Below are 144,179 nucleotides of genomic sequence, written 5' to 3'. Positions count from 1 at the left end.
TGACTTGGGAGTAAGGGAATGTTTTTGCACAGTAGGATCCATTAAATAAGGACTGAAGAGTGGCCCATCCAAAGGTTATTAATGACATAACGAATAACAGTTTTGGTGGGGTTGAAAAGGGAAAACCCAGAAGACAAGAAGTTCCAGAGAAAATGGAAGGTAACAAATTAGAAACAATCAGCTTGGCCAACTATTTCCAAGTTTGAAGTTAAGGACACAGGTCCACAATTCCACCTTCACACTTCTAGATGTGTTTATAAATGGGTATTGTTGTTAAGTTTTGGTTTTACTCTTGAAAAAAAAGAATAAAACAAACACAACTGATGAGCTGCAGAGACAGTGTATCAGCCTGTGAGGGCTACTATAATGGAACACCACAGCCTGGGTGGCTTAAACAACAGAAATTTATTTTCTCACATTCAGGAGGCTGGAAGTCCAAGATAAAGCTGCTGGCAGGGTTAGTTCCTGGTGAGGCCTCTCTCCTTGGTTTTCAGATGGCTGCCTTCTCTCTGTGTCCTCACATGGCCTTTCTCCTGTTCATATACATCCTTGGTGTTCTTTCTCTTCCCTGAGGACACCAGTCTTGTTGGATGAAAGCCTAACCCTTATGACCCCACTTCAAGGTCCATCACTTAATTACCTCCTTCAAGGACCATCTCCAAATAGAGCCACACTGGCAATGAAGACTTCAACAGGAATTGGGCAGATGGGGGTGGACACAACTCAGTCTGTAAAAGGTACAACAGAGGGCATCTAATATGAAGTGAGGTGTCAGGGGTTAGGGATCTGATTTCTAAAAGGTGAAAAAAAAATGAGAGATAAAATTGCAGGTTAGGTAAGAGTTATAAGGTCAGGAGGAATGAGAGAGCAAACAGCATGTCCAGGGAACTGAAGGTGGCATGTATTGAATGCACATGGCTGGGACAGAGGATGTAAGTGGGGTGATCATGAAAGAGAGAGGCAGAAGTCAGATCTCCCTAAAACATGTGGAAACTGCTCTTATATCAGTGGTAGCTAAAGCAGCAGAGGTTACAGAGGTAATTAGCAATAAATATATTGCTTTGCATTTATTTAATAATAATGTTTTCTAAGGCACTTATGAAAAAAAATCCTATAATGAAATATGACTCCAGTAACTTAATTGATTTGTCCAAGAGTAGGATAAGAAACCTGATATCTAGATTTCTACTTTATTCTTCTGATAGGCTTTGCTCTCCCAGTGGCCAATAAAATAGAGTACTTTTTACTATATGTCATTTTATTTCATCAGTACTCTCTGATAACATTCAGTACTGGTCATGTAAAGAGGGCATATCTGTCAGCATGAACACTTATAAAACCAAAGGTATTTCCAGATGAAACACTGGCTTGTGCTCCTGACTTCAACTGAGAGGGTAGATATTGCACATATCATTGAGGGTTTGAATGCTTTTCATTGCTTATAATTAAAATGGGCTCCATACACTCAAATACCAGGACACAATCAGAAATCAAGGAGAAGTCAGAAAGATTCAAAGCATAAGGAGGATTCAATGTGCCATTGCTGACTCTGAAGAAGGAGGAGGGCATGTGCAAAGGAATGTGGGCAGACTTTGGGAGATGACCCCAGCTAGAAGCCAGCAAGGAAATAGGGACCTGCAAGGAATGAATTCAGCCAGCAATCTGCTCAAGTTTAAGAGCAGATTCTTCCTGAGAGCCTCAACACAAGAGTCCAGCCTTGCTGGCATCGATTTGCCTTTGTGAGACTCTAAGAAGCCAGACAAGCCGTACTTAACTTATAACCTAGAGATTTGGGCCACAGTAAATTTGTGTTGTTTTATTACTTTTGTGGTTATTTCTTATGTGGCAATAGAAAGATAATACAGTTATAAACATTCTTGACCCAAAATGGGGAAAATGGAATCAGTTTTAAATCTAGCTGGGAACCTTAAGTTTCAAGGCCTAGGAATACCCTCTGTGACTTCCATCTCTGCCTTCTAGGATCTAACTCTAGGTCATCCTTCATTTTTCATGAAATAGATCCTCTTTGTAGCTGAGCAGTTTTATCAGCCCCTGCTTCCTGCCAGGAGAATTTGAGGATGCTGAGCATCTCCTTTTATTTCATATTCTTTCTGCCCTTTTCAGGCCCACCCAGCAGTGCTCCTGCAGATAAAATATTCCCAAGTACCTTGTGATTTTATGTGCATTTGGGGGGAATTCATTCAATCAAAACACTCATCCTCAGATTTTTTCTGAGATAGTTCCTTTTCGACTTTTGGCATTAGCTGAGATGGCTGAGGAACATTGCCAATAAGCTCCTTTCAGGCCCTCCGGTTTGATTGAGGTCTATGAGGCACACCTTTCATCTCTGACCTTTTGATCTTTCCAGGGTACAGTAAAAGGTTGTACAGCCACACCCACAACTTTCAGTTGTGCCACACTTTCAGGAGGAATCTCTTAATTTTAGCATCTTTTGTCATCTTCATAGGCTGAGAATTTCCCAAGTCGGCGCATCCTGGGTCTTTTCCATTTAACAGGTCTTTCTTCTGTTTCTTCCCTTCTTCTCACATTTTATTAAAGGCCGAAAGAAGAAACTTGGGCCTCACCTTCAACACTTTGGTTTGAAATCTCCTCAACTAGATATCAGGGCTTATTATTTATAAGTTCTGCCTTCTACATAAATGCAGGAAACAGTTTTCCTAAAGTTCCCACTACCACCTACCAAAGATTTCCCTTTCTCCAGGTTCCAGTTTCTGCTTTTCTCACTTCCTTCTGAGTCTGCAGCAGTATCAGTTTTGTGTCCATATTTCTAATAACAGGCTTTTCAAAGCAATCTAGGTTTTTTCTACTACACTCCTCAAAATTCTAACAGCCTCAGCTCACTGCCTAATTCCAAAAATGCTTTCCACATTTTTGGGTATTTGTTATGGTAGTACCCTTGGTACCAAAACCTATAATCATTTTCTATTGCTACAAAATAAATTATGACAAATTTAGGTGCTTAAAGCAACATCCACTTAGTATCTCCCAGTTTCTATACTGGCAGAAGGAAGTCCAGGCAGGCCTGGATGGCTTCAAGGTATTCAAAGCTGAAATTAAGGCGTCTACTGGCTGTGTTTTCATCTGGTGAAATTCAGGTCCTCTTCAAGGCTCATTCATGTTGTTAGCCAAGTTTATAAACTTATAAATTCCTTGGCATAGCAATAGATTCTTACATGGCAACAGAAAGCTATGATAAAACAACACAAGTTTATTGTGTGCCAAATCTTTGGGTTATAAGTTTCTTGCAGTTGTAGGACTCAGAACTCCATTTCTCTGTTGGCAGTTGGCCATGGGTCACTGTCCTTGCAGCCCCTCTCCAATACTTGTGCACGGCCCTCTCCATCTTCAAAGCCTTCAATAATGCATCAAATCCTTCTTGTGCGTCCAAAATCTTTGTACCCCAAATAGTGAATTCTACCCCAAAATCATCATTTTTGATTTGGCTTCATCCTGTTGTGAGGCATGAACTGTAGATTTTCCATTTCTGTTTAGTGTATAATATGTGGACTTTGGTTCTGACATAGCCTCCCACAATGAGCTTTCAATAATCATTTCTGCCTTGGTCTGAGAGTATACCTTGATTAACATATTTTGCTTTCTGTAGCCTCTAGCTTTTGTTATCAAATGGCAGCACTTTGTTCCTTTTGAATTTCAGGAAACTTGTGAGGATTTCCTTTATGCAACATGTGTACCTATCTGAGGGTCTTGCTTTTATCTTATCAATTATAGATTATAGACTGAAATGCTAGGCACTTACTTATGTGACATTTCTAAGTTCTGGGAGCAAATAATGAATGTCTATAAACAAACACAAGCAATAAAATAAAATGTTCTTCATTCGTTTTAATTGGCATTTAGCCTAATTAAACTATCATTTATTATAATACTTGTTCACATTAGGGAGATTATGTTAAAATAAGAAATATATCTTGAGAAGATCTTACTGATGTCAGTTTTAAGTGTGAAAGTGTTTTTGAAGAATGTTTGTGTTGATGTATATTTCAACACACACTAGTTAATTTTTCAATAATTAACTACAACTGTTAGCGGGTGGTAGATTGTGGAATTCCTCAGTTCTTGTCTTCCTGAAGGAAAGAATTCAGTTAAGAGATCTGACAGAGAGTTAAAGCTGCAAAGGATTTTTTTATTTAGCACAGGGAAAGGAATGTACGCTCCATAGATAGAGGAGTAGGTTGACCCTGAGGATGGGTAGCAGCCACAGGATTTTACATTGTGTCTTTTTATTTGGTTTCCTCCCTCTCGTTTTGTCATTCTCACACTATCACTTGGCTCTGCCTTGACTCCTCCCCTTCAGCCTCTTTTCTCAAGTTTGTGTGATCATTTTCCCATGAGCACCTAAGCAAAACCCACGGTGAGGCCAAAAATACAATGCGAATGACACTATACTCATATTATAATGGCCTCAGGATTCTCAGCGGACAAGGTTTTCCTTAAGTGCGCGTGCTCCAAAACGGGGGAACTCCCAGCGACCCATCTCTTTTGCTTATCGGTGTGTGTTGCACTCCTAAAGGATCTGGCCTAAGGGAAACGGGGTGATGTCTGGACAGAGACTGATGGTCTGCCACTCTCCTTTCGCCCTTCCTGCTCAAGTCTATTGCCTGCTCTAACAAAACTAAGCAAAAACTTCTACTAAGCAAAATTCTACTTCACTTTACTGTTTGAGGGAAGTTCCTTCAACCACCAATGGCTGAAGAAGATAAAAATCAGTTGATTTTAACCTCCATAAAATAATTTAATTGGAGTTAGAGTGACAAGTTGATTAAAATCAGAAATTTTTTATAGAACTAAAAGAGTACATTGTCTTAATTTATATAAGTAATATTTCATTTAAAGTCAAACTACCAGTCTCTGTTCAACTATGATATTCAAGTTTTCTGAGCCTTAACTCTTGAAAGTCCTGTTATGTTGAGTGAAAATATTTTTGCTATCCAGAGCCCAACACTAAGAAAAATGTCAGTGCAGATGGACGTGAATTTTTTATCCTTTTGACTATATTTTCATTTATTCATGTTAAATGGCATATTGAATCTAGGGGAAGCTATCTAAATCAGAGTTTCTTAACCTGGAGTCTTGTGATATAGAAGAGCATTATTCTTTTCAAGCTAACACAGACTTTGTGCATGGTTGCATTTTTTTTTTTTTCCTGGTAGAGAGTTTCAATCATTGTCAAATTCTCAATGTTTTCTATTTGTGGTACTAAAAAAACATAACCATGGTATTTTGCACCACCTCATCCAAAGGTGGATCAATTCCCCCTCACCCCTCTAATCTGGACTGCCTTATGACTTCTTGGACCTATAAAATGTTGCAGAAGTGACACCCAGCTTTCTGCGAAGAAGTCACGGAGAGAAGGCCAAGCTCCCTCATTCTCTGCGGTCAGCTCATCTGGTGACCTATTCATGGACGTGAAGCTCGCTGAATACAACTACACCAGGGAGCTCAGGCGAGCCCTGCAGAATAACCCACCCAGCCAATCTGCAGAATCGTGAGAAATAATAAATCAGTGTTGTTTTAAGACACCAAGCTTTAGGCTATGGTATGTGATATAGCAATAGATAGCTGATAAACCAAAAATCTAATAATGCACCACACATGGCTGATTTAGAGGTTTGACAAAATGTTAAAAAAAGAGACTCTTTATCAATATTTTAACAATAGTTTTCTTCCAATTAACCAAAAGGAGGTAATACTGATTTTTAGACAGGTGTGTTATTTTTCAGTATTTTTTAAAATATTGTAATTCTTAAAAATATTTTTGGTCAATTTTTATTGAATGAAAAATTATATATAGATTTTGTTTTCCTCAAAGAACTCAAACTTTCTAGAATCACTTTGTCAATCCATGAGCTCATTGTCCTAAATCTGTACTCAGTTTCTCTGGGTTTGGCAGTCACTTGTACAGATATGTTTGCTCTGCCCTATTAATATCTAATTTCTCCTTTTTCTTGATATATTCTTCCTTGGCTTGGAGAAGTAAGAAACTCTTTGGGGGTAAAATGGACTTATGCCAGTGCAGAAAATAGAGCCCAAATCTGGGAAATCTTGTTGAAGACTTCGAAGCAAAAGAATACCTGCCTTAGCAGATTGCAAGCCAGGATGCAGCCAGTACATATTGACTGGTAGTCAATCCCTTTCTTTAGCTGCCTGGTAAGCTTATCTTGTTATTTTTATTCATTCCAAATTTTTGTAATATTGTCAGTGGAATTTCTTGGCTTCTTTATGCAAGTATATGGAATCTCCAATTTGAACTTTTAAAAGCTCTTATGGGAGAGGATTCTCTCTCTGAGAAATTGATCATTTTATGTTCATTGTGTCTTGATGCAAATATCTTGATGTCTATATCATCTGTTCTATGCCTTGTTTGCCCTATTTTCAGTCTGAAAATTGCATGTAATGTGAATTTAAATGTGGTTTTTACATAAATAGAAGGTGATCTCGATTCAGTGTCCCTTGTGATTTAAAGATAAGTGGTGTTGTTTACATTAAAATAAATTTTAAGAAATCCTTCAGTTATCAACTTACAACCCATTTTTCTATTAGATTTTCATTGTCATGTCTGTATTGATTTATTATTAATGTAACAGAAATATTCCAATTTTAAGACAAATTTCCTCCCTGGAGTTGAGAATATTAAAATAAACAAAACAGAACTACTTGGTGAATATTAAGTTGAAGACAAATATTTTGATACTATTAAAATGAAAGAAATAATTGACTCTCATGTAGGCTTATCCCTCAGGATTTAAAAAGAATCTTGATATTTTCTTCGAAATTTCTAGTCCTTCTATCAATTATCTTAGTATGATACCCTTCCTAGGTTTCTTGAAGTTCTTCCTCAGTACACATTGCATGAAGAGCCATTTAAATAAAGATGTGCAGACTGGGGGCGGAAGATGGCGGCGTGAGTAGAGCAGCGGAAATCTCCTCCCAAAACAACATATATCTATGAAAATATAACAAAGACAACCCTTCCTAGAATAAAGACCAGAGGACACAGGACAATATCCAGACCACATCCACACCTGAGAGAACCCAGCGCCTCGCGAAGGGGGTAAGATACAAGCCCCAGCCCCACGGGAGCCGAGCGCCCCTCCCCCCAGCTCCCGGCGGGAGAGGAGCAGGCAGAGCGGGAGGGAGACGGAGCCCAGGGCTGCCGAACACCCAGCCCCAGCCATCCGGGCCAGAGTGCAGGGCCCTCGATACTGGGAAAACAGGGCAGCAAGAACAGTGAGCAGGCACTGGAGGCTGGGCGACAGAGGACATAAGAAAAGCGCGCGACCATTTTTTTTTTTTTTTTTGCTTTTTTGCTGCTTTGTTTTGGCGAGCGCTGTTTGGAAGTCTTAAAGGGACAGGGACCCCAATATTAGGGAAACAGGGCAGAAAGACCGGTGAGCAGAGGCCTGAGGCTGGCACCGGAGAATAAAGAAAAACGAATGACCACCTTTTTTTTTTTTTAAATAAAAATTTTTTTTTTTTTTTTTTAATTAAAAAAATTTTTTTCTTGTTTTTTTTTGTGGTCGTTGTTTTGTTTTGGCGGGTGCTTTTTGGAAGTCTTAAAGGGGCAGGGCGGGCCACTTAATCCAGAGGTAGGGAATCCGGGACCTCTGGGCACCCTAACCCCTGGGCTGCAGGGAGCAGGGAGGCCCCTTACGGAGATAAATAGCCTCCCAGCAGCTCCTGCTCCAACGCGACTCCACCATTTTGGAGTAGCTGCCCGAGCCAGGCCACGCCCACAGCAACAGCGGAGATTAACTCCATAGCAGCCGGGCAGGAAGCAGAAACCCTGTCTGCGCGCAGCTGCGCAGCACAAGCCACTAGAGGCCGCTGTTCTCCCAGGAGAGGAGGGCCACAAACCAACAAGAAAGGAAGTCCTTCCAGCCGTCACTCATCCCAGTTCTGCAGACTATTCCTATCACCATGAAAAGGCAAAGCTACAGGCAGACAAAGATCACAGAGACAACACCAGAGAAGGACACAGACCTAACCAGTCTTCCTGACAAAGAATTCAAAATAAGAATCATAAACATGCTGACAGAGATGCAGAGAAATACGCAAGAAAAATGGGATGAAGTCCGGAAAGAGATCACAGATGCCAGAAAGGAGATCGCAGAAATGAAACAAACTCTGGAAGGGTTTATAAGCAGAATGGATAGAATGCAAGAGGCCATTGATGGAATTGAAATCAGAGAACAGGAACGCATGGAAGCTGACATAGAGAGAGACAAAAGGATCTCCAGGAATGAAACAATATTAAGAGAACTGTGTGACCAATCTAAAAGGAGCAATATCCGTATTATAGGGGTCCCAGAAGAAGAAGAGAGAGGCAAAGAGATGGAAAGTATCTTAGAAGAAATAATTGCTGAAAACTTCCCCACACTGGGGGAGGAAGTAATCAAACAGACCAGGGAAATACACAGAACCCAAAACAGAAAGGATCCAAGAAGGGCAACACCAAGACACATAATAATGAAAATGGCAAAGATCAAGGACAAGGAAAGAGTGTTAAAAGCAGCTAGAGAGAAAAAGGTCACCTATAAAGGGAAACCCATCAGGCTAACGTCAGATTTCTCAACAGAAACCCTACAGGCCAGAAGAGAATGGCATGATATATTTAATAAAATGAGACAGAAGGGCCTTGAACCAAGGATACTGTATCCAGCACGACTATCATTCAAATATGATGGTGGGATTAAACAATTCCCAGACAAACAAAAGCTGAGGGAATTTGCTTTCCACAAACCAGCTCTACAGAACATCTTACAGGGACTGCTCTAGATGGGAGCACTCCTAGAAAGAGCACAGCACAAAACACCCAACATATGAAGAATCGAGGAGGAGGAACAAGAAGGGAGAGAAGAAAAGAATCTCCAGACAGTGTATATAACAGCTCAATAAGCGAGCTAAGTTAGGCAGTAAGATACTAAAGAGGCTAACCTTGAACCTTTGGTAACCACGAATTTAAAGCCTGCAATGGCAATAAGTACATATCTTTCAATAGTCACCCTAAATGTTAATGGGTTGAATGCACCAATCAAAAGACACAGAGTAACAGAATGGATAAAAAAGCAAGACCCATCTATATGCTGCTTACAAGAAACTCACCTCAAACCCAAAGACATGTACAGACTAAAAGTCAAGGGATGGAAAAACATATTTCAAGCAAACAACAGTGAGAAGAAAGCAGGGGTTGCAGCACTAATATCAGACAAAATAGACTTCAAAACAAAGAAAGTAACAAGAGATAAAGAAGGACACTACATAATGATAAAGGGCTCAGTCAAACAAGAGGATATAACCATTCTAAATATATATGCACCCAACACAGGAGCACCAGCATATGTGAAACAAATACTAACAGAACTAAAGGGGGATATAGACTGCAATGCATTCATTCTAGGAGACTTCAACACACCACTCACCCCAAAGGATAGATCCACTGGGCAGAAAATAAGTAAGGACACGGAAGCACTGAACAACACAGTAGAGCAGATGGACCTAATAGACATCTATAGAACTCTACATCCAAAAGCAGCGGGATATACATTCTTCTCAAGTGCACATGGAACATTCTCCAGAATAGACCACATACTAGGCCACAAAAAGAGCCTCAGAAAATTCCAAAAGATTGAAATCCTACCAACCAACTTTTCAGACCACAAAGGCATAAAACTAGAAATAAACTGTACAAAGAAAGCAAAGAGGCTCACGAACACATGGAGGCTTAACAACACGCTCCTAAATAATCAATGGATCAATGACCAAATCAAAATGGAAATCCAGCAATATATGGAAACAAATGACAACAACAACACTAAGCCCCAACTTCTGTGGGACACAGCAAAAGCAGTCTTAAGAGGAAAGTATATAGCAATCCAAGCATATTTAAAAAAGGAAGAGCAATCCCAAATGAATGGTCTAATGTCACAATTATCGAAATTGGAAAAAGAAGAACAGATGAGGCCTAAGGTCAGCAGAAGGAGGGACATAATAAAGATCAGAGAAGAAATAAATAAAATTGAGAAGAATAAAACAATAGCAAAAATCAATGAAACCAAGAGCTGGTTCTTCGAGAAAATAAACAAAATAGATAAGCCTCTAGCCAGACTTATTAAGAAGAAAAGAGAGTCAACACAAATCAACAGTATCAGAAACGAGAAAGGAAAAATCACGACGGACCCCACGGAAATGCAAAGAATTATTGGAGAATACTATGAAAACCTATATGCTAACAAGCTGGGAAACCTAGGAGAAATGGACAACTTCCTAGAAAAATATAACCTTCCAAGATTGACCCAGGAAGAAACAGAAAATCTAAACAGACCAATTACCAGCAATGAAATTGAAGAGGTAATCAAAAAACTACCAAAGAACAAAACTCCCGGGCCAGATGGATTTACCTCGGAATTTTATCAGACATACAGGGAAGATATAATACCCATTCTCCTTAAAGTCTTCCAAAAAATAGAGGAGGAGGGGATACTCCCAAACTCATTCTATGAAGCTAACATCACCCTAATACCAAAACCAGGCAAAGACCCCACCAAAAAAGAAAACTACAGACCAATATCCCTGATGAACGTAGATGCAAAAATACTCAACAAAATATTAGCAAACCGAATTCAAAAATACATCAAAAGGATCATACACCATGACCAAGTGGGATTCATTCCAGGGATGCAAGGATGGTACAACATTCGAAAGTCCATCAACATCATCCACCACATCAACAAAAAGAAAGACAAAAACCACATGATCATCTCCATAGATGCTGAAAAAGCATTTGACAAAGTTCAACATCCATTCATGTTAAAAACTCTCAGCAAAATGGGAATAGAGGGCAAGTACCTCAACATAATAAAGGCCATCTATGATAAACCCACAGCCAACATTATATTGAACAGTGAGAAGCTGAAAGCATTTCCTCTGAGATCGGGAACTAGACAGGGATGCCCACTCTCTCCACTGTTATTTAACATAGTACTGGAGGTCCTAGCCACGGCAATCAGACAAAATAAAGAAATACAAGGAATCCAGATTGGTAAAGAAGAAGTTAAACTGTCACTATTTGCAGATGACATGATACTGTACATAAAAAACCCTAAAGACTCCACCCCAAAACTACTAGAACTGATATCGGAATACAGCAAAGTTGCAGGATACAAAATCAACACACAGAAATCTGTGGCTTTCCTATATACTAACAATGAACCAACAGAGAGAGAAATCAGGAAAACAACTCCATTCACAATTGCATCAAAAAAATAAAATACCTAGGAATAAACCTAACCAAAGAAGTGAAAGACTTATACTCTGAAAACTACAAGTCACTCTTAAGAGAAATTAAAGGGGACACTAACAGATGGAAACTCATCCCATGCTCGTGGCTAGGAAGAATTAATATCGTTAAAATGGCCATCCTGCCCAAAGCAATATACAGATTTGATGAAATCCCTATGAAACTACCAGCAACATTCTTCAATGAACTGGAACAAATAATTCAAAAATTCATATGGAAACACCAAAGACCCCGAATAGCCAAAGCAATCCTGAGAAAGAAGAATAAAGTAGGGGGGATCTCACTCCCCAACTTCAAGCTCTACTATAAAGCCATAGTAATCAAGACAATTTGGTACTGGCACAAGAGCAGAGCCACAGACCAATGGAACAGACTAGAGAATCCAGACATTAACCCAGACATATATGGTCAATTAATATTTGATAAAGGAGCCATGGACATACAATGGCGAAATGACAGTCTCTTCAACAGGTGGTGCTGGCAAAACTGGACAGCTACATGTAGGAGAATGAAACTGGACCATTGTCTAACCCCATATACAAAAGTAAACTCAAAATGGATCAAAGACCTGAATGTAAGCCATGAAACCATTAAACTCCTGGAAGAAAACATAGGTGAAAACCTCTTAGACATAAACATGAGTGACCTCTTCTTGAACATATCTCCCCGGGCAAGGAAAACAACAGCAAAAATGAGTAAGTGGGACTATATTAAGCTGAAAAGCTTCTGTACAGCAAAAGACACCATCAATAGAACAAGAAGGATCCCTACAGTATGGGAGAATATATTTGAAAATGACACATCCGATAAAGGCTTGACGTCCAGAATATATAAGGAGCTCTCACGCCTCAACAAACAAAAAACAAATAACCCAATTAAAAAATGGGCAGAGGAACTGAACAGACAGTTCTCCAAAAACGAAATACAGATGGCCAACAGACACATGAAAAGATGCTCCACATCGCTAATTATCAGAGAAATGCAAATTAAAACTACAATGAGGTATCACCTCACACCAGTAAGGATGGCTGCCATCCAAAAGACAAACAACAACAAATGTTGGCGAGGCTGTGGAGAAAGGGGAACCCTCCTACACTGCTGGTGGGAATGTAAGTTAGTTCAACCATTGTGGAAAGCAGTATGGAGGTACATCAAAATGCTCAAAACAGACTTACCATTTGACCCAGGAATTCCACTCCTAGGAATTTACCCTAAGAATGCAGCAATCAAGTTTGAGAAAGACAGATGCACCCCTATGTTTATTGCAGCACTATTTACAATAGCCAAGAATTGGAAGCAACCTAAATGTCCATCAATAGATGAATGGATAAAGAAGATGTGGTACATATACACAATGGAATACTACTCAGCTATAAGAAAAGGGCAAATCCAATCATTTGCAGCAACATGGATGGAGCTGGAGGGTATTATGCTCAGTGAAACAAGCCAAGCAGAGAAAGAGAAATACGAAATGATTTCACTTATCTGTGGAATATAAGAACAAAGGAAAAACTGAAGGAACAAAACAGCAGCAGAATCACAGAACTCAAGAATGGACTAACAGGTACCAAAGGGAAAGGGACTGGGGAGGATGGGTGGGTAGGGAGGGATAAGGGGGGGAGAAGTAGAGGGGTATTAAGATTAACATGCATGGGGGGGTAGGAGAAAAGGGAGGGCTGTACAACACAGAGAAGGCAAGTAGTGATTCTACAACATTTTGCTATGCTGATGGACAGTGACTGTAAAGGGGTTTATAGGGGAGACCTGGTATAGGGGAGAGCCTAGTAAACATAATATTCATCATGTAAGTGTAGATTAGTGATAGCAAAAAAAAAAAAAGGGCAGTTCCTGTGTGGTAACCTCCAACGAGTTCTACACAAGGGTATAAAGGGCATATAAAAGTGTAGGCAAAGGGTCTGTTTGTGTTTATACAGAGGATCAAAGCCTAATTGGGCTACCCCGAAAATGAACTAAGATACGATATGAAAAAGAACTTCCAACATCTGCACCCTCTGGAAGACTCATGCCAGAAGATGATCATCAAAAAACCCCAACAAAGATCCACGAACTGCTACTGCTGTAGATGCACTCATCCCACCAGTTCCTGGACTTGCCATGGGAATGAGGAAGGAGATATCTAAGCTGGCCTGTGCATACAGTAAAACAACAAAATTGGACTGGATCTATACTGTTGGAACTCAACCAAGAATTTGGAGAAGTGCAAATTGTAGCGCTCCAAAGTCTTACAACTACAAACTATTTATTGTTAAAAGAACATATGGCATGTGAACAGTCCCCAGGAATGGGTTGTTTTAATTTGTCTGATTTCTCTCAGACTGTTCAAGTTCATTTGGACAATATCCACCATATCATAGATAAGTTTTCACAAATGCCTAAGGTGCCTAACTGGTTTTCTTGGTTTCACTGCAGATGGCTGGTAATTACAGATATGCTTTGGTTATGTAACTATACTCCTATTATGTTAATGTGTGTGTGCAATTTAAGTAGTAGCTTAAAACCTATACATGCTGAAGTTACTCTACAAGAAGATATATCAAAGAAATAATCAATCTTCCCATGTTTTCTTCCACCTGCTACTTCTATAGCTTTTCTTCTTCCTTCCTAATTACAACCCTTAAATAGAATTCGTGCCTCATATCAAATTTACCGAGTATCATAATTCTTCCAAGTGGTAAAGATACCTCAAGACAAATGCTGGGCATAGAAGCCACAGGGCATAAACATGCAAAGAAGTAAAAAGCTAACTTTTTCAAACAATAAGGCTTCTCTCTCACTTACCAACTTCACATTTCCCTGTATGGCCCCGGAAGATGACTGGTTAGCCAGAGACGGGTAAGATTCCTCAAGGGAGGAACAACCTAAGACAGGCACAGTCGCAGGGGGGCCATCAGGTGAGAAATTGGGGATCAACAGAGGTGAGGCTTAGAACCTCACCCCCCCGTTCTGAGAGAAATCTTCTGCATACGTGGATGTTTTATTGCCCTGGTCTAGCTTGGATTAACACATAGTCTACAGGCACACACCTGATCATCTACATGTGCTCTCTTACAACACTAAACTATGTTTTCTACCTTTATCTTGTATCTACCTACCACTTCAGCATTTTATTAAAAATAATAATAATAAAGAGAGAAATGTGGTATCCACATATAAATCAAGTATAAAAACCAAATGAGTATTCATATTTGAACTGACTGTTTATAGTTCATAATGCATGAGCAAAACCGAAAGTTTCTGTGATGACTGCCCTTGTACTGTTCACTATGTAACTTATTCATTATGTAAGAATTTGTTCTACATGTAAAAACTTGTTTGTTATGCCTCAGAAGATTGGAGACTGACAAAAATTAGGCTTGGGGTGGAATAATGATTGTGCATTGAGCATTGACTCCCCTATACAGAATTTTATTGTCGTTAACAACCATTTGATCAATAAATATGAGAGATGCCCTCACAAAAAAAAAAAAAAAAAAAAAAAAAAAAAAAGGACAGACTTCCAATGGTAAAATAAATTAGTAACCGGGATGTAATGTATAGCATAAGGAATATAGTCAAGATATTGTAACAGCCTGGTAGGGTGATAGCTGGAACCTAGAATTATGTATATAAATGTTCTACCACTGTGTTGTACACTTGAAACTCATGTAATGTAATACTGTGTGTCAACTACCCTTCAATAAAAAATAATTATTAAAAAAAAAAAAAAATAAAGATGTGCATACCCCAAAATAATGAGTTTCCTTGGCTTTCTGATATTCTTTCTTTGACAATTTCCAGCTCTGGTCTGCCCTCCTTGTCTGCTTTCTTCCTGCTCCTGGAATGCTAAGCCTTCCCAGAAAAAGTCACAAAATTATGCAGATACTGCTGTTTTCTTAATGAACTTCTCTACTTCTTATTACAAATAGAACCCTGAGTTTTTTCAGGGCAGCAATGTGTCTAGCTAATACAATCCATTTCCCAGATTACCTTGCATAATTCTGGTAAATTAGGTGTGTGCTGACAATTACAGGACAAATTTTACTTTTCTGATACAGGTGCCATCCATCCCTTATTTATTTTCTACTTCCTCCTCTTCTTCCTGTCACCAACATACAAGAAGGCTATGAGATGTGGACGTGAGCAGCTGAAGGTAGAATGCCATCTTGGAACCAAATAGGATGACCAACTGTCCCAGTTTACCAGAGACTAAGGAGGTTTCTTGGATGTGTGACTTTCAGTTTTAAAACTGGGACAAGTTGGTCATTGTAGCATGAGGTGACAGGGAAAATGAAAAGTGTGTGCATAGGATGGAGAAGAGAGAGCTGGAAGGGGGATTCCTGATGGCACTTTAGAGCTCCTGCAGAAGTCATGCCATCCAGGCTTTTTATTACACAAAAGAATAAGCTCTTATGTGTCAAACCATCAGATGGGGTTTTCTTACAGCTGCTCAAACATGATCTCTAACTCTACTCACTGCCTTGAGGCACTCTAGTGTGTGTGAAGTCCCTCGCAGTTCATTTGAATAGCGTCCCCTGCATTTGTGCCCAGCACAGTCTATGCAGCTCTGTGGTGACCTGACCAAAACTGTACTTTCTATGGCCATGAATCCCTTAATGTGCCAGTGATGACTCCACCTTATAGACAATGCTCTTGCTCAGATATCTGCCCTCTCAAAATATCTCCAAACCATATTCTCTCTCTTTTTTTCCAGTAGGCCTCTTAGAAAAAGGATTCTCTCTCTTTTTCAAAGTGTGTCTCTCAAAGTATGAAGCTGATCACTTCCCTTCCCACCTTCCCTGGTCCCTTAGTCCATCTGATTTGGTTGAAAACTGTTTCGTTTTATCTTTGTGATAGTAACAATAAATTTGATGGAATTCTCACATAAAGATACAACCCTTGGGTAAACAAGTTTACCTCCATGTTCAATATTCTAGTTCAAAAATGAAATTTTAGCTGAGTTATTAATGAGCCTGATCACCGGTATCATTCAAAATTTCAATTACTTCTCTTATAAGTTTCTCAATAATGTGTGTGTTCTTAGCAAACATGGAAGCCTCTATGAAAAAAGAAACAGAAATTAAACAAAAGCTTTTATTTAAGGTTAATGCTAAGTGAAAAATAGAAAAGAGTTTTTTCTTTTTAAATTTTGCAGCAGTTAGAAACTTTCAGAACTTAACAGTATTGAGACAATGTGCTTCTGATTTAGATTCTCCCATGCCCTTTCAACACACCATCCTAGTTATATGTAAAAACTTTGGAAGTAAGCTGAGAGGGCAGCTTCTGATTCTCATTTATTATGAAGCAGTATGATAGAAGCAGATGTTATTACATGTATGGAAATATATGGCTGCTCAGTAAGCTAGAGTCAGAGATGTCCTTATTGAATAAAGGTTTCCAATGTGATAAGACATACACAGTGAAAAGAAAAGATACTTGGAAATAAATTCTTATTCAGTCTATATGATCTTAAAAGGTTCACTTTTGTTTCTATTTCTCAAGTGGATAATGTATACACACATAGAGAACTAAGATGATATAAATAAACGTATGTTGTTTCAGTTCTGCAAGAGCTATTTGAATTGCCAAGAGACTAGATAAAGAGATGGATAGAAGAAATTATATGTAGTATTTGTGGAACACTAAGAAATTTGTTATTTCTATCATGTAGTGTTTTAGTTATTTATTACTATACAACAAACTACTCCACAACTTAGAAACTTAAAATAGCAATCAGTTTGACATCTCTTATGGTTCTGTGGGCCTGCTGGGTTCAGATGGACAATTCTACTATGCTCACTTGGGACTCTTTATGAGACTGCAGTTAACGGTGGCTGGGGTGAAGTAATCAGAAGGTTCAATGTGTTGCCAATGGGTTTCATCCCTGGGCAAGTTCACTATGGAGTCAATGTGACCAAAGAAATGACAGTAGGACATTCTTGGGGTGAAAGAATTATACTCAACTTTATTTCCATGGTGGCAGGTCAGTCACTAAAATCCCATCCATTCAGAGTGAGTCAGCCAGTCTCTGCCCCTGGGCCTCTCTGCCCGTGCAGCCATCTCAGTCTCTGTCCTTGACACTGCCACCACTCCAGCCTCTGCTCTGCTCTCCTACAGCCTCATCACCCAGAGCACTGGGCAGGGCTCTTTATACAGAGTCAATAATGACATATTACCCACATGTGTGCAGTGACTAGCCAATGAGGACCAGGTGAGAATCCTGACCAAAGAAACCTTCACCTTATCCACACCCAACTAGTCTGAAGAACTGGCTGGGCCTCTCCACCTTTCCATATGAGTTCAGGCCTCTCACATGATCTCCTTATATGGCCTCACCACACAGTGTCTTCAAATGTGCATTCAAGGTCACAACACAGAAGCTGCCAGTCCTCTTCTGGTCTAAATCTAGGTTAAGAGTGGGTATATCATCTCTTCTGCCTCATCCTACTGGCTAATGCAAGTCACAGGCCAGACAAGATACAAAGTGAGGCAACTGCTTAAAGGCATAAATTCCAGTAAGCCTGGTTGGCTGGGGGCATCTTTGTGGAGTCTAGCTAGGACAGGTAGCATTTATAATTGGAAAGAAGACATGAAAAAAGACATTGCTTCCTTTTTCAAGAGTGTGGGAATCCAAACATATGCCTTTTAGAAAATAATTTGGGGTAGTATTTTCAGTATGTTTTTAGTGCAGTGATCATCTCCGAAAAGGTACTGTCTCTCACAGTTAAAAGACATGGCACAGAGTGCTCCTCAACTAATTCAGTTCTAGACTTGGGATTTTAGTTGCATTTTTCCATTTTCAGAAACAGAGGGGGCTTTAATCAAAATTAAATGAAAATAAAAGGAATGACCTAAAGGAATAGTCACATATTAGGCAAACTGAAGAGCGCTAATAAGAACTATTGGCACCTGGATGAAACTATTAAGGAAATTATGAATTATCTCATGGAGGTCATTTAATATCTAGCCTAACAGAAACAAACAAACAAAACAAACTTTCGGAGATGTTAATCACTTTGCCATCAGCCTCTTGGCACTGCTATGTTGTATGTCTGTTCCTGCCTCCACCATCACTACGGTGCAATAACATAAATGAGTTAGTTTCCTGGCAACGTGTGTGGGATGGGAAGCGTGGGATTTGCAGGAGCCTTTGTGACCTTAAGAAAATGTCTTCTAAGATGAGTTACTCCCACGGACTCTTCATTCAGTTTATTTTTATGCTTCCCAGTATATAATATTAATCTTCCAAATTAATACAACCTATCTCCCACAGGTTGCCAATGTCAAGGCATACTGGCCTAGTGAGTAACAGTGACTTGGATAGAAGAAAAAGTAAGGTATGGTTCTAGAAGGGCAGATAGACTGAGGACAATAGATAAAGTAGTATCTCTCATTTACCTTGGAACCTATCAAGTTAATAAATTATGCACAGCAAATCAAGAGATTAATATAGCTAATACTTCACTGAAATCTGTTCAAAGAATGCATAGTGAGCATAATAAAATTAGGTAAGACCACCTTGATAAATGACTTTAGCTTTTTTTCAAATTACTATAATTATATGTAATTATTGCTATTTTTACATATGACTTAGGAATTAGGAATGTAATTTACTACTAAGTCAGTTTCAGCTGTTCTCAGATATTCAAAATGTGGCTCAGAGAATACTTCACTAATGACCCTTATCAGGATGAGAGATTTGATAAAAGGATGATGGTGACTTTGTGATTGGGCCTGGGCGCTGAAACTATATGTATGTCTATAGAATAAAAGGTAGATAAAAACAGTTATGAGAACCGAACGGAGAGACGTATTTTAAAGGATCCTAATTTGCTTCTTTAAATTTCTTGCTACATTTGAGAGGTGGATAAAGATATGAATTTCAGATTCATACTTACCTTGTGTATTGTAGGTGTAATTTTAAGGTCTATTGAGAGTTTTTGTTCTTTCTAGGAGCCTGTAGGATAAGGTAGATCATTGTAACCAGCCACTCAGTAACCACAGCTAGTGAGTCTTTATTTCCCTTGGCTGGTAATTCTGCAAAATAAATCTTAGTTTAGAGTTTGTTTAATTCTTTGAAGGAAAGGCTTATATCTTACACATTTTATAAGCAAAACTATTTTTAGCCTCATTTTCAAGATCAGGAACAAACACAGCTGGCAACAGTGCTTTTAAAATGTATGGCTTAAAAAAATTGTAAGGCTTAAATAAGCATTCTTTTGAAAAGGGTATTTAAGAGGGCATCCACAGCTGGATGTTCTTGGCACTATGCTTACTCTGTCAATCAAAGACTTTTCTACGGTTTCGGGCCACATCAAGTCCAATGAACATAACTAACATAACTTGTGCATGTTTGTGTAAATAGAGCACTGTTGTTAACAGCAGTATTTGAAATAACTAGAATGGGTTTGGTAGACCGTATTTATTTCCAACTTCTGCCATGGTTCTTGTTCAGTAGTGCACTTAGCAGTGAACAGAGGTCTTTAAATTTGTGGGGAAATCTGCAAGACTGCCAGTAGTAACTCTTTTCTGGACTCTTTCCAGATGCAAAGTAATTAACCCCTTCTTCTCGAGGATAGTGTGCAGGCTACTAGCTGAATAAACAGAATACAGTTTGATAGGAGAAGCTAGATACAGCCAACTCCTGGTATCCATAATAGAAAAACTTTCAAGCTTGTTGAACCTACTAAGAACTCGGGGAACTAGTCAGGTGTGCCCTGGCCTGCTGTGTTGCCTTAGACATGCATGAACTCACCAGGCTGCCACTTCGGAGAATCAGGAGCAAATGTAGAAAATTAAAGGTAAGGTGCATCTGAAATATGTGAAATAGAGACTGAGTCACCCTGTAGTAGAGCATAGAGGGAGTAGGCTGAATGCTTTTGTACAGTGAACAGAGTCCTCTAAATTCGTGACATAATCTGAAAGTTTGCCAGCTATAACTATTTAAAGGAATTACTTTGTAACTAAACCTGAATGACCTGCACCAGTTAAACCAAAAGAGTAAAATGAGTCCTCTGAATTTTCATAGCATTTCATTGAAAATCATTCTAACTCTAAAATCAAAGTTTTTTACTTTTGCAGCTTTTAGGTATAGTAATTATTGAAAACAAATGTTGCAAATAGTAAGATACTGAAATTTACCTCTGCCAATCAAGGAAGGAACTGGATATACTCATGATGACAGCACAGTTATTGTAAAAGACCCAGTTTTCAAATATGTACTTGTACTTTGGAATACCTCAACATATGGCAAGAATATTCAATTGAATTGCTGTTTTGGGTTGTATAAAATCATATTTTGTATCCAAATGGATTAAAAATGAGAAGACCTATAATTTTGCATTATCTAAATTTGATTTGAACCATCAAAATAAACATAAAGGAAATTTATATAATAAACTTTGCCTTGTGAAAATATTTGTTGAAGGATGTTACTCTGAGTGAGGTTAAAAAAAAGGACACAATTATGCAAAGATTGGGGCTGAAAAATGTGTGTATTTCAGTATAAAGAAATTAAAATTGAGGCTATATTTTGTTTATCAGAGTTTGCTTTCAACTTACCGGGTATGTTGGCACTTCTGGAAAAACTTTTCAATTAAAAATACCATGGTCTACAGAGAACCATTAGTTGAAGGTGTCAATAATTTCAAGTGTATGCAAATGTGAGGAAGATTTCAGGCAATTTTTATGAACAAATTGAAAAAAAGGAAAACCATGTTTAAGAAATGTGTTCTTTGGAAAAATACCAGTATGTAATGTTGAAGAAAATATGCTAAAAAACTGATTAAAGTTTGTGAATATGTACCAAGAGTATGTACACTGCTTATGCCAGTTTTAGAGTACACATAATTGATAAAAAGAAGTTTTGCAAAATTTGTTATCTAAATATATACTTATGTGTTAATATATGTTATTATTGTTTTGGGGGAACTGATGCTTGAAAAAAGTATTCAATATTGCTACCAAATATAACAAAGTTTTCAGTCAATAAATATGTGTATCTAAGAATTACATAATTTTAATTATTTTTGTCTCTTTCTTGTTCTCAAAAAATGTACCAGTTTGGTCAATAAATAGGCCCACTAAGTGATATATATGTATATGTGTGTGTATATATATACATGTATATGTATATATATTTACTATATAGTAATTTTTTTTTTTTCAACAGCAGAGATTTTAGACTTTTGGTGAGAGAGACTTAAAAGCAGCAGTCTGGTCATCTGTAAGTGGAAAGGACTTATAAAATATAATTTCTTCATGTCAAAAATTGGGAGATAGACATTCTGAAAAGAAAGGATGGCTAAAATAATCCCAAATTTCCTTTTGCCCTGTGACAGCCTACCAGACTCTTAGAAATTGTGCTTATCGATCTTTATAACCTGCCACTATGCTCAGCATAATGACATGTGCATAGGAAGTTTCTAAGTAAATGTGCAATGAAAGCAAAGAAGTGCTTTCGTGCAAGGAATCTTGCTAAATGTCAAGAACGCAAGATTGTTTAGGGCACAGTCTCTGCTCTTCAGAAGTTTTTCTATGAAAACAAAAAGCCAAAAATGAAATGTGAAATAAACTTTAAAGCAAAAATAAATAAATAAACATTCTAAATTAGTCTGAAAATTACAGCTTCATTATCACTGATGTTATTTCAAACAGCAGTGACTGTTAGTTATACAAGAAAAAATAGTCCCCCTAAACCAAAAGTTTGTTTCTCTCTCTATTGGACACAAATTTTAATTATTATATTAGCAAATAATTTAATGGAAATGATAATATGATGTACATATTTCTTATTTAAAATTTTTCTTTAAACATTATTTTACAACCATGAAACTGAAGGAATCAATGACTGTAAAGCTGCCTTGCAAGAAAGCTAAGTGGCAATTACATTGCTTAAACAAATGTAAATCAAAATCGTAGTGTTTCAAAAATGAATTTTCATTCCTAATTCTGTAGAATTTTGCTCGTGTTTTAGAAATTCTCAGAATTCACAGTAAATGAATTAAATATCAAGATTAACAAGCCTCAAACGCCATGGATAGGCTGAGAATAAACAGAATGGAAGTGTGGGCACAAGCACAAATTATTTGGTTATTCATTTTTCTAGTAAGGGGGTTAGCTATACTTTGAAATTTCTAAAACCAGGTGGGAGACTGGCTTAATATTTGGGAAATAAACACATTCAAATGAATGGAGTACGGGAGATGGAGAGCTCATGATTTTGGCATAAATAATAAAATAATATAGTACATTTTTTACTCTATCAGTTGACAGTACATTTACTTTCTCAGTAGAAATTTGTAATCTAAAGAATCCAGGTCCATGTGCGTGCAAACAACTGGGCTGTCCAGTTCAATAGTAACTGCCCACGGTCAGGCCCACTAGGGTAGTTCATCTGATTCTACCTTCTGATCTCGACCATGGACATCTTTCCCAATAGTGGCCCCTACGGGTCATCAATCTGTCCAGAAGAGCAAGTGCCTGAGACCCAATCATGACTTCTTTGAAACTCCATCTGGTGGAGGCTACCTCTGCTTCATGAGGCGGGAGGGGAACATTGCCCTACACTTTTTTTTTGCCCTACTATTTTTATTTTTAAAACATTCTGCCCAGACCTTTCCATGCTTCTTTCAGTGACAGGCTGAGAAAGTAAAGCATCACCGGAATTCTATGGTTTGAGAGGGGACCCAGATGATCCTGTAGGATGGTCTCAAGTGGCCTTTGGGGCAAGAGGGTTAAGGTAGGTGCAAGGCGCAACTCTTCCAGCTCAACTGCCACTCCTAGGAGCGGATACTGCCCCAAAAGCCAGCGAGTCACTCCGGCCAGAAAGACAAAGAAAGGCTCAGGGCCGAGTGGTGACGGGGTGGGTGGGGGCAGCGACTCGCGTGAGCTCAGGGACGTGAGAACGCAGCCCCCGCCCCCTTCTCCGCCCCTATCCCCTAGAAAGGCGGGGCCCAAAGCCAACCCCAGAGGGTCTCCCCGCCGCTAGGGCAGCGGGTCGCAGGCTGCCACACACGCCCAGGCACCGGCGGCGACCCGCCGGCGCAGCGGGGACGGGGGTAGTGGGGGCGGAGCGTGCGTACGAAGAAAGGCCAAGCGACAGGCTGGGGGCGGGGCTTGGCCCGGCGGGCGGGGCCGCGGAGTGGGCGGGGCGGAGCCGGCCGGGTCCGGGCTGCCCGAGACAGTCACTGCCCTGACGGCGGCGGCGGCGGCAGCGGCGGCAGCGGCGGCAGCGGCGGCTGCCCGGTGGGGGCTGGGAGGAGCACGACCGAAGCTGCCGGAGCAGCTGGAGCAGGCAGTTGCCGGGGGCCAGCAGTAGGGTCTGGAGCTGGGAGCATGCCCCAAGCCGGGCGGTGGAGGCGGCTGCAGCTGGACTCCGGGGATCGCTGGCGGCGGCGGCTTCTCGGCGAAACAAGTGTCTGAGGCTACGGGTCCGCAGAGGCGGCGACAGGGGCTGAGGTAACCGAGGGGTGGCGGTGGCGGCGGCGGCTGTGGAAGCGAGGCCCCTCCCTCAGGTCGGAAGCTCGGGGATTGCGGCCAGAGCTCAGCCCCGATCCACCTCCTCACCATTCCAGTCTCGTCCCCAGACCCGACTTCTCCCCTCGCTCCGCCGCGGGCCGCGCCGGGGCAGGGAGCCGGACGCCGACCGGGAGGCGACCCCTCCTCAGGGATTGGCAAGGGCACCCCCTCCCCCTTCAAAAGACACACCCCAGTCTCGGGGCGGAGCGGGCTGTCGAGGCGTTCCCAGACTTCTGGAAAGGAAAACCTCAGTGTGGTGGCTGCCTCTCTGCCCGTGGCCTCTCCGAGGTGGCCCCCCTGTGGCTCCTTGGAGCTGCTCAAACCGAAGGTGGTTCCTGCCGCCGGGAATCCCGGAGTCCCTTTTGTCTGTCAGCTGAAATTGGAGGCCGGAACGGTAGGCAAACACCCACCAGCCCTGAAGCACTCTGCTCCATCCCTTCTCCGCCTCGGAAGGAGCTCCCCCAAGCAGCCTTTCTCCAGCCACAGTAGTAGATTCCATTCCTCAGCCCCATCCGAAACCTTCCTCTTTTTGACTCAGAGAAAGGAAAGCCTCATGTTGTTTTTGTGTTTGGATTTACTATTCGTGTAAAATCACCCCGCTGCTCCCCTTCTTTTTTCTTTTAACCCATTACTATCCAGCCGCAACCTTGGTACTCATTCCCTAGATTTTGCAAACTACCGACAAAGAAGTGTGGCTAGTTGAATAAAGAGTCCTTGACTGGCTTAACTGTTTTAAGTTAATAGAGCTTCCTTAACTGGCGCTGTTGTACCAAGCTAGTCAGAAAGACCTTTTTGGCTAGAGTTAAGGATGTTACTACATATTCACAAAGCCTTTTTTTCTCCCTTCCACAGTAAGATTTTAAAAATCTAGGGTAACTTGGTTAAAATGTAGCTGTTTGGGAAACATAATTATAGAGGAAGGAAAATACGGAAAGGAAAATGTAATTATGATTCTGGGATAATTGTCCAACCATTTGAAAGTGCCAAAGATGAAATATATGGATTTTTTAGATTAAACTGGCAAATTGTATCCTTTGGTAAGTAAGCTTTTAACATGATATTTTGCACTAAGATATTTTTGTTTGTTTTATTTTAGTTACTTGTGGAAATTGTTGATTGCCCAGACATCTTAATAAGAGAAACTTATGAACAGAACAGGTTCATTCAGAATCTTCTATCTTGAAAAGTGCATTTTATGAATGTTTTGAATTCAGAAGGTGTTAACACTGATTGGACTCACTTCCGCCACATGAAAGACCGTAATCTGAAACATTTCCCTCCTTGGCAGTTGCCCAGCTGCCAGAAACTGACATGGTCTAGTGCTTTGAGTACTATCCTTCAACAAGAGATACAGAGCTACCTACCTACTGTGTACATGTAATCTCTGATGACATTTACTGTAATGGACACCTTTTCTGCATCTAATTTTCAGATACAGAATTAACACTTGGAATCTGGAGACGCATTTTGTACAAATTGAAAGATTGGGCTTTCTCTTTAGTTTTCCACATGCATTGTCTCATCCACATACTAGAAACATCCACAATCACATAAACTCTAGATATAACCATGGAGTTATGTGACCCATCAAGATATAGGAAAAGTGTTGCCAAGTTTTGGAACCAGGCAATTTTCCACCAGTTCAACAGTTAAACTAATATATTCTCTGCTGATGATCAAGAATAAAGAACTAAACAAAGTCATGCAGATTCTTTTGGTAAATGGACTCTGTGGCAGTTGAATTTTACTGTAACTGGTTACTCTGTCATTCAAAGTCTCAACTTAATGGACAAGTTATGTCCTAATGGATATAAAAACCTGTGTTGATGTATCCAGATTCTAGTAAATGTTGAAGATAAGGAATCTATTATGACTAATCCTTGGGAAGAGAAAATCTGCGAAATGGCTCAAACGAGTTTACTACAAGGGAAGCAGTTTTACTGTAGGGAGTGGGTTTTCCACAAACTTCAGCACTGCCTCCAGGAGAAAACTAACTGCTGCAATAGTGCTGTCAACACACCATCCCTTGTAATGAATTCTGGGAATAATGCTAGTGTTGTCTCTGGAAAAGGAGCTGCCTGGGGTGTGTTGTTGGTAGGAGGGCCTGGCAGTGGCAAGACAGCCCTGTGTACTGAGCTCTTGTGGCCAAGTTCACCTGCAAGCTTGCAGAGAGGCTTGCATCGCCAAGCTTTGGCCTTTCATTTCTGCAAAGCCCAGGACTCCGATACTTTGTGTGTTGGAAGGTTTGTTAGAGGTCTGGTTGCCCAGATCTGCCGCAGTGGACTACTCCAAGGATATGAGGACAAGCTAAGGGATCCAGCAGTCCAGAGCCTCTTACAGCCTGGGGAATGTGAGAGGAACCCAGCTGAAGCATTTAAAAGGTAACAATAACAATGTAATAGTGTTCTGGTTTCTATGCAAAAATGAAAGTGTTTTTTAGATTTTTTTTTAAGGTTTTCTGTTTGTTTGCTTTAACTTTGTAGGGTACGACTACTGTATATTTAGGGATAGTCTGTTGTGAATACACCTGTTTACTTTGAATATTTAAGGAAACAAAAATTTGTGTATTAACAGGATATTAATTAAAACTATGTCTTTTACTTGTTTAGTAACAGAATGTGAATCTGCAGAAACTTTTTTTTTCAAGTTTATGACAATTATTTATTTAGTTTTCTCACATTATCTATAATTGGTAAGGAGTATTTGTTCTTATGTTAGAGAACATCATTTAGTTATCTGGAAACTAGCCTACTTTTTCAGGGAGGGCAAACGATACATGGTACTGAACTTAGAGGAACTCACCATAGACACTATCTTTTAGTATTTAGAGTATTATTTCTTTAAATAAGAAAAGTTCTCTTTGAAAAAGGTCATTGGCCATTGAGAATCTGAAGAAAATCTGCTAATATGTTTTGGGATTTATTCCCCTCTCAAGTGAAAAATTGGGCAATACTTTGAAATATGAAATTTATAAAATAATTAATATTTGGTATCACTTTAATACATTTAGTGAGTAATATAAAACAAAAATTTTCCTAACCTCAATTAAACATTTTTCCATGGTAAATGGATTGGTTTAAGAGGTGAGCAAGTTGCTCTTCAGAGTGATTGCAGATTCAAAATGTGTTCAAGAAAAAATGGTTTTGCATGTCACTACTTTGCTCATTATAAAAGAAGCAAGTGGTTACTTTTCTCTGCTTGCTATTGCGTCATTGCTGCTTGCATTACTCATTTTACTATGTACTTTTTTTCCATCGACAATAAGTAGCTGTTAGCAGTCAAAAGTTTGTTTCCTGAAGATGCAAGTATACTTTGTACTGGAAGTTGGTGTGTATGTTTGTGTGTGTGTGTGTGTAGAAGTCATTTGAGCAGGATTTGGAAATTGCTATGAAGAGTGATGTTTTTAAGATATCCTCAAATCTAATGATATGAAATCTATAAATTTTGAAGTTGTACTGAAATAATATTATTTCTGTTAGTCACTGTTCTAAGCACTTTATAAATATTCAATCATTTAATCTTCAGAACAACCTTGTGAGGTAGGTACTGTCATTATTCCCATTGTACAGATGAGAAAATTGAGGCACAGAGAACCTAAGTTAACTTATCCAAGGTTACAGACTCTTAAGAGCCAGAGCTGGGATTTGAATACATTTGAAATACATGTGTATGTATACAGATTTGTAATCATAGAAATTCTAGAGGAGTTGAGGGAAAGAGGAGGAGTTTAGAAGTTTGTGGAAGACAGGGTCTGTCTCACTTGTGGTAAATGTAATTTTCACACTCCCCAGGTAAGTGATAGAGTGGTAGTCTATAATGATCATTATGGATAGTGGTATAGAATTCAAAACGTGGGAGGAGGAGTTTATTAAAAGTCAGCACAAGGGAAGTATTTAGAGGTGTGATATTGCAGACTTCTTCATTTATAAGTGCAGTCCAGTAAAACTTAGAACAAATCTATTACCTTTTGCTGTTGGCCATCAAAAACAGGGTGGAATCTATTTTGTCATTCTTAAATTAACCAGGAAATCTGTTGGGCAATGCCTGTAGCACAAATATAGATACCAAGTTTGATAGGCAGTCTTCAATATGGAATTACTGTTCATGGAATCAATAATGTAGTTTAATATAAAACATTACTTTTTAAGAGACTTAAAGTCTGTATATAAACATCTTTTCCTCTTGATTTTCTGCACTTTCTGAAGATACTATCACTAGTTGAAGAGCTGAATTTTCATTCTTATAATTTCATAAGCTATTTGGAGTTTTTGACACCTTAGAAAATCAGTTTGAAAGAGCTTAGTCTAAATAGAACTTAGTCTTACTAAATTATGTAATTGTACAACTTACTGAAATTCGTATGTAAATTTTTAATACCTTTAAACATTTAAAATTGTTTGATAAACATTTAAAGTTATGTCTGATAACTGTATATTTTTATATATTCCAATGTTGAACAGATTGATTTTTGCAGTATGATAGATTTTCCTATTAAAAAAATCCTTCTACTCAGGTGCTCTTCCTATTTTTTGTTCCTGTGTGAATTTTAGTTATTCACTGAAGGGAAATAAGAGACAATTAGAGCTGTGTGTAAAATCCACACCAGTACTGATTTTCCGGTTGACAAAAGGAGCTCATCACTTTGTATTCCAATATGTATTGTGGTAGAGAAAGCAGAATCTTTCTACTTGGACCATTTTGGTGCTCTTATTTTATCTACTGGATCTTCTAAAAACCTGGGTCACTTTTTTTCTTCACCATTAAAGCGATTAAGCATTAAATAAATTAGGCACTTTAGTATTGGAACAACTGTTCCTGACAATTCATAGAGATAATTTTTCCTCTTAAGATGTGAAGCTGTAATATAACCATAGTCAAATGCGAATATGAGAATACAACTGAAAGTTAAAAATAAATATTTTTGAATAGTTAGTGGCATAGATCATGTAGACCTGAACTTTGGACAAGTTGTTAATATTTTATTGTAGGTTCTGTTATTCACTGACTTGCTAGGTAAGTCCTTAAGATAATTTTAATAGGGATATATTTTATTTAGGCAGGGATAGATGTAATTCAACAAATAGACAATGGAGCAGATGATTGTTTTTAAGAAGTTAAAATATTTTTAAGAGAATAGCTAATTATAACATGACTAATGAAATATAAGCAAGAAGTAAAATCTTTTTTCAACTTTTGATAAAAAAAACAGTCTTGTGTTGTTACTTTCTTAACATCTAACACTGATAATATTAATGGTTTTATATATTCATGTGTGAAACAATTTAATAGTATTAGAAAATTGGTAAAGAAAAATCTCAGTTGTTCACACATCCACAAAGTTGGGGAAATTGCAGAGAAGTGATTCAGTAGTGAATACTTTTTTCCACTCCTCTTCAATTTTACTTCCTAATTTTTTTTTCCTGTCTTGTCCTTAATGATAGTAAATAAAATATGTAGTATTGCAAACTAAGTTCTTATGTGAAGTCATATACCTAAGTGGCAACTTGTTAATTACCAGTTTATTGCAATCACTTTTTCTTTATGGTAATTAAAAAAGAGTAAAAGAAACTTCATATTCTGGTTAAGAATTGCTATTTTCTTTCCCTTCTGACGTGGTATAATATACTCATTTGAATCTAAGATTTAGTTGTCACAAGATTTCTTCTGACATTCATTCATTCATTCGTACAGCAAATATTTATTGAGAGCCTTTTGTGTTTTAAGTGCAACTCAGCTATAGATATTTCCTTGAGAAACTTCTGTGTGTTAGGCATAATTTAGCTGTGCACAAATCAGTTACTAGAACAGACAAAATACTCTGCCTTCATGGACCTTAAGTTCTTACACTGATATTTAACTATAAATAACAGAGTAAAAAGATGTTATAGTGTTCATGTAACACCTGAACATTTTACTGCTAATAGATAGTATTATAATTCTTTAATAGTTCTATATAATTTACTAAATATATTTGTGAAGGGAATGATGAATGAAGAAGCACATTAATTTCTATAATTTTTTTTCCTTTTCCATGTTTCTTAACTGGGTAAAGTGCGAAGTTACTTTGTTTAAATTTTTTTTTCCCCATTTCTATTGATGGAACTAAGTTGATGACATATTTTTACTTGTTTTGAGACCCAAAGGCTAATTTCTTTGATTTTTTTTTTTATTCTGCCTCCCCCTTCAGGCTTTATTGCAAAACTTTGTATATAACTTTGTATATTTTCTGTTGATTTGTCCTTTCTAGAGTTAAGAGTTTCTCAGTAGCCCTATAACTGTAAAGTAAATTCCACTTATTTTTTCACAGAAGGACCAAGTTATCCAAGTTAGGGAATAAAGGAGGGAAAACAGTAGTTTTAGGTCTTTAAACTGGAAGATAGTTAGTTCATCCAAACAGAAATTCCTTTCTGAACCTTATTGTCATGGTCCTTAAACCCAAAGGTGTTCTTTGGAGTTTAGGGTGTAGAGCTGGGAAATACACAATTTGTTCTTGGTTGATATCATTCTCTAACTTAGATTTCTGGTTAACAATCTGCAGGACAGTTGTGAGTTTTCTGTGTGTGATGTCAATTTTCCCCAGATGAGTAAAAAGATTCTGTTCTGTGTAGTGTTGATAGGAGTGAATTAAATATCATTAGAGGTACCACAAATTAAATGTAAATGGAACAAAATTGTGATGAACAATTAGGATTAATGACTGACATTTGTGGGTTTAGCAGAAAATTGTATTAATGGTGAAAGGCTGCAAGGCTAGTTAGAAAAGGATTGGAAACCTGGAGAACAAATTCTGACATTTGTTTTTTGTTAAATAAGGATCTTTGAATGGATGAATCTTTTTTCTAATATTTTTATCTTCTTGACTCTTACAGTTCTTCACTTGTATCTCTTTAAATTTTTAGCTTCTGTTGTATTTATGCATCTGTCTTCTGTTATCTTCATTAGGTATATGCTTCTTTGTGACATTATTCATGACTTATTAATTTTTTATATTTACCATAGCATTTTGAACAATGCTTTCGCATATAATAAATGCTAAATGTTATCATTTGAAAGTGTAGATAATGCAACGTATCTATCTAGAATATGTTTGAACCTAGTTGAAGAACAGCTGAAGCTCTTGCATAAGAAAAGAAATTGAAATGTTATATCATTTAAGTCAGTTGTAAGTGCAGACCAGACTGATCTGTAAGTGATTATTAATTGGTTAACCGGCTGTCTGCTCTTCAACATGTATGAATATGGCATTGGTCCAAATAGTGTTAAGTGACCAGATGTCTATCTTCTGTCTCAAATGGCTCCAAGTATTTTTGGCAAACTCAACAAAGGGGCTAAGAACAGAATGGAACTGGAATGTGTGCTTTCTTTTGCCCTAAGTTGTGGAGTATTTTTAAGGCAATATAATCCCTTCCATTCTCTGTCTTATATAACTAATACTATTTTAGATAACTGTAATTATCCATTCTTTTTTTTTTTTCTTTTTTTTGTAGATAATTATTTTTTATTGAAGGATAGTTGACACACAGTATTACATTATATTAGTTTCAGGTGTACAACATAGTGATTCAACATTTATATACATGATAATTCTAGGTACCAGCTATCACCATACCAAGTTGTTACAATATTTTGACTATATTCCTTATGCTATACATTACATCCTGGTTACTTATTTATTTAACAATTGGAAGTGTGTACTTTTTTTTTTTTTTTTTTTGTGAGGGCATCTCTCATATTTGTTGATCAAATGGTTGTTAACAACAATAAATTCTGTATAGGGGAGTCAATGCTCAATGCACAATCATTAATGCACCCCAAGCCTAATTTTCGTCAGTCTCCAATCTTCTGAGGCATAACGAACAAGTTCTTACATGGAGAACAAATTCTTACATAGTGAATAAGTTACATGGTGAACAGTACAAGGGCAGTCATCACAGAAACTTTCGGTTTTGCTCATGCATTATGAACTATAAACAGTCAGTTCAAATATGAATACTCATTTGATTTTTATACTTGATTTATATGTGGATACCACATTTCTCTCTTTATTATTATGATTTTTAATAAAATGCTGAAGTGGTAGGTAGATACAAGATAAAGGTCGAAAACATAGTTTAGTGTTGTAAGAGAGCAAATGTAGATGATCAGGTGTGTGCCTGTAGACTATGTGTTAATCCAAGCTAGACAAGGGCAATAAAACATCCACGTATGCAGAAGATTTCTCTCAGAACAGGGGCGGTGAGGTTCTAAGCCTCACCTCTGTTGATCCCCAATTTCTCACCTGATGGCCCCCCTGCGACTGTGCCTGTCTTAGGTTGTTCCTCCCTTGAGGAATCTTACCCGTCTCTGGCTAACCAGTCATCTTCCGGGGCCATACAGGGAAATGTAAAGTTGGTAAGTGAGAGAGAAGCCTTATTGTTTGAAAAGGTAAGCTTTTTACTTCTTTGTAGATTTATGCCCTGTGGCTTCTATGCCCAGCGTTTGTCTTGAGGTATCTTTACCACTTGGAGGAATTATGATACTCGGTAAATTTGATATGAGGCACGAATTCTATTTAAGGGTTGTAATTAGGAAGGAAGAAGAAAAGCTATAGAAGTAGCAGGCAGAAGAAAACATGGGAAGATTATTTCTTTGACATATCTTCTTGTAGAATAACTTCAGCATGTATAGGTTTTAAACTACTAATTAAATTGCACACACACATTAGCATAATAGGAGTATGGTTACATAACCAAAGCATACCTGTAATTACCAGCCATCTCCAGTGAAACCAAGAAAACCAGTTAGGCACCTTAGGCATTTGTGAGAACTTATCTATGATATGGTGGAAATTGTCCAACTGAACTTGAACAGTCTGAGAGAAATCAGACAAATTAAAACAACCCATTCCTGGGGACTGTTCACAACCCATATGTTTTTTTAACAGTAAATAGTCTGTAGTTGTAAGATTTTGGAGCGCTACAATTTGCACTTCTCCTAATTCTTGGTTGAGTTCCAACAGTATAGATCCAGTCAAATTTGTTGTTTTACTGTATGCACAGGCCAGCTTAGATATCTCCTTCCTCATTCCCATGGCAAGTCCAGGAACTGGTGGGATGAGTGCATCTACAGCTGTAGCAGTGCGTGGATCTTTGTTGGGGTTTTTTGATGATCATCTTCTGGCATGAGTCTTCCAGAGAGTGCTGATGTTGGAAGTTCTTTTTCATATCGTATCTTAGTTCATTTTCGGGATAGCCCAATTAGGCTTTGATCCTCTGTATAAACACAAACAGACCCTTAGTCTACACTTTTATATGCCCTTTATACTATTGTGTAGAACTCATTGGAGGTTACCACACAGGAACTGCCCTTTTTTTTTTTTTTTTGTTATCACTAATCTACACTTACATGATGAATATTATGTTTACTAGGCTCTCCCCTATACCAGGTCCCCCCTATAAACCCCTTTACAGTCACTGTCCATCAGCATAGCAGAATGTTGTAGAATCACTACTTGCCTTCTCTGTGTTGTGCAGCCCTCCCTTTTCTCCCACCCCCCCATGCTTGCTAATCTTAATACCCCCCAACTTCTCCCCCCCCAATCCCTCCCTAACCACCCATCCTCCCCAGTCCCTTTCCCTTTGGTACCTGTTAGTCCATTCTTGAGTTCTGTGATTCTGCTGCTGTTTTGTTCCTTCAGTTTTTCCTTTGTTCTTATATTCCACAGACAAGTGAAATCATTTGGTATTTCTCTTTCTCCGCTTGGCTTGTTTCACTGAGCATAATACCCTCCAGCTCCATCCATATTGCTGCAAATGGTAGGATTTGCCCTCTTCTTATGGCTGAGTAGTATTCCATTGTGTATATGTACCACATCTTCTTTATCCATTCATCTATCGATGGACATTTAGGTTGCTTCCAATTCTTGGCTATTGTAAATAGTGCTGCGATAAACATAGGGGTGCACTGATCTTTCTCTTACTTGATTGCTGAATTCTTAGGGTAAATTCCTAGGAGTGCAATTTCTGGGTCAAATGGTAATTCTGTTTTGAGCATTTTGATGTACCTCCATACTGCTTTCCACAATGGTTGAATTAACTTACATTCCCACCAGCAGTGTAGGAGGGTTCCCCTTTCTCCACAGCCTCGCCAACATTTGTTGTTGTTTGTCTTTTGGATGGCAGCCATCCTTACTGGTGTGAGGTGATACCTCATTGTAGTTTTAATTTGCATTTCTCTGATAATTAGTGATGTGGAGCATCTTTTCATGTGTCTGTTGGCCATCTGTATTTCTGTTTTGGAGAACTGTCTGTTCAGTTCCTCTGCCCATTTTTTAATTGGGTTATTTGTTTTTTGTTTGTTGAGGCGTGTGAGCTCTTTATATATTCTGGACGTCAAGCCTTTATCGGATGTGTCATTTTCAAAGATATTCTCCCATACTGTAGGGTTCCTTTTTGTTCTATTGATGGTGTCTTTTGCTGTACAGAAGCTTTTCTGCTTAATATAGACCCACTTATTCATTTTTGCTGTTGTTTTCCTTGCCTGGGGAGATATGTTCAAGAAGAGGTCACTCATGTTTATGTCTAAGAGATTTTTGCCTATGTTTTCTTCCAAGAGTTTAATGGTTTCATGACTTACATTCAGGTCTTTGATCCATTTTGAGTTTACTTTTCTATATGGGGTTAGACAATGGTCCAGTTTCATTCTCCTACATGTAGCTGTCCAGTTTTGCCAGCACCATCTGTTGAAGAGACTGTCATTTCGCCATTGTATGTCCATGGCTCCTTTATCAAATATTAATTGACCATATATGTCTGGGTTAATGTCTGGATTCTCTGGTCTGTTCCATTGGTCTGTGGCTCTGCTCTTGTGCCAGTATCAAGTTGTCTTGATTACTGTGGCTTTGCAGTAGAGCTTGAAGTTGGGGAGTGAGATCCCCCCTACTTTATTCTTCTTTCTCAGGATTGCTTTGGCTATTCGGGGTCTTTGGTGTTTCCATATGAATTTTTGAATTATTTGTTCCAGTTCATTGAAGAATGTTGCTGGTAGTTTCATAGGGATTGCATCAAATCTGTATATTGCTTTGGGCAGGATGGCCATTTTGACGATATTAATTCTTCCTAGCCACAAGCATGGGATTGGTTTCCATCTGTTAGTGTCCCCTTTAATTTCTCTTAAGAGTGACTTGTAGTTTTCAGAGTATAAGTCTTTCACTTTGGTTAGGTTTATTCCTAGGTATTTTTTTTTTTTGATGCAATTGTGAATGGAGTTGTTTTCCTGATTTCTCTTTCTGTTGGTTCATTGTTAGTGTATAGGAAAGCCACAGATTTCTGTGTATTGATTTTGTATACTGCAACTTTGCTGTATTCTGATATCAGTTCTAGTAGTTCTGGGGTGGAGTCTTTAGGGTTTTTTATGTACAGTATCATGTCATCTGCAAATAGTGACAGTTTAACTTCTTCTTTACCAATCTGGATTCCTTGTATTTTTTTGTTTTGTCTGATTGCCGTGGCTAGGACCTCCAGTACCATTTTAAATAACAGTAGGGAGAGTGGGCATCCCTGTCTAGTTCCCGATCTCAGAGGAAATGCTTTCAGCTTCTCACTGTTCAATATAATGTTGGCAGTGGGTTTATCATAGATGGCCTTTATTATGTTGAGGTACTTGCCCTCTATTCCCATTTTGCTGAGAGTTTTTATCATGAATGGATGTTGAACTTTGTCAAATACTTTTTCAGCATCTATGGAGATGATCATGTGGTTTTTGTCTTTCTTTTTGTTGATGTGGTGGATGATGTTGATGGACTTTCGAATGTTGTACCATCCTTGCATCCCTGGGATGAATCCCACTTGGTCATGGTGTAGGATCCTTTTGATGTATTTTTGAATTCGGTTTGCTAATATTTTGTTGAGTATTTTTGCATCTACCTTCATCAGGGATATTGGTCTGTAATTTTCTTTTTTGGTGGGGTCTTTGCCTGGTTTTGGTATTAGGGTGATGTTAGCTTCATAGAATGAGTTTGGGAGTATCCCCTCCTCCTCCATTTTTTGGAAAACTTTAAGGAGAATGAGTATTATGTCTTCCCTGTATGTCTGATAAAATTCTGAGGTAAATCCATCTGGCCCAGGGGTTTTGTTCTTTGATAGTTTTTTGATTACCGCTTCAATTTTGTTGCTGGTAATTGGTCTGTTTAGATTTTCTGTTTCCTTCTGGGTCAGTCTTGTACGGTTGTATTTTTCTAGGAAGTTGTCCATTTCTTCTAGGTTTCCCAGCTTGTTAGCTTATAGGTTTTCATAGTATTCTCTAATAATTCTTTGTATTTCTGTGGGGTCCTTCGTGATTTTTTCTTTTTCGTTTCTGATACTGTTGATTTTTGTTGACTCTCTTTTCTTCTTAATAAGTCTGGCCAGAGGCTTAACTATTTTGTTTATTTTCTCGAAGAACCAGCTCTTGGTTTCATTGATTTTTGCTATTGTTTTATTCTTCTCAATTTTATTTATTTCTTCTCTGATCTTTATTATGTCCCTCCTTCTGCTGACCTTAGGCCTCATTTGTTCTTCTTTTTCCAATTTCGATAATTGTGACATTAGACCATTCATTTGGGACTGTTCTTCCTTTTTTAAATATGCTTGGATCGCTATATACTTTCGTCTTAAGACTGCTTTTGCTGTGTCCCACAGAAGTTGGGGCTTAGTGTTGTTGTTGTCATTTGTTTCCATATATTGCTGGATCTCCATTTTGATTTGGTCATTGATCCATTGATTATTTAGGAGCATGTTGTTAAGCCTCCATGTGTTTGTGAGCCTCTTTGCTTTCTTTGTACAGTTTATTTCTAGTTTAATGCCTTTGTGGTCTGAAAAGTTGGTTGGTAGGATTTCAATCTTTTGGAATTTTCTGAGGCTCTTTTTGTGGCCTAGTATGTGGTCTATTCTGGAGAATGTTCCATGTGCACTTGAGAAGAATGTATATCCTGTTGCTTTTGGATGTAGAGTTCTATAGATGTCTATTAGGTCCATCTGCTCTACTGTGTTGTTCAGTGCTTCCGTGTCCTTACTTATTTTCTGCCTGGTGGATCTATCCTTTGGGGTGAGTGGTGTGTTGAAGTCTCCTAGAATGAATGCATTGCAGTCTATTTCCCCCTTTAGTTCTGTTAGTATTTGTTTCACATATGCTGGTGCTCCTGTGTTGGGTGCATATATATTTAGAATGGTTATATCCTCTTGTTGGACTGAGCCCTTTATCATTATGTAGTGTCCTTCTTTATCTCTTGTTACTTTCTTTGTTTTGGAGTCTATTTTGTCTGATATTAGTACTGCAACCCCTGCTTTCTTCTCGCTGTTCTTTGCTTGAAATATGTTTTTCCATCCCTTGACTTTTAGTCTGTACATGTCTTTGGGTCTGAGGTGAGTTTCTTGTAAGCAGCATATAGATGGGTCTTGTTTTTTTATCCATTCTGTTACTCTGTGTCTTTTGATTGGTGCATTCAACCCATTAACATTTAGGGTGACTATTGAAAGATATGTACTTATTGCCATTGCAGGCTTTAAATTCGTGGTTACCAAAGGTTCAAGGTTAGCCTCTTTAGTATCTTACTGCCTAACTTAGCTTGCTTATTGAGCTGTTATATACACTGTCTGGAGATTCTTTTCTTCTCTCCCTTCTTGTTCCTCCTCCTTGATTCTTCATATGTTGGGTGTTTTGTGCTGTGCTCTTTCTAGGAGTGCTCCCATCTAGAGCAGCCCCTGTAAGATGTTCTGTAGAGGTGGTTTGTGGGAAGCAAATTCCCTCAGCTTTTGTTTGTCTGGTAATTGTTTAATCCCACCATCATATTTGAATGATAGTCGTGCTGGATACAGTATCCTTGGTTCAAGGCCCTTCTGTTTCATTGTATTAAATATATCATGCCATTCTCTTCTGGCCTGTAGGGTTTCTGTTGAGAAGTCTGATGTTACCCTGATGGGTTTTCCTTTATAGGTGACCTTTTTCTCTCTAGCTGCCTTTAAAACTCTTTCTTTGTCCTTGATCTTTGCCATTTTAATTATTATGTGTCTTGGTGTTGTCCTCCTTGGATCCTTTCTGTTGGGAGTTCTGTGTATTTCCGTGGTCTGTTTGACTATTTCCTCCCCCAGTTTGGGGAAGTTTTCAGCAATTATTTCTTCTAAGATACTTTCCATCTCTTTTCCTCTCTCTTCTCCTTATGGAACCCCTATAATACGGATATTGTTCCTTTTGGATTGGTCACACAGTTCTCTTAACATTGTTTCATTCCTGGAGATCCTTTTATCTCTCTCTATGTCAGCTTCTATGCGTTCCTGTTCTCTGGTTTCAATTCCATCAATGGCCTCTTGCATCCTATCCATTCTGTTTATAAACCCTTCCAGAGTTTGTTTCATTTCTGCAATCTCCTTTCTGGCATCTGTGATCTCTCTCCGGACTTCATCCCATTTCTCTTGCGTATTTCTCTGCATCTCTGTCAGCATGTTTATGATTCTTATTTTGAATTCTTTTTCAGGAAGACTGGTTAGGTCTGTCTCCTTCTCTGGTGTTGTCTCTGTGATCTTTGTCTGCCTGTAGCTTTGCCTTTTCACGGTGATAGGAATAGTTTGCAGAGCTGGGACGAGTGACGGCTGGAAGGGCTTCCTTTCTTGTTGGTTTGTGTCCCTCCTCTCCTGGGAGAACAGCGACCTCTAGTGGCTTGTGCTGCGCAGCTGCACGCAGACTGGGTTTCTGCTTCCTGCCTGGCTGTTAAGGAGTTAATCTCCACTGTTGCTGTGGGCGTGGCCTGGCTCGGGTAGCTACTCCAAAGTGGTGGAGTCGCGTTGGAGCAGGAGCTGCTGGGAGGCTATTTATCTCCGTAAGGGGCCTCCCTGCTCCTTGCAGCCTAGGGGTGGGTGCCCAGAGATCCCTGGATTCCTTACCTCTGGATTAAGTGTCCCGCCCTGCCCCTTTAAGACTTCCAAAAAGCACCCGCCAAAACAAAACTACGACCACAAAAGAAAAAAAAAAAAAATTTAAATTAAAAAGAGAAAAAAAAGGTGGCCGCTCCTTTTTCTTTATTCTCCAGCGCCAGCCTCAGGCATCTGATCACCGGTCTTGCTGCCCTGTTTCCCTACTATTGGGGTCCCTATCCCTTTAAGACTTCCAAAAAGCCCTCGCCAAAACAAAACAGCAAAAAAAAAAAAAATGGTCACTCGCTTTTCTGGTGTCCTCCGGCGCCAGGCCTCCGGTGCCCGCTCACTGTTCTTGCTGCCCTGTTTCCCTAGTATCCAGAATCCCCTGCGCACGCACTGTGTCTGCGCTCTCGTCTGGATGGCGGGGGCGGGGTGTTCGGCAGCCCTGTGCTCCGTCTCCCTCCCGCTCTGCCTATTCTTCTCCCGCTGCGAGTTGGGGGGATGGGCGCTTGTCTCCCACCGGGCCGGGGCTTGTATCTTACCCCCTTCGCGAGGCGCTGGGTTCTCTCAGGTGCGGATGTGGTCTGGATATTGTCCTGTGTCCTCTGGTCTTTATTCTAGGAAGAGTTGTCTTTGTTATATTTTTATAGATATATGTGGTTTTGGGAGGAGATTTCGGCTGCTCTACTCACGCCGCCATCTTCTGATATTCTCCTTATCCATTTTTATATATTGTCAGATTAAAAGATCTTATAAAAGTATCTTTATTCACCTTTTGAATAAAATAAATAAAAATAATTTTTATAATCAGAATTCTACATTTCTTTTAGTCTAAAACTGTCACTTTTTACTGACTGGGTTGTCTGTTCTGTCCAACATTTAACTGTTATCTTTAAGAAAGACTTCCATTCATTCAAGCACTCCTACTTTCTCCTCCTAAAATCTTTTCTTTCTACTCTAGATGGGTACTCTCTTTTTTATACTTCATATCTAACTGCAGCTTCTGGTTCCTGGTCTTTCATTCGCTGGACCAGTCTTCAACCTTTAATCACTTCTGCTTTAATGGTGTTATTACTCCATTTTAGACTGCTTAATGGCAGCCACATTCTTGTTCTGCTTTGCCATTATCCTTTTGTTTATTCCTTGATAATTCAGACTTTTTTTTTAAGAGCAGATTATAAAGTGGTACCCTACAGGTTGAATATGTGTTTCACCCGGTTCAGGAAAGTTCACACTCCTATCCAGACTTTTTTTTTTTCTTTAAAAATGAAAGTTTTTGGCAGTATTATGTTTTTATTCTTTTGAAACAATACTCTTGTGGAGCTGAGTTAGTTACTGCCCCTTTAGATGGGACCTACACACTCTTAATTTGATTCAGTTCCCCACCTCTCTGTTACTTTATGCCAAGACTGCTTCATTTGTTTATATATGCCAGCCTGGCTTCCATAGGCATTTTCAAACATGACCATTTTTCCTGTTTCTCCACTGTATTTTTTTTATCTCCCCCAAAATTTGCCTTCATATTATCTTGAATTTGTGTATGTAAGTGCTCAATTTTCAAGCTCATGTAGTTCTTACCTATCACCTCATTTCTTCTTCACTTACTCTTGTCTCCACACATGCACAGAAAGATGTTTATGCAGAGTAGCTTCTGAACTCATTGTCCAATCTGTCAAAGTCTTAGGTAGTATATTTCAGAACTTTTTTCATTATTTGTACTTTCTTCTTTTCAGAACCCCCTGTCTAACTACATTGTTTGGTGGCTCTTCCTCTAGGTTTTCTTTGGGTGTTTGTCCAACAAAACTTACTTAGATCTTCTCTCTTTATACATACTCCTTCAGTAATTTTATTTATTTACATTGCTACTACTAATATTTATATCTAGTATGATAGCTGTCAAATTTGCATCAACAGCCTTTGTCTTTACCCTAGTATCTTTTCACTGCTGTGCTCCTCACTAACCTTCCTGTGGTCTTAAAACCAGCATTTCTAGTCATTGAAACATTCATTTCTTAAACGCATACACTGTGCCTTCTAAGTGCCAAACATGTGCTAAATGTCATGGGCTTAAGTGTCAGGGCTAAAGTTGTGAGCCAAAGAGGATGCTGAGTTAAGGGCTGGGAAATATCCTGAACAAATACACAAAAGCAATTGTAAAAATGCAACTTTGATAGTGCTGAGAAGGAAGGACACAGGATGATAAGAAAGTGTATATTATGAAGTTTGATCATTATCTGGAATTCTAAGAAAACTGCCTCTTTTTATGAAAGTTTATTATTCTTATTTCCTAGACCTTTACTACATAAAGGTATGATTTTAAGTTCAAGAATATTGGCATCAACTGGGAAGTTATTAGAAATGCAGAATCTCATGTCTACTGTATCTAAACCTGCCTTTTAATCAGATCCCTAAGTGAAGCCAGTGAACATTGAAGTTTGAGAAACAGTGCCCTAGATTCTATGGTTTTCTCTGTCACTTTTCTATTATATTACTCTATTCTAAAGTATTTAATCTTTTCCTTGGAATGTTTCTTGAATTCTTTTACCCTAGTCTAGAATTTTTATTCCTTTATTCCTAGTTAGTCTACTTAATTTTAGCCTCTCTATAGTCTAATTCATTGTGCTCACAGCTGGTCCATTAACCATAGTGAAACAGTCCTTTCTTTAGGTCATGCCTCTGAGCCTGTTCTAACCTGTACAACAAATTTGAATTTCTCAGCTTAGCTTTAAAAGCTCTTGATAATTTGGTTCTGCTTCATCTAAAGTTTGTGTCATGTTTCCATAACTTCAGATCATGTTAAGCTCATTTATTCTTTCAAAGAAATATATTGAGCATATGAGACAGTGTTAAAGCTAGGAGGGAATATGATTAAGTAAGAGTATTCTTTTTTTTCTTAGTACTTAATAAGAACTTCATATACATAATAAGACTTTTTTGTTAGTTACATATATTATACATACTTTGTTTTTACAGTTTGATTTTTATCCCTTCACTTTACTTTTAGCAATTTTCCTGATTTATGAAATTTTAGAAGGAAAATGGTTTCTATACAATAAATAGTTTGATTTTGTGAAGAAAAATAAATGCTTATTTTTCTGCTCTTAAAAAATCTGTGAAGTATATTCTGATAGGTTGCTTATCATTACCTTATAATTATAGTGATGTCTTTGACCACACTATATATAGTTGTCTTAAATTTGAAACCAAATCCACTTCCATGTTATTCTAATCTCAGAAATATTCTAATGTTATTTTTTTTTCTATTATATACATATATAGTTAAATATATTCTTTGGAAATAAAACAGTATGAAAATAATTCATGTAATTGCTTAATAAAAGTTAAGTATTAATTAAAAGAACTTATTATATCTTACATGTGTTTATCTCAAAGAACAATTTGGAGTTTTCCAGAAATTGGTGATCTTTTATAATTATGATTCATGATTTGAATACATAGAAACTGTGGTGGGTTGAATTATTTGCTTTTGTTCTTCATCTCTCCATGTATCCTGGGTCTTTGCCGCATGACATTGCAGGCCCTTCTACTAGGGGAGAAGTATACTTACCTGCCTCTTGATTTTGGCTTAGCCATGTAACTTGGCTTTGGCCAATGGGATGTTAGCAGACATGACCCAGACAGAGGCTTAAAATGTTTATGAACAGTTGGGCTTGTTCTCTTTGCTCCCACCACCATCATGAGAAGGACAATTTTTGGCTAGCTTCTTGGTCCAAGGAGGAGAAGGATGTGGAGCTGATCAGACCCCACCATAATTTGACTCCAAGTCTAGAGTAGATCAATAAATACACAAACACAGAAGAAAGTATAAGTGATTGTTATTTTAAGCCACTAGTTTTGGGGTGGTTTGTGATATACTACTGTTGTAAAAATAGCTAACAATACAAAAACTAAGGGAATAAAATTTAAAACAGGAAATCAGTAATTCTCATAGAAAACCTAGGAGTCATCATTGATTCCTCAATTTCACTCATTCCCTACACAGTCATCCATCAGCTACTTTTGTTCTGTCTTCACCATAAAACAAATGCCTCTACTTCTCTCCATCCCCATTGCTTGCTGCTACTCCCATTAACTCTTCTCTAGACTCCCACAGTGGCCCCCTCACTGGTCTTGTTGCTCTTGTTAGCAATTCAGAGTGTCAGATCACGTTCCTTCTTGGCTTAAAACCTGCCAGTGGCTTCTCACTACCTTTAGAATAATATCAAAGCTCTATGTGGTGTAGCCTTTGACCTCAGCTTGTACCTCTTTCACCCTTATTCATTGCTTTTCATCCACATTACCCTTGCTATGTTCTGAAATAGGTTAAGTTCCAACCAGCATATTTTTGTATGGCTACTTGCTCTGGTATCACTTAGGTACCAGCTTTAATGTGACCTCGTCAGAGAGCTTTCACCAGCCACAAAGTCTTTAAAAGTCTCTTCACTCAGTCATTTTCTTAAATTGTATCATCCTACCTTGTTTTCTTTATTTCTTAATTTTCAGTGTATATCATTATCTGTAATTATCTTGTACATTTGTTTATTTTGACTTTCTTCCTACCTCTAGAATGAGCAGAGTTCTTGCCTATCTTATCCCCGTTTATAACTCCAAGGCTTGGGATATAGTAGACTCAGTAACTATTTCTCAAATTAATGAATAATGGTATTTTAATTTAAAAATATTAAATTAGGTCACATTGGTAATTTTTGTTGCTAATTTGTATTCAGTTTTGAAATATTCCATGTTTTTCTGTGGAACAATTTATACATATAGGTTACATTGTTATGGATGAAAATGGTACATTTCTTCTATAACTACCATCTGTCAAACCAGTATTTTTGATACTTTTATCCATCTTTTACAATTCATGCTGAAGTCAATTTTTATTAAATGGAAAATCCCTTTAACAGCATCAGATTTATGTTGTGTGATGTGGACCCATACAAGGTCATCTTTTACCTCTCTTCTATAAATTCATAGTTTAATCTGTGTTTCACTTTCATCCCAATCACTCTTTCCAAGATTATCATTTAAATTCATTTTCACTTAGGAGAAAAAAACTTTTGTAGCTTAAATCTCAATTCATATGTTGTTCAGTTGCTTTTTTAGAGAGAGCAACAGCTTGCAAACCATAGACTTAAAGGAATTGGAAATGAAAAGTTAATGGCACGAAAAAGAAATAAATAGTTGTAGAAAAAAACTGTGGAAGAAAAAAATAGCTTTTCTTACCCCTGAAGAGTTTCAGTTATAAAAGGAAGATAAATAATATAGGAAAACAAACATGCATGTACATACCCATTTTGCCATGTTTGCTTTATATCTGAGTTTTCTATTGTTCACATTTGAAGCCCTCCCAGGTATAATTTCCTGATTTGGATCTACTCACACACTATAGGTCATGTTTTCTGTGAATTTCCTTTTTACATCTATACATATTGTGTATATGTATCAAGTTTGACTAATGTATATGCAGTTTGACTATAAACAGAAATATATATGTATAAACATACTTGTTAAATGCTAGATTTGTACATTTTTGGTTACATATCTGTGATTCTCAAACTTTTTAATTCTAGATCCCCTTTATATTTTTAAAAATTATTGAAGATCTCAAAGAACTTTTGTTTATGTGGGTTATATCTATCAATATTTGCTGTATTTGAAATTTAAGCTGGTAGATTTTTTAAATTAAGGTGTCATTGATGTACAATCTTATGAAGGTTTCACATGAGCAACATTGTGGTTACTACATTCACCCATATTATCAAGTACCCCCCACACCCCATTGCAGTCACTATCTATCAGTATAGTAAGATGTTTCAGAGTCACTACTTGTCTTCTCTGTGTTATTCTGCCTTCCCTGTGACCCCCTACATTACGTGTGTTAATCGTAATGCCCTTTAATCCCCTTCTCCCTGCCTCCCTATCGACCCTCCCCACCACCTTCCCTTTGGTAACCGCTAGTTTCTTCTTGGAATCTGTGAGTCTACTGCTGTTTTGTTCCTTCAGATTTGCTTTGTTGTTATACTCCACAAATGAGTGAAATCACTTGGTACTTGTCTTTCTCCACCTGGCTTATTTCACTGAGCATAATACCCTCTAGCTCTGTCCATGTTGTTGCAAATGGTAGGATTTATTTTCTTCTTATGACTGAATAATATTCCATTGTGTATATGTACCAATCTATCCATTCATCTACTGAGGGACGCTTAGGTTGCTTCCATTTCTTGGCTATTGTAAATAGTGCTGCGATAAACATAGTGGTGCATGTGTCTTTTTGAATCGGGGATCTTGTTTTCTTTGGGTAAATTCCTAGGAGTAGATTTCTTGGGTCAAATGATATTTATATTTTCAGCTTTTTGAGGAACCTCAATATTGCTTTCCACAGTAATTGAACTAATTTACATTCCCACTAACAGTGTAAGAGGTTTCCTCTTTCTCCGCATCCTTGCCAGCATTTGTTGTTCCTTGTCTTTTGGATATTGTCCATACTAACTGGTGTGAGGTGATATCTCACTGTGGTTTTAATTTGTATTTCTCTGATAATTAGCGGTGTGCAGCACCTTTTCATGTGCCTGTTGACCATGTGAACTTCTTCTTTGGAGAAGTGTCTGTTCACATCCTCTGCCCATTTTTTAATTTGGTTATTTGTTTTTTTGGGTGTTGAGGCATGTGAGTTCCTTAAATATTTTAGATGTTAACCCCTTGTCAGATGTCATTTATGAATATATTCTCCCATACTGTAGGATGAATTTTTGTTCTACTGATGGTGTCCTTTGCTGTAACGAAGCTTTTTAGTTGATGTGGTCTCATTTGTTCATTTTTGCTTTTGTTTCTCTTGCGTGAGGAAATGTGTTCAGGAAAAAATTGATCATATTTATATTCAAGAGATGTTTGCCTATGTTTTCTTCTAAGAGTTTTATGGTTTCATGACTTAGTCAGGTCTTTGATCCATTTTGAATTTACTTTTGTGTATGGAGTTAGACAATAATCCAGTTTCCTTTTCTTACATGTAGCTGTACAGTTTTGCTAACACCAGTTGTTGAAGAGGCTGTCATTTCCCTGTTGTATATTCATGGCTCTTTTATCATATAATAATTGACCATATATGCTTGGGTTTATATCTGGGCTCTGTATTCTGTTCCATTGATCTGTGGGTCTGTTTTTGTGCCCATACCATATAGTCTTTATTACTGTGGCTTTGTAGTAGAGCTTGAAGTCGGGAAGTGTATCCCCCCAGCTTTATTATTCCTTCTCAGGATTGCTTTGGCTATTTGGGGTCTTTTGTGGTTCCACATGAATTTTAGAACTATTTTCTCTTGTTTGTTGAGGTATTTTGTCTGTTGGTATTTTGATAGGGATTGCATTGAGTTTATAGTTTGCTTTAGTCAGGATGGCCATTTTGACAATATTAATTCTTCCTATCCATGAGCATGGGATGTATTTCCATTTATTGGTGTCTTCTTTAATTTTTCTCATGAGTGTCTTGTAGTTTTCAGGGTATAGGTCTTTCACCTCCTTGGTTAGGTTTATTCCTAGGTATTTTATTCTTTTTGATGCAGTTGTAATTGGACTTGTTTTCCTGATGTCTCTTTCTGCTAGTTCATCATTAGTATATAGGAATGCAACAGATTTCTGTGCATTAATTTTGTATCCTGCAGCTTTGCTGAATTCAGTTATTAGTTCTAATAGTTTTGGAGTGGATTCTTTAGTGTATTGCATGTGCAATATCATGTCGTCTGCAAAAACTTGTTTCTTACGAACCTGAATACCTTTTATTTCTTTGTATTGTCTGATTGCCTTGGCTAGTACCTTCATACTATATTGAAAAGAAGTGAAGAGTGTGGGCATCCTTGTCTATTTCCCAATCTTAGAGAAAAAAGCTTTCAGCTTTTCACTGGTAAGTATGATGTTGGCTGTAGGTTTGTCTTAGATGCCCTTTATTATGTTGAGGTACTGGCCCACTGTACCCATTTTGTTGAAAGTTTTTATCATGAATGGATGTTGAGTTTTTTCAAATGCGTTTTCAGCATCTATTGAGATGATGATGTGATTTTTGTCCTTTTTGTTGATGCCGTGTATGATGTTGATAGATTTTTTAATATTGTACCATCCTTGCATCCCTGGAATGAATTCCACTTGATCATGATGGGTGATCTTTTTGATGTGTTTTTTAATTCATTTTGCTAACATTTTGTTGAGCATTTTTGCATCTATGTTCATCAGGGATATTGGTCTGTAATTTTCTTTTTTTATGGTGTCTTTGGTATTAGAGTGAAGCTGGCCTCAGAAAATGAGTTTGGAAGTATTCCCTCCTCTTTTACTATTTGGAAAACAGTAAGGAGGATGGGTATTAGGTCTCCTCTAAATGTTTGATGAAATTCTACATTGAAGCCTTCTGGTACAGATATTTTGTTCTAAGGTAGTTTTTTGATTACTGGTTCAATTTCATTGCTGGTAATTAGTCTGTTTAGATTTTCTGTTTCTTCCTGAGTCAGTCTTGGAAGGTTGCATTTTTCTAGAAAGTTGTCCATTTCTTCTAGGTTATCCAATTTGTTAGCATGTAATTTTTCATAATATTCTCTAACAATTATTTGTATTTCTGTGGTGTCTGTAATGATTTTTGCTTTCTCATTTCTGATTCTGTTTATGTGTGTAGACTCTCTTTTTTTCTTGTTAAGTCTGGCTAAGGGTTTATCTATTTTGTTTATATTCTCAAAAAACTGGCTCCTGGTTTCATTGATTTTTTTTCTGTTTTACTCTTCTCAATTTTATTTATTTCTGCGCTGATCTTTATTATTTCCCTCCTTCTACTGACTGTGGGCCTCATTTGTTCTTCTTTTCCTAGTTTCATTAATTGTGAGTTTAGACTGTTCATTTGGGATTGTTCTTTCTTGAGGTAAGCCTGTATACTTCCATCTTAGAACAGCCTTCGGTGCATCACACAGATTTAGGGGTGTTGAGTTGTTTTAATTTATGTCCATATATTGCTTGATCTCCATTTTTATTTGGTCATTGATCCATTGATTAGTTAGGAGTTTGTTGTTAAGTCTTCATGTGTTTGTGGGGTTTTCTTTGTTGTTTTCTTTTGTTTTTCTAGTTTCATACCTTTGTGGTCTAAGAAGCTGGTTGGCATAATTTCAGTCCTTTTGTATTTACTGATGTTCTTTTTGTGGCCTAGTATGGATCTATTCTGGAAAATGTTCCATGTGCACTTGAGAAGAATGCGGATCCTGCTGCTTTTGGGTGGAGAGTTCTCTAGATGACTATTAGGTCCATCTGTTCTAATGTGTTGTTCAGTGCCTCTGTCTCCTTACTTATTTTCTATCTTGTTGATCTGTCCTTTGGACTGAGTGGTTTGTGAAGTTTCCTAAAATGAATGCATTGCATTCTGTTTCCCCCTATAATTCTGTTAGGATTTGTTTCACATATGTAAGTGATCCTGTGTTGGGTGCATAGATATTTATAATTGTTATATTCTCTTATTGGACTGACCCCTTTATCATTATATAATGTCCTTTGTCTCTTGTTATTTTCTTTGTTTTGAAGTCTATTTTATATGATACAAATACTGCAGCTCCTGCTCTTTCTCTTTGTTGTTTGCATGAAATATCTTTTCCATCCTTTCACTTTTAGTCTGTGTATATCTTTGGTGTGAAGTGAGTCACTTGTAGAAAGCATATAGATGGGTCTTGTTTTTTTTATCCATTCTGTAATTCTGTGTCTTCATGGGTGCATTTAGTGCATTTATATTTAGGGTGATTATCAATAAATATGTACTTATTACCATTGCAGGCTTGAGATTCATGGTTACCAAAGTTTCAAAGGTAGCTTATTTACTATCTAACAGTCTAACTTAACTTGCTTATTACACTATTTCAAGCACAATCTTAAGTTTTTTTTTTCATCCCTTCTTTTTCTTCCTCCTCCACTCTTTATATATTAGGTGTCATATTCTGTCCTCTTTGTGCATCTCTTGACCGACTTTGTAGGTAGTTGATTTAATTTTGCATTTAGTTAGTAATTGGTAGATATTGCCTTCATGGTGGTTTTATTTTCTCTAGTGACAGCCTTAGGAGCACCTCCATCTATAGCAGTCCCCTCCAAAATACACTCTAGAGATGGTTTGTGGGAGGTAAATTCCCTCAACTTTTGCTTATATAGAAATTGTTTAATCCCTGCTTCAAATTTAAATTATAATTTTACTGGGTAGTGTATTGGGTTGAGGCCCTTCTATTTCACTGCATTAAATATATCATGCCACTTTTCTGGCCTGTAAGGTTTCTACTCAGAAGTCTGATGATAGCCTGATAGGTTTTCCTTTGTGTGTGATCTTTTTTCTCTCTCTGGCTGCTTTTTATACTCTGTTCTTGCCCTTGATCTTTGCTATTTTAATTATTATATGTCTTGGTGTTGCCTTCATTGGGTCCCCTGTGTTGGGAGATCTGTGCACTTCCAAAGCCTGAAATACTATTTTCTTCCCCAGATTGGGGAAGTTTTCAGCAATTATTTTCTCAGACTTTCTGTACATTTTTCTCTCCATTTTCTGGTGCCCCTATAATGCAAATATTGTTCTGTTTGGATTGATCACACAGTTCTCTTATTATTATTTAATTCCTGAGATCCTTTTTTCTCTCTCTGCCTCAGCTTTGTATTCCTGTTCTCCAATTTCTAGTTCATTTACCATTTACTCTACGTCATCTAATCTGCTTTTAAATTCCTCCATTGTATGTTTCATTTCAGGTACTTTAATTTTCAAAGTTTCTATCTCTTTGTTGAAGTCCTCTCTGATAGGTTGAATATTTTTCTGTAGCTTTGTGAGTGTGTTTATCATTTTTATTTTGAAATCTTTATCAAGAATACTTGTGATTTCAGTTTCACTTAGCCCTTTTTCTGGTGTTTGAGGGATTTTGGTTTGTACAAGATTGTTTTGCCATTTCATATTTCTAACAATTACTGTGGAATAACTTTGTGTCCGCAGTGCCCAGAAGCTCCAGTCTCTGGAGCTGCCCAGCACCTGGAGGTATGGTGGTAGTTGTAGGTGGGTGGTGCTCTTTCCTGCTTCCTGGTCATGGTGCCTGCCTCCACTGCCAGTGTCAGTGGGCTGAGAGTGCAGGGAGGAGCCTTTGTGTTAGCTCTTGTAGCTGCCATAGGTGGGGCTGCCCTCTGGCTGACCTGGCACAATGGTGGGTTTGCAAACTGGTGCTGTCCACAAGGAAGGAGTGGCAGGCTGTATATCACGATGGGGGGCCTCTGCGCTGCTTTGCTAGCCAGTTGGATGGAGCGCCTAAAGCTCCTGAAAATTCCCAACCTGCTGGGCTGAGTGTGCTGGGATGACTTTGTCCACCTGTCCTTTCTCCTGAGCATCAAGCTCTGTGTAATCCTTTCCCCTTTAGCAGCCCTCTCATTATTGGGAAGTCTTTCAAAGTGCCTGCCTTTCTTTTTTCCCAGAGTGGCTAGTTGTGGGTACCTGTTCTCCAAAAGCAGCTGGAATCTCAATCTCTCCAACTATTGGCCTGTCTTTGCTTTCTAACCCTTCTAATCTCCAGAGCATCATGTAATGTGGGTTCATGCTCTGGGAGCAGATCTCCAGTTGTGGGTGTTTAGCAGTCCTGTGCTTCTACTCCCTCCCCACTTCGTTTCTCTTCATCCTGCCTGTGAGCTGGGGTGGGTTTCTTCACAAGCAGCTGGAACCTCCTCAGTATCTCAGAGCATTCTGCCTGTCTTTGCTTTCCAACCCCTCTAATCTCCAGAGCACCATGTAATGTGGGGTAGTTCTCTTAGAGTGGGTATTTAGCACTCCTGGGCTTCTACTTCCTCCCTGCTCATTTCTCTTCCTCTGGCCGGTGATCTGTGGGAGGGGGGTGGCCTTGGGTCCCACTGGATCATAGATTTGCTACTTTACTCTTTTCTGTGAGGTCTTCTCTTTTCCCCAGATACAGGCTATCTGTTGCAGTCTTCTTTCCAGTCTCTCTTTCAGGATTAGTTTTATTTGCTATATTTTCATGTTATATGTGGTTTTGGTAGAAGGCTTCTGCCTCACTTTTAATGCCACCATCTTTATCCGCCTCCAGATCTAAGCTGATAGATTTTTCAAATATGTATTAGTAATTAGTATACGGGCATACCTCAAAAATACTGCAAATATGGTTCCAGACCACCAAATAAAACAAATATCAGAATAAAGCAAGGCAAATCCATTTTTTGGTTTCCCAGTGTATATAAAACTTCTGTTTACACTATACTGTAGTCTGTGAAGTGTACAATATGTCTAAGCATTGTGTCTAAGAAAACAATGTTACATACCTTAATTAAAAATACTTTATTGCTAAAATATAATATGGCCATCATCTGAGCTTTCAGCAAATAATAATCTTTTTTCTGGTGGAGGGTCTTGCTTGGTTGTTGACGGCTGCTGACCAATAAGGGTGGTGGTTGCTTAAGGTTTGGTTGGCTATGGCAATTTTTTAAAATAAAGTAACAATGAAGTCATCGATCTTACTTTCATGAGTAATTTCTCTGTAGCATGCGATACTGTTTGATAGCATCTTACCCATGTAGACCTTTCAAAGTTTGAGTCAGTCCTTTCAAATCCTGCCACTGCTTTATGTCCTGTTCTAAATTCTTTGTTGTCATTTCAACAGTCTTCACAGCATCTTTACCAGAAGCAGATTCTGTCTCAATAAACCACTTTCTTTGTTCAACCATAACAGGTAACTCCTCATCTGTTCAAATTTTACCATGAGATTGCAGCAATTCAGTCGCTTCTGCAAGCTCTACTTCTAATTATAGTTCTCTTGCTGTTTTCTCCACATCTGCAGTTACTTCCTCCACTGAAGTCTTAAACACCCTCAAAATCACCCAGAAGTTTTGAAATCACTTTCCTACAGACTTCTCTGTTGATGATATTTTGATTCTTCCCTTGAATTATGAATGGTCTTAATGACATCTAGAATATAGTGAATTCTTTCCAGAAAGTTTTTGGTTCACTTTGCTCAGATCCAACAGAGGAATTACTATCTATGGTAGCTTTAACTTCACTAAAATGTATTTCATAAATAACAAGACTTGCAAGTCAAAATTACTCCTTAATCCGTGGGCTACAGAATAGTGGTTGTGTTAGCAGGCATGAAAACATTATTAATCTCATTGTCCATCTCCATCAGAGCTCTTGGGTGACCAGGTGCATTGTCAGTGAGCAGTCATGTTTTGAAAGGAATCTTTTTCTGAGCAGTAGGTCTCAACAGTGGGTTTAAAATATTTAGTAAACCATGTTGCAAACAGATGTGCTGTCATACAGGCTTTGTTGTTTTATTTATAGAGCACAGGCAGAGTAAATTTAACATGAATTCTTAAGGCCCTAGGATTTTCAGATTGGCAAATGGACATTGGCTTCAATTTAAAGTCACCAGCTGCATTAGCCTCTAAAAAGAGAGTTAGCTTGTTTTTTGCAGCTTTGAAGCAGGCTTTGGCTTCTCTCTGAAAATTTTAGATAACATGTTGCAACAGAAGGCTGTTTTGGCTGCACTGAAAATCTGTTGTTTCTCCACCTTCATTAATTATCTTTGATCATCTGGATAACTTACTGCAGCTTCTACATCAGCACTTACAGATTCACCTTGCACTTGTCTGTTATGGAGATGGCTTCTTTCCTTAAACCTCATGAGCCAAACTAGCTTCAGACTTCTCTTGCACAGCTTCCTCACTTCTTTCAGCCATCATAGAATTGAAGATAGTAAGGACCTTGCTCTGTATTAGGCTTTAGCTTAAAGGAATGTTGTGGTTGGTGTGATCTTCTATCCAGACCACTAAAACTTTCTCCATATCAACAATAAGGCTGTTTCCTGCTAATTATTTGTGTGCTCACTGGAGTAGCACTTTTCATTTCCTTCAAGAACTTTTCCTTTGCATTCCCAACTTTGCTAACTGTTCTGCACAGAAGGCCTAGCTTTCGAGCTATCTCAGCTTTCCACATGCCTTCCTTCCTAAAGAAGCTTAATAATTTCTGGCTTTCATTTAAAGTGAGAAACAGAGACATGTGATTCTTCCTTTCATTTGAACACTTAAAGGCCCCTGGTAGGGTTGTTAACTGGCCTAATTTTGATAATCTGGTATCTCAGGGAATAGGGAGACTCAAAGAGAGGTAGAGAGGAGAATGGTCAATCAGTGGAGCTGGTAAAACACACAGAGCATTTATTAATTTAAATCTTATATGGGCAAGTATGTACTGCCCCAAAATAATTAAAATAGTAGCATCAAAGATCACTGATCACAGGTCACCATGAGGAATATTATAATAATAATGAAAAAATTGAAATACGAGAATTACCAAAGTGAAACACAGAGATGTGAAGTAAGCAAATGATATTTGAAAAATGGTGCCAATAGACTTGCTCAACCCAGGGTTGCCAGAAACCTTCCATTTGTTAAAAAAAAGTTATCAGTGAAGTGCAAGAAAATGAGGTTTGCCTGTATTTAATAATAATTAATCCATTGTTTATTAACATAAATAAGATTTTAATGAAAATATATTGTTTAAGAAAAAAAAGACTGTTAAAAGACTGGCATTGTTTTATATTTCTTATCTTATCTTATCTTATTGTGCCAGTACCAAATTGTCTTGATTACTGTGGCTTTGTAGTAGAGCTTGAAGTTGGGGATTGAGATCCCCCCCACTTTATTCTTCCTTCTCAGGATTGCTTTAGCTATTTGGGGTCTTTGGTGTTTCCATATGAATTTTTGAACTATTTGTTCCAGTTCATTGAAGAATGCTGTTGGTAGTTTGATAGGGTTTGCATCGAATCTGTATATTGCTTTGTGCAGGATGGCCATTTTGACGATATTAATTCTTCCTAGCCAGGAGCATGGGATGAGTTTCTATTTGTTAGTGTCCTCTTTAATTTCTCTTAAGAGTGTCCTATAGTTTTCAGGGTATAGGTCTTTCACTTCCTTGGTTAGGTTTATTCCTAGGTATTTTATTCTTTTTGATGCTATTGTGAATGGAATCGTTCCTGATTTCTCTTTCTATTAGTTTATTGTTACTGTATAGGAAAGCCACAGATTTCTGTGTGTTAATGTTGTATCCTGCAACTTTGCTGAATTCCGATATTAGCTCTAGTAGTTTTGGAGTGGAGTCTTTAGTGTTTTTTACATACAATATCATGTCATCTGCAAATAGTGGCAGTTTAACTTCTTCTTTACCAATCTGGATTCCTTGTATTTCTTTGTTTTGTCTAATTGCTGTGGCCAGGACCTCCAGTACTATGTTGAATAACAGTGGGGAGAGTGGGCATCCCTGTCTTGTTCCTGATCGCAGAGGAAAAGCTTTCAGCTTCTCGCTGTTCAGTATGATGTTAGCTGTAGGTTTATCATATATGGCCTTTATTATGTTGAGGTACTTGCCCTCTATACCCATTTTGTTGAGAGTTTTTATCATGAATGGATGTTGAATTTTGTCGAATGCTTTTTCAGCATCTATGGAGATGATCATGTGGTTTTTGTCTTTCTTTTTGTTGATGTGGTGGATGATGTTGATGGATTTTCGAATGTTGTACCATCCTTGCATCCCTGGGATGAATCCCACTTGGTCATGGTGTATGATCCTTTTGATGTACTTTTGAACTTGGTTTGCTAATATTTTGAGTATTTTTGCATCTACGTTCATCAGGGATATTGGTCTGTAGTTTTCTTTTTTGCTGGGGTCTTTGCCTGGTTTGAAGTTGGGGATTGAGATCCCCCCCCACTTTATTCTTCCTTCTCAGTTCTGTAGATGTCTGTATTAGGGTGATGTTGGCTTCAGAATGAGCTTGGGAGTATTCCCTCCTCTTCTATTTTTTGGAAAACTTTAAGGAGAATAGGTATTATGTCTTCTCTGTATGTCTGATAAAATTCCAAGGTAAATCCATCTGGCCCAGGGGTTTTGTTCTTTGGTAGTTTTTTGATTACCGCTTCAATTTCGTTGCTGGTAATTGGTCTGTTTAGATTTTCTGTTTCTTTCTGGGTCAGTCTTGGAAGGTTGTATTTTTCTAGGAAGTTGTCCATATCTCCTAGGTTTCCCAGCTTGTTAGCATATAGGTTTTCATAGTACGCTTTAATAATTCTTTGTATTTCTGTGGGGTCCGTCGTGATTTTTCCTTTCTCGTTTCTGATTCTGTTGATGTGTGTTGACTCTCTTTTCCTCTTAATAAGTCTGGCTAGAGGCTTATCTATTTTGTTTATTTTCTCGAAGAACCAGCTCTTGGTTTCATTGATTATTGCTATTGTTTTATTCTTCTCAATTTTATTTATTTCTTCTCTGATCTTTATTATGTCCCTCCTTCTGCTGACCTTAGGCCTCATTTGTTCTTCTTTTTCCAATTTCAATAATTGTGACATTAGACCATTCATTTGGGATTGTTCTTCCTTCTTTAAATATGCTTGGATTGCTATATACTTTCCTCTTAAGACTGCTTTTGCTGTGTCCCACAGTAGTTGGGGCTTTGTGTTGTTGTTGTCTTTGTTTCCATATATTGCTGGATCTCCATTTTAATTTGGTCATTGATCCATTGATTATTTAGGAGCATGTTGTTAAGCCTCCATATGTTTGTGAGCCTTTTTGCTTTCTTTGTAAAATTTATTTCTAGTTTTATGCCATTGTGATCTGAAAAGTTGGTTGGTAGGATTTCAGTCTTTTGGAATTTTCTGAGGCTCTTTTTGTGGCCTAGTATGTGGTCTATTCTGGAGAATGTTCCATGTGCACTTGAGAAGAATGTATATCCCGCTGCTTTTGGATGTAGAGTTCTGTAGATGTCTATTAGGTCCATCTGTTCTAGTGTGTTGTTCATTGCCTCTGTCTCCTTACTTATTTTCTGTCTGGTGGATCTGTCCTTTGGAGTTAGTGGTGTGTTGAAGTCTCCCAAAGTGAATGCATTGCATTCTATTTCCTCCTTTAATTCTGTTAGTATTTGTTTCACATATGTTAGTGCTCCTGTATTGGGTGCATAAATATTTATAATGGTTATATCCTCTTGTTGGACTGAGCCCTTTATCATTATGTAATGTCCTTTATCTTTTGTTACCTTCTTTATTTTGAAGTCTATTTTGTCTGATACTAGTATTGCAACACCTGCTTTTTTCTCTCTGTTGTTTGCATGAAATATCTTTTTCCATTCCTTGACTTTAAGTCTGTGCATGTCTTTGGGTTTGAGGTGAGTCTCTTGTAAGCAGCATATGGATGGATCTTGCTTTTTTATCCATTCTATTACTCTGTGTCTTTTGATTGGTGCATTCAGTCCATTTATATTTAGGGTGATTATTGAAAGGTATGTACTTATTGCTATTGCAGGCTTTAAGTTTGTGATTACCAAGGGTTCAAGGTTAACTTCTTTACTATATTACTGTCTAACTTAACTCGCTTATTGAGCTATTATAAACACGGTCTGATGATTCTTTATTTCTCTCCCTTCTTATTCCTCCTCCTCCCTTCTTTATATGTTGGGTGTTTTGTTCTGTGCTCTTTTTAGGAATGCTCCCATCTAGAGCAGTCCCTGTAAGATGCCTTGTAGAGGTGGTTTGTGGGAGGCAAATTCCCTCAACTTTTGCTTGTCTGAGAATTGTTTAATCCCTCCTTCATATTTAAATGATAATCGTGCTGAGTACAGTATTCTTGGTTCGAGGCCCTTCTGTTTCATTGCATTAAGTATATCATGCCATTTTCTTCTGGCCTGTAAGGTTTCTGTTGAGAAGTCTGATGATAGCCTGTGGGTTTTCCTTTGTAGGTGACCTTTTTTTCTCTCTGGCTGCCTTTAATACTTTGTCCTTGTCTTTGATCTTTGCCATTTTAATTAAAAAAAAATATTTAATTATTATGTGTCTTGGTGTTGCCCTCCTTGGATACCTTGTCATGGGAGTTCTGTGTACCTCTGTGTTCTGAGAGGCCATTTCATCCCCTAGTTTGGGGAAGTTTTCAGCAATTATTTCTTCAAAGACACTTTCTATCCCTTTTTCTCTCTCTTCTTCTTCTGGTACCCCTATAATGCGGATATTGTTCCATTTCTATTCGTCACACAGTTCTCTTAAAATTCTTTCAGTCCTGGAGATCCTTTTATCTCTCTCTGCATCAGCTTCTCTGCATTCCTGTTCTCTTGTTTTCTAGTCAATTAATGGTCTCTTGCATCTTGTCCATTCTGCTTTAAAGTCCTTCCAGAGATTGTTTTATTTCTGTATTCTCCCTCCTTAGTTCTTGAATATTTCTCTGCAAGTCCATCTGCATGGTTATGACTTTTGTTTTGAATTCTTTTTCAGGAAGACTGGTTAAATCTATCTCCCCAGGTTCCTTCTCAGGGCAAGATGTAGAAGATGTTGAAGCTGTCTGGGTTAGTCTTGTCTGGATCAAATTTTTTTGCCTTTTCATGTTTATAGGTGGGGTGGTATGCTATTGATGCATCTGTCAGCTGGGAGAGCCTAGACTTTTTCCAATTGCTCCTGGCCTTTCTTTACTGGGACAACTGCGACCCCTAGTGGCTTGTGTTGGGCAATTGCGTGTAGACTGGGTCTCTGTATCTTGCCCGGCCAGTATGGAGGAAGCTCCCTTGCTGTGGGCGTGGCCAGCCTCAGGCTGCTGCTCTGCTATTGCTGGGCCCCAGAGGCTTAATGGACTGGGTGGGGGGGGGCGCTGTTTGGCTGTTTACCTCCTTGAGGGGTCTCAGCTGTTGCCCAGGGTGTTAGTGCGCCCGGAGTTCCCTGGAATTTCCAGCTGCTGGACTGTGACCTGCGATGCTTCCATCCAGCAGTGGGGTCTCTGTCCCTTTAAGACTTTCAAAAAGCACTCACTTTTATTTGTCCTAGTAGCCCCGGCTGCCGGACCCACTCACAGGTCTTACTGTCCTGCTTCCCTAGTTTCTGACACCCCACGCCCACGCATGCACTGTGTGTCTGCGCTCTGGTGTGGATGGCTAGGGCAGGGTGTTCAGCAGTCCTGGGCTCCCTCTCCCTCCCCGCTCAGACTCCTCTCCTCCCACCAGGAGCTGGGGTGAGGGGCCTCGGGTCTCGCTGGGCTGTGGCTTCTATCTTACCCCTTTCACCAGGTGCTGGGTTCTCGCAGGTGTGGATGTAGTCTGGCTGTTGTCCTGTGTCTTCTGGTCTCTCTTTTAGGGATAGTTGTATTTGTTGTATTTTCAAAAATATATATGTTTTTGGGAGGAGATTCCCACTGTCCTACTCACGCCGCCAACTTGGCTCCACCCCTCTGTTTTATATTTCTTGCAAATCTTTTTAATATTAGGCTTAATAAGAGACAGCTGGATTATCATATCTGCTTCTGCATGTAGCCTCTGGAGAACTCCACTGTATCCTTGAAAGAGTACTACAGTGAAAAAGGCAAAGAACATCTTTGTTTTGTTAAGAGCCTGAGAGGGTCTAGGGTATAGAAGATTTTTAGCGAGTCACTAGACCATACTTTGAAAACCAGTATCAGTGCTATTGTGTTGTAGCAAATTCTACATTTCTGTGTAACATTGTTTTTTATGTTTATCCGTTTTGTTACATATGGATATGTGATTCACTTTAACTTTAACTAATATACAGTATATAATTCCAGTCATAATACTGTAATTTGTTTGTTGTTCCCATAAAATGAATTCAGCTTTTTTACTTTTGCAAAAAGGTGCTAAGAATATTCTTGGGTACCCTCATGGGTATCTGCTTAGGAGAGAAGTAATGAAGGGTGATTCCAAATTGCATATTTTGAAGTGAAATTTGGGATTATTGTTATGTATATTCATCTTCAACTCTGTGAGACAGCACCAAACTACCTTTTAAAATTGAATCAGTGTATACTCTTGTAGTTGTGTGTATTTGAGTTTCCATTATTCTAGTAGGTCACCAACACTTGTTATGTTCTTAAAGTTCTTTGTTTTAGAAACTGAATGTGAAGTAGTATCTTATTATCTTAAATATCTTTGATACCGTGACTTGTTAATTTGCTTATGAAATTTTTGTTTTCAAGTGTAAAAAATGAATGTAATCAAATGTTAATTATATTTATGATTTTCTTTATGGTTTGCCCCTTTTTGGCAAACCTTGTGTTCTACCTTCTTATTCTAGCAACCGTTCACTATTAATTTGTAGTACAACCACTGTGAGATACACACGTGGAATAATGTATATCTGAGTTTTCTATTTTACCTGGGTTTATCATTCATTTGTTGATCTGAATATAATTTGGATACCAGGAGTGTTCCAAGTGTCATTCTTAATACTAGGATAGTAAATTAAAATGGCAAATGTCATCCGTGCTTATTGAACTTGAATTTCGAGGGTTGGAGTGGGTGATTGGTAGAAAAATAAAGTGTTAATAAGGCAATATAAAGCATATCACATGGCATAGAACATATTATATGGAAAATCAAGCTAGAGAGTAAAGAGGATAAGAGTGATGTGCCAGGGTAGGTATTTCACATAGAATAATAACATCATCTGACTTCAGGTTTTAAAGGATCACAATGGTTGCTTGCTGAGAGCTGGGATGCTGAGGCGGGCAGCAAGGAAACCAGAATGTGATGAGGACAGTAATCTGGGGACGAGACATTGTTGATTAGACTTGGGGAAGTAATGGAGGCAATGAGAATTGTTGTATTCCTGTTATTTTTAAGACTGAGTTGATATCACACTGGATGTGGAGCCTGAGAAAAATGGAAGAGTAAAGGATGCTTCTAAGATACTTAACCTGAGAAACGGGAAGGATAGAATTGCCATTTACTGAAAAGGAGAGGACTATGGGAGGAACAAGATGAGGGTTAGAGGTTGGAAGTTTAGTGTGCAAACATTCAACATTAGACATCTCAGCAGAGAAGTTGAATAAGCAATTAGGTTTACAAGTCTAGATCCAGAAAAGAGGCACTGGCTTATGTATCAATTTGTTTTCAATTGAAAATAGATAGCACAGGTGTTTGTGAGCTTCTGTAAGAAGTAATGTAAATGGAGAAGAGAGAAGGTCCAAGATCTGAACCCTAATGTATTTCAAAATTCAAAGGTTGGGAAGATAACAAAGAAAAAGCAACTAGTGTGACAGGAGGAGAGAACCAAGTCCTGGGGGAGGAGCTTTACTCCATCCTTACAACAAAAACAGTCACCAGTAATGCAGTGCATTAATTTGAGAATATGATAAAGGTTATAAGGAAAGCAATTGGGAAGAGGTGTTAGAGTAATGATGATAAATGATGAACAAGGCTACTTTTTAGACACAGTGATCAGGGAAGGACTCTTTCAGGAGTAACATTTATGTTGAAACAAGATGGGTATGAAGTTCTGCCTAAGGGAGCTTTCTAGGCAGAGGGAATAACAAGTGCATAGGCCCCGACTGGAAAAACCTTGGTGTTAGAACCTAAAGGAAACAGTGTGGCTAGAACAAAAGGGAAGACTCAAGAATACAACCTAGGATTTTGGCTGAAGAAAGTAGGGGATAATAGAATGCCATTAACTGACATGGGGAAGACAAAAGGGGAGGCACTTATAGTGGGAATAAATTGAAAGAGAGAATGCTTCTTTAAGCGTGTTAAATTTGAGATGCCTGTGAGACATCCACATGGTGATGGCAGATAGTTTTGGGGATTGTCAGTTTTCAAGTTTAGGAGTGAGATCAAGGCAAGAAAAAGTCGTACATTTTTAAAGCCACAGATTGGCTTTAGTTTTAACAAGACAAAGGCCTGGGAAATAGTTGGAAAGTAAAAAAATGAAACTATAAGAGATCTATAAACCCAAACCTCAGTGTAATATGGAAGGTAATATAGCAAACTGAAATGCAGACAAAACTAGAAGAACTTTTAGTCTTTAAAATAAGTGTATATACTGAATATCATCAAGAGCATCAAGTCTCTTATTTGGAACCATGGAGACAGTATATAGACTTGTGCTCGAAGTTTTCCTAGACCCAAGTAAACAGGAAGGAAGAACAAAGAGGACAGGAAAATTGACTCACACAGATGAGCTACACACAAGAAAGAGTCAGCCTTTGAGAGTACTGAGGGAAGGGTTCTGGTGAGAAGCCCTGCCTTTTGTACATCCCCACAGCTTCTGATCTTAATTGGCTGGAGAGAAGTAGAAGCTCAAAGAAATTACTCCATGTCCTAAGGAGAATTCTTACTAGTCTGGACACTGGATGCAACTAACCTGTGATTGCTGGTCAGACAGAACTGTCACAAGATACGTAAAAATATATCTCAAAAACAAAAGAGGGAATGAATCTGAAAAACATAACACAAGAAACACCAGAAAAATGTTGCCATGGACCAAAGGAAACCTTTGGCCAAACATGTTGCCTTAAATAAAAACATAATTAATGACCAATTGCCTAAGTTGAACAGTGGCATGAAGCACAGATACAAGTGCTTGGAGAAGAGATGATGAAACAACAACGTGAGATGAAACATACCCAAGATAGATACGGGTATTTATTCTTTGAAAAGAGAGATATTTCAAATCAATGGGAGAAATACAAATAGTTTAGTAAATAGTTTGGGATAACTGTGAAGCCATGTGGAAAGGAAAATTGGAATACTAGTTCACATTTTATGTCAGAATTAAAATTGGTTAAAAATAAAAATAAAATGTTCAAAGCTTCTGAAGAAAACAAGAGGAAATATTTTTAACCTTAGAGTTGGGAAGGCCCTTCAGAAATGTGACATAAAACTCAGGAGTCACAAAAGAGAAAGACAAATATGTTATTTATACAAAAAATTAAAAAGAAATTGTATATGTCAAAAAACCTTAAAAATTCAAAACAAAAATAAATGGTGGAAAATACTAGCACTAAACTTCTTAATACTAAAGAGTACCAAAAAGAGAAAAATTAGCAGTCTTTTGGAAAAATGGGTAAAAGTTAGTAGATGTTTAAAGAAAAAGAAATATAACTCCTAGACATATTTAAACACTATTGACCTCATGATAAATGTGAATTAAAACCATAATGATGCAATTTTTCACATAATCTATATAAAATTAAAGAGTATTCATCATGTTATGGAAGGTCTTAGGAAACAGGCAGTCCTACACAGCTGTTGGAAATGTATATTGATATAATTTCTAAGGAGAGCATTTTGGCAATATCTATCAAAATATACAGAGAGATGCCCCTTAACCAACAATTCTAGTCTTAGTAGCATATCCTATAGATATACTTGTACATTGCAAAATGATTATGTATAAGAACATCATAGATTTAAACTGAACCTTATCAATATTTGCTTTAAATGTAAATGGCAAATACCCTAATTAAATGGTAGGTAATTTGATTAGATAAAAATGCAAGATCTAATTCTGCTTCCTACAATAAATACACTTAATATATAAAGAGAGACATAGCTTAAACATGAAAGAATGAAAAATATATACCATGCTAACCCTAATTAAAAGACAAGTGTAAATGGCTACATTCACATCAGACAAAGTAGATTTTGGAGAAAAGAATATTACTAGGAATAAAAAAGAGTCATTTTATAAAGACAAAGGGGCCAGTGTCTCAAGGATATAATAGTCATAAATGTTTATTCCTCTAATAACAGTTTCAAAATATAGAAATCAAAACTAATACAATTGCAAGAAGACATAGAAAAATCCACACTTAAATTTGAATATTTTAACATTCTCCTTTCAATAATTGATAAAACAAATAAACAGAACAATTCAACAACACTATCACTGAATTGACCTAATTGACATTTATAGAATAATCCATCCAACAGTAACAATATACATTTTTCTTCAAGTGCCTTCACATTTGCTAAGTACATTCTGGGCCATAAAACAATTCTTAACAAATTTAAAGGTATGCAAGTTATACTAAGTATGTTATATGATCACAGTTGAAATAAATAATGATAACACAATAACACAATAAATAATAACACAATAACATAAAATACCTGGAAAATCCCAAATATTTGAAAGCTGTATAAATAACACTTTTAAGTAACGTGTTTTAAAGAAAAAATCAAAGCGAAATTCTTGTGAACTGGATGATACTGAAAATATGTAGAGGGAAATTCATACCATTAAAGGATTATATTAGAAGAGATGAAGTGTGAAACAATGATTTCAGTTTCTGTTGTAGGAAACTAGGAAAAAAAGAGCAAACAACCTGAAACAAAAAAAAGGAAAGAAGTAATTAATTATCAGATCCTAGCAATTTCACCCACCAAATTTGTCTACTTTATTTTGACCCCACTTCTACTACCTTATTCATGATGTTTGTTATAGATGTCAGTAGATCACAGTGGAAAAGAGTGTAGCCTGGACCACGCACTGCCCTGGTTTGCTCAGGACTTGGGGGAGAGGATAGGGAGGAGGGAGGGGCAGCCAGTTCCTGGGGCTCAGAACTGGGAATCTCAGACAAAACCGGCTGAGTTGTCCACCCTGGCATAGGTTCTGGAGCCACACCTCAGACTTGAAGCCCTTTAACATTAGACAAGTAACTTATTCTCTTGTGCCTTGATTTCTTCATCTGGAAAAATGAGTATTGTAATAGCCCCCATTCTCTCACTCTTGGTCTCACTCTCTTTGTTGTTCAATTCTAAGTAGCAGCTTTTTATATCACTCTTTCCTTCTAGACAGACCCAGCTTCAGGCTTTCCTTCAAATGCAGTAGTTATCTTTCTAAACACAAATATAAACATATCAGTTTCCTGCTTAAAACACTTAAGTGGCTCCTTAGTACCCTAGGTCAAAGTCCAACTTTCATAATAAGTTTATAGAGCCCAGTGTTTACTCATTTTCATAATTCTCTTTTTCCATACCTCACTCACTGGTCTTTCTCTTCCCCAAGCCTTGTGTAGTCTAGCTTTTTGTTGTTATTGTTTTGTTTTATTTTGTTCCCCTGTGTGTTCTCCTTACCAGAGCTTTTTCTCCTAAGCTTCTCTTGGCTTTCCAGACCTCTCCCCACACCCCATTGCTATCAAAACTAGGTTAGTTGGCCTACTGTGTACCGCCACGGTACTGCGTGTTCTCTCTCAGGTGGTACTGGCTATATAGTATGTTACTGTGGTTTTATATATGTTAATATATATAGTGTATTATATGTATTGTATTAGTATGTATATGTGTATAATATATGATATAACTGTTTTTCATCAGCTTTCTTTGTTCTCATAGTAGAGGAAATATATGCATAAGATACAATAAAGTAAATTTTCCCAGATTTAGCATTTTCTTTCTTCCAGGGTTGCCCTGCTTTCCCTTTATTACAATTAGGTCTTAAAAACTTATCTCATGTTAAGCATCTAATATTTGAATTATTTCTCTGACAGCCTCTGCCTTCCCTACCTAGTTCCCTTGAGTTGATCATTTCTTATTTACTATGTTAGTAATTTTACACCTTTTTATCATAGCACTGAGCACATTGCATTGAAATTGTTTTCCATTCTGTATGATGATAATGTCAAATCCTTATTTAGGATCTACGATGGGCACAGAACTCCAAATCCTTATTTAGGATCTACTGGGGGTACACTCATGAGCAAACTGACAAAAATCCCTGTTCTTGTGATGCTAACAGTCCAAAAGTAGAAGTAAAATTGATGACATTCAATAAGTAAATATGACATTGAGAATTTGATAGTGCTGTGAAGGAGAAATATGTGATGTTATGAAAGCAGGATTCAACCTTGAGAAAGTGACTAAACTTACAATCAAAGATTAAGGAGGACTTAATTACATGAAAAGAGAAGGGAAGCACATACCAGGCAGAGAAAACTGAAAATGAAAAGGCCCTTGTGTCATGGTATCTAATAAAAGTCACAGAAAGAACGCTGGGGTGGCTGGAGTAGCATTGTGGAGAGGTCTCTCTCACAGCAGTAGGAACTTGGAGGTGAGCCGCTGGAGGCACTTAGGTCATTATGTTAGCCTGGGTAAAAGAGAGGATGGTAATTTGGACTAGGGTGACAAAGCTACAGACTGCGGTGGTGAGTCTGAGATATTTTTATGAAGAAATCTTGATAGGAACTAGTGATAAACTGGATCGTGGTTACTGTGAAACTGTAAGATTAAGAAGAAAGATGTACAAAGGACTATTTGCAAATTTTCAGTATTAAGAACTAAATGGATTATGTCCTCTTTACTGTTGTATCATTCAGTGCCTTATTAGCACATGGCATCCTCAAGTGAATATTTGTTGCAAATGAATGCATATTGTTTTAGTAATGAAAAAATCATATTCAACTGCAATATAAATTATGTCAGTAGAAAATGGATTAAGTGGAATTTAACCTAATAATTTATTCTTTACATTGAAATTTGAACATCCATAAAATGCAACTTAGACTATAGTTTATCTTCATAACAGTCTTAAAATAAAATTTGAATGTAACAAGCTAGTACAGTCATTTTGTAAGAGAAATGATGATAAAACAATTCCAAATTTTGTAGCAACCTTGATATTTTTCTTCATATTAAAGTAGTCCCCAAAGTTTGTTTTTCTTTCTTGAAACACATTTTATCTTTGTTATAAGCAGTTCAAGCTTTTTTATTGATGATTCAAAAAATCAAGAAGGGATATTGAAATCTAGTTTCTTAAGTTACTACTGCTCTTCTTAATTATGTTGAATAACTAATACACACACACAAGCACTCTCACTTTATTATGGAAAAAGTTATTAGAAATGTGAACTATTTAGGACCAGTATTCATTCTCCTTAAAGTAATTAATTAAAACTTGTACAGTATTTTTGTTCTAAAATGTTAAATTTCTTTCTTTTTAAAAAGTGTTTATAACCTGCAATACTGTTTGAATAATAAATCCTAACATTGTAGGCTGTAACATTCAGAATGCTCTTGTGGTTGTGTTTTACAGATGTGTTCTGCTCCCTCTTTTGGGAATGAAGCCTCCCCAGCAAAGCCTGTATCTGCTGGTTGATTCTATTGATGAAGGCTGTAACATCGCCGAAGGAGAGCAAACATCCACCGTCTTAGCGGGGACAGTTGCCGAGCTTTTAGCTGGTCACCATGAGTTCTTCCCACCATGGCTATTGCTGTTCTGTTCTGCCCGGAAGCAGAGTAAGGCTGTTACTAAAATGTTTACCGGTAAGCATAATTCCTGCCGTCCTCAAATGTTTTCCTTTGATGAACCAGCATATGTGTTACTTTCTTAAGAGGAGAATGCACAGCCGGAAATCCGCTTGCTGCTTCTGCTCTTCTGTCATCTGTTCTACCTGTTCTGTCTGCTGTTCTCAGCCGTACCATTTTAATGTTACATTAAAAACAAGCTTATATTAAAAACAAGTAAAATGACTTAAGAGTATTTACTATTACTTTTCTTACTAAATCCTTTTCCTGCTTCCTTAGTAAAGGTTAGGAGTATTCCGTACCACGTTAGCTGCTAGATATAGCTGTAGAGCTGCATTTATTATGCTGTTGTGTCATGTTCAGTTTACAGTATTTCTTCCAACTAGACTAAGCATTCTGAGAGTAGTGAATATGCCTTTTTAAAAATCAGTGGTAGTTACTCTGAGATGTTTTTCTTGGTATAAGAGGAGAAACAGAGTCAACAGCCTTTTAGGATACCTCTGGAAGTATGTTCTTCTTTAAACCCCTTTCTGATGTATGAGAAGATAATCTATATAATACATAAAATTAAATGATTAGTGTTTTTTCTTCTTTTGCTTTTGTTTTCTGACTCTACATTCTACTTTTCTTTTTTTTACTACCACAATAAAGTTGTGGTTACTTGTCTTAGATCATGTAAAACACTCTTTCTTTGTGCTGTAGGAAATGAAAGGAGTGTAAAACAAAGACCACTCACAGTATTTATAGTGTAATTTGGAGAGATAATAATTAAGTTATTGGTTAACTAGCCATGTCACTTTTAAATAATTTTATGTATTTTGCAGAATAGTGATACTTTATTAATTTGTTAAAAGATTTCCTGTAATTCACTTTATTCCCACTATCAGGTTGTCTCTTTTAGATTCCCTTGCTACTAATGCAGCACTTTGGTTTCCATCACAGTATTCTATTTTGTTGTTAGTGATAAAAATCTTGTTGATAGAAGTTTGCAGATTAAACTGGTAAGAGCTGATACTTATGTAGGACTTACTATGTCAGGCACAGATAAAAGCTGAAGCCCCTTTTGGTCAGCGTCATCCCGTTCTTCATTGGAACATCAGTAGTATCATTATTTTATATCCTTTCAACTCATATTTATATTTTGTGTATTTTTTATAGTTTGCATAAATGAAACACTGTATGTACCATCTTAGCTCTCACCATTCACTGGCCATGTGACCTGATACAGATTACTTAACACTATGTGTGCCTCAGCGTCCTGACCTATGAAATGGAGATTGTACTTTCCTATTACTTTCCTCACAGGATTTTGTGAGGTTAAGTGACAAATTCATTTTTCAGGCTTTTCTTATAAAATTGTTTTAAAGTGACTTGGTAGCAATATATTAAATTTTGCATTTTTATACTAAGGGAATTACATGTACAGTGATTAGAAGTTGCAATTTTTAAAAAACTGTTAATTTCAGTAGCTTTGAAGATACTCAAATTGTTGATTAACAGATATTCTTAGTTCTGTCTTAATGAATAATAGATAACTATCCTAAATGAACATAATTGCTCTATCTAAATTTATAATACTAAGCATTTCAATTTGGGAGAGCTTTATTTTTTAAATTGTAGACTGTATCTGTTCTTTATAAAACTTTCCCTACTTGCTTTTAGAATTAATCCTGTGTCCATACCTTCTACCCCAACTTCTCCCACCAAACACTTGCATTTTATTTCACAACTTTCTGCACATATTCCCATCTTGAAATGAAAAGAACAAACTTCGTAGTCATCCAGGATCCTGGATCTATAATTTGCTTGCTGTGTTACTTTGGGCAGTTTACCCAACCTTCCTGAATTTTAGCATCTTCATTTTCAAAGTGGGGAAAGTTACCTCACAGACTTGACGTAAGAAGAAGTTAGGTTTGTAAGTACTTAATGTGCTGCTTTAGAGGTGAGGAGCTCTCAGTGAATATTGATCGCTGTCATTTCCTTCACTAGAATGGAACCTGTTATGTGAAGGTTTGGCCTAGATTCTGGATTAATTATCTCAAGTTTCAATTGTGCTATCTTAGTTAAGTAGGTTTAAATTATAGATTTATTTATTACAGTAGGTAATATGCTCTTTCATGTAAATCAGTTACAAGGTCACACTGTATAATATAAAATAATATTTCTAAAAATGTTTTTTATTAGCAACATGTCAAGTACTTTCCATCTTAAACTGTTTTAATAAATTTATAAAGCCAAATGCAAATGAATGCACAGAAGAAGGTTTGAAAGCATCTCATATCACTGGTAAATGTAGATTGTTATAAATTTCTGAGTATGCATTAAACTCTCCTGAAATCAGGACTTTTTTCATGATTAGAATTTATCTTTTGAAATGAACTCTGTTGAGGATAATTATTATGTATAATCAATTAACAGTTGTATGTGTATATATATATATATATATGTATATGTATATATAATTACAGATTGCATCATACATGTCTGTGATATGATTACTGATTATATTTTTATATAGATTTAGAGTTACACAAATTTGTTATTTCTTCATGTGTCATTTTTGGTAGGTTGTGTTTTCCAACAAATTTTTTCATTTCATTTACTTAAGTACTTTACAGTATCATAAAACTAAATGTATCAACTTTTTCTCCAAACCTATTATTCATCCTTCAGTGATCTCTTTTTCCAACCTGTTGGCCTAGCCAGAAATTAATACCAATTTTGGCTCCTCCTCCTCTTTCCTTCTCCACATTAACTAATGTAATCTACTTCTTACTAACAATTCCCAAACCATCTTTTACTTTCATCTTCGCTGCTGTTGCTGCTCTAGTTGAGACTCTTAGTGATTCATATCTAGACTGTTACAGCCTTTTTAGAAAATTTTGCTTTGGTATTGACTCACTCCAGCACTTCCTCTTTTAGGGATGGTAAAATGATCTTTCAAATGCAAACCTGGTCACATTATTGCCTTGGCCAAAATTTCTCACTGAATTCCCGTCACAAAATAAGTTTCATCTCCTCACATAGTACCTAACATATAGTAGGAGATATATATATATTTGTTCTATTCAGTTGAGTAAAAGAGTATTTTACTCAGTATTAATTGACCATCACTAATCTTTCTGAATTTTTGGATTTTTATTCCTTAAGAGATTCATTCACTTAGGTATTTTTCGTTCTGTAAGATGAATACACAGTTTTCTAGTAAATTCATGTCTATAAATCAGCGTATATTCTCCTTTCAGAAAATGAAATTATGGTTCCCTTTAAAGAACTTTGTTTCCAGCAGATGTAACTAATATATTTTTAGGTTTGAATTTTATTAAGTTGCTTATTTTTACAATGCTGAACTTCTGTTTGTATAATTTGATTTAACTTTCATCTTAAGGTCAAGCTATTTATTGACAGTATGAGGTTTAATTATTTAATTTGATGACATGTAAAATAATGTAGTGTAAAGGCAATGATGGATGATATTCTGATTGGATGTAAATATTCAATCCCATGATTATGACTAGTGTACATTCAGGTATGTGGATGGAAATATATAATTTTTTTGTATGAAAAAGGTCAGCTTGTAAAAACAAACAAACCTTATTTTTTGTATCTCCTACAACTTTTTTTCCTAGTTATTTGGGAATTCAGAAAATCCTAATAAGGTGCCTTCATAGATATATATGTAAGACTGTTCTAATGCTTAGTTTAGTATCTCTTATCATTGAAGTTGAGGAACACTAAGCCATTAAAAAAGTAAGAAATAGTCTCATTTGTAGCTAGGAAAATAAAATTGTTTATCTGCCATCAGTGTGTTTTTCAGAAAGAAAAGAAAACCTTTATATACTAAGTATTATTTAATATTTTATTAGTATTGATTTATTATTGATTTATGTGCCTATTAGTTTATTATATATTAAAGACATTCTCTTTGAATATATGGCAGCTTCCATAGTCTTTTCAACTGATGACATCTACTTTTTTGTCTCTCTTCTAGGTTTTCGAAAAATAAGTTTAGATGACCTTCGGAAGGCATATATTGTTAAGGATGTTCAACAGTACATTCTTCATCGTTTAGATCAAGAAGAAGCTTTGCGACAACACCTCACAAAAGAGACTGCAGAAATGTTAAATCAACTGCACATTAAGAGCAGTGGATGCTTTCTTTATCTAGAACGAGTTCTAGATGGAGTTGTAGAAAATTTTATTATGTTAAGAGAGATTCGTGACATTCCTGGAACTCTAAATGGTCTATATCTCTGGCTGTGTCAAAGACTTTTTGTAAGAAAACAGTTTGCAAAGGTTCAACCCATTTTGAATGTGATTCTTGCAGCCTGCCGACCTTTGACCATAACGGAATTATATCATGCAGTATGGACCAAAAATATGTCATTAACCTTGGAAGACTTTCAACGCAAGCTAGATGTCCTCTCTAAACTTCTTGTCGATGGACTGGGAAATACTAAAATACTGTTTCACTATAGTTTTGCAGAGTGGCTTCTAGACGTGAAACACTGCACTCAGAAATATTTATGTAATGCAGCAGAAGGACACAGAATGTTGGCTATGAGTTATACCTGTCAAGCCAAGAATTTAACACCATTGGAAGCACAAGAATTTGCATTGCATTTAATTAATTCAAACTTACAGTTAGAGACAGCTGAGTTAGCTCTGTGGATGATATGGAATGGTACACCTGTCAGAGACTCCCTGTCTACTTTAATACCCAAGGAACAAGAAGTGCTACAGCTGTTAGTTAAAGCTGGTGCTCATGTCAACAGTGAAGATGATCGCACATCTTGCATAGTCCGACAAGCTCTAGAAAGAGAGGATTCCATTCGGACATTATTAGATAATGGAGCATCAGTGAATCAGTGTGATTCAAATGGGAGAACATTGTTGGCTAATGCTGCATACAGTGGCAATCTTGATGTAGTGAATTTACTAGTCTCTAGGGGAGCAGATTTAGAGATAGAAGATGCTCATGGGCATACACCACTTACCCTAGCTGCTAGACAAGGACATACCAAGGTGGTTAATTGTCTGATTGGGTGTGGAGCAAATATTAATCATACTGACCAAGATGGTTGGACAGCCCTGAGATCTGCTGCTTGGGGTGGCCATACTGAGGTAGTTTCCGCACTCCTTTATGCTGGTGTCAAAGTGGATTGTGCAGATGCTGATAGCCGCACAGCTTTGAGAGCAGCAGCATGGGGAGGACATGAGGACATTGTACTGAATTTGCTACAACATGGTGCTGAAGTCAACAAAGCTGATAATGAAGGCAGAACTGCATTGATAGCCGCAGCATACATGGGGCACAGAGAAATTGTGGAACACCTACTGGACCATGGAGCGGAAGTGAACCATGAGGATGTTGATGGCAGGACTGCACTCTCAGTAGCTGCACTTTGTGTTCCTGCCAGTAAAGGGCATGCATCGGTTGTTAGCCTTTTAATTGATCGAGGCGCTGAAGTAGATCATTGTGATAAAGATGGCATGACTCCTCTGCTGGTAGCTGCCTATGAAGGACATGTTGATGTGGTTGACTTGCTGCTAGAAGGCGGAGCAGATGTAGACCACACGGATAACAACGGTCGCACACCCCTCTTAGCAGCAGCTTCTATGGGCCATGCTTCTGTTGTAAACACGCTTTTGTTCTGGGGTGCAGCTGTGGATAGCATTGATAGTGAAGGTAGGACAGTGCTCAGCATAGCTTCAGCCCAAGGAAATGTTGAGGTGGTACGTACTCTGCTGGATAGAGGGTTGGATGAAAATCACAGAGATGATGCTGGGTGGACACCTTTGCACATGGCAGCTTTTGAAGGTCACAGATTAATCTGTGAAGCACTTATTGAACAAGGTGCTAGAACAAATGAGATTGATAATGATGGACGAATACCTTTCATATTAGCTTCGCAAGAAGGTCATTATGATTGTGTTCAAATATTATTAGAAAATAAATCCAACATTGATCAAAGAGGTTATGATGGAAGAAATGCACTACGGGTTGCTGCATTAGAAGGACACAGGGACATTGTTGAACTACTTTTTAGTCATGGAGCTGATGTTAACTACAAAGATGCTGATGGTAGGCCTACACTTTATATTTTGGCCTTAGAAAACCAACTAACAATGGCTGAGTATTTTTTAGAAAATGGTGCAAATGTAGAAGCCAGTGATGCTGAAGGAAGGACAGCACTTCATGTTTCCTGCTGGCAAGGCCATTTGGAAATGGTGCAGGTTCTGATTACCTACCATGCTGACATCAATGCTGCAGACAATGAGAAGCGATCTGCTTTGCAGTCTGCAGCTTGGCAGGGCCATGTAAAAGTTGTTCAGCTTCTGATCGAGCATGGTGCCATAGTTGACCATACATGTAATCAAGGTGCAACTGCACTCTGTATTGCAGCCCAGGAAGGGCACATTGATGTGGTCCAGGTTTTATTAGAGCATAGTGCTGATCCAAACCATGCTGATCAGTTTGGACGCACTGCTATGCGTGTTGCCGCTAAAAATGGACATTCTCAAATAATTAAATTATTAGAAAAGTATGGTGCATCTAGTTTGAATGGCTGTTCCCCATCACCTGTTCACACAATGGAGCAAAAACCACTACAATCAATGTCTTCAAAAATGCAGTCATTAACAATTAAATCAAATAGCTCTGGCAGCACTGGTGGAGGAGATACACAGCCTTCATTGCGTGGTTTACCTAACGGTCCAGCTCACGCATTTAGTTCTCCTTCAGAATCTCCAGATTCCACAGTTGATCGTCAGAAATCATCATTGTCAAATAATTCCCTGAAAAGTTCAAAAAATTCATCTTTGAGAACTACTTCGTCTACAGCCACAGCTCAAACAGTGCCAATGGATAGCTTTCATAATTTGTCCTTTACAGAACAAATTCAGCAGCATTCATTGCCACGCAGCAGAAGCCGACAGTCCATTGTTTCCCCATCTTCCACAACACAGTCCTTGGGACAGAGCCATAATTCACCAAGTAGTGAGTTTGAGTGGAGTCAAGTAAAGCCTAGTTTGAAGTCAACGAAAACAAATAAAGGGGGGAAATCAGAAAATTCCAGCAAATCTGGGTCAGCTGGGAAAAAAGCTAAACAAAATAATTCTTCACAGCCAAAGGTTTTGGAATATGAAATGACTCAGTTTGATAAAAGAGGGCCTCCAGCCAAATCTGGGACTAGTGTACCCCCTAAACAAATGTCAGCAGAACCTCACTGCAAAATCATACCTTCAACTCAGCAAGAAATCGGTCGATCTCAACAGCAATTTCTTATTCACCAACAGACTGGGGAACAAAAGAAGAGAAATGGAATAATGACAAATCCAAATTATCATCTGCAGAGCAACCAGGTTTTTCTTAGTAGGGTTTCCGTCCCACGAACAATGCAAGACCGAGGGCATCAAGAAGTATTAGAAGGATATCCTTCCTCAGAGACGGAATTGAGCCTTAAACAAGCTCTGAAGCTTCAGATTGAAGGTTCTGACCCTAGCTTCAATTATAAAAAGGAAACTCCATTATAAAAGGTAATATTTCATTAACATAAAGATTAAAATATCAAAAGTATGGTCCCTTCTACTTAGGATACTCTTTCCCTGATACTTACTTGGCTAATTCCCTTACCTAATCACCATTCAAATGCCATCTTCTCAGCAAGACCTTCTATTACCACTCTTGAATTTGAATTTTCCCACTCCAGCACTAGCTTTTCCAAGTCTTTCCTGCTTTTTGTAATCCAAAGTATCTATTATTTAACATACCTGAATACATACAGAATAAAAACATGTTTATTTATCATTACATTTTATTTATCATTACGTTTAATATTATTTGTCCCTTCCCAAGAAAATATAAGCTTTGTTGAGGGCAGGGAATTTTATCCGTTTTGATTACCACTATCTTGCATGTAGTCGGAATACCACTAGACCAATATTAGTTTCTCAGCAAGAAATTTTGAGTCAGTAGATGGAGGAATATGCTATTTATGAATCTTAGATCAAGAGTTCCTTTTATATGGTCATTTCCACTCTTAAAAGTTCTTTGGTAGTAACAGAGGGAGAGGCTATTTCTGTATCACTCTTGGATTTGAATGAAATAGTGTATGTAGTACTTAGTAAATGGTAAATATTAATTTCCTTCCTTTCACCCTGGAAGAAGTCAAAGATTTAATCAGCAAAAGATAATGTTTATTTTAACAGATCTCTTAAAAATCTTCCAAGTAAAGTTTTCACACACTGAAAATAGGTATAGAAAGATGAGAAATGGACGATTTGGCAGGAGGGTATTTAGGGCCCAGTATACTTAGACATAAGAGTTAAGTGCTTCAACCTCTAAGGCATATTTATTAAATAAACACATTTTTTTCTTTTTCCCCACAATGGATGCTTTACTAATTATAAGTGGGAAAAAATGATATTTAATTTTATAGTATGATTACATTTTCAGAAGCACACATCTCATATTGGAGACAAACCTGAAGATTGCATTGAGTTTTTGCTAATTTATACTACAAGTATACTTATCCCACTTTGTTTATTCATCCTTTTTCATTCTCTAATAAAATTGCACTCTTTTATTTAATGAACTGAAATCTCTTGCTTTTGCTTTTTTTTCTCTTTGGAGATATATATTAGAGTAATTGTAGGTGAAACATTATTATAAATAACCCTCTAAGAATAAACACCCTTAAATGTGAATCTGTGGATGACTGGTCAAATCTCCTTCAGAAACAATTTGAATAAAGTAGTTAATTCATTCTCCGGTATGATTTGTTTTAAAAATAATTAGTTTTGATGGCACAGTTCTCCAACTTTTGATGTATAATAATGAATCTCTAATGGACAAGTCTACTTTGTGCTTTGCATAGTAAATATATTCTGTAGGATTATAAAACTATAGTTATTAGTAAGTATAATGTAGAAATTAATTCTTTTTTTAACTTTTGTATTAGTTTCCTATTCTGTGAAACAGAAGACATTGTGATTGGAGTCGTTCTTCAGCTACTGGATGAAAACATAATATGCCTGTTGATTTGCTGGAAAAAAATGAAGAATGTGATATCTACAGTACAGTTATCTTAATTACTGTAATGTGCCTAAATAGTAAGGCTGCCTTCTCAATGTAACCTTCTGTGCTTAAAATTTTCATTTCATGTGCTTTCTTTCACTACAAAAGAATAAGCACTTTTAAAAAAAAATGCAGATTATATACTGCAGTTCCCTGATAAAAACTGAAAAGAATTTAAAGTGTTTTAAGTTAAGATTTAATAAATGTGCATGTGCCATGATCAAGTATATAAGAAAGGCAGTGTTCCTTGTATTTATTTTTTTCTTTGTCGTGGCAAATGAAACTTAAGCATCTGTTTCAGTCACATTTGCATTGTTGTAGTGTATGGCTTGTTTCTTGTATCTTTAAAAATGTTGCTCAATAAAATAATAATGCAACTATTTCATGTTCACTACACCTTCAGCATTTGGTTAAAAATGAGTTTCTAATTAATGCCACATTGAGGTAAAAGGTTTCTTGACAGATTTTTTAAAAGTAAATAATTTTAGTATTTTAGGCAGCTGCTCTAAGTAGTTTAAAGTTGGATTTCCTATCAGAATCCTAATCTCTGGCTAAAGGTGTAAAAAAAAAAAAAGCAGCAGCAGCCCAGACTATAGGCAGAACAAAGTTCTGTTTCATTGACTGGGATGCAGTTTCACCTTCCACTCCTTTATCGTTCCACCTCCAAGAAGACAGACTATCATTCCTGAGGCATGAAAATTCTCAGGGACAAGCCATGCCTCAGTGGCATGTGTAAGTAGAGGGAAATGCATCTATCTGAGGGTAGATTGTTTATCCCTGAACAATTAATTGACTATGCTTATCTCATTCACCCAGTTAAATAAAATGTAATTTACCAGTGGAAATGTTAATGCTGGCTTCTCTTCCAGTTGCTTTGATTCTGTAAATCACTGCATTACCAAATTAGCCCCCACTCAAAATTAATTGTATCAGTTTTAATGGATGAATATTCTTGGTGAATGTAATATGTGCTGTCCTTCACAGATGATGCCACTAACCTGTCAGTCATAGCACATGTGTATTTTTTAATTGGTATTTGATAAAGAATAGTGATGGATTTTCACTTTTCTGTCCACATACTCTTTCCTGTTTTCTTCTTTGGATAGTAGATCACATGACTGGATGCCAGGGTTAAGGGTGAAGCCTTTGACTAAGGAAAGCAAAGCTGACTGACTCAAATGACCCACAGCCTTGGTCTGAATAGATCCTAAACCAGTGGAGCTAGTTTAGATGGTCTGTGTGGATGTCAGGTAAGATTAAAATTTAATGTTCAGGATCCAAGGCTGTGGGTTTGATCTTTGAATAGCCCTGAGAATGTTACAAAACCCAGAAATTCTATTCTTTCCATGTGTTGTTGATAAAAGGAGGAATGAGGAAAGAGAATTTGGAGATTCAGCACAAAACCATTGCTACTGCCAAAAAAAGTCTTTAGCAACTGTCTTAGTAACAGAGGTCAATAAAATATCATCGTCATATATGAAGGACATATATATGATGCATTAATCACAGAACTAGAAGTGTGTGATTGGATGTGATAAATGTTCCACTTGAGTTTCCATGTAAGGCTTTATTTTTGCTTTTGTTTTTTAAAGTCAGCAAAATACATTTTTTTTTGTCATCAATAAGTCATAATCAGGAATAGGAGATAAGTTAATAAGTTCAATTGATATTAAGGTGACATGGCAATACTGATAACTCTAATGTGAATGTTTCAAGTACTGAATTTTTGTCCCTATGGGACATTTATTAAATACACTTAATAGAACTCTTGCAATGTAGCCTTAAAAGTATTAATGATTCTATTAATAAATATGAACACATACTATCATTAGAACCGATGTTACTCATATCTCAAATACAGTACATTTACATTACTGTAGAAGATGAAGCTCTAATTTCTTACTAGGTGTATTTTTCTTTAGAAAGAACTCTGAAAGCCTCCAGTTTTTCTATTGACCTTGAATTATTGGAATTGTATTTATTTAATTTTATTGTTTTTTACAAAAATGCACCTTGTGGCCAAAGGGCAAAGATATGACTCATTACATAAGGGATTTATGTTTTTCAAAGAGCTAAATGTTTTCATATCCATATTATATACACTTGAAACAGTAGGAAGAGAACTTGTGAGAAAAATATGATTTTCAAAATAAGCATTCCCTTGGATGCTTTTATATTATGTTTTGGAGTAGGACAAAAATGGCTTTTAGTTAGGATAAGGATGGTTAGAGTGCTGGAGATGCCCTGCTTTGACTTTGTGTGGAGGATTTAATACCATGAGTGCAAATGGCTTTTGCTCCATTAAAAAAGAGTAAAAAAGTCTCCCAAATATAAAACTCCTAGATAGCTATTTTAAAAACTCAAATGTTTAAATTTTATAAATCAGCTAATGCCACAACATACCTATGATGTCATGTGCTTATAACACTTTTACAACATTCCATCTGTGCCCATTCCCTAAAAGTCATGAGTTGATAAGAAGGGAAGTGATAGAAAATATAGTCATGAAAAACAAAAATCTGAATGTAAGAAAGGTTTTAGAAGGAAAACTGACCAGAACTCAGTGAGTACTGCAGAGGACAGCCAGTATCTTTTGTCCCTCACCCTCATCCCCGTCCCTACCGGAATCCTCACCAAAAACAGTTCACTACTTGAAAAACAGTCAATACTTTTCTCAATATTGTTTGGCTATTCAGATATTTGTTTTGCTTTTTAATTTCCTCCATTTATACTTCTCAGCAAATGTAGCTGCAGACAAATACTTTCTTTTTATTTTTCCCTTGGTTTGGGGTGTGTAAATAGCCTAAAATGTACATTGAATTTCACATTGTAAAAGTTTTATTTTATTCCTTGTATTATATTAAGCAAAAATCCCTATGTATATGAAAGTGCATAATAAATATATTTGCTTTACAGAGGAGATCTTGTTTTAATTTTATCCTTGAACCAATAGAAAATGCATGATGTGTACAGTAAAAACAGCTGTTAGTTTTAGATTACTTATTTAAATACTGAGAAGGTGAATTTGGAAACATTTTACAAAGAGATACAAAAACTTCACAAAGGAAGGTAGACAAAAAGATCTAGTCTTTAATATCTTCCTCAAGCTTCTATAAAGACTTAATGTTCTTTTTTTCTGATAGCATACTATAATATCTTACCATGTCATTTTCTAAATAAATTTCTTTGTATTCTTTACTCAACTTGGAGTCACTTCTTCATGAACTTCTGCTTTCCCAACCAGAAAGCAACATATGTATATGTGTGTGTATTCTATTATGTTCAAAGAGGTTTCTAAAAGGGCCAGCAAGGTATTTTCTGTTAGGTGATTTTTTTTAATAATCACAGGGTTCAGTAATTACCTTATATTCTTTACAAATTTATTGCACTAATAGAAATACCAAATATTAATGTTTCAGCAATAACTGTTTAATAACAGTGTTTTAACACAAATGGGTGATATACATAGGAGAATTTTAAACAGACTGGTTCACTAAATAAACATGGAGATTGCTAGATGGTGGCCCAAAGAAATATACTGTGAGAACTTGACAGTAATTAATGGTTTTCACTTCTCTGCCCCAGCAGTTGGAAGGGTTCCAATAGATACACGCTGAAGGCTTAGATTCCTGAATTTCTGGGAAAACTTCATGTAAATATATATTGCATATTATTTTCAAATAGGGTCTCTTCCTGTCATGCTACTATAGTATAGTAAAATATTCAATATTAAAATGTCATTTGAAATTCACTGCATGTTTAGATTTCTGCTCTTAAATACACACTGTCATTACTACACTGACAAAATTTAGCTAAGTTCTGAGAACCATATTCTTAGAATATATTTGTAATGTTTAGCAGAAGCCCCATGTACTTGTGTACTTACAGCTTTTTCTTACTCTTGGTCTGCATGTGTGAGAACTGATACAAAGGTATGTTCCCAAAAGAACTGATGCTACATTTTTAATGGATGTCTTTTATATCCCATTTTGTCTGTGAACTTACATTGAACTATAACATTCAGGCAAATATAGAAATCCTGTTACTGTCCTATAAATTTTTACAAATTGGACATACCTTTTAATTGTCACCCTGATCAAGATGTAGGCCATAACCACACTCCCAGAAACCTCCCTTTCCATTTCCCAGACATTACCCCCAACAAAGAAAACCACTATTCTTCCATCACCATAGACTAATACTATTATTTTGAACTTCATATAAATGGGATCAAGCCATATGTCCTTTTTGTGCTGGTTTCTCTCCCTAAACGTTGTTTGTGAAATACATCTACACTGTACAACAGCGGTTTGTCCTTTTTCGTTGCTGTATCGTATTGTTTTGTTTGCCATTTTTTAAAATTGCTATATTTCATTGTTTGAAAATACCGTATTTTAAAAATCCATTTTACTACTTGTGGGTATTTGGATTATTGCCAATTTTTGTCTCAAGAATACTGCAGGCAATAGCATTTTTGTACATATCTTCGGTTTCTATATGTAGGCATTTCTTTTTAATATGAGTGAAATTACTGGGTCTTAGGGCATGTGCATGATTAGCTTTAACAGATATATGTCAGTTTTCCCAGTGGTTGTATCAACTTCTATTCAGAGCTGTGTACAAGACTCTCTTACTGCTCTACATCTTTGCCAAGGCTTGGTGTTGTTTAATTTTCTTCTTCCTTCTTTTCTGTTTGTTATTCTTTGATTGTATATTGCATTGAGGTTTTAATTTGCATTTCCAAGATGACAAATGAAATTAAGTACTTTTACATAGGATTTTTGTCTGTCTGTGTATCTTGACCTGTGAAGGAAGTTGCCCTTTTTTCCCCTTGGTTTCTTTGACTTCTAGAAATTCTTTTATATTTTGGATATAAGTCCTTTTTATAATATATACAAAGTAAATATCTTCTCAGATTCTGTGCTTTGCCCTTTTACTCTTATAATGGTATTTTGATATTTAATGAAATCTTATCTTTTATAGTAGTTGTGCTTTCTGGTGTCTTTTACATAAATATTTGCCTATCCCAAAGTCACGATATGATAGTCTGTGTTTTCCTCTAATAGCTTTATTGTTTTACCTAGGTTATTAAATTAATCTAACATTATCTATTTCTCAGTATATTTTAGTATCAATTCTGTCATAAGTCAGATGCCCTTATATTTGTGGGTCCTTTTGTCCATTCTTGAGACAGTATCAGACCTACTTAACTTCTGTGGCCTTAAAATAAGTTTTGCTGTCTGGTAGTATAAATCTTCCCACTTTTCTTCAAGACTGCCTTTGATCTACTTAGTGTTCCATAGCACTTTTAAAATTGGCTTCTCAATTTTCATTAAAAAAAGGAACTTGCCAAGATTTTGCTTCAGATTGCATTGAAACTATAGATCAAATTAGAGTTCGGAGAATGGATTCACTTATACATTTAGTCTTCCAATCAATGAACTTATTATAGCTTTCATTTATTTAGTTCTTTATTTTTAGTGATGTTAGTTTTCTGTGTAGAGGTATATGCATCTATTAACTGTACTCCTAGGTGAATTGTTGTTTATTGACACTGTTGTTAATGGTATTTTTATTTCATTTGCTGTTACTATATAGATAAATAATTTATTTCACTATATTGATCATGTTTTCAGAAGTCTTGCTAAATTTTTTAAGCAATGTATAACTTACACACAATAGAACTCATCATTTTTAAGGATATTTTATGAGTTTTGACAAGTGTATATAATATAAACATCATCACAACTGAGATATAGACTATTTCTGTCACCTCAGAAAGTTCCTTTGTGCATGCCCCTTTGAAACAAATTTTTCCTCTCACCCCCAGCCTCTGGCAATCACTGTTCTAATTTTAAATAATTTTGCCCTTTTATAAGTGACTTACAAATAATATAGGCATTGTTGTAGCTTATGTGAGTAGCATGGCTTTTAATGCTGAGTAGTGCTCAGTATTGCACCATGAAGTACCACAGTTTGTATATCCATTCATAGCTGATAAACATTTTTGAGTGGTTTGCAGTCGTTGGCTGTTAATGGATAATGCTTTTATGAGCATTTGTTTTTAGATATATATGTCAACTTGGATTTCTTTTTTGTCTTGGATAAATACCTAGGAATGAGATTGCTGGGTTTTAAGGAAAGTATTATGTTTACATTGATAAAGAAGTGATGAAACACTATACACGGTGGCTGTACTACTTTATGTTCTCACCAACAATGGATGAGATTTCCAGTTTCTCCACATTTTCTCCCGAAGTTGATATTGCCAGTCATTTTAAAATTTTTATGGGTATGTTTTCAGATTCATGCAGTTGTAAGAAATAATACAGATAGATCCTATGTGCCCTTTCTACAAATTCATCCCATGGTAGCATCTTGTGAAACTATAAAACAATATCACAGGCAGCATATTAACATTGATACGATCCACCAATCTTACTCAGATATTCTGCGTTTAAGTTTTTTGCTTGCATTCGTTTGTGTGTGTGTGCATGTGTGCACATGTATTTAGTTCCATCCCATTTTATCACGTGTATATGTTCCTATATCTACCACAATAGTCAAAATACAAAACAGTTCCACACTACAAGAATCCCTCACATTGTCCTTTGGTAACTGCAACTACCTACTGTTTACCCAGCCCTCCACTGCTGACTCCTGGTAATGACTAATCTAGTTGCCATTTTCATAATTTTTTATTGCAAAGTTGATATATAAATAGTATCATGGAGTATGCAACCTTTTTAGCATTGATTTTTTTTTTTACTCAGCTGAATTCTCTTGACATTTATTCAAGTTGTCTCAGTAGTTGTTTTCTTTCTATTGTGAGTAGTATTCCATGGTATGCATGTACCACAGTTTATTTAACTATTCACCCATTAATGGACATGAGGACTGTTTCTAGTTTTGAGCTATTATAAATAAAGTTGCTAACAATACCTTTGTGTGGGTTTTGTGTGAACATGAGGTGTCGTTTTCCAGGAGTGCAGTTGTTGGGTCACATGGTAATTGCATGCTTAGTTTTATAAGAAACAGCCAAACTTCCCCAAAGTAACTATCATTTTACATTTTCTTCAGCAATGCATGAATGCTTTTATTTCTTCACTTCCTTGCCATAATTTGGTGTTGTCACTTGTTATTTCAGCCATTCTGATAAGTGTGTAGTAGTATCTCATTATGTTTTAATTTGAATTTTCCTAATGATTAATGATGTCAGCTCTCTTTATGTGTCTATTTGCAATCTGTTTATCCTCTTCAGTGAAATTTTTGTATCATTTGTCCATAAGTCTTTAGTTGAGAGTTTATGTTCTAGATACTATTAGTCTTTTGTTAGATAAATGGTTTCCAAAGAGTTTCTCATAAGTGGGTAGTTTGTCTTCATTTTTTTCATACAGTCTTTTGCATAGCAAAAGTTTTAAATTTTGATGCAGTCAAATTTATCATTTTTTTTATGGATTGTGTTTTCTGTGTCAAATCTAAGAACTCTGCCTGGACCTAGTCTTTAGTCTCTGTTTTTTTTTAGTTTTTACATTTTACATTTGTGTCCTTGATCTATTTTACATTGATTTTGTACTAGGCATGCATATTTTGTTTTTGTTTTTCTTTCTTTTGCCTATGAAAGTCTAAATGCTTCAGCACCATTTGTTGAAAAGTTCACTAATTTATTTTTGCACCTTTGTCAAAAAAAGAGTTGAGGGGGGCAGAGCCAAGATGGCAGCATGAGTAGGACAGTGGGAATCTCCTCCAAAAAACATATATATTCTTGAAAATACAACAAATAAAACTAATCCTAAAAGAGAGACCAGAAGACACAGGACAACAGCCAGACTACATCCACACGTGCGAGAGCCCAGCGCCTGGTGAAAGGGGTAAGATACAAGCCCCGGCCTGGCGGTACCGAGCGCCCCTCACTTCAGCTCCCAGCAGAAGGAGAGGAGTCGGAGCGGGGAGGGAGAGGGAGCCCAGGACTGCTGACAACCCAGCCATAGTCATCCACACCAGAACACACCACACTGCATGCGTGGAGGGCTGGAAACTAGGGAAACAGGGCAGCAAGACCTCTGAGCGGGTCCCGAAGCTGATGCCCCTGTGACAAAAGCGAGTGCTCTTTGAAAGTCTTAAAGGGACAGGGACGCAACAGCTGGACGGAAACAACCCAGGTCACAGTACAGCAGCTGGAAACTCCAGGGAAACCCGGGCACACTAACCCCCTGGGCAACAGCTCTGAGAACCCTCACGGAGGGAAACAGCCAAGCAGCCCCCCGTTCATTACCCCTCCGGGGTGCTGTCATAGCATAGAAGCAGCATGAGCCTGGCCATGCCCTCAGCAAGGGAGCTTCCTCCATACCCCCGGGGCAAGACACAAAGACCCAGTCTACATGCTATTGCCCAACACAAGTCACTAGGGGTCATAGTTGTCCCGTAAAGAAAGGCCAGTAGCAAGTGGAAAGTTTGGCTCTCCCAGCTGACAGTCAATAGCACCTATCAACATGAAAAGGCAAAAAAATTTGATCCAGACAAGACTAACCCAGACAGCTTCAGCATCTGCTACATCTTCCCCTGAGAAGGAACCTGGGGAGATAGATTTAACCAGTCTTCCTGAAAAAGAATTCAAAACAAAAGTCATAACCATGTTCATGGACTTGCAGAGAAATATGCAAGAACTAAGGAAGGAGAATACAGAAATAAAACAAGCTCTGGAAGGACTTCAAAACAGAATGGATGAGATGCAAGAGACCATTAATGGACTAGAAAACAAAGAACAGGAATGCAGAGAAGCTGATGCAGAGAGAGATAAAAGGATCTCCAGGAATGAAAGAATTCTAAGAGAGCTGAGTGACCAATTGAAAAGGAAAAATATCCGCATTATAGGGGTACCAGAAGAAGAAGAGAGAGAAAAAGGGATAGAAAGTGTCTTTGAAGAAATAATTGCTGAAAACTTCCCCAAACTAGGGGAGGAAATGGCCTCTCAGAACATAGAGGTACACAGAACTCCCATGACACGGGATCCAAGGAGGGCAACACCAAGACACATAATAATTAAAATGGCAAAGATCGAAGACAAGGACAAAGTATTAAAGGCAGCCAGAGAGAAAAAAAAGGTCACCTACAAAGGAAAACCCATCAGGCTATCATCAGACTTCTCAACAGAAACCATACAGGCCAGAAGAGAATGGCATGATATACTTAATGCAATGAAACAGAAGGGCCTCCAACCAAGACTACTGTATCCAGCACAATTATCATTTAAATATGAAGGAGGGATTAAACAATTCCCAGACAAGCAAAAGTTGAGGGAATTTGCCTCCCACAAACCACCTCTACAGGGCATCTTACAGGGACTGCTCTAGATGGGAGCACTCCTAAAAAGAGCACAGAACAAAACACCCAACATATGAAGAAGGGAGGAGGAGGAATCAGAAGGGAGAGAAATAAAGAATCATCAGACCGTGTTTATAATAGCTCAACAAGCGAGTTAAGTTAGGCAGTAAGATAGTAAAGAAGCTAACCCTAAACCTTTGATAACCACAAACTTAAAGCCTGCAATGGCAATAAGTACATACCTTTCAATAATCACCCTAAATGTAAATGGACTGAATGCACCAATCAAAAGACACAGAGTAATAGAATGGATAAAACAAGATCCGGGTGGAGCCAGGATGGCGGCTTGAGTAGAGCAGCGGAAATCTCCTCCCAAAACCACATATATCTACGAAAATATAACAAAGACAACTCTTCCTAAAATAGAGACCAGAGGACACAGGACAACACCCAGACCACATGCACACCTGCAAGAACCCAGCTCCTTGCAAAGGGGGTAAGATACAAGCCTTGGCACGGGGGACTCGAGTGCCCCTACCCTCAGCTCCCTGCAGGAGAAGAGGAGGCAGAAAGGGAAGGAGAGGGAGCCCAGGACTGCTGAACACCCAGCCCCAGCCATCCGGACGAGAGCACAGACACAGTTCATGCATGGGGCCCTGTATACTAGGGAAGAAGGGCAGCAAGAACGGTGAGCAGGTACCGGAGGCCGGCGCCGGAGGACAACAGAAACACGAGCAGCCACCCTTTTTTCTTTTTTTCTTTTTTTTTTTTTCTTTTGTTGTTGTTGTTTTGTTTTGGCGAGTGCTTTTTGGAAGTCTTAAAGGGATAGGGACCCCAATACTAGGGAAACAGGGGAGCAAGTCCGGTGAGCAGATTTCAGAGACTGGCACAGGAGAATAAAGAAAAACAAGCGGCCATTTTTTTTTCTTTTATGTGTGGTTGTCTTGTTTTGCAGGTGCTTTTTGGAAGTTTTAAAGGGGCAGGGCAGGACAATTACTCCAGACATAGGGAATCCCAGGATCTCTGGGCACTCTAAACCCCTGGGCTACAGGGAGCACAGAGGCCCTTTACAGAGATAAATAGCCTCCTGGCCGCTCCCCCTCCAACGCAACTCCACAACTTTGGAGCAAGAGCAGGAGCCAGGCCACGCCCACAGCAACAGCATATCCATAGCAGCCGGGCAGGAAGCAGAAGCCCGGTCTGCATGCAGCTACTCAACACAAGCCACTAGAGGTCGCTGTTCTCCCAGGAGAGGAGGGCAACAAACCAACAAGAAGGGAAGTTCTTCCAGCCATCACTAGTCCCAGCTCTGCAAACTATTCCTATCACCATGAAAAGACAAAATTACAGGCAAACTAAGATCACAGAGACACCAGAGAAGGAGACAGACCTAACTAGTCTTCCTGACAAATAATTCAAAAAAAAATCATAAACATGCTGAAAGAGATGCGGAGAAACACGCAAGAGAAATGGGATGAAGTCCGGAGGGAGATCACAGATGCCAGAAAGGAGATCACAGAAATGAAAAAAAGTCTGGAAGGATTTATAAGCAGAATGGATAAGATGCAAGAGGCCATTGATGGAATTGAAACCAGAGAACAGGAACACATAGAAGTTCACACAGAGAGAGATAAAAGGATCTCCAGGAATGAAACAATATTAAGAGAACTGTGTGACCAATCCAAAAGAAACAATATCCATATTATAGGGGTACCAGAAGAAGAAGAGAGAGGAAAAGGGATGGAAAGTATCTTGGAAAAAATAATTGCTGAAAACTTCCCCAAACTGGGGGAGGAAGTAATCAAACAGACCACGGAAATACACAGAACCCCCAACAGAAAAGATCCAAGGAGGACAACACATAATAATTAAAATGGCAAAGATCAAGGACAAGGAAAGAGTTTTAAAGGGAGCTAGAGAGAAAAAGGTCACCTATAAAGGAAAATCCATCAGTCTAACATCAGACTTCTTGACAGACACCCTACAGGCCAGAAGAGAATGGCATGATATATTTAATGCAATGAAACAGAAGGGCCCTGAACCAAGGATACTGTATCCAGCACAACTATCATTTAAATATGATGGCGGGATTAAACAATTCCCAGACAAACAAAAGCTGAGGGAATTTGCTTCCCACAAACCACCTCTACAGGGCATCTTGCAAGGACTGTTCTAGATGGGAGCACTCCTAGAAAGAGCACAGAACAAAACACCCAACATATGAAGAATGGAGGAGGAATAAGAAGGGAGAGAAGAAAAGAATCTCCAGACAGTGGATATAACAGCTCAATAAGTGAGCTAAGTTAGGTGGTAAGATACTAAAGAGGCTAACCTTGAACCTTTAGTAACCACGAATCTAAAGCCTGCAATGGCAATAAGTACATATCTTTCAATAGTCACCCTAAATGTAAATGGACATAATGCACCAATTAAAAGACACAGAGTAATAGAATGGATAAAAAAGCAAGACCCATCTATATGCTGCTTACAAGAAACTCACCTCAAACCCAAAGACATGTACAGACTAAAAGTCAAGGGATGGAAAAACATATTTCAGGCGAACAACAGCAAGAAGAAAACAGGGGTTGCAGTACTGATATCAGAAAAATAGACTTCAAAACAAAGAAAGTAACAAGAGATAAAGAAGGACACTACATAATGATAAAGGGCTCAGTCCAATAAGAGGATATAACCATTCTAAATATATATGCACCCAACACAGGAGCACCAGCACATGTGAAACAAATACTAACAGAACTAAAGGGGGAAATAGACTGCAATGCATTCATTTTAGGAGACTTCAACACACCACTGACCCCAAAAGATAGATCCAACAGGCAGAAAATAAGTAAGGACACGGAAGCACTGAACAACACAGTAGAGCAGATGGACTTTATAGACATCTATAGAACTCTACACCCAAAAGCAACAGGACATACATTATTCTCAAGTGCGCATGGAACATTCTCCAGAATAGACCACATACTAGCCCACAAAAGGACCCTCATCAAAATCCAAAATATTGAAATCCTACCAACCAATTTTTCAGACCAAAAAGATATAAAAGTAGAAATAAATTCTACAAAGAAAACAAAAAGGCTCACAAACATATGGAGGCTTAACAACATGCTCCTAAATAATCAATTGATTAATGAACAAATTAAAATTGAGATCAAGGAATATATAGAAACAAATGACAACAACAACACAAAGCCCCAACTTCTGTGGGACACAGCAAAAGAAGTCCTAAGAGAAAAGTATATAGTGATCCAGGCACACTTGAAAAAGGAAGAACAATCCCAAATGAATACTCTAACATCACAATTATCGAAATTGGAAAAAGAAGAACAAATGAGGCCTAAAGTCAGCAGAAGGAGGGACATAATAAACATCAGAGAAGAAATAAACAAAATTGAGAAGAATAAAACGATAGCAAAAATCAATGAAACCAAGAGCTGGTTCTTTGAGAAAATAAACAAAATAGATAAGCCTCTAGCCAAACTTAATAAGAGAAAAAGAGAATCAACACGAATCAACAGAATCAGAAATGAGAATGGAAAAATCACGACTGACTCCACAGAAATACAAAGAATTATTAAAGACTACTATAAAAACCTATATGCCAATAAGCTGAAAAACCTAGAAGAAATGGACAACTTCCTAGAAAAATACAACCTTACAAGACTGACCAAGGAAGAAACACAAAAGTTAAACAAACCAATTACGAGCAAAGAAATTGAAACGGTAATCAAAAAACTACCCAAGAACAAAGCACCCGGGTCAGACGAATTTACCTCGGAATTTTGTCAGACACACAGAGAAGACATAATACCTACTGTCCTTAAAGTTTTCCAAAAAATAGAAGAGGAGGGATACTCCCAAACTCATTCTATGAAGCCAATATCACCCTAATACCAAAACCAGGCAAAGACCCCACCAAAAAAGAAAATTACAAACCAATATCCCTGATGAATGTAGATGCAAAAGTACTTAATAAAGTATTAGCAAAACAAATTCAAAAGAATATCAAAAGGATCATACACCATGACCAAGTGGGATTCATCCTAGGGATGCAAAGATGGTACAACATTCGAAAATCCATCAACATCATCCACCACATCAACAAAAAGAAAGACAAAAACCACATGATCATCTCCATAGATGCTGAAAAAGCATTTGACAAAATTCAACATCCATTCATGTTAAAAACTCTCAGCAAAATGGGAATAGAGGGCAAGTTCCTCAACATAATATAGGCCATATATCATGAACCCACAGCCAACATTGTACTGAACAGTGAGAAGCTGAAAGCTTTTCCTCTGAGATCGGGAACTAGACAGGGATGCCCACTCTCCCCACTGTTATTTAACATAATACTGAAGGTCCTAGCCACAGCAATCAGACAAAACAAAGAAATACAAGGAATCCAGATTGGTAAAGAAGAAGTTAAACTGTCACTACTTGCAGATGACATGATATTGTACATAAAAAAGCCTAAAGACTCCACCCCAAAACTACTAGAACTGATATTGGAATAAAGCAAAGTTGCAGGATACAAAATTAACATACAGAAATCTGTGGCTTTCCTATACACTAACAATGAAACAATAAAAAGAGAAATCAGGAAAACAACTCCATTCACAATTGCATTAAAAAGAATAAAATACCTAGGAATAAATCTAACCAAAGAAGTGAAAGACCTATACTCTGAAAACTATAAGTCACTCTTAAGAGAAATTAGAGGGGACACTTACAAATGGAAACTCATCCCATGCTCATGGCTAGTAAGAATTAATATCGTCAAAATGGCCATCCTGCCCAAAGCAATATACAGATTTGATGCAATCCCTATCAAATTACCAGCAACATTCTTCAATGAACTGGAACAAATAATTCAAAAATTCATATGGAAACACACCAAACACCCCGAATAGCCAAAGCAATCCTGAGAAAGAAGAATAAATTAGGGGGATCTCACTCCCCAACTTCAAGCTCTACTATAAAGCCATAGTAATCAAGACAATTTGGTACTGGCACAAGAACAGAGCCACAGACCAGTGGAACAGACTAGAGACTCCAGACATTAACCCAAACATATATGATCAATTAATATTTGATAAAGGAGCCATGGACATACAATGGTGAAATGACAGTCTCTTCAACAGATGGTGCTGGCAAAACTGGACAGCTACATGTAGGAGAATGAAACTGGACCATTCTCTAATCCCATATACAAAAGTAAATTCAAAATGAATCAAAGACATGAATGTAAGTCATGAAACCATTAAACTCTTGGAAGAAAACATAGGCAAAAATCTCTTAGACATAAACATGAGTGACCTCTTCTTGTACATATCTCCCCGGGCAAGGAAAACAACAGCAAAAATGAATAAGTGGGTCTATATTAAGCAGAAAAGCTTCTGTACAGCAAAAGACACCATCAATAGAACAAGAAGGAACCCTACAGTATGGGAGAATATACTTGTAAATGACAGATCTGATAAAGGCTTGATGTCCAAAATATATAAAGAGCTCACACGCCTCAACAAACAAAAATCAAATAATCAAATGAAAAAAGTGGGCAGAGGAACTGAGCAGACAGTTCTCCAAAAAAGAAATACAGATGGCCAACAGACACATGAAAAGATGCTCCACATCACTAATTATCAGAGAAATGCAAATTAAAACTACAATGAGGTATCACCTCACACCAGTAAGGATGGCTGCCATCCAAAAGACAAACAACAACAAATGTTGGCGAGGCTGTGGAGAAAGGGGAACCCTCCTACACTGCTGGTGGGAATGTAAGTTAATTCAACCATTGTGGAAAGCAGTATGGAGGTACATCAAAATGCTCAAAACAGACCTACCATTTGACCCAGGAATTGCACTCCTAGGAATTTACCCTAAGAACGCAGCAATCAAGTTTGAGACAGACAGATGCACCCCTATGTTTATTGCAGCACTATTTACAATAGCAAAGAATTGGAAGCAACCTAAATGTCCATCGGTAGATGAATGGATAAAGAAGATGTGGTACATATACACAATGGAATACTACTCAGCCGTAAGAAGAGGGCAAATCCTACCATTTGCAGCAACATGGATGGAGCTAGAGGGCATTATGCTCAGTGAAATAAGCTAAGCGGAGAAAGAGAAATACCAAATGATTTCACTTGTCTGTGGAGTATAAGAACAAAGGAAAAACTGAAGGAACAAAACAGCAGCAGAATCACAGAACCCAAGAATGGACTAACAGGTACCTAAGGGAAAGGGACTGGGGAGGATGGGTGGGTAGGGAGGGATAAGGGGGGGGAAGAAGAAGAGGGGTATTAAGATTAGCATGCATGGGGGGTGGGAGAAAGGGGAGGGCTGTACAATACAGAGAAGACAAGTAGTGATTCTACAACATTTTGCTATGCTGACGGTCAGTGATTATAAAGGGGTTTATAGGGGGGACCTGGTATAAGGGAGAGCCTAGTAAACATAATATTCTTCATGTAAGGGTAGATTAACGATAACAAAAAAAAAAGAAAGAAAGAAAGAGAAAGCGGATTACTCCCTGATAGGATAAAACTAACTGTAAATCAATGATTAATGCATGCTTTAAATATCCTTAATTTTGATCACTTCAAGGGTGTCAGATGATCGGCTATATATGTACACTCCTCTCTCTTAAAAAGAAAAAAAAAGCAGTTCCTGTGTGGTGACCTCCAGTGAGTTCTACACAATGGTATAAAGGGCATATCAAAGTGTGGGCAAAGTGTCTGTTTGTGTTTATACAGAGGATCAAAGCCTAATTTGGCTACCCAGAAAATGAACTAAGATACGATATGAAGAAGAACTTCCAACATCAGCACTCTCTGGAAGACTCATACCAGAAGATGATCATCAAAAAACCTCAACAAAGATCCAGGCGATGCTGCAGTTGTAGCTGCATTCATCCCACTGGTTCCTGGACTTGCCATAGGAATGAAGAAGGAGATATCTAAGCTGGCCTGTGCATACAGTAAAACAACAAATTTGACTGGATCTATCCTGTTGGAACTCAACCAAGAATTAGGAGAAGTGCAAGTTGTAGCGCTGCAAAATCTTACAACTACAGACTATCTACTGTTAAAAGAACATATGGGATGTGAACAGTTCCCAGGAATGGGTTGTTTTAATTTGTCTGATTTCTCTCAGACTCTTCAAGCACAGTTGGACAATATCCATTATATCATAGATTTCACACATACCTAGGGTGCCTAACTGGTTTTCTTGGTTTCCCTGGAGATGGCTGGTAATTATAGATCTGCTTCGGTTATGTAACTGTATTCCTATTATGTTAATGTGTGTGCGCAATTTAATTAGTAGTTTAAAACCTATACATGCTGAAGTTACTCTACAAGAAGATATGTCAAAGAAATAATCAATCTTCCCATGTTTTCTTCTGTCTGCTACCTCTATAGCTTTTCTTCTTCCTTCATAATTACAACCCTTAAATAGAATTCGTGCCTCATATCGAATTCACCGAGTATCATAACTCCTCCAAGTGGTAAAGATACCTCAAGACAAATGCTGGGCATAGAAGCTACAGGGCATAAATATGCAAAGAAATAAAAAGCTAACCATTTCAAACAATAAGGCTTCTCTCTCACTTACCAACATTACATTTCCCTGTATGGCCCCGGAAGATGACTGGTTAGCCAGAGACGGGTAAGATTCCTCAAGGGAGGAACAACCTAAGACAGGCACAGTCGCAGGGGGGCCATCAGGTGAGAAATTGGGGATCAACAGAGGTGAGGCATAGAACCTCACCCCCCCTGTTTTGAGAGAAATCTTCTGCATCCATGGATGTATTATTGCCCTTGTCTAGCTTGGATTAACACATAGTCTACAGGCATACACCTGATCACCTACATTTGCTCTCTTGCAACACTAAACTATGTTTTCTACCTTTATCTTGCATCTACCTACCACTTCAGCATCTTATTAAAAAAGAATAATAATAATGATAATAAAGGGAGAAATGTGGGATTCACATATAAATCAAGTATAAAAATCAAACGAATATTCATATTTGACCGTATTGTTTATAGTTCATGATGCGTGATCAAAACCGAAAGTTTCTGTGATGACTGCCCTTGTACTGTTCACCATGTAAGAATTTATTCACTATGTAAGAACTTGTTCGTTATGCTTCAGAAGATTGGAGACTGACGAGAATTAGGCTTGGGGTGGATTAATGATTGTGCATTGAGCATTGAGTCCCCTATACAGAATTTTATTGTTGCTAACAACCATTTGACCAATAAATATGAGAGATGCCCTCTCAAAAAAAAAAAAAGATAAATGCACAGGGGTGGCAACAGGAAAACTGTTGCAAGGAGGTACAGGTCAGTTTTGTGTCTGTGTATTCTCACCAGGGAAATGTGTAAAGACAAAAGGTGCTTCTCTGACTTTATTCTTGACTGCTTTTTTCCCTGCACATTTTTTGGCTTCCCTTTGTTATACATGAAGGGAAAGAAATCATCCTGTATTTCACGTTAAAAGTAATAGGTAACATTCTAATAAAAATGCATCCCTTGAAGGGGGCGGAAGATGGCAGCGTGAGTAGAGCAGCGGAAATCTCCTCCCAAAACAACATATATCTATGAAAATATAACAAAGACAACCCTTCCTAGAATAAAGACCAGAGGACACAGGACAATATCCAGACCACATCCGCACCTGAGAGAATCCAGTGCCTCACGAAGGGGGTAAGATACAAGCCCCGGCCCGGCGGGAGCCGGGCGCCCATCCCCTCAACTCCGGGCGGGAGAAGAATAGGTAGAGCAGGAGGGAGACGGAGCCCAGGACTGCCGAACACCCAGCCCCAGCCATCCGGGCCAGAGTGCAGGGCGCTCGATACTGGGAAAACAGGGCAGCAAGAACAGTGAGCAGGCACAGGAGGCTGGGAGACAGAGGACATAAGAAAAGCGCGCGACCATTTTTTTTTGCTTTTTTGCTGTTTTGTTTTGGCGAGCACTTTTTGGAAGTCTTAAAGGGATAGGAACCCCAATACTAGGGAAACAGGGCAGAAAGACCGGTGAGCAGAGGCCTGAGGCTGGCACCGGAGAATAAAGAAAAACGAACAACCACCTGTTTTTTTTTTTTTTTTTAATTAAAAACTGTTTTGTTTTTTTTTTAATTAAAAAAATTTTTTTTTTCTTTTTTTTTTTGGTGGGCGTTGTTTTGTTTTGGCGGGTGCTTTTTGGGAGTCTTAAAGGGGCAGGGCGGGTCACTTAATCCAGATGTAGGGAATCGGGGATCTCTGGGCACCCTAACCCCTGGGCTGCAGGGAGCAGGGAGGCCCCATACGGATATAAATAGCCTCCCAGCAGCTCCAGCTCCAACGCGACTCCACCATTTTGGAGTAGCTGCCCGAGCCAGGCCACGCCCACAGCAACAGCGGAGATTAACTCCATAGCAGCCGGGCAGGAAGCAGAAACCCTGTCTGTGCGCAGCTGCGCAGCACAAGCCACTAGAGGTCGCTGTTCTCCCAGGAGAGGAGGGTCACAAACCAACAAGAAAGGAAGTCCTTCCAGCCGTCACTTGTCCCAGTTCTGCAGACTATTCCTATCACTATGAAAAGGCAAAGCTACAGGCAGACAAAGATCACAGAGACAACACCAGAGAAGGAGACAGACATAACCAGTCTCCATGAAAAAGAATTCAAAATAAGAATCATAAACATGCTGACAGAGATGCAGAGAAATACGCAAGAGAAATGGGATGAAGTCCGGAAGGAGATCACAGATGCCAGAAAGGAGATTGCAGAAATGAAACAAACTCTGAAAGGGTTTATAAGCAGAATGGATAGAATGCAAGAGGCCATTGATGGAATTGAAATCAGAGAACAGGAACGCATAGAAGCTGACAGAGAGAGAGATAAAAGGATCTCCAGGAATGAAACAATATTAAGAGAATTGTGTGACCAATCCAAAAGGAACAATATCCGTATCATAGGGGTCCCAGAAGAAGAAGAGAGAGGAAAAGAGATGGAAAGTATCTTAGAAGAAATAATTGCTGAAAACTTCCCCCACTGGGGAAGGAAGTAATCGAACAGACCACGGAAATACACAGAACCCCAAACAGAAAGAATCCAAGAAGGGCAACACCAAGACACATAATAATTAAAATGGCAAAGATCAAGGACAAGGAAAGAGTGTTAAAGGCAGCTAGAGAGAAAAAGGTCACCTATAAAGGGAAACCCATCAGGCTAACGTCAGATTTCTCAACAGAAACCCTACAGGCCAGAAGTGAATGGCATGATATATTTAATACAATGAAACAGAAGGGCCTTGAACCAAGGATACTGTATCCAGCACGACTATCATTCAAATATGATGGTGGGATTGAACAATTACCAGACAAACAAAAGCTGAGGGAATTTGCTTTCCACAAACCACCTCTACAGAACATCTTACAGGGGCTGCTCTAGATGGGAGCACTCCTAGAAAGAGCACAGCACAAAACACCCAACATATGAAGAATCAAGGAGGAGGAACAAGAAGGGAGAGAAGAAAAGAATCTCCAGACAGTGTATATAACAGCTCAATAAGCAAGCTAAGTTAGGCAGTAAGATACTAAAGAGGCTAACCTTGAACCTTTGGTAACCACGAATTTAAAGCCTGCAATGGCAATAAGTACATATCTTTCAATAGTCACCCTAAATGTTAATGGGTTGAATGCACCAATCAAAAGACACAGAGTAACAGAATAGATAAAAAAACAAGACCCATCTATATGCTGCTTACAAGAAACTCACCTCAGACCCAAAGACATGTACAGACTAAAAGTCAAGGGATGGAAAAACATATTTCAAGCGAACAACAGTGAGAAGAAAGCAGGGGTTGCAGTACTAATATCAGACAAAATAGACTTCAAAACAAAGAAAGTAACAAGAGATAGAGAAGGACACTACATAATGATAAAGGGCTCAGTCAAACAAGAGGATATAACCATTCTAAATATATATGCACCCAACACAGGAGCACCAGCATATGTGAAACAAATACTAACAGAACTAAAGGGGGATATAGACTGCAATGCATTCATTCTAGGAGACTTCAACACACCACTCACCCCAAAGGATAGATCCACTGGGCAGAAAATAAGTAAGGACACGGAAGCACTGAACAACACAGAGCAGATGGACCTAATAGACATCTATAGAACTCTACATCCAAAAGCAGCGGGATATACATTCTTCTCAAGTGCACATGGAACATTCTCCAGAATAGACCACATACTAGGCCGCAAAAAGAGCCTCAGAAAATTCCAAAAGATTGAAATCCTACCAACCAACTTTTCAGACCACAAAGGCATAAAACTAGAAATAAACTGTACAAAGAAAGCAAAGAGGCTCCCAAACACATGGAGGCTTAACAACACGCTCCTAAATAATCAATGGATCAATGACCAAATCAAAATGGAGATCTAGCAGTATATGGAAACAAATGACAACAACAACACTAAGCCCCAACTTCTGTGGGACACAGCAAAAGCAATCTTAAGAGGAAAGTATATAGCAATCCAAGCATATTTAAAAAAGGAAGAGCAATCCCAAATGAATGGTCTAATGTCACAATTATCGAAATTGGAAAAAGAAGAACAGATGAGGCATAAGGTCAGCAGAAGGAGGGACATAATAAAGATCAGAGAAGAAATAAATAAAATTGAGAAGAATAAAACAATAGCAAAAATCAATGAAACCAAGAACTGGTTCTTCGAGAAAATAAACAAAATAGATAAGCCTCTAGCCAGACTTATTAAGAAGAAAAGAGAGTCAACACAAATCAACAGTATCAGAAACGAGAAAGGAAAAATCACGACGGACCCCACGGAAATGCAAAGAATTATTGGAGAATACTATGAAAACCTATATGCTAACAAGCTGGGAAACCTAGGAGAAATGGACAACTTCCTAGAAAAATATAACCTTCCAAGATTGACCCAGGAAGAAACAGAAAATCTAAACAGACCAATTACCAGCAACAAAATTGAAGCGGTAATCAAAAAACTACCAAAGAACAAAACCCCCGGGCCAGATGGATTTACCTCGGAATTTTATCAGACATACAGGGAAGACATAATCACCATTCTCCTTAAAGTTTTCCAAAAAATAGAGGAGGAGGGGATACTCCCAAACTCATTCTATGAAGCTAACATCACCCTAATACCAAAACCAGGCAAAGACACCACCATAAAAGAAAACTACAGACCAATATCCCTGATGAACGTAGATGCAAAAATACTCAACAAAATATTAGCAAACCGAATTCAAAAATACATCAAAAGGATCATACACCATGACCAAGTGGGATTCATCCCAGGGATGCAAGGATGGTACAACATTCGAAAGTCCATCAACATCATCCACCACATCAACAAAAAGAAAGATAAAAACCACATGATCATCTCCATAGATGCTGAAAAAGCATTTGACCAAGTTCAACATCCATTCATGTTAAAAACTCTCAGCGAAATGGGAATAGAGGCAAGTACCTCAACATAATAAAGGCCATCTATGATAAACCCACAGCCAACATTATATTGAACAGCGAGAAGCTGAAAGCATTTCCTCTGAGATCGGGAACTAGACAGGAATGCCCACTCTCTCCACTGTTATTTAACATAGTACTGGAGGTCCTAGCCACGGCAATCAGACAAAATAAAGAAATACAAGGAATCCAGATTGGTAAAGAAGAAGTTAAACTGTCACTAATTGCAGAAGATATGATACTGTATATAAAAAACCCTAAAGACTCCACCCCAAAACTACTAGAACTGATATCGGAATACAGCAAAGTTGCAGGATACAAAATCAACACACAGAAATCTGTGGCTTTCCTATATACTAACAATGAACCAACAGAAAGAGAAATCAGGAAAACAACTCCATTCACAATTGCATCAAAAAAAATAAAATACCTAGGAATAAACCTAACCAAAGAAGTGAAAGACTTATACTCTGAAAACTACAAGTCACTCTTAAAAGAAATTAAAGGGGACGCTAACAGATGGAAACTCATCCCATGCTCGTGGCTAGGAAGAATTAATATCGTTAAAATGGCCATCCTGCCCAAAGCAATATACAGATTTGATGCAATCCCTATGAAACTACCAGCAACATTCTTCAATGAACTGGAACAAATAATTCAAAAATTCATATGGAAACACCAAAGACCCCGAATAGCCAAAGCAATCCTGAGGAAGAAGAATAAAGTAGGGGGATCTCAGTCCCCAACTTCAAGCTCTACTATAAAGCCATAGTAATCAAGACAATTTGATACTGGCACAAGAGCAGAGCCACAGACCAATGGAACAGACTAGAGAATCCAGACATTAACCCAGACATATATGGTCAATTAATATTTGATAAAGGAGCCATGGACATACAATGGCGAAATGACAGTCTCTTCAACAGATGGTGCTGGCAAAACTGGACAGCTACATGTAGGAGAATGAAACTGGACCATTGTCTAACCCCATATAGAAAAGTAAACTCAAAATGGATCAAAGACCTGAATGTAAGCCATGAAACCATTAAACTCTTGGAAGAAAACATAGGCGAAAACCTCTTAGACATAAACATGAGTGATCTCTTCTTGAACATATCTCCCCGGGCAAGGAAAACAACAGCAAAAATGAGTAAGTGGGACTATATTAAGCTGAAAAGCTTCTGTACAGCAAAAGACACCATCAATAGAACAAGAAGGATCCCTACAGTATGGGAGAATATATTTGAAAATGACACATCCGATAAAGGCTTGACGTCCAGAATATATAAGGAGCTCACACACCTCAACAAACAAAAAACAAATAACCCAATTAAAAAATGGGCAGAGGAACTGAACAGACAGTTCTCCAAAAAAGAAATACAGATGGCCAACAGACACATGAAAAGATGCTCCACATCGCTAATTATCAGAGAAATGCAAATTAAAACTACAATGAGGTATCACCTCACACCAGTAAGGATGGCTGCCATCCAAAAGACAAACAACAACAAATGTTGGCGAGGCTGTGGAGAAAGGGGAACCCTCCTACACTGCTGGTGGGAATGTAAGTTAGTTCAACCATTGAGGAAAGCAGTATGGAGGTATATCAAAATGCTCAAAACAGACTTACCATTTGACCCAGGAATTGCACTCCTAGGAATTTACCCTAAGAACGCAGCAATCAAGTATGAGAAAGACAGATGCACCCCTATGTTTATTGCAGCACTATTTACAATAGCCAAGAATTGGAAGCAACCTAAATGTCCATCAATAGATGAATGGATAAAGAAGATGTGGTACATATACACAATGGAATTCTACTCAGCCATAAGAAAAGGGCAAATCCAATCATTTACAGCAACATGGATGGAGCTGGAGGGTATTATGCTCAGTGAAACAAGCCAAGCGGAGAAAGAGAAATACCAAATGATTTCACTTATCTGTGGAATATAAGAACAAAGGAAAAACTGAAGGAACAAAACAGCAGCAGAATCACAGAACTCAAGAATGGACTAACAGGTACCAAAGGGAAAGGGACTGGGGAGGATGGCTGGGTAGGGAGGGATAAGGGGGGGAGAAGTAGGGGGGTATTAAGATTAACATGCATGGGGGGTAGGAGAAAAGGGAGGGCTGTACAACACAGAGAAGGTAAGTAGTGATTCTACAACATTTTGCTATGCTGATGGACAGTGACTCTAAAGGGGTTTATAGGGGAGACCTGGTATAGGGGAGAGCCTAGTTAACATAATATTCATCATGTAAGTGTAGATTAGTGATACCAAAAACAAAGCAAAAAAAAAAAAAAAAAGGGCAGTTCCTGTGTGGTAACCTCCAACGAGTTCTACACAAGGGTATAAAGGGCATATAAAAGTGTAGGCAAAGGGTCTGTTTGTGTTTATACAAAGGATCAAAGCCTAATTGGGCTACCCCGAAAATGAACTAAGATACGATATGAAAAAGAACTTCCAACATCTGCACTCTCTGGAAGACTCATGCCAGAAGATGATCATCAAAAAACACCAACAAAGATCCACGCACTGCTACAGCTGTAGATGCACCCATCCCACCAGCTCCTGGACTTGCAATGGGAATGAAGGAGATATCTAAGCTGGCCTGTGCATACAGTAAAACAACAAATTTGACTGGATCTATACTGTTGGAACTCAACCAAGAATTTGGAGAAGTGCAAATTGTAGCGCTCCAAACTCTTACAACTACAGACTATTTACTGTTAAAAGAACATATGGCATGTGAACAGTCCCCAGGAATGGGTTGTTTTAATTTGTCTGATTTCTCTCAGACTGTTCAAGTTCAGTTGGACAATATCCACCATATCATAGATAAGTTTTCACAAATGCCTAAGGTGCCTTAATGGTTTTCTTGGTTTCACTGGAGATGGCTGGTAATTACAGATATGCTTTGGTTATGTAACTATACTCCTATTATGTTAATGTGTGTGCGCAATTTAAGTAGTAGCTTAAAACCTATATAGGCTGAAGTTACTCTACAAGAAGATATGTCAAAGAAATAATCAATCTTCCCATGTTTTCTTCCGCCTGCTACTTCTATAGCTTTTCTTCTTCCTTCCTAATTACAACCCTTAAATAGAATTCGTGCCTCATATCAAATTTACCGAGTATCATAACTCCTCCAAGTGGTAAAGATACCTCAAGACAAATTCTGGGCATAGAAGCCACAGGGCATAAATATGCAAAGAAGTAAAAAGCTAACCTTTTCAAACAATAAGGCTTCCCTCTCACTTACCAACTTCACATTTCCCTGTATGGCCCCAGAAGATGACTGATTAGCCAGAGACGGGTAAGATTCCTCAAGGGAGGAACAACCTAAGACAGGCACAGTCGCAGGGGGGCCATCAGGTGAGAAATTGGGGATCAACAGAGGTGAGGCTTAGAACCTCACCCCCCCTGTTCTGAGAGAAATCTTCTGCATACGTGGATGTTTTATTGCCCTTTTCTAGCTTGGATTAACACATAGTCTACAGGCACACACCTGATCATCTACATTTGCTCTCTTACAACACTAAACTACGTTTTCTACCTTTATCTTGTATCTACCTACCACTTCAACATTTTATTAAAAATAATAATAATAAAGAGAGAAATGTGGTATCCACATATAAATCAAGTATAAAAACCAAATGAGTATTCATATTTGAACTGACTGTTTAGAGTTCATAATGCATGAGCAAAACCGAAAGTTTCTGTGATGACTGCCCTTGTACTGTTCACTATGTAACTTATTCATTATGTAAGAATTTGTTCTACATGTAAGAACTTGTTTGTTATGCCTCAGAAGATTGGAGACTGACGAAAATTAGGCTTGGGGTGGATTAATGATTGTGCATTGAGCATTGACTCCCCTATACAGAATTTTATTGTCATTAACAACCATTTGATCAATAAATATGAGAGATGCCCTCACAAAAAAAAAAAAAAAAAAAAAAAGGACATACTTCCAATGGTAAAATAAATAAGTAACTGGGATGTAATGTATAGCATAAGGAATATAGTCAAGATATTGTAACAGCTTGGTAGGGTGATAGCTGGAACCTAGAATTATGTATATAAATGTTCTACCACTCTGTTGTACACTTGAAACTAATGTAATGTAATACTCTGCGTCAACTACCCTTCAATAAAAAATAATTATTAAAAAAAAAAAAATGCATCCCTTACATGATTGGGTTCCACCCTTGCGCAATGTTGGTAGGAATATGAAATGGTGCAGCTGCTATGGAAATCAATATGGAAGCTCCTTGCATATATCCATATGTTCCAGCATCATTTGTTGAAAAGTGTTATTTTTAATGTATGAAGTAAAATAAATTTACTTTATTTACAACTACTATATAAATTTGTGACAGTGGAAAGGCTGCCGTCTCCTCCTTCATATTGTCTCTGTCTCCTTTGCTGCCTGATCTTTGGGTAAAAAGCTTCTGCTCAGCCCTGCACCCACATAAGACTTGTTAATCATCAGAAGGAATTTTACTCATGATTTAGGATTGATGTAACCAGGCCCTTCCCTGAAACTCACCTCCAGTGAGGAAATAAAGAAGTATGTAGAAGAAGTGATGACTGGATTATCAAGGACTTTTAGGAACAGCATGGCCAGACCCATGTCAACAAAATGACTGGAGTCATCTAACCAAGCACAAGTTTTAGAACCCTCTTCAGACGCTTGCTGCTGTCCAGATTTCTGAGGTCGATCATCACCTCCTGACTTCAACCCTCTCCTGCTCCCTTTCCCTAATATAAAAGAAGCTTGAAATCAACCCTGAGGTAAGATGGTTCTTTAGGGCATTAGTCTGCCATCTTCTTGGTCTGCTGGCTTTCCAAATAAAGTCACTTTCCTTGCCAAAAAAAAAGAGAAAGAAAACAATATGGAGGCTCCTCAAAAAATTAAAAATAGAGTGCCATCTGTCACTTCTGAGTACATACCCGAAAGAATTAAAAGCAGGATCTCTAAGAGCTTTTTGCACACCTATCTTCACAGCAGAATTATTCACAATAGCCAAGAAGTGGATGCAACCCAAGTGTCCATTGATGGATGTGATGGATGATGAATAAAATGTAGCATATAAATTCAATGGAGTATCAGCCTCAAAAAGGAAGGAAATTCTGAGACGTGCTACAACGTGGATGAACCTTGGCATTATGCAAAGTGAAGCAGACCCAAGTATTTTAGATTCCATTTACATGAGGTCTCCAAAGTGGTCAAATAAAGAGAAACAAAGTAGAATGGTGGTTGCCAGGGAATGGGGGAAGGGGGAAACGCATTACTATTGTTTAACAGATAGTTTCAGTCGGCAAGATGAAAAAGGTCTGCAGGTGGGTTGCATAACAGTGCATATACTTAATACCACTGAGCTGTACACTTAGAAATGGTTAAGATGATAAATTTTAGACAACAGTTCTAAAGTGGGTATTGAGATTAGAACTTAAGAGAACAATAAAAAGAAATGTAATTAAATTATTAAGTAAATAATTATTTTTTAAAAAAAAGAGTTGGGCATATTTCTGTGGGTCTGTTTCTAAGTTCTGTATTCTGTTCTTTTGAACTGTGTGTTTCTCCTTCTGCCAATACTGCACTGTCTCAATGACAGTAGATATATATATATAGGAAGCCTTAATAGCAGGTAGAGTGATTCCTCCCATAACTTTCTTTTTTTTTTTTTTTTTTTTTATGTTTCAGCTATTTTAGGGCCTGTGCCCCTCCATGGAAACTTTAGAACAGAACAAAACTTGCTGATATTTTGATAGAAATTGCACAAACCTATAGATCAATTTGGGGAGAATATAGAGATCTTTATTGTGTTGAGGCTGCCAATCCATGAATATGATTATGTCTCCCTATTTATTTCTTTCATCAGCATTTTTTAACTTTTGAATACAGATCCTGTGAATGTTTTGTTAAGTGTTTAAGCAGTTCATTTTCTGTGTAGCAATTGTAAATTCTTTTTAATTTCAATTTCTACTTGTTCATTATTAGTATTTTGATTTTTTTTTGTAATCTTGCAAAATTCACTTGTTTGTTTTTGTTTTTGTTTTGTTTGCTAGAGCCCTTGGAATTTTCCATATAGAGAATCAGACCTTCTGCAAATAGGAATAATATTATTTCTTCCCAATCTGTATACCTTTTCTTTCTTTTTCTTGCTTCATTGCAGTGGTTAGATGTTCTAGTACTGTTCTGAGATGAAGGCAGATATTTTTGTCTTGTTTCCAATTTTAACAGGAAAGAATTAAGTCTTTCATCATTAAGTGTGATATTAGCTGTAGGTATTCTGTAAATGCTCTTTACAAGTCAATTCCCTTTTATTCCTAACTTACTGAGTAGGGTTTTTTTTTCTTTTAATCATGAATAAATAGTGGAGTTTGTCCAAAGCTTTGTAAACCTGGAATAAATTCCACTTGATCATGATGTATAAATATTGTTATACATTATTAGATTCAGTTTGCTCTTATTTTGTTAAGAATTTTACACCTGAGTTCATAAGAGGTATTGGTATATTTTTTGCATGTATTATCTTTGTTTAGTCTTGGTATCAGGGTAATACTAACCTCATAAAATGAGTTGGACCATGTTCCCTCCTCTTCTATTTTCTGGAAGCTATTATATAAAATTGATGTTAATTTTTCTTTGAATGTTTTATAGAATTATACCACAAAACCATCCCGAATTGGAAATATCTTATTCGGGAGCTCTTGAATTGTGAATTGTAATTGTTTAATGATTACAGGTCTCTCCAGATTATCTAATTCGTTTTGTAGTTTTCAGTTTTTAGGAATTGATCCAATTGATCCATTTATTCTAAGTTGTTGATTTTATATGTGTAAAGTTCTTAATATTTCCTTATTATCTTTTTAGTGGTTGCAGATCTATAGAGGTTCCCCCTATGTTATTCCTAATATTGATAATTTGTGAAAATCTCATTTTCTTTTTTGTCATTCCTGCTAAAGGTTTGTCAATTTATTTTATTGATTTTAGGAGAAGAATTGACTCTCTTTTTCATTAATTTATTGTTAGCCTATTTTAACCTCATTGAGTTCTATCTTGTATTTATTCTCTTCTTCCTTCTGCTTGCTTTTGGTTTACTTTTCTTTACTTTTCCTATTTTCTTGAGCCTGCTGGAGTTCCTATTTCAATTGCATTGATTTCTGCTCTCATCTTTATTCCCTTCCTTCTACTTCCTTCCAGTTAGTTTTCTTTACTTTTGCTAGTTTACTAGTTCCGCAAAGTAATCCTGCCAGGATTCCCATTGATCTCCACTGGTGCTGCCTGAGGGGTGGGAAGGGTTTTCCCCTGGCCATTGTGCCCCTCTACCACTATGAGTCTCTGTGGGGGAGAAGAAAAAAAGCTTCCTTAGGAGGGTCGGGTTGTGTGACACATACCTCAAGGAGGGAGAGAAGTCTCAAGACCATTTCAAAGGGGAGCTCCTCTCTTGGTTAGTGGGGCTCAGGATGAATCCCCCTTAACCCTTGAATATAGCCGGTAGGGTTTATTGACTGATCTGATAATAAATCTAAGTGATAGTGATGATAAACAGAAAATTAATCATTCTTGCCAGTCTTTTAACCACATCTAGCCTTTGTGATTTAGTCTAGCTCAGTAGTTTAGGACTTGGAGCATTTTCGTTTTTGCACATTACTTTGAAACTGAATTCTCTGAAATTTGAGGATGGAATCTACAATGGACACATATAATACTATTTTTATCTGTCATGTTAACTTTATGTACAACTGAGCTAGACTATGGTGCCAAGAAATTCAGTCAAACACCAGTCTATATTTTGCTATAAAAGTGTTTTTTAGGTATATGATTAACACTCAAATCATCAGACTTTGAGAAAAGCAGATTACGCTCTATAATGTGGTGGGCCTTATCTAATCAGTTGAAGGCATAAGAGAAAAACAATGATGTTCTCCAGGGGAAGAATTTCTGCCTATAGACTGCTTTTGGACTCAAACTGCACCATCAATCTTTCCTTTTTTCCACCCTGCCAACCAGATCTGCAGAATTCAGACTTTTCAACCCCCACAGTCATGTGAGACAATTTATAAAAATAGCTGGTTCCCTGTATCTTTGGTTTTGTTTTTTCTTTTTCTCCCTCTCTCTCTCTCTAGGTAGAGAGATAAAGATATAGATATATTTACCACCTCCACACAGGACATGCACCAAACCCTCTGCTCCGCACCCCTCATAGAAATATTCGCTATTGCCAGAACACTCCATACTCCTTTACAGCCATATTTCTCTGCTCATGTTGATCTTGGTCTCCATCACCCAGCCAAAGAGAACTTCTTTTTCATTACTGTTGTATTTTGTATTTGCCACTTATGATTCTTTTTCTGTTATGCTGTCCTTTTCTCCCACTGTAATCTTTTAGATAGGAATTAAGTCTTACCTTTGTATCTTTTGGATTGCCTTGTACATAGTACATGTTCAGTTACTATCCTTTTATTGCACTTTCTTTTCATTCAGAAATAGCTGTGTGGTAGTAAGAAACATTTAAATTCTGCTATTTTAGGTCACTTGTTAAAACATACTCTTGGCTTAACCAAGCTCAAAGAAGGCTCGAACTCAGTGTATACTCTCTTTTCTTTTTAATTTTTTATTATTGAAATATCATTGCTATACAATCGTATATTGGTTTTAAGTATATATTTTCTTATTCCTGTTTTCCCATCTATTCTATTCACTCAGTTTGTATTGAATATAACGGAAAAAGAAAGCAATTATTCATCACTTTTTAGTTTGACCATATGAGATTGACCACTTGAATGCTTTCAGCTGATAACCTGAACTGACTCTTGATACTGGAGACAATGAAGTTGAATTAAGCTGATTCTTTTAAGAACTTAGTAGCTGTCACTGAAGTAAAAAAAACATTGATTGTCCTTTAGTTATACAGCAAGCTTGGAAAACCAGCAGTTTTCAGGGATAAAAAAGAGATTAAATGTAGGCTGCCAGCACTGCTCCATATCACAGACACAAACATCATTTTCCTGGCTGGCCAGTCCTTTCTCTGACAACCTACCATAAGTTCTTCTGGTGCAAGAGTGGTGCAAGAGTAGTAAACCTTTGATCTGAGACTTGGTAATACCTCTTTGCATGAAGATTTTAATAGAAGCTGAAATGGAAATTGTGGGATTCATGGAAAAATTTATTTAAAAGAAAATTTCATTTAAAATGAAATAAAATTGGTGAAAAAATGAAATATGTATCAGGATGAAAAATAAAAGAAAATTTATTCTTAAAGCAAACCTAGAAGCTCTAAAAGAAAAAGCAAGATGAGATGAAAAAAATCAATCAGTGAAGACAATGATTTTTGCCTTAGTTGGAAGTTCTGGATTGCATTTCACTTGATTAGTGCAAAACATAATTTCATTATACTGTGAGTTAAATTTATACATTTTTATTTGTATTTGTCACATTTATTTTTTCTATTATAATCATATTTACTCTAGTTAAATTCTTACTTAATAAAGAATGATTTTTAGTGTCCATTGGACATTGGAAAATCATTTATCATATTGATGCTAACTAAAAACTATTAGATTGGTCTCATTTAAATACAAAGAGAACTTTATCTGTTCATCCTCTTGGGTTCTAATGATTTTAATCTCTGTCTTGGACAATTGTTCATGACCAATAATGCAGATATCTCAGTGCCAGAAACTTTCCATTGGAAGTGAGATTCATTTATTTAGTAATATTTGAATTTTTAATATCTACTAGTCACCATGATAGAATATGATGAACAAGAAAAACAAGGTTTTGCCCACATAGGATTTATATTTAGCAGGCTCTATTTTAAGGAAGAGTAGAAATATGATATAGAATAGAATAAGAGTGTAAACACTGTGAGAGAAGAGACATTTTCTCTTCTGTTCACTGCCATATTCCCAGCAGATCTTGGTATAAAGAAGGGGCTCAATACATATTAAATTAATGAATGGGCACTTTGAAATAGGTTAGTAACCACAGAATAGATCTACAAAATCTAGAAATATAGGTTATTTTATCATTTTGTTTATTTATTAATGTCTTATTTCTAATCTCCAAGCTGTAGAGAAGGATAATCATGCTATATGAAAAGACAACCCACAATACACATGGAACACATTATGACTTGTGAGGTGCTAGACCTAGGCTGGTTATGTTAGAATTCTTTGGTTGAAGGAAACAAATGTGAACTCAAGCCAAAGGAAATATATTCTGTGGATATTAGAAGTTTACAAAATTCATGGGAAATGTGAGGAAACTAGCCTAGACACTCGCACAGAGTTCAAGTTATCTATAGATTCTAGAAAAAGGATGTGCAGAAATAGCAGGAAATATTTGTTTAGGGAGCTGGGATGAATGAATGTCAATTGTCTTCATTGTCTTTGTCATTCTGTTTAAATTCCAGTGAGGTTAGCTTGGGTCATGACCCCATCTCTTCAGTAGGAGAGAATAGAATGTCTACTTACATTCTTGAGATAGTATCCAGTAGGGAGTACAGAATTTTCAAGAGGGAATCAGTGGGTCATTTGGAAAGAGAAAAATGTGTTAGGAGGCCCCAGATAGAAAATATCAGCTATACTGTTTATGTCAACTAAGGTATATCAGAAATTGTGATGGCTCTAATCTTATAAGCTCACAGGTCAGCCTGACAGTTTCACAGATGCTGCTAGCAGAAGACACAAAACTTTTGGTTCAGCGACAAAGGACCTTACAACTCATAGTGCAGCAGGCAGCATGAGCTTCATGTCTGCACTGGTTCTCCTTGTCCCCAAGCTCTGCAGGGATGATGCAGAAGCAAGCCCAGAAGGTTGCTTACAATATAATGAGTCATAAAAAATACATATTTTGTCATTCATATGACCAAATATTTATTTCCCAGGTATATTTTGTCTTCATCCACAGTTCCTGAAAACACTGTGGAGTCGTAAAGGTGAAATGGGTGTTTTGTCATACTAATGAGAAGCTTTTGGACCCCCCTGACACCTCCCACCAAGGGCAGGGGCTGGATGTTGAATCAGCCAATGGCCAGCGATTTAGCCATTAGTGACTATGCAAGAAGCCCTCACAAAAACCGTTGAGAATAGCTTTATTGCTCTATGCTCTCTTGGATCCTGCTTCTCAGTCGGAGAGAGCTTCTACACTTGGGGAACCGGAATGCCTCCATGTGCCAATGAGCCAGTCCCATGCTCCACAAGGACAGAAGCTCCTTCATTTGGGACCTTGCCCTAGGCATCTTTTCATCTGGCTGTTAACTTGTATCCTTTATAGTATCCTTTATTAAACTGGTAAATGTAAGTGTTTTCCTGAGTTCTGGGAGCCATTCTAGCAAATTAACTGAACCTAAGCGAGAGGTCATGGGAACCTCCAATATGTAGCTCGTAGGTTAGAAGCACAGGCAAACTGCCTGGGGCTTCTGACCAGCATCTGAGTGGAGGGGTAGGGGATCATCTTGTATGATGGAGCCCTTAACCTGGGGAATTTGATGCTGTCTCCAGGCAGATAGCATTACAGTTGAGTTCTCAAATACCCTGCTGGTGTTCAAGAATTGCTTGGTGTTTTGTGTGTGGGAGAACCCCTCTCCTCTCCACCCCTAACATAGATTGAAATTAGGGTTCAGAAACTCAGAAAGAGTTAAGCATGTCATCATACTGCTACATGCACAGTGGTTGAGCATCACAGCTAAGGAACCCTGAGCCTGGGAATCCCTCAGTTGTATAAAATAAAGGGGTTGCTAGCAAACTTGCCCAAACTTTGTCCCAGAAAGAGCCATTGCTTTTATAATCTTGGAAAGCAAAGAAATCTACCTTCCATAGTGAAAGAAAATACTATATTTCCAAAGTTATTTGCTATACAAACATCCTTGAAAAGCTATTCCAGGACAAAAGATTTCACACGATGAGCAAAATCTTGAGACATCCAAGGAGAATTGTCTACCACAAGGTTAGAGGATGAGTTAAGAGGGGTAAAAAGACATTGAGAGATGAATATCTGATTCAAATCAAAGAGGAAGAGAAAACCTATGTCCAAAACATTAGAGCTCAAATTCAAAGAGAGAAATGCCTAAAATAAGATTAGGGACACATAGCCGAGAGCTTGGGATTTTTGTAGGTTCAGAGAGAACCAGGCAGTGATGCTAGGGAGGATGTTGGAGGTATCCTCAAACCCTGATTGTTGCTCATTGGTGGTATGGGTTAGACAAGCTTACAACACCAAGAATAGGATGGGCATTTTGTCAGTTTGTGCCCCTATCTGGTAGAACTTGAAGAATTATATAAATGCATTTATGAAGAAGATACAGGAACATGTAGAAATTAGGCAGAGCTCAGCTTGAGATTCAACCAAGAGGTCAGCTTCATGCCATTGACTTAGTGACAAAGGACATATACTGCACTCAGTGAGCTGTTTTCTTTGGTACTAATTCCAAGAGCAGCACCTAAATCTTTCATAGTTTCCTAAGAAGACTGTGGCCATTATGCTTTGAAATATTTTCCCCATTGAGTCTTACTATGTATGATACAGGCATTTTCCCTTTCCAAGCTTCTGGAAGTAAGTACTCCCTTGGAGAAAAGAAACCAATTCTGTCAGTGTAGGTTCCAGCCCTTCCCCCGGGGCAGTGATGAGAGCACAACTATGGGACCTGAACCATGAGTGACACCCTAGAATCTTACTGGGAGATGATGGGCAAGTGTGGACAATGTCCCTAGTTATCCTGTCTGTATCTATTTCTCCTGCATTGTGTGTCTCAGGAATATTTGAAGAAACAGTTCTTTATTTCTGCTTTAAAAACATACCAATGGCTTAAGGGTAAAAATTAGTATTAGAGGAAAAAAAAAAACAGAACAGTCTTGAATTAGTATTAAAGAAAAAATCTTTTTATTTTTTTAACTGAAGCAAATAGTAATATAGATTAAAGGGAGAGTCAGGACTCTGAGCAGTCAACCCTATGCAGGTGGATGCTTCTACTTAAACAATTTTTTAAAAGAAAAACTGCTCAGTCATTTTTGAAAATTAAGCAATGGAAATCTAGTGAAAATATAAAACTTACATTAAGCATGGTATGTCCTATTACTTATAAAGTCATATAAAAGCTTTATCTGAAGTATTGCTTCCTTTTGTAACCTTATTCAAATCTTGACTAATGAATTACTTCATAATACTGAAGTACTCCATAATACTGCAAAGAAAATTTTGACTTCATTACACTAAATCTGCTAATGAGGATATACTTCAGTTGAATACACCTTCAGGGAATATTTAAGAGTAAAGATTTGAAGGTGATCTTGAATTTCCAATGGATAAAAACAATTTTAAATAAGAATGACTTTATCTAATGTCTAAAAATGTATATGTGGGCTGTTTTCAGAGCTCTCATTTTTTCAATCAATTGGTTGTTGTTTGGGAAGATCACTTACTTCATTTATATCTGCAATGGATGTTGTTACAGTCCTGCTTAAAACAGCAACTTTTGATGTGAAAATTATTTTGGACCAGTGGATTCCCAAACCCCGCTGACCATCAGAGTCATCGTACCAGCTTTCCAGTATTTTCTGAAAAACAGCCATGCTTGTGAGCACTCATTGCCGTGGGCCATCCAGTTCACCTTCTTCCTTTTACAGAATGACTCAGAAAATGTAGTCACAGCCATGTGACAGATCTTCTTAATCCAAGCCGAATGATTTCCCACCCCTCCCCCGACAGCCTCTAAGATTTTACTTTCCACTTTTCACACTAATTATTCTGACATTTTTCCTTCCCCACAGAGAATACACAGTGAAGTTTGATCATCTCAAAGCAGAGTGGATTGTACTTCCTTCTTTAGCTTTCCACACTATTGAACAGAGATTCTTCTGTTTTCTCATCAGAGATCAGTGCAGGGAACATTGGCATATATCGCAGTTGTGAGAAATTTTTTCATCCAGTTTTTCAAATGGAGAGAGATAATGAGGCTCTGTGAAAATACAATCATGACACAGATGAAACACAGATGAACCTTGAATGTGTACAGACTGAACAACATTATTGAGTTTCCTACAACTTGTAGGAATCTATAAATATCTAAGAGATCTAAATTTCCACGTGAAGAAACTGACCTGAGAATTAAAGCAAGAATTGGCTCAAATGCAAGCCAACTTTTTGTTTTTCTTGCAAAAATGGTTTAGGGTTCTCTTGTATACTTTAACCTGAATTTTCTAAGTAAAAACACATTACGTAACGATAGCACATTTACTGAAACTAGGAAATTGTTATTGAAACACTACTATATATATATGTTACCATGTCCAGGCTCATACCATTTGCTGTGCAACATGCCAAGGTGGATGGGCAAGCAAAGTCACTTGGTTCAGAAAGCCAGCAGACTGAGAAGTTGGCAGACTAATGTCCTAAAGAATCATATAAACTCAGGATTGTTTATAAGCTTCTTTCATGCTAGGGAAAGGGAAGCAGGAGGAGGAGCATGTTAGGGGTGACTGAAGGCTGCAGCCATCTGGGCACCAATGAGGATCCAAGGAGAGCCAAGAAACTCCATGACCTTGGCTAGTTGACTCTCGCTGACCTAGGTCTGCTCACGATATTCCTATAAATCTTTGCCAGCACAATCATTATTTTCATACATATTCTCCTATCTCCTAGGGGAAGGCAAACTTTGGGTAAGGAGATATTTGCAGAAATCACAAACTGTCAGCAAAATTCCCGTTTTGATGATCAGTGTGCCTATGTGCAGGGCTGCAGGGCTGAGTAGAAGCCATTTTCTTTTCTTTTTTTCCTTTTGGCCCAAATTTTAAGGCAGCAAAGGAGACAAATACAGTATGAAGGCAAAGATGCCAACTTTTTTTACTGGAGAATATGTGTATATAGTATACATATATATATTAAAAAATACATATGAACAAACCATAGGCTTAGGTCTTATTTGTATTTCCCAAGTTTTTACATGCATTTTGTTCTTTTTTTTAATGGTTTTGTGATATTTTATCACACACATAGATTCATATAACCACCACTACATACCCCAAAATTTCTTCATGCTCTTGCTTTATAATCACACTTTTCCACAAATCAAGTCACTGGCAAGTACAATAACAAAATAATTCACAAATAACTTAGTTTTAAAAACCCAACTTTATTTAGCTAAATATATATATTAAATAATAAAATTATTCAGTTTCATTTTGACAAGCCAGTGATTGCTTCTAGTATTAATGTGAAATGCAAGGCAGCAATTTCCCTTTGCTCTTTCTGGACATTATGCAAAAGTAGCAAGATGAACACTAACAAAACCTGCATGTCTCAATTTCAGTGAAATTAGAAGACAGACATAATTCACAGATTTAATAAAAGGGTAGGGTCTGCCATGTGTAGATAAGAGTGCCTCTGAAGCTTTCTGGAATGAAGAACAGCAAATGATGTTACAGTGGTAGCAAGATCGCCCAGTAGTGGCAGAACTCAGATAACAAGAAACTGCAGCAAAACACACTGTCCTGAGGTAAGGGATCAAGTTGAAGTAATCAACATTAGTTCTTCAACAACAGGGTTCAAATTTCAGTCACCATGGTCTATTAACTATGAGTAATTCCATAAAGTAAAAACTTAATTGCTAACTCTTCAGTCCATAAATCACTATATATATATCACATGTGTATTATCATTAGTGACCATCACGTCACTTCTTTCAAAGTCGGCTGGTGATTGATCATTGCAGTATCTGTTACTCATTTCATTCACAGACAGCAAAACATGCAATTGTGTTGCATCCTTGTCTTCCTGTGATAAACCCCTGTGACATTTTACAAAAAAGCAGGTTGGCCAATAAAGATAAAATTTCAGCAGAGACATGAAAATTGATGCTGTTGGAATCAATTTGGATGTGATTTGAAGATTTGAAAATGGTAACAGCAAAGTAAAGATTGGATGAAATTCTAGGCTTGCATGAAGTTAATGGTACAAACCATGTTGAAAAAGGTTAATGACCATAATAAAAGAAACTAAGGTTGGTTTTAACATCTTTTAGTTTAAAAATGTACTAAGGACAGGGAGGCACTGTGGTTGCAGTCATATCCACTAGTTATGAGGAGACTGAAGAAAAGCCCTGTATTGCCACGAAAGGTTGTTCCCTTGTCTCTGAATTTGGCATGAATTGATGAATGTTATCTGGTGAAACTGTTACCACAAATAGGGATGCTGCTGTGAAATTTGCCCCCAGATTCAGAGGATTATTGATTATTTTGCATGGTTTCAGTGTGCAGGGTCATTTTTAGAGTTTCATGCCACAGTGCAAAGTGAGGACTGACTAAGTAAATTGATATCAAAACATGGCAAAGATTACATGAAAAAGAAAATAACAGACCAATAGACAGATCTCACTTTTGACTTTCAATGCAAAAAATCTTAAGCAAATGTCAGCAGCCAGAGCCCCATTAAAAATATTTTATCATGACCAATGGGATTATTCTAGGAATTCAAACATGGTTTAATATTGGGAAAACTATTACTATAGCAGTTCTCTTAATTACATACCTACAGAGAAAAACATAGTTCATTGAATGTTAAAAAGGTACTTAACAAATTACAATAGTTGTTGATAAAACACAATAGAAATAGATAAAATATGTTTCTTAGTGTAAAAGTCAGCTTTTTGCTTAAAGAAGTAATATGAGACACTTATTTCCATTAAAGTTAAGAATAAGTCAATAAAATTCACTAACACAACTATTATTTAATATTGTTCTCAAGCTAGTGGCTAATACAATCAGAAAAAGAAAAAAAAGCTGAGTTTATAACGAAGGTAAAGTTATCACTAAGTGAAGACACTGCCACCATGTATTTGAAAAATTCCAAATGAATCAACTGAAAAACCACCATAAGCAATTAGAGATATCAGCAAATCAGTGAGGTACACAATTAATATGGATTTTCAGTAGCTTTCATATATGCAAACAATGTATAATGGGAGAAATACACAAAAAAGGCATATATTTTGGTCTATGAGAATGGCAAAAATCACTAAATTCGACTTTTAAAAAACCTCCTTTTTGAAAGTCCATGAGAAAATTGGCGTGCTCATGCAGGTGGGAGTACAAGCTGCTACATTCCCTATGTAAAACAGTTTACTCATTATGTAAGAAAATTGGAATTTCATTTACTCTTTGAGCTAGAAATTCTATGTTGATAGTTTACCTACAGATACGCTTATACATGTTTGAAATGATGATGGTACAAGTTTACTCACTGAAAGAGAGAATTGCCCGACAAAAATGAAAATACAGTAAAGACATGTAAACTGAAATGGTGAGAAATTTGAAAAACATGTACATCAGCAAGAGACTGATAAAGTAAATTGTTATCTATACAATGGAACCCAGCAACTGCGAAATAAGAATGAGAAAGTCATCTATGTCCTCACACGAAGAGATCCCCATGATATTTTGTCATGTATGAAAAAAGCTCAGGGCAGAACAATGTGCGTCTTATGCTACCTTATGTGAAAGAACAATGACAATAAGATCTGTTTGAAACAATGGCTTACTTACAGGGAGAGGAGGATGGAACTGAACCCATGGGGCCAAGGTGAAGGCAGACTTTTTCACTGGATACGTCTTACTTATTTACCAAGTGCATTTACTCCCAGTTCAAAAGGAAAAGCTAATGAAACAGAATAATTTGATGTTTTGAACTAATTTATTTTCCAGCTCAGTATTTTAAAATATTATTTATTCATTAGGGACCCATTTAATCTTTTTCCTGCATGCCAGTAGGTTGCAATTGCCAATTTGTACATCAGCTGGAAGCGTGCCAAGATGACTCATTAGGGCATCACTTCAGTGTACCCTAGTTGCAACCCTGTGAATTAGCTAAGGGTGTGAAATTGTTTCCTGCCTGGGCGGCAGGCCATGCATGGATAAGGTATGAACTTCTTTAGTCAGGCTTAATTTCAAATCCAGTATCTAGCATTTCCTAGCACTATGACCTTACACAAATTGTTTAACCTCCCTTAGCTTCAGTTTCCTTTCTCAAAGTGAACATCATAATACCTTGACTACAAGGTTGTGAAGATTAAAGGAGTTAACATATGTATAACACCTATTGAGGCATGAAACAAATGTTAGGGGCTTTTTCCTTTCTGTTTTTTTCCCACATGACTTGCTAAAGTTAGCAAACGATAAACTGACTTGAATCAAATAAGTCCCTATTCATTCATTAATAATTTTGTAGCCATTGAAGATCTGATTAGGTGTGAATAGTTCTGACTTAACTCTTTAGTCATTCAAGGGTTGGTTGGTTTGTTTTTTCCTTTCTCTTTTTGGTATTGTAAGGAAGGCTGTAGACACAGCCTGTATAGATTCAATCTGGGTTACTCATTTAAACGAATGGCATATTCCTTCATAAAATGCTGACTGGTGATTTATGGATTTGGGGCTATACGTTAATTCCATTAAAACAGCTAAATGGATTTTTGTGTGCAGACAGTTCTTTCTTCCTGACTAATAAGGATTAATTTTAATGTGTACAGTTATGTGCTTTGATTTAGCCACTAGAGGTAGCACCAAATTTTATACCTGATTGAGTTCTGTGTTAGTAATGAAGGTAAAGCAGAGATAAGTTAGAAATAGATAAAAGCAGATTAAAAGCCAAATTAGCATTAGTAACAAGTTTTCTCTTCAAAGGCTAATAAATATTCTGAAATAGTCTACTTAGGAAAATGAAGCTGCAGGTTAGATCCTCTGGTGGGAACCTGTGATTTATTTGGTGAGACTTGTAGAAACTAGTGATGAACCTTAAAGCTGAAAGTCAAGATTTACAGATGAGACATTTGTATACTTCTTTCAAGTGATAGCGTTTCGTCTCCCAAATAAATTTTTTAAGAAGTATTCTGAAATTTCATGCCATAAGCAAAATAGTTATCTTTGAGAACAATCTATAGTGGAAATAGTACTCCAAGATTTGATTTCTCACAGTATTAGAATTTGAAAAAGAGCCAGAGGACAACAGAACTTGTAAAATGGCCCAAGTGAAACAGCTAGCTTTCTCTTCTTCTTACCTTGCCTTTATTGGGTGAAGGCACTTTTCACCAGGTTCTGAGAAAAAAGGTGTCTTTTGAACCACATTGACCAGGAATAATGTCACAAATGGCCCCCCGTCATTGCCCTTAAAAAACCATTTAAGAAAACAGAATGCATAGAAAGGGAAGAGACCAGTGTTAACTATTTTCAATTTTGTTTTATTTGATCAAATTATAGATGGAAAAGAGGAACATTGGCATGAAGCTTCTTACAGAGCAACATTGTTGAAAGCATAACCTGTGTTTGTACGCTATTTCAGTCCACAAGCAAAAGCTTTCATTGACCTTCCCACAGTAAAGGGCCAACTCTTTGGAATTATTAGGAGGAAAATTAAACAGTACCTATCAGTTTTCTACAACAAGGAAATTGTGAATTTTTCTTTTTTACTTGATCATCTTAACAAATTTTAGTGTTTTCTCAATAAAAGGAGACTTCCTTTAAGACAGAGAGTTAGTTATACCGAGACTTTGAGGAGCTGATCAGCAGGAGATGGCACCCTTGCTGCGCCACGTTTGCAGGGAGTTAACCCTGTAATGGCTTTAGGGGACGGAGCCATCAGGTTTTACAGCTCATTACCCTTTCTCTGGCAGGAGCAACACATTCTGTAAGGAGTTCCTCTTTGCTTGCTGAGCAGTTTGGAATAGGAACTAACAATGGGATTAAATTCATTCTGCTTCCCTGCAGGTTTCCATCCTTGGGTGCCCTCATTTGAAGAATAGTAACATCAGCTCAGGAGTTGGGGAAATGAGAACAGCAGGCAGAACACACGGGTATAAAGCAATCAGAGGATACATTTGCAAAGAAATAGCCTGTTTAGGATGCGGCCAACAAGCAAAGCCAGAAACAGAGACAGTCCCTGCTAACTCTGGCACAGTAGCTACTTAAAGGACAGGCACCGCTCATGAACTGACCGGAGTGCGGAGACAATACTTCCCTGGAGAATCCATGAATTTTGGTAAAAGGCTGATGCAGTGGTTTTCTTTCATTTTTCTGGTAAAGAGAAATATCTTGTAAGTTATAAGATCCTCCTATTGTCCCCCTGCTGCTCAGCCTCGGAGCTGTGGAGAATATACTATGGACTAAGTGTGTGATGCTGGGCTCTGTGCTAAGGGCGTTGTAAGCGATTCCTTGGCACTTAATCCATATAAAATTTCATGAAACAAGTTTTACTACCCATATTTTATGAATTAAGGAAATAGTTTTAGAGAGATTAAGTTCATTGTCAATGAAGTAAGTAGAAAGAGAGACAAGTCAGTGTCATTATTGAATATTAGGTTGAAGGAAAAGCTGAAGAAACAGGTAGTGATTAAAGTCTATGGACAAGAGTTAAACATGAAAATAAAAAGTGAAGGGTGATTTGATACTACCTACTACTTCAGAATTCATAAACTCTATAAGGAAAATGTTAAACAGTTATTCTGTAGTTATGTATAGAAGAGAAATGGGCACAGCTTACATTCAAACAAATGTTAAGAATTAATGAATGATTTTTGTTCATTGTCATGAAGGTAAGGGTGACAATCCTTAGAAAATTACAAAAATAAAAAGTTACATGATGTCTGTTGGGAGTATTTGGAAATAAATAATTTCTTAATTATTATCTCTTCATTATGAGATGGGAAAAGTTTACCAAACCTGAAGTTACACTATGGAAATGAAAGAAGGGCCAGATGATCACAGGAGTTTCTTCTTCTTTTCTGAAATTTGTTTGCAGAGACTTTCAAAAGTCAGGCAAACCTCCTAGGGGGATTCCCAACCAGTTTCACAAAGGGAAAATCTGGCTTGGTGTCAACATGGCTTTGAATGTGCAGGGAGAGGAACAGTTGCCCTGGGCATTTGGTTATCTTTGAATATAGGAAAGAACTAAGATAAAAATATGATAAGCTGTTACATATAAACTTAGATTTTGGAACAGATCTTGATACATACTCTGGGGCCTTAACAAAACAAGATGAGATGAAGCAAAACAAACAAACAAAACCTACTACAAAACCAATCCACAATCCCAAGTGTTTTCATTTACTAAAACTACAATGACAGCAAAAAATGTGTTCCTACTTTTCCACAGAGGTCTATCAATTAGCAGGGATAAGTAAGGTATTGTTAGTTGTCTTTCAGTGAAACCTGAGGATTAATGGCATTGTGCTTTCTGTTGGCACAAACTATAAATTTCATCCACTAAGGATTCAAATGCTAAACTGGAAATTCTCTAGTACCTACATGTATGCTTTATTTCTGGCAAAATTATCTTGAGCATCAATGCTAATGTATGTGGAACACTTGAGAAAGCAAAACACCAAAAACTTCATTTCCTAGGTTTCTGCAGGCACCATTTCCTTGGTCGTTTAATTTTTGGAGGAATTTTTTTAAAATTACATATAGTGTATTGGAAAGACAACAGAGTTTCCAGAAGACCTGAAAAGTCATCTGTGCTTTGCTGCTCTTTGTTCCATATTGCTTCACAAGCCACTGTTCTATTGTCTATAAATCAGAAATTATAATTCCTGTTCTACCAGCTCTTCATCAAAATACATGAAAATGTTTCACAAAAGATATTATATCCAGATTCTTAATACTGGCAATTGTTAGTACCAGAGACTCAATTTAAAATTATTTCTAAATTTAAATAAAGTTAAAATGTTCAGAATTAAATTTGAGTAGTCATGAATTCTAGTATATTCCCACTAACCAGGTCACGTGACATCTCCAACATTTACAAAGAAGAAAACAAGCAACCTACAATAAAGAAAAAAAATTTAAAAATCATATTCAAATATTGAAAGATAATTTAATCTAGTGACAGCAGTTGCTGGTGTGTTTGCATTTTGTACTGGTCAGCCTCCCTATAACTATGGACTGTGACAACATTGCCTTTTGTTCTGTTCTGTAACTCAGTCTTTCACTGACCTTTGGAAGACTATGTGATCATTTGGATCCCTATGGTTTCCCTGTCCCTTCTACCAGTTTCAGCTTAAGGTCAAACCCACCCTTCACACTGCACCAGGCATCACAGGTCAAAATTCTTTCTCATTTTGTTAAGACTGGAAAAGGCCTATGTTCCCTGAAGAAGCTCCACCAGAGTAGGAATAGTGAGGACGTTTAAACATCCTTTTTCCAAAACATGATTGTTTTTCCTTTACTGTGAAATAATATTTAGCCACTGACACAGGATTTAAGAATGTAGTCCCTAAAATAAGGTCCCAATGACACATCCAATTCATCAACAGAAGGGTGAGAGTAAAGTTCAATTTCTAGAGCCAAATGGCTTTAATACCCCATATTGGTTTTAATACCCCAAATAAACTTTTTCATACTGGTAAGTTTCTCTTTATAATAAATACATTGCAGGCAACTCAGAGGGAAAGGTACATTAAAGGAAGAGACATGCATTTTGCCCAAGGCTCTTTCATTGATCTAAGCAAAGGCTGGGCTCCAAGCAAATGTAACTCTGGAGATCAGAAGATTGCAGCTGCTGACAGATGAGTAAGTTTTGGGAATTCACACTTGGGGAGGCCTCCTGCGTGGGGGGTGGGGGGTGGGGGTGGGGAGGGCCCTGCATTTTGTCATGGTTATTAAATCAAACCATTTAGAATTCTCATGGAAATGTGCCTGAAGCAGGCACGAACATACTGAGGTGTAAAGTAATGAATACTTCATGACTAGAGGTGCTGACCTGGGTTGTTGGTTTTGTTTTTGGTCTGTTTTCGATTACTCATAATAGGAGCAGAGAACACAAGGATTTTCTGAACATGTACAGAGTTGAATTTCTCACGGAGTATTTGAACTATCCCCTCACGTCAGGATCAGGGCATCAGCTAGGCAGTGAGCATGGAGCACTGTGAAATGAGCTGACAAGAGTCCCTGGACGTAACTCACGTTATACTTCACACTCAGCTTTGCTTTCGTATGTGACTTGTTTGTAGAACTGTGCTGTACTCTGCCCTCCCACTCACAGATATGCATTCATCATAAAATTAATAATGAAACCAACACAGCTTCCGGGCTCCAACCCCACTCCTGTCCTACAGCCCTGAATTCAGCACATTAAGAATGCTCTCCTATCATTACCCTTAATGCCCAGGGCGTATCTGAAGGTAAGTCCTCTTAGATGAGCTTGGAGGGGCTGGAGAGAGACGGGACAGGCCGCTCACACGGAACCTGAATGGACTTCCTCTGGCTGAGAGGACTCGGGTGATGCGCATGCGCCTTCATCAGGACATGCGAGCCAGAGAGGTGTGAGGCCTTCTAAACTGAATGATAGAGAACCAGTTTTATTGGCCAAATTATTATGTCTTGACCTTTCTTTGAAAACCTCCTTTGTAGGAGACGTGTCCACAGGAAAGCAGCGATGTGTTTACCTCAGATGGTCTCAGTAAGGCCCTGGAGGAGGGCCGTGCTGACCAGACAAAGGAGAGCCAAGGCCTGAGTAGGCCAGACGAACGATCTCACAAAGGAAGGTGAGTCAATGGTCATAGGGGACACATGTATTCGTTTTGAGTCTTTTGGCTTACAAGTAATAGAAATCTATTCAAATTGTTTCCAGCAAAGAGGGAACTTTATTGAAAGACTGGATTCCCTTTCATAGAATGGCAAGGTGTGGGTCAGCCCATGGGGTGACTGAGCCCAGGAACTGACACCTCCCTCACTGCCCCTCTTGTGTTTGCAGATCAGCTTTTTCCCAGGTCGGGGTATTCAAATTGCATAAAACTGCCACCGGAGAGGGAACTCCCGTTTTCCTGGGGAAGAATTCAGATCGGCCTTTCCTCAGATAAATCAACTTTCACCAGGAAGTTGACTATCATTGGCACTATCACTATCAGCAGCCATTAGGAATTTGAGGTTAAGTGGGGAAAAGAATAGCTTCAAAAATAAAAGCGGTGCAATTATCAGAACAAGGGACTAGTTCTGTGCAGCAAACAAAACTGAGGTGGATAATGCTCCTGAAGACAAGAAGAGAAATGATCAATTGTCCTCAACCTGAGAGTCCTTGGCAAGAGGGATTAAGATCAGGAAGCAGACACTGGAATGTGGAAAGAGGGTTGGGACTAATTTTTCTGATAGAGAAGAATCAGGCAGGATCCTGTTCAAATGACTGGAACAAAAACCTACCTACTGAGGTAAAGGGTAACAAAGGCTGCTCTTTAGAAAAAAAGTTAAGGTCATTGAGCAATTCAGGCTTTGAAACAGAGGTGACTCTGGACTTCCTGAAACTTTCTTCCAAGGACCACAACCTCAGGGTTAGTGGGGCCCTCTGCTGGATCCTAAACGTACTCAAGACTGCGGTATTCCCACCTACTCTTGTCCACCTCTGCAATCCATCCCTGGCTAAAGGGGCCAAAGTTCTTTATCAAATCAAACCTAGGTCAGGCTGTAGTTTCAGCAAATTCAGTTGAATGACCAAGGTACGATACTTTTTCTTTTCTCTTACCAACCAGTTAGTTTGGAAGACAGATTATAAGGTAAAATAAAATAAAATCCCTTCTGTTCTGACACTGAACCTTATAAACCCTGATTTTTTAAAAATTTCTTCTATCTTTTGTTTAAAGAACATAGTGAATATAAAAAAATGTATCTCTAGAAAAAGGATTTGAGCAGACATTTCTCCAAAAATAATATACAAATGCCCAGCAAGCGTATGAAAGATGCTCAACACCACTAATTGTTAAGAAATTACAAAGCAAAACCACAATGAGGTATCACCTCATGACCATTAGGATGGTTACTATAAAAAGAACCCCCAGGAAACAAGAGGTATTGAAGATGTAGAGAAATTGAATCCTTTGTGCTTTGCTGGTGGGAATGCAAAATAAGATAGTCACTATGGAAAACAGTATGCTGGGTCCTCAAATAATTAACAATAGGATTACCATATGATCGAGCAATTCCACTCTTGGATAATATACCCAAAAGAATTGAAAGCAGAACCTTGGAGAGATATTTGCAGACCCACGCTCATAGCAGCATTATTAACAATAGTTCAGAGGTAGAAACAACCGAAGGGCCCACCAGTAGGTGAATGGATAAACAAATATGGTATAAACATGCAATGAAGTAATATGTAGCAATAAAAGGGAGGAACATTCTTTTATATACGCCAACATTGTTGAACCTTGAGGACAGTATGCTAAGTGAAATAAACCAGTCACAAAAGACAAATACTGTTTGATTCCACTTGTATGTGGTTCCTAGAGTAGTCAGACTCATAAACAGAGAGTAGAATGCTGGCTGCCAGGGGCTGCGGGGGGAAGGGGAGACAGGGAAATGGGGTTGTTCTTTAATGGGTATAAATCTTCGATTCTGCAAGATGAAAAAGTTCTGGAGATTGTACAACAATGTGAACACACTTAACACTACTGAACTGTACACTTAACATGGTTATGATGATAAATTTTAAGTGTTTTTACCAGAATAAATATGTAAATTATAACCTGAGCTTGTTGATGTAAAAATACTTGGTTTATTTATCGCAATAGGAATGTTTCTGTTATGAGTTGATGTGATATAAACAGGATTTTTTTATTTCTGGTAATTTATACTCCTTCATATTGTATGATGGTTTCTTTTTAAAATTACATTTGGATAATTGCTGTTAACTGTGTAATTATTGTGTCCACACCTTTAAAATTATAATAAGATGTTTGTAAACACTAGTGATTTTTAAAATTGAGTTTTTCCTTCTGTAGTTCAGCTTTTAGGAAATGAAGACTAATTCATTTTAAACAGTGTTTAAATAAATCATAATTAATTATGTTTCCATATACAATGGGAGGGCTTATTATCTTGGAAACTCAACTTCACCATCCCTTCAGGCTTGTTCTGTTATTGCTGTGCCCTCATTTAGACATGCAACTGTTTATTTGCCACTCAGCAAGACCTGATAAAAAATATTTAAGTACATGCAAGGACAACTGTATACCCATGAAAACATGCAAAAAATAGTTTTATGTGAGAAAGATGATTATCTGCTTGAAATATTGAATATTTTCTTTCTTTAAGTTTTATATGTCTTTATTACAACCAGGCAATATAGCTCATGCCACAAATCTAGACTGCTAAAGATACTGGATTTTGAAAAAATGCGTTTATGTTCGAGTTTTCTTAGCATGGAGAGATATCAACGAGGTGGCTATCATTTTGTAGGTTAAGAAGTTAATTTATCCTATTAGAATTCTTAATGGTACATGGAATTAAGTGTCAATAGCTAATTCTTTTAGAGAGGTGGAATTTAATAGTGAATGTGACACAGTGCAAGTGGATCTTCCAGGAGGTGGCTTCATGTCCCTGGTCCCTGATTTTTATTCTGTGCCAAAAGAGCAGAGAAGCCCTTGAACTTTTTTGAGTTCCAGTTCCTTCAAGCATTAAGTAGAGACAACAGCTACTCTTTATGCACTTCTTAGGACAGTAAAACAGCAGCAGTGACGACAACAGCACAAGAAAAGCCCTTCTGTTTATCTCCTGCGAAGAAAGGAAGCTATTTTAGGAATATTTAGGATTACTTTGTATTAACACCGTGGTGGTAACCAGCTGTACAGAGCAGTCCTTCAATGGTACGGCAAGAATTATTGTTTCTTTTATAGTCTATTACAAAGAGGCAGCCTGTTAGAAACTTACAAGGAAAAAAAATGTGTTCATTGCACATGCGTAAACTAATTTTTGTATATTCGCTTCTGAAAATCAGAACCTCTCATAATTGTGTGTATATACATCTTTAATAGAAGTGGGCGTATCCCAAGTAAAGCAGTATGGAGAAATATGATATATAAAAACACTGAGGAGGTTAGAGATGAAGGTGAGAGTTAATTATTTTTTATTAAATACAGAACCATAGAATTAAACAATAATTAAATTTATGTGATAAATATTTCACATATTGAAGCACTGTTGTAGCTTCTGGTGCCAAAATGTCCCCTAGTGTATTCCCTGTGGATTAATTCCAAAGAAGCTAATAATCTTGAATGTCATGCTTTAAAAAAATAGAAATACTAGATCAATAAAATAGTCTGTATTTTTCTAATTCCTTTGACATTATAGTCAATTTGATTAAAAGATATAGATATCAGTATATTGGATCATAAAAGTCAAATGAGCCACTCATTATTTAGACTTCTAATAAAACTGAGAAAAGTCTATTGGTAACTTTTTTAATTTACTGAAATTCATTAATTATTTCTGCTCTCTCAACACTGGGAAGGCTGGGAATTATCTTTAGGTAGAGTGACAATTAGAATTTGCAAAATTATTTTCCTCTTTAATAATTTATGCTTTTCTATTGAAAGTAATCTTCCAGAACCAGATGTGGTAGTGACAGAAATGTTACTTAATAGGATATCTGCAGAGTTCTCACTGGAAACAGAAAGCAGACAATTGATTTTTTTTCATTTACATCTCTCTTTAAATCTGTTCCCATGAACTCAGTTCCATTTCCTTCATCTCTAAAGTGTTTATCAGGTATATGGAACAACAATGGGGTCAAAACTCTTCTCTGGTTGACCTGGGCCCAATTCAGCAAAGTTCTCATCAGTGGTAACAATGATGAGAAACAAACAGCAGGGTAAAGCCAAAGACACAAGAATCTCGTCATGGAGCAACAGCCTACTGATACAAACTTCTGTGTTAATCACCTTCCTCTGGTCACTGGTGGATTAACAGCAATTTTACATTCTCCATCTCCTACCAGTCTACTCCTCAGAACTGAGGTAGATCTGATGCCCCGTAAGCCCAATTAATGAAGCTTTATTTTAAAAGGTGTCAATCAAAGTAGATACATATTCAGAGAAATCTGGGTTATAATATTCTCAGAATTTACAAAATGTGAGTCTTCACATTATGGTAGAACCAGAGTGATTTATGGTTTCAGTAACTAATCCACCATAATTTACTGAAGCTGCCAAACGACTATCTGGGTCAATTTGTTTAGGCACCCTGCTGACCCTAAGCACAGGAGGAAGGGCCATAAATAAAGGGAGATTTTAATAGTTTTGTTGAAGTGCAAAAATATTTGGCCTTTGAAGGATAAGTAATATATTTCATGTTTGGAAAACACATTTTATTACCCTGACATCTACAAAATATTTAATTAATTTAACATGTATTTATTGAGCACCTAATATATCCATGACACCATTACACATATTGTCACATCATTACACACATGTATACCACTTGGTATATAAGAAAATATGATTTGCAGTTCACACTTAGTGTGATATATATATATGGGAAGCAACCACATACTGAGTCTCCTAAGAAAGTATATCATTGCATTCTAAATGAGTGAAATGAAAATGACCTCTGAAAGAAAGGAATAAACCATCATGGGCTTTTTTTTGGAAGCACCTTTTTTTTGGAAGGCTTCTCTTTGGAAGCACCAGACCTTGAAAGACCTGTGGACCACAGCCTCAGCTCACCAGCTCACCGTTCTTTCCCTTGCTCTCTTACAGCCAGTCAAGTGGGCTTCTTTCTGTTCTCATTCTGTCCCACTTCTCTGAGTTAACTACTATTTCCCTTTCATACCTAAGCTAAGCTCAAGCATTGCTTCCCCAGGGAATACCTGCTCTGATCTCACAAATTGTGATAAACTGATATGGCAAAATGATGATGGTCTTTTGTTTCTCTTATGTATTATTGCATAATAAACTACCTCAAAATTTAGCAGCTTACAAGAATGATTTATTGTTACCTGTCATGGTTTTGTAGGTTGCCTGAGCTCAGTGGGGCAGTTCTCTCTTGAGGTATCTCACACTATCTGAAGGTTCAGTGGGTAGATCTCCAAGATGGCTTCTTTGCTGACTCACCTGGAGCCTCAGAGCCTGGAGCTTCCTTAGCCACTTGGTCTCTCCTCATGACATTTTGTCCCCCAGGGTATCTCCAGGTAGCTGAGACTCCCACCAAGTAATGGTCTCGCTTCTTGTGGCTGCTGGCCTCCAAGAGGCAAGATCAGAAGCTATAATGTCATTTAAAGTCTGTCCCCAGAGGGGCATGATCTCATTTCTGTAACAGTCTATTAGTAAAGCAGTCCCAGGATTTAAGGCTGCAGAAATGCACTCTGCCTTTTGATGTGTATGTAGAAAAGTTGCATTAGAAGACAGTATATAGGGTGGGAATTCTTGTTACAGTCACCTTCGGAAAGCAAAATGACACAAAAAGAAAGCAAAAATGTCAGCCACATACATTTTAGATTAAAGAATAGCATACAAGCACACTGCTTGGAGAGAAGGGAAATGATAAAAGACGGGAGGAAGCTCTGGTGAAAATGTGAGGCCAAAGTGGATTTTACCATTTGCTTATTACAGAACAGAAAGTCAGAACAAAGGGAGTCAGGAATGAATTAAGGACTAATAGAAATGTCTTTGAGAAAGACCTGGAAATAAAAGTAGGAAACAGGGAGTAAAAGCAGGATTCTTCAGCAAAAGCAATTGATGACACTCATTGAGGCAGTGAGGGAAGCAAGGTGTTCATCAAAAACCAGAAAGAATCTATTTCTCTAGCTCTTAATGTGGCTAAGACGTAAGTACAGTCCTGGGCTGGAAGATGGACTGGAAGGGTGACGTAGCAAGTACAGCTGCCTTTCTCATAGAAAGGGGGCTTATGGACTAAAAACATTGCCAGCCCAGGGTTGAAAGGGACAGTTAAAAGGTTTAATCATCTGTCTTGGTTTGAAATGTATTGCAAATGTGTAAAATTTGGATTGTTATAGTAAGTCTTCATTTTAGCCCCAAAATTCAGATGTTTAAGAAATAGATTTTTAATCTCTTAGACATAAACATGAGTGACCTCTTCTTGAACATATCTCCCTGGGCAAGGGAAACAAAAGCAAAAATGAACAAATGGGACTATATCAAGCTGAAAAGCTTCTGTACAGCAAAGGACATCATCAACAGAACAAAAAGGTATCCTACAGTATGGGAGAATATATTCATAAATGACATATCTGATAAAGGGTTGACATCCAAAATATATAAAGAGCTCACACACCTCAACAAACAAAAAGCAAATAATCCAATTAAAAAATGGGCAGAGGAGCTGAAAAGACAGTTCTCTAAAGAAGAAATTCAGATGGCCAACAGACACATGAAAAGATGCTCCACATAGCTTGTCATCAGAGAAATGCAAATTAAAACCACAATGAGAATCACCTCACACCAGTAAGGATGGCTACCATCCAAAAGGCAAACAACAACAAATGTTGGCGAGGTTGTGGAGAAAGGGGAACCCTCCTACACTGCTGGTGGGAATGTAAAATAGTTCAACCGTTGTGGAAAGCAGTATGGAGGTTCCTCAGAATGCTCAAAATAGAAATACCATTTGACCCAGGAATTCCACATCTAGGAATTTACCCTAACAATGCAGCACTCCAGTTTGAAAAAGACAGATGCACCCCTATGTTTATCGCAGCACTATTTACAATAGCCAAGATATGGAAGCAGCCTAAATGTCCATCAGTAGATGAATGGATAAAGAAGATTTGGTACATATACACAATGGAATATTACTCAGCTATAAGAAAAAAACAGATCCTACCATTTGCAACAACATGGATGGAGCTAGAGAGCATTATGCTCAGTGAAATAAGCCAGGCGGAGAAAAACAAGTACCAAATGATTTCACTCATATGTGGAGTATAAGAACAAAAGAAAACTGAAGGAACAAAACAGCAGCAGAAGCACAGAACCCAAGAATGGACTAACAGTTACCAAAGGGAAAGGGACTGGGGAGGATGGGTGGGAAGGGAGGGATAAGGGTGGTGAAAAAGAAAGGGGGCCTTACGATTAGCATGTATAGTGCGTGAGGGACACGGGGAGGACTGTACAGCACAGAGAAGACAAGTAGTGATTTTACAGCATCTTACTATGTTGATGGACAGTGACTGTGAACGGGTATGTGGGGGGGACTTGGTGAAGGGGGGAACCTAGTAAACATAATATCCTTCATATAATTGTAGATTAATGATACCAAAATAAAATTAATTTAAAAAAAAAGAAATAGATTTTTAGAAATTTTCTCCAGTTGATATACTAGGTAGCCATCACTCCACCCACCCAAAATTACCCACTCCCTTTTCTCCAGGGTTGTATCTATAATATTTCAAGGAGCTTACATGTTACTAAGTGGCTAAGGATGGCATCTGATCCAGGTAGCTGCCCTCTTGCCACCCTGGCATCTCCTGCCACAGCCTTGTTTAGTCTGGTCATTGCATGTCTGTCCATGCAGACTGCTGCCGTGACAGCTTCTGTCTTGCCCAGAGGCTCCATGGGGCCATGTTAGGACTCAGTGAATGCTTGGGCCCCTCATGGGTGCACAGGAATCACATGGCTATTCCTTCTATGCTGAGACCTCAGAAACTCAGTGAGGCTTCACATAACTCTGCAGTCCTTTCTGACTTCTAGGAACAAGGAAATCCTCTACTCCTAGTGTAAAGAAATTGTGTGAGGCTTCCTAGAGATATTTGAAGCCAGGTCTAGTCTGGAGATGTTTCTCTCTCCTCATCTCTACTAGGAGATGAGGCAAAGTTTTTCCTCTACATTTATTTCCCACAAATATCTGGTGTTCTTCTGTTCCTCAAGACAGAAATTCCTCAAGACTTTCCTCAGCAGAGCATGGATATCTCTATCTCAGACACCATTATGTCTACTTACTCCCAGATCTCCTTCCCACTCTTTTCTTCCCCCATTTTTTGGAGCTACTATCCATCTTGGGGAGGCAAAAGAGGAGAGAGGAGGGGACAGAAGTCATAAACTTTCACTTGAGCCACCTAGTCTCTTTGTGCCTTGAGTGCCCTTGTTGGCTAGATTTTGCACATAAAACTGTAAGCTTTTGATCCTCAACAGGCTGTTCTTTGATTCTTTGAGCACGTTTCTTCCAGGAGTCAGTAGATGCTGCATGGTTTAGCTACTCTAATGCCAAAGGATCACAAGGTAGCATAAAATACAGGGCATACATGTTGGTTAATACTTCAATATATTAACCACAATACTGAATCCTCCAACCCATCAGTGACCCACCTGTCTGCTTTAATATAATAAAGAGGAAAAATAGTTTGAGTAATATGAAATCGTTACTAATTGTACATTTTGAGCAGAATGGCAGGAAAAGATTTCGACATAAAAGTATGGTGTCTAGGGTACTTTTCCTCAGGGTCTGGTCCATGTACCATCTGCTTTAGAATTAAATGTGGTAGATGGAGTTGGGGGTAACAAAGTTATTAAGTGATGTCAACTGTACCCTACACCAGGCTTTCTAACTAGAAACTCAAGAGGGAAGGTCTCTGAATTTGTATTTATAACCAGCATACCAGATAACTTGTTACTATGCACACACACTAACTTCTCCTTGGGGGTTTTTATTTTTGGGTGTACTGGTGAATAGTCAACCTGCCAGCAGCAGATAACAGATCGTTTTCAAAGAGTTGTCATTCTGTTTCACTGGCCTCAGCCATGGTAGGCTTATACCACTTTCTCACATATGCTAACTAAAGACTTAATCAATTTTTTGTCTTAATCTATATTTTGTTTGTTTGATGAGTGATCATTTCTTTTTCAGAGAGGGAAAAGCTATTTTTCCTTAGTAAAGTATATTTTATACCAAAGAGACACAACAGAATCAAGTAAAGAGAAAATCAAGACTGTTTTCTTAATCATTGTTTTTTAAATATGTAGGGACTGTGTCTATATTTGGCAAAGAAAGACAAAGGAAGAGAAAAATTGGAAAATGTAAGTTGCACTCATGTAAAATAAAACTAGGATTGGAATTTCTGTCCCTCAGTGGAAGTTACTCATACAGCATAAAGTGAAAAGAATAACTATTGATAAAAGGATTTTGAGTTCACATTAAATATGTCACTTGATAAATTAGACTTTTAAGAAATGAATTACTAATCCAACTTTTTATATTACATTTTTTTAATATAGAAAAATAACAAATGGAAAATTTCATATACTTGACTACTAAATTATGAACTGTAGATTAGGGCCTATATTTACTAATTTAATTATAGGCAGAGAGAAAACCAATACACTGCCTGGAGAAGCAGACCAAGGTGTTACATAAGTGGGTCAAATACCAACAAGCAACAAAATGCTGAAGAAACTGGAACTTACATTTGAAATAATGTTGGCAAAAGAAAACTGCCATTTTTCATGGATTGGTCATCTAACCACTGGCTCTAATGCAATATGTGGCCACAGAAGAAAGAAGTTAACCAAGTTTATGTTTGTCGTTTTAAGAATTTTAGTTCTAGTGCAGTCAACCCTAATTAGCTTTGACCCGTCTAACTGAAACCCTTAATCAAGTTTTTTTTCCTCAAAATGTTGAGAAAATGAGGCAGCACATGAAAAATGAGCTCATATCAAAGTTTTACTTTTAAAATGTCCACCCAAAAACTTCGAGAGTATATTTTAATGTCAGTACTTATTCAGAAAAAATCTTTTGTAATCCACTGTTTTCTTTATTATGTAATCATTATATATATGACTTAAACATTGATAACAGACTATGTAAAATTCTCAAAAACAGTCTGTTTTACTTAATGAAATATACTTCCTAAGACAACAGAGTAAACTAATCTTCACTATAAAGAAAAAATAAATAGAATGCCAAGATGATCTCTTATTTGCAGTTAATGAGAACACTGAATTAATCTAGAATAATCCATTTAGTGAATATTTCAACTTAACATATTTAAACTTTAATAGGTGAGACAACTTTCTGATACCTGCCACGTAGATGTCAAAGAGAACAATTAAAGATAATCCAGAAGATGGCCACTTACACTGGGTGTCAGCAAACTCTGACCCAGAGCACATGGGTGTCAGCCAACTCTGACCCAGATGCCATCTATGGTTTTCTGCTCAAGCAAAGGTTTAGAAAGGGAGAAGGAAAAAGGGAGGCACAATTAATAAAGTATATAGAGAAAAGGAAGCTGCAAAAGAGTCAGACAGAATGGATGAGAAAGTGCATATACGCTCTCAGAAACTGCTTTGGGTCCCATTCAGCGGTATCTGTGCAGATGGATGCTTACACATATTACAAAAATACAATGATTCATAGGGAGAAGTGGGATTTTAGAGATGTCTGTAATATTTATTATCATTATAAAACTAGGACTTATCTGACCAAATGTCTTATTAAATCATGTACTACATCCCTAATTATACTATAAACACATTAGGCAATAAATTTCTTACTACATAGTGATGTACCATTAGTGATATTAACTGAAAGAGGATGGGTAACTCACAGAATTTTAAGCATAGTTTATGCTATGAGCTACTATAATAATGTTAAACAATACAACCATCTCTCCTCTGCTTCTAATATAACTCATTTATAGAGCTTCTTGGTAGGTCACTGAAATGTGTAAATAAAATGACTTGTTCTAAATAACTTTGCTTATTGTCTATATAAATAAGACAAAAAATTTCTGCAATGTCAATAAAAAACCCTGCAAGAGTTTAATTTCAATCTGTTGAGCAACTGCTATTTTCAAAACCCTGAGGTGAGTATGTTGAAAAGCCTAGAAGGATAAGGCCCCTTTTCATGTCCCACAAGATTTCACAGACTACTTCAACAAAATAGAGCACTCCTATTGAAGATAGAATACAGCAAGCAAGAATGCAAAAGAAGTGATACTAGAATTGAAGGATGGGAAAGATAATGTGGTTTCAAGAGATAGAGTTGAGAGGTGGAATTAAATTCAGTGATGAAAATGGTAAAGGAGATGTCATTTGTGCAGAGGACTAAACCCAGTAAGGCAAGTAGAATTCAAGAAATGGAAGATTTGGTTGCCATGAGATCTTATGATCAGATTTGTGTTTAATAAGAGAATTTAGTAAGGTTGTCGAATATGAGATGATATTAGATATTTAAGTATAGAGACCATGAGATAATTAGAGGTATATATAAATCTGAGGTTGGCACATGCTGGAGGTATATAAATTTGAGAATTTTAATAACGTATGTGGTGTTTAAAGTCACCATCTCAAACATGAGGTTACTAAGGAAGTGGGAGTATTTAGACAAGAGAAGACACTCAAGGAATGAGCCACGTGGCTCTCAGATGTTAGAGAGCTAAAAAGGAAGAGGTAAAGGGGAAAATTCACCTGAATATGTTGTAAAAGCTAATAAATAAAGGGCAAAATATAATCGGTGATATCAAATATTGATGATAAAGCAAATAAGATATGAAAAAAATATTGGCCACTTGATTTAGTCATTTGCAGGTCATTGATGAACCTGAGAAGAACTCTGTCTATGGAATGGTACAGAGAATAAAGCCTGATTGGAGTGAGGTTCAGAGAGAAAGGGAGCAAAAAAATTGTAGAGAGAGGGAATGAAAGCCCTTGAGGGGCATCATATCATAAAGAGCAGAGAAATGGAGTGGTAACTGTGGGGCTCCATGATGCCTTAAAAAAGGGCATTGCTTTTTTCAGATAGATAAAATATTTTTATATTGATGGAAGTAGTCAGAAAAGAGGAAAAAGTTGATGATTCAAGAGACAGCAGGGAGAACACATGGAGCTGTGTCTTTGAGTAAGCATAACGGAAAGATGTATGCTCTACAGAGGGTGATTTCAAATTAGAAAATATAACTTTGTCAAAACAGATCCATACATTTAGGAAGTTATTAATTAGAATCTTAACAATACATGTTTGGCACGTCATTAAAATTGGATAAAACTATCTTAAAATTTACTTGGAGAACAGATACTAAAGATGAGCCAAAAACATTTTGTAAAAAAATTACATAGACGTGCATTCCCAGAGTTTGAATATGTAAGAACGCCACTAAAAACAGATCAGTATAGAATCCACATGGTAGTAGGCATAGAATAAAATAGAATAACAATTAGTAGACTAGAAAAAAAATCCAGAAGTAGATCCAAAGATATATCAGAATTTAAAGTATGATATGTGTGGCAGTTAAATTTATTGGAAAAGGATTTACTGTTTTATAATGAGTGCTTGCGAAACTAAATTTCCATCTGGATGAAAATATCAGAAGAACTGAAGTTATAAGTGTAAAATTAACAAAAGAAAAGTTTTGTGAGGTGATCTAGGAGACTACATGTACAGTTTAGAGTTGAGATTGAACTTCTTAAGCAAGCCTGGAAATCGAGGGCTAGAAAATAAAAAATAGTCACATTTGATTACATAAAAGAACCTTAGGATATTGTCGAGAATATTATTAAAATGATGGGCCGTGGAATGCAGGAAGGATAAGGAAGGACATGGAGGGAAAGAGCAGAGGGATGCAAAACTGGAAGAGTCAGTTCACATCCAGCACCCACGGTGGGTGTGATGGGATGAGCAAGTAGGAGGAAAGGAAGGTGTGGTCTGCTGCGGTCTGTGTGAATGAGGGGTTCAGGAAATGGGGCAATCAGATGTGATAAGATCCAAGGTGGGATCTCAGAAGCTGCAAAGAGGAAAGAATGGTGAATGACAGCACTCAAAACCACCTCATATTAATCTGTTCTTAAGATATATAAGAAGTGCTTACATGAGCTTCCCTGTCCAAGGAAGGGCATCCATCCATCTATCTAGAGCTGATTAAAGGTGGACCAGCCTGGCAACTCTTGAAGCTTCAGTCTATGAAAATGTTTAAATCATTGTTGGAGCACAAATTGTTGCTGGAAATGTGAGGATGGTAAGGATTTCCTATTAACCACAACTTTTCTCACAAAGAGTAACAGAGGGAAGATCTCCTGCCCTGGCCTTTGCTCCAACAGTTATGCTCTAAGAACAATAGTCTGTGATCATTTATTTCCAGAGGGAGTCAGGTCAGCTTAACTGCAGGCTTTCATTTTGTTGAACAAGGCATACAAATTTGGAGCCAACATTTCTCAGAAAAAACAGAGGAAAGGATTATTGTTCCCACAGAACTTCTACTACGTAAGAGGATTAAAATTATTAGTTTGTTATAATCACCAAATAATTCTATGCCTCACCCCTGTCTGCTCCCATCGGCCAACATGAATTTCATCCCTACAGTATTCCTGGATTTCATCTTCTCTCTCTCATTCACCCACTGTGGATAATATTTGAATTGAATTCAGGGCAGACAAAAAGTATAAATTTACCAACCACAGATCTCCCTTGACTTACAATGAGGTGACAACCTAATAAACCCATCATACATCGAAAATATCATTAAGTCAAAAATGCATTTAATCCACCTAACCTACCAAACATCATAGCTTAGCCTAGCCTTCTTTAAATGTGTTCAGAACACTTACATTAGCCTACAGCTGGGCAAAATCATCTAACACAAAGCCTACTGTATAATGAATTGTTGAATACCTCTTGTAACTTACCAAATACTGTACTGAATGAGAAAAACAGAGCGGGTCCAGAGTGGCTCTAAGTATATAGGTTGTTAACCCCCATGACCACTGGGAGGGAACTGGGAGCTATGGCTCACTGGTGCCCAGCATCATGAGAGAGTAGGGCACGGCACATTGCTAACCTGGGAAAAGATCAAAATTCAAAATCTGAGGTATGGTTTCTACTGAAATTGTATTGCTTTTGCATGATTGGTAAAGTAAAAATGTTGTAAATTGAATCATTGTAAGCTGGGGACCTTCTGTTGCGCTTCATCAATAATTTTCAGAGGCAGCAAACGGAAGCATCACAGACTGATGGTGATGTAAACTGAAATGGGTGTCTGGCAGTAATGGGCAGACTATGGCAGGACAGAAGCATCTTTGTTTTTAATTCTCTTGTCCTTATTTCCTAAGGAAATATAGATGGCATCACCTTCTAGATTCATGTGAAATACCACTTAACTTCTTTTCCAAATTTGGGACTTTCTGACTTAGATTACTTTTGCATTTTCTACATCTGATTCTCTTTACATTCTGGGTTTGTTTTTTTAATGTCGGCCTTCCTGTATATGATGCTAATCCAATAGTTTTACTACATCCTTGTTTAAGTGACAAAATCTAAAGCATACTGTTTGTCTAAGGTGTGCATGAACATATATCTCTGTTTTCTTTTGAGACAGCTGTGATTATTACTGTTATGTTACTACTGAATTTTAATTCAATATCTTCGATTTGGTGGAATGCATAATAAGGTATAAAATATTGGTTATTTAAGCAGACATATAACTAATCATAAGCAGAGCATTAGAAAGACATGGTGGAAACACACACTCATTCATTTAAAACTGTTGTTACTCAGAGACACACATGCACACTCTTTATAAGAGGAGTCACATGATAATAATGGCACTAAGATAAACTCAACATAATTTCTGTATGGGTAAAATGATTTCCATTTCATCAACTGGACCTGTTTCTAAGGGATAAACATGTAGACATGGTTCTGTTTCTCTGGAGAATTCTGATTCGTACAGAAGATGGCAGTGAAAGTGGGAGCATGGATCAAATTGGGTATTCAAGAAAGGTTTCATCCGAGAGGCCTTACAAACCAGAGTCAGCCTTCTCTGTCTCCTGCCAGGAGCCCACCTCGGGCAGGAGAGTGCACAACGGCAGGACGCAACAATTCTAAATGGGAAAGTAAGGAAGGGGAAGGAAAGAGAGGGGAGGGGACAGGAGGAAATGGAAGGGGGGGAGGGGAGCTGAGGGCAAGGGAGGAGGAAGAGGAAGAAGGGAGGAGCTAAAACTGAACAATAAAGAATAAATGGCCCAGGGGATAAATGAGCTCAGAAAAGTAAAAAAATAAGGAAAGAAAAGATAAGGAAAAGAAAAGGTAGTAGATTTGGCAGACAGCTTGGCACATATTTTATGCTCTAGTTATAGAGGAATATTTGCCAGAGACAGCACCTTGCTGGCAGAAGGCAGATGCCTTGAAGGAAAGGAATTTGTTTCGTAAGTGTTGATAAAGATTATTCCAAATCTTTCCAAGGCATATAGGATTATAGACATATTTTGCTAACAGCAAATTTAATTGCGAAGAAGAGAAAGTGCAAGAGATAGTTAAAGACATGAAGTTGCAAACTCTCCTTTAAAAACAATTCTGGGACACCACTGGTTTAGGCGATTGCAGGCTCCCCAGATTTCTGTTTCTCCCTTTTGAAAAAAAAATATTGGCACTACTCATGCTCCCTTGTGTGGTCTGACACATGGAACAACTGAATTTGTTGGCACTTGCTCTGGGCGAGTGAGTAGCGTCACTCAGCATAGTTACCCTAAGGCTGAGCCCAGATAGTGTCCCTGACAAGTGCATGGCAATTGCTTCATGAACAACAGGCTCTTGCTCCTCCTTCAGTCAAGTAACAAACCTGCAAAGGTCCTCCACTGACTGGATCTTCTCTTACTCTCTGAAAGACCACACCTCTCTCCTCCCCTCTCTCTCCTTTCTCATCACCTCTCTTTTCCTGCAAACAAAACTGCTTAAGTTCCCAGACACTCCATCTTTACCCAAGACTCTTATTTTTTTGTCTCTCTCAACCCATGTCACCCTCCTCTTTTAAAGGTTCATTCAACATGCATCCTCTCCTTTCTGATCCCACAAGGATCACTTATAAAGTGTGCCCTGCTGCACACACATGGCAGTCTGAAAGATGCTATTTTGTCATTTTGGATACATTGCACCATATTGTTCTGGTTCTCTCAGTTATCTTCTCAGGCATAATCTCTAACAGAGAAGGAGTAAGTGCTTTCTTTCTGGTCTTTTCTCGTTACTCCAAGAAGACAAACACACACACACACACGATTGTCTTCACGTGTTTGACATACAAGAAGTCTCTCTTGGTTGTAGCAGAGACAGAGTCAGGGAAAAGACGCAGGAGATAAAGTCAGAATGTCAGAGCCTCTCTGGGAGGGAGCAGTGACTCAGGGTCTTGGCAGCCCAAGTAAGGGCTTGGCTATTTGCTTTTCTAATGACAGTTCTGAGCTAAGAAGGGACATAATCTCACTAAAATTTTAAAAGAATAACTCTCAATACTGTGTAGAAAAATAGACTGAAGCACTGAGATCAGAAGTTAGAAGGGTTTTTGCTGCAGCCCACATGAGAGATGATGGTGGAAATCAGGAGAGATTTTTAAGAAACGCTGGAGTCTGATGTAATCCAGATATGACGTGAAGTAGTTAACAGACTTATAACAAGACTCCTTATACCAGAGAAGAGCAAATTTCCCAGGCAATCAGATAAAACACTTCTGCTGGGAACCTCTACAGTTATGTTATTACTGAATTTTAATTCAGTGTCATGCAATTTGATGGAATGTGTAATAAAGTGTAAGATCACGGGTTATCTAAGCAGACAGATAACCAGTCACATGCAGATCATCAGGAGGACAGTGGTGGAAACCCATTTACACAAACTCTTACTACTCAGGGGCACACTTTTACACTCTTTCCAACACAGGAGTCATGTAAAATAACAGTACTAAGATAAACTCAATGTAATTTCTGTATGGAAAAAAAATCACTTCCATTTCATCAACTGGACCTGCTTTAGAAGAGATAAAGATGTGGATAATGTCATGTAATTAGAGTTTACTTCTGAATAATTTATCACCAGAAAGATAGCAAAATGGGACAGGGATAGTTTGTCATAGAAAAGCAACAGGTGTGGAGTTAACAAACAAAAAGTAATATGACTGATACTGCTCATTGTTACCTAATATTTGTTCTCCCCTTCCTTGGTTATAGAATGAATTTTTATCTGCGCACATATTGTCTGGAATAAAGAATAGATTTTCTACCCTTACATACAGTTAAATATCACCATGTAGCTTCATTTTTTCTTATGGCATATAAGCAGAATTTGTGGGCAACCTCTGGCAAGAGCCCTTAAGTGAATCAGGCGTGTTTTTCTTTGTCTCTTTTACTTTTTCACTGGCTGAAACTAAGTGTGATCGCTGGAGCTTGAGAACCTATCTTGAACCGTAAAATGAAAGCCACTTGTTGAGAATAGGAAGCAACAAGATGTAATATGCCTTATGTTCTGGTAATTGTGGGTCAGGACTTCTTATGTCCACAAAGGAGTATCTATCTTGTTTAAGCTGCTGCTGTTTTGAGCATTCTGACCATTGCAGCTGAAGCTGTCTTACCTGATACAGGTAGAAATAAAGAGAGCACTTTGATAAAGAAATAAAATTTGCCATGGATTGGCCTTTGGACTATTCTTTCAATATTTTAAATTGAGTTTGATCTATTCATGGAACTCTTAAAAATTCAAATTATACCAGTGCTTTTGTAAAATAAAAACTTCACAGGGGCGGAACCAAGATGGCGGCATGAGAAGAGCAGTGGAAATCTCCTCCCAAAACCACATATATTTATGAAAATATAACAAATACAACTCTTCCTAGAATAGAGACCAGAGGACACAGAACAATATCCAGACCACATCCACACCTGTGAGAACCCAGTGCCTCGCAAAGGGGGTAAGATACAAGCCCCGGCCCCACGGGAGCCGAGCGCCCATCCCCCCAGCTCCCGGTGGGAGGAGAGGAGTCAGAGCAGGAGGGAGAGGGAGCCCAGGACTGCTGAACACCCAGCCCAAGCCATCCGGGCCAGAGCGCAGACACAGAGCATGCGTGGGGTCCTGGATACGAGGGAAACAGGACACCAAGACCTGTGAGGGGGTCCCTGAGGCCAGTGCCCGGGGACAAAGAAAAGCGAGAGGCTTTTTTTTTTTTTGCAAGTGCTTTTTTGGAAGCCTTAAAGGGACAGGGACACCAAAACCGGATGGAAGTGTCCTGGGACACTTAGTCCAGAGGCAGGGAATCTGGGGATCTCTGGGCACTCTAACCCACTGGGAAGCAGGGAGCACAGAGGCTCCTCACGGAGATAAATAGCCTCCTGGGCACTCCCGCTCCAACGTGGCTAAACCATATCGGAGCAGCACCCTGAGGCAAGCCACGCCCACAATAACAGCAGAGATTAACTCCACAGCAGCGGGGCAGGAATCACAAGCCCTGTCTGCGCGCAGCTGCCCAGCACAAGCCACTAGAGGTCGCTGTTCTCCCAGGAGAGGAGGGCCACAAACCAAAAGAGGAAAAGTTCTTCCAGCCGTCACTCGTGCCAGCTCTGCAAACTATCTCTATCACCATGAAAAGGCAAAATTACAGGCAGACAAAGATCACAGAGTCAACACCTGAGAAGGAGACAGACCTAACCAGTCTTCCTGTAAAAGAATTCAAAATAAAAATCATAAATATACTGACGGAGATGCAGAGAAATATACAAGACCTAAGGGATGAAGTCCGGAGGGAGATTACAGACACCCAGAAAGAGATTACAGAAGTGAAAGAAACTGTGGAAGGATTTACGAGCAGAATGGATAAGATGAAAGAGGCCATTGATGGAATAGAAACCAGAGAACAGGAAAGCATAGAAACTGACATAGAGAGAAATAAAAGGATCTCCAGGAATGAAACAATATTAAGAGAGCTGTGTGACCAATCCAAAAGGAACAATAGCCATATTATAGGGGTACCAGAAGAAGAAGAGAGAGAAAAAGGGACAGAAAGTGTCTTTGAAGAAATAATTGCTGAAAACTTCCCCAAACTGGGGGAGGAAATAATCGAACAGACTACAGAAATACACAGAACTCCCAACAGAAAGGACCTAAGGAGGACAACACCAAGACACATAATAATTAAAATGGCAAAGATCAAGGACAAGGAAAGAGTTTGAAAGGCAGCTAGAGAGAAAAAGGTCACCTATAAAGGAAAACCCATCAGGCTATCATCAGACTTCTCAACAGAAACCTTACAGGCCAGAAGAGAATGGCATGATATATTTAATGCAATGAAACAGAAGGGCCTTGAACCAAGGATACTGTATCCAGAATGATTATCATTTAAATATGACGGAGGGATTAATCAATTCCCAGTCAAGCAAAAGTTGAGGGAATTTGCCTCCCACAAACCACCTTTACAGGGACTGTTCTAGATGGGAGCACTCCTAAAACTAAACAGATGTCACCAGAGAAAATAAAATCACAGCAAAGAAAGCAGACCAACCAAATACTAACTAAAGGCAAAAAAATAAAGTCAACTACCCACTAAAAGCAGTTAAAGGAAACACAAAAGAGCACAGAATAAAACAACCAAAACATAAAGAATGGAGGAGGAGGAATAAGAAGGGAGAGAAGAGAAGAATCACCAGACAGTGTATATAACAGCTCAATAAGTGAGCTAAGTTAGGCAGTAAGATACTAAAGAGGCTAACCTTGAACCTTTGGTAACCACGAATCTAAAGCCTGCAATGGCAATAAGTACATATCTTTCAATAGTCACCCTAAATGTAAATGGACTGAATGCACCAATCAAAAGACACAGAGTAATAGAATGGATAAAAACGCAAGACCCATCTATATGCTGCTTACAAGAAACTCACCTCAAACCCAAAGACATGCACAGACTAAAAGTCAAGGGATGGAAAAACATATTTCAGGCAAACAACAGAGAGAAGAAAGCAGGTGTTGCAGTACTAATATCAGACAAAATGGACTGCAAATAAAAGAAAGTAACGAGATAGAGAAGGACATTACATAATGATAAAGGGCTCAGTCCAACAAGAGGATATAACCATTCTAAATATATATGCACCCAACACAGGAGCACCAGCATATACGAAAAAAATACTAACAGAACTAAAGGGGGAAATAGAATGCAATGCATTCATTTTAGGAGACTTCAACACACCACTCACCCCAAAGGATAGATCCACTGGGCAGAAAATAAGTAAGGACACGGAGGCTCTGAACAACGCACTAGAACAGATGGACCTAATAGACATCTATAGAACTCTACATCCAAAAGCAACAGGATATACATTCTTCTCAAGTGCACATGGAACATTCTCCAGAATAGACCACATACTAGCTCACAAAAAGAGCCTCAGTAAATTCCAAAATATTGAAATTCTACCAACCAACTTTTCAGACCAAAAAGGTATAAAAGTAGAAATAAATTCTACAAAGAAAACAAAAAGGCTCACAAACACATGGAGACTTAACAACATGCTCCTAAATAATCAATGGATCAACGAACAAATTAAAATAGAGATCAAGGAATATATGGAAACAAATGACAACAACAACACAAAGCCCCAACTTCTGTGGGACACAGTGAAAACAGTCTTAAGAGGAAAGTATATAGCGATCCAGGCACACTTGAAGAAGGAAAAACAATCCCAAATGAATAGTCTGACATCACAATTATCGAAACTGGAAAAAGAAGAACAAATGAGGCCTAAAGTAAGCAGAAGGAGGGACATAATAAAGATCAGAGAAGAAATAAACAAAATTGAGAAGAATAAAACAATAGCAAAAATCAATGAAACCAAGAGCTGGTTCTTCGAGAAAATAAACAAAATAGATAAGCCTCTAGCCAAACTTATTAAGAAAAAATGAGAATCAACACAAATCAACAGAATCAGAAATGAGAATGGAAAAATCACGACAGGCTCCACAGAAATACAAAGAATTATTAAAAACTACTATGAAAACCTATATGCCAACAAACTGGAAAACATAGAAGAAATGAACAACTTCCTAGAGAAATACAACTTTCCAAGACTGACCAAGGAAGAAACACTGAAGTTAAAAAAACCAATTACGAGCAAAGAAATTCAAACAGTACTCAAAAAACTACCCAAGAACAAAACCCCTGGGCCAGACGGATTTACCTCGGAATTTTAACAGACACAAAGAGAAGACATAATACCCATTCTCCTTAAAGTTTTCCAGAAAATAGAAGAGGAGGGAATACTTCCAAACTCATTCTATGAAGCCAACATCACCCTAATACCAAAACCAGGCAAAGACCCCACCAAAAAAGAAAATTACAGACCAATATTCCTGATGAATGTAGATGCAAAAATACCCAATAAAATATTAGAAAACTGAATTCAAAAATATATCAAAAGGATCATACACCATGACCAAGTGGGATTCATCCCAGGGATGCAAGGATGGTACAACATTCGAAAATCCATCAACATCATCCACCACATCAACATAAAGAAAGACAAAAACCACATGATCATCTCCATAGATGCTGAAAAAGCATTTGACAAAATTCAACATCCATTCATGATAAAAACTCTCAGCAAAATGGGAATGGAGGGAAAGTACCTCAACATAATAAAGGCCATATATGATAAACCCACAGCCAGCATTACACTGAATGGCGAGAAGCTGAAAGCTTTTCCTCTGAGATTGGGAAGAAGTCAGGGATGCCCACTCTCCCCACTGTTGTTTAACATAGTACTGGAGATCCTAGCCACGGCAATCAGACAAAAGAAAGAAATACAAGGAATCCAGATAAATAAGAAGTTAAACCGTCACTATTTGCAGATGACATGATATTGTACATAAAAAACCCTAAGGACTCCACTCCAAAACTACTAGAACTGATATCGGAATACAGCAAAGTTGCAGGATACAAAATTTACACACAGAAATCTGTGGCTTTCCTCTACAATAACAATGAAGCAATAGAAAGAGAAATCAGGAAAACAATTCCATTCACAACTGCATCAAAAAGAATAAAGTACCTAGGAATAAACCTAATTAAAGAAGTTGAAGACCTATGCCCTGAAAACTATAAGAAACTCTGAAGAGAAATTAAAGAAGACACTAGCAAATGGAAACTCATCCCATGCTCTTGGCTAGGAAGAATTAATATCTTCAAAATGGCCATCCTGCCCAAAGCAATATACAGATTTGATGCAATCCCTATCAAATTACCAACAATATTCTTCAACGCACTGGAACAAATAGTTCAAAAATTCATATGGAAACACCAAAGACCTTGAAAAGCCATAGCAATACTGAGAAAGAAGAGTAAAGTGGGGGGATCTCACTCACCATCTTCAAGCTCTGCTACAAAGCCATAGTAATCAAAACAATTTGGTACTGGCACAAGAACAGAACCACAGACCAGTGGAACAGATTAGAGACTCCAGACATTAACCCAAACATATATGGTCAATTAATATATGATAAAGGAGCCATGGACATACACCATTCACCATACAATGGTGAAATGACAGTCTCTTCATCAGATGGTGCTGGCCAAACTGGATAGCTACATGTAGGAGAATGAAACTGGACCATTGTATAACCCCATACACAAAAGTAAATTCAAAATGGATCAAAGACCTAAATGTAAGTCATGAAACCATAAAACTCTTAGAAAAATACAGGCAAAAACTTCTTAGACATAAACATGAGTGACCTCTTCTTGAAAGTATCTCCCCGGGCAAGGAAAACAACAGCAAAAATGAACAAGTGGGACTATATTAAGCTGAAAAGCTTCTGTACAGCAAAAGACACCATCAATAGAACAAAAAGGTACCCTACAGTATGGGAGAATATATTTGTAAATGACAGGTCCGATAAAGGCTTGAAATCCAAAATATATAAAGAGCTCACCCACTACAACAAACAAAAAGCAAATAATCCAATTAAAAAATGGGCAGAGGAACTGAACAGACAGTTCTCCAAAAAAGAAATACAGATGGCCAACAGACACATGAAAAGATGCTCCACATTGCTAGTTATCTTAGAAATGCAAATCAAAACCACAATGAGGTATCACCTCACACCAGTAAGGATGGCTACCATCCAAAAGACAAACAACAACAAATGTTGGCGAGGTTGTGGAGAAAGGGGAACCCTCCTACACTGCTGGTGAGAATGTAAATTAGTTCAACCATTGTGGAAAGCAGTATGGAGGTTCCTCAAAATGCTCAAAATAGACTTACCATTTGACCCAGGAATTCCACTCCTAGGAATTTACCCTAAGAATGCAGCACTCCAGTTTGAAAAAGACAGATGCACCCCTATGTTTATTGCAGCACTATTTATAATAGCCAAGAATTGGAAGCAACCTAAGTGTCCATCAGTAGATGAATGGATAAAGAAGATTTGGTACATATACACAATGGAATATTATTCAGCCATAAGAAGAAAACAAATCCTACCATTTGCAACAACATGGATGGAGCTAGAGGGTATTATGCTCAGTGAAATAAGCCAGGCAGAGAAAGACAAGTACCAAATGATTTCACTCATCTGTGGAGTATAAGAACAAAGAAAAAACTGGAGGAACAAAACAGCAGCAGAATCACAGAACCCAAGAATGGACTAACAGATACCAAAGGGAAAGGAACTGGGGACGATGGGTGGGTAGGGAGGGATAAGGGGAGGAAAGAAGAAAGGGGGTATTATGATCAGCATACATAATGGGGGGGTGGGAGAAAGGGGAGTGCTGTACAACACAGAGAAGACAAGTAGTGATTCTACAACATTATGCTATGCTGATGGACAGTGACTGTAAGGGGGTTTGTTGGGGGGACCTGGTATAGGGGAGAGCCTAGTAAACATAATGTTCTTCATGTAATTGTAGATTAATGATAACAAAAAAAGGAAAAGAAAGAAAATGGGGATTACTCCCTGATTTGATAAAAGTAACTGTAAATCAACGATTAATGCA

At 37.7% G+C, this 144,179-nt stretch overlaps 1 protein-coding gene across 1 annotated transcript; it reads left to right on the top strand.

Annotated features, from left to right (window-relative positions):
• The first annotated feature begins 23,655 nt into the window (after nucleotides 1-23,655).
• ANKRD50 (ankyrin repeat domain containing 50) lies at nucleotides 23,656-77,747 on the top strand. Its single transcript, XM_036922959.2, has 5 exons — nucleotides 23,656-23,794; nucleotides 24,951-26,235; nucleotides 65,539-65,768; nucleotides 69,742-73,289; nucleotides 74,714-77,747. The coding sequence occupies exons 2-4, from the start codon at nucleotides 25,724-25,726 to the stop codon at nucleotides 73,284-73,286; spliced, it is 4,287 nt and encodes a 1,428-aa protein (XP_036778854.2). The 5' UTR covers nucleotides 23,656-23,794; nucleotides 24,951-25,723; the 3' UTR covers nucleotides 73,287-73,289; nucleotides 74,714-77,747.
• The last annotated feature ends 66,432 nt before the right edge of the window (nucleotides 77,748-144,179 follow it).

The sequence above is a fragment of the Manis pentadactyla genome, chromosome 5, assembly GCF_030020395.1.
Source record: "Manis pentadactyla isolate mManPen7 chromosome 5, mManPen7.hap1, whole genome shotgun sequence".
NCBI lineage: Eukaryota > Metazoa > Chordata > Mammalia > Pholidota > Manidae > Manis > Manis pentadactyla.
The sequence above is the reverse complement of the archived record's forward strand: the minus strand, read 5'-3'. Positions and strand labels throughout refer to the sequence as shown.

What these genes read in the sequence shown, in the direction of transcription:
- ANKRD50 (XM_036922959.2), top strand. Translation starts at nt 25,724, where the DNA reads ATGACTAATCCTTGGGAAGAGAAAATCTGCGAAATGGCTCAAACGAGT. An exon ending in CCAGCTGAAGCATTTAAAAG is followed by an intron (nt 26,236 to 65,538) that starts GTAACAATAACA and finishes TGTGTTTTACAG; the next exon opens with ATGTGTTCTGCTCCCTCTTT. An exon ending in TGTTACTAAAATGTTTACCG is followed by an intron (nt 65,769 to 69,741) that starts GTAAGCATAATT and finishes TCTCTCTTCTAG; the next exon opens with GTTTTCGAAAAATAAGTTTA.